This window comes from Amphibalanus amphitrite, unplaced genomic scaffold, assembly GCF_019059575.1.
Source record: "Amphibalanus amphitrite isolate SeventyFive unplaced genomic scaffold, NRLGWU_Aamphi_draft 001410F_arrow, whole genome shotgun sequence".
Lineage (NCBI taxonomy): Eukaryota > Metazoa > Arthropoda > Thecostraca > Balanomorpha > Balanidae > Amphibalanus > Amphibalanus amphitrite.
The window spans coordinates 13,415-155,654 of NW_024882903.1; the positions used below are offsets into that span (position 1 = coordinate 13,415).

The 142,240-nt window shown below is 53.5% G+C and overlaps 6 protein-coding genes across 6 annotated transcripts; 5 read left to right on the forward strand and 1 right to left on the reverse strand.

The window, feature by feature from the left end:
• Window positions 1–4,498: 4,498 nt before the first annotated feature.
• LOC122372864 (protein inturned-like) lies at window positions 4,499–88,131 on the forward strand. The gene is made up of 23 exons (XM_043350515.1): window positions 4,499–4,512; window positions 4,643–4,718; window positions 6,834–7,020; window positions 24,988–25,073; window positions 33,664–33,750; window positions 40,749–40,946; window positions 50,545–50,648; window positions 55,303–55,392; window positions 55,695–55,772; window positions 60,236–60,419; window positions 64,858–64,911; window positions 65,630–65,692; window positions 67,792–68,052; window positions 70,564–70,613; window positions 71,014–71,115; window positions 72,347–72,429; window positions 80,559–80,663; window positions 80,969–81,137; window positions 81,786–81,855; window positions 82,544–82,635; window positions 83,332–83,506; window positions 83,905–84,008; window positions 87,107–88,131. Exons 1-23 carry the CDS (start codon window positions 4,499–4,501, stop codon window positions 87,219–87,221), a joined length of 2,547 nt encoding a protein of 848 aa, XP_043206450.1. The 3' UTR covers window positions 87,222–88,131.
• Window positions 88,132–89,240: 1,109 nt separating this feature from the next.
• Window positions 89,241–117,292, forward strand: LOC122372860 (solute carrier family 22 member 3-like). Its single transcript, XM_043350512.1, has 2 exons — window positions 89,241–89,329; window positions 114,265–117,292. The coding sequence occupies exon 2, from the start codon at window positions 114,482–114,484 to the stop codon at window positions 116,462–116,464; it is 1,983 nt and encodes a 660-aa protein (XP_043206447.1). The 5' UTR covers window positions 89,241–89,329; window positions 114,265–114,481; the 3' UTR covers window positions 116,465–117,292.
• Window positions 90,605–94,402, forward strand: LOC122372865 (uncharacterized protein K02A2.6-like). Its single transcript, XM_043350517.1, has 4 exons — window positions 90,605–90,797; window positions 91,320–93,436; window positions 93,755–94,113; window positions 94,363–94,402. The coding sequence occupies exons 1-4, from the start codon at window positions 90,605–90,607 to the stop codon at window positions 94,400–94,402; spliced, it is 2,709 nt and encodes a 902-aa protein (XP_043206452.1).
• Window positions 117,293–124,394: 7,102 nt separating the features above from the next.
• Window positions 124,395–137,476, reverse strand: LOC122372866 (formin-like protein 14; the record flags this gene model as incomplete). The annotated part of the gene is made up of 3 exons (XM_043350518.1): window positions 124,395–126,984; window positions 135,774–137,099; window positions 137,326–137,476. Coding segments are annotated over 3 exons (1,826 nt in total), but the record flags the coding sequence as incomplete, so codon positions are not given.
• LOC122372862 (zinc finger protein ZFPM1-like) lies at window positions 127,540–130,960 on the forward strand. Its single transcript, XM_043350513.1, has 2 exons — window positions 127,540–127,719; window positions 129,687–130,960. The coding sequence occupies exon 2, from the start codon at window positions 129,692–129,694 to the stop codon at window positions 130,958–130,960; it is 1,269 nt and encodes a 422-aa protein (XP_043206448.1). The 5' UTR covers window positions 127,540–127,719; window positions 129,687–129,691.
• Window positions 131,466–132,551, forward strand: LOC122372863. Its single transcript, XM_043350514.1, has 2 exons — window positions 131,466–132,222; window positions 132,268–132,551. Exons 1-2 carry the CDS (start codon window positions 131,466–131,468, stop codon window positions 132,549–132,551), a joined length of 1,041 nt encoding a protein of 346 aa, XP_043206449.1.
• Window positions 137,477–142,240: the final 4,764 nt, after the last annotated feature.

Genomic DNA, 142,240 nt, shown 5'->3' on the forward strand with positions numbered 1-142,240 from the left:
GATGGAGGTGTATAAGAAAATCCGAGGCATAAGAATGGATGCGCTTCCTTCATCCCTCATAGGTACCATCATCCAATTGAGTGTGCTCTGTGCCAAGCTTATATAGGTTTCCATTCTAGCTTATCTATACATATATGTGCCAAGCTTATATATGTTTCTTCATAGCTTGAATAGGCAGAGGCCCCACCACGGTCTCAGGAATGGGGGGTCAAAAAAAAAAAATGCACACTGTTATTCGATAGGTTGCATGTAGAGACGTCAATCGGATACCAACTTTTTGGTATACCGATACCAAACCGATACCAACTTGGTATTTGGTATTTCAATCGTAATGTGTTTGGTATTTTGTTGGCATCATAAGCCCTCACTAATGTATAAGAGGCTAAGAAATCGGTAAAAAATTGGTATTTCCCTCAGTTTCCCAAGTTGGTTTGGCTTTGGTATTTTCCCGGGGTTTTGGTTGGTATTTGGTTTGGTATCGGTATTCCGATTTTCCGTAATTGACATCACTAGTTGCATGACAAAAATGGAATTATTGAGGGAGGGGATCCGGGGCCCCGCAACCCCGGTGGCGAAGCCCCCCCCCCCCTTGCGATGGCAGAGCCACTGTGAACAGAAGCCGAATCCCTGGGGTGAGGCCTATCAACGGGACGACCTTTTATCCCCATGGGGATAAAGACGTATGGATACGTTAGCCGTTATCCGCTTTGAAAACGCCATAACAGCCGACGGTTAGGTGTTTCGCAAGTTTGGCCCGGCGCGGCGCTGCGCACTGTGGCTTCCCTACACACGTAATGACAAATGCATGAAAGAAGAGTATGTGAACAAAAAACTAGGGCAAAGTTTTTCTGAGAAAGAAATGAGAATTATCCCTCAATAATTCTCATTTCTGTTCCTACTCCTATTTATAGTGCCTACTCCTAGATGGCACTAGCAGCGAACGCCTGAAGTTATGCTGTACCGCCGAGCAGGCCGCGGCGGCTGTTGACGTTTCGACATTTGTTGCTGCTCTCGTGCCGGTCGGCCGGAAGCAGTTCAAGACGTGGAGCGGCGCGGGTGTGAAGTGCTCATGACGGAAAATAATTTAATTTCAAATTCCTACTTATCGGCTAGTGGGGATGCCGGTTTTCGAGATGAAGAGTCATCTGAGAACTCGGACAGGCAAGTATTTACTTATCTATTCGCTATTTCATGCGGTACCTGCCAATGTTATTGCGCTGGATTCGCCGTACCTTCATGATAAACTGATGCCATTTGTTTATTACCTATTTTTTCGTTAAGTAGGTTTATTGAAGACAATTGCGATGTTAAAGAAAAATTCCTGACTGTACTTACTGTGCTATACAGCCAGATTTAGAGACTAGAAAATTGAGATGGATCAGTCTTGTGTGCTGCGTAATGATATCGGCCTTCAAAGTCAATACATATGAATATGAATTGTATTTCAATTTAGATCCCTAGATGCTAGGCAGGAAGATGCATTATTTACATGATAAATTATATGAGATGAATTTTAGCTTAAATATTACCTTACTATTAGTTTTAGCTCAGGTTAATGAGCTTGCTTAGACCAGGGCTCTGTTTGGGCACAGGTTTTATCTGCAGGCTGCAAGCATGCAGCTGTTTCTTGGCTCCACATTGGTCGAATTCACGTGGTCTATTCATTCCACCAATGAGAGGCCAAGAAGCACCAGCAATAAATTCCTTATTTGGGAAAACTGACAGCACGCTGATATAAAAACAGCGACTGAACAGAGCTCTGGGTATATTTCTATTTAATGCACATTGACGATTGACGTGGTGTGATAAATTTCAAGATTTGGATACAGTGAGTCCAATGTTGGAATTTAAGGTTCTTTCTGGTCCCACAAAGGCTCAGGAATCATTCTCCTTAAAGGGACCCTCCCACCTTAACATTAGATTTGAGTTGAGATAGCCAAAATGGGGTCCCTGGCTCACAATTACCGGTTTTGGCACTCACAACATCAAGAAATGCCTTAAATCGGAAATATTGAATTTCAAAATTGCAGCATTTTGATTCAGAGGGGCTAATGCATAGGAATACCCCTCTGAATGTGTGACGTCAGCGCAGATATCTAATAATTTTTAAATGTTTGACTAAAACGTTTTGTAGCACGCGGTGGTATATGCTGCTTTGCGCGCAACAAGTGCCGCACTTTCAGCTGCCAAACTATTGGTTCCAAATAAAGTCGCTAGGAACAGCGGAGATCTCAAAAAGTAAACAAAAGTAAAAGTCTAATATCTTGAAAACCGGTGAATATTTTTCGGTGAAATTTGGTAGATAATCGTTTTCGCTCTTTCTGAACCGAGCGACATCACTTTCATGCCAATTCATAAACTTTTTTGAAGGTGGGAGGGTCCCTTTAACAAATATGTACTCTGGCAGCTGGAATCTACCAGTTTTTTGTGCTCCCTTGGGTTAAAAATGTAAATGTTGTACATTATGATTAAGTTTTACTTACCTACCAATTATGATTGTTGTGAATTACCTGATTCAATCTGATTTTGAAAAATCAAATGACAATGACAATCTCACATATTGTTATTTAAATCCACAAGCCCCAATTTTACCTCTAATGCACATCTCCAGTTCCATTTCTGCATCCTGATCAAGCAGCTGACAAATATATGCCACTTCATCCATGAGGCATACCTGCATAGTGCATACCACAAAGGTCAGTTCCACTCACAGCACATAGGTATACCTAAATCTGGATGCTTACTGGTCTCTGGCCAGATTGCACTCTCCAGGGCTCCAGGCCCAGTACATAACTAAAATGAGAGGAATTTGAAATTGGAATCCCAAATGTTTTGATGTAAATGAAAAATCACTTCAATAAGGATACAATGTAAATGGTAGGCAAATATGCCCGATTTTTGTGGTTTCTTACTGATTCCATTGCTTTTTTTAAAGCTGTCAATAGATTTTGCAGAGCCTGCACATTTGCAGACTATTCCACATCATGAGTGACCTAAAACCATGGCCAGTCATCTCAGTATCAACTGTCAAGGACTCAAGGATCCCTGTGTTGTGCTGGAGGGTACTTCAAAGTTCAATGCAACTGGGCTATTGGCTTCTGGCAGCTCTGAAGCCCATCTTCTGCACAATGATTTAACCTTTAACCTGAAACAGGTTTTCCATTTTCTGCTCACTTCCAAATGTAGGTATTGGTATTTTGTTATGGCGAACTATCTATGAGCCAAGGTATCACGATGAAGATATCTAGGAAAAGCTATACATATTCAAATTCAGATGACAGAGCACCTCACACCCCAAGGGTGAGCTCAGGGTTGAGCACGCTGGTGTTCCATTCATACAAATCATTTCAAACTGGGTCAACTGGGATATTGTTTTATTATTTTACTAGAGCAGCCCATGGGCATTTAAAGGTAGTGTGCCACCTTTGAAAGATTTCCCATTTTATTTTTCCTAGGATAAGAAGCTTCTGTTTTTACCAAATATCGCAAAAAAAATCAAAAATGGGCCTGGAATAGTGCCTTTTTTCGCCTAAAAGTTTATCGGTTTTTCGATATGTATAACAACTGTAGTGGGCTGACCTGCAAACAGGCGTCGGCAACAATCGCGAATGCGGCGCACATGTGACAATAAGCAAAGGTCATTATAGAGTTACGACGTACGGGAATGAGTTATCAGCTGTCTAATCGTAGACAACACAATGTCGAGCCTTAAACTGTAAGCCTGTATTGGTATTGTTTCTTTTATTTGGCTGTCGAACATTATTTATGGTTTGAAATATGATTTTATGTAAAATAATTGATGTGAAAAAGCCGTCTCTTAAGTTATGACCCCATTTCACCACACGCAAGTGGCAGAAATGACAATGATCAGCTGACGCATTTTTCTTGGCCGAAGTCAGAGCGCGCGGCCCGACGCACCACCACCGCACCACAAAGTATGAGCAGAAGCCGCGCCCAAAGCCAGGGCCCCGGTAACGTGAGGTAGCCGAGTCGGGGCAGCGTGCGCTGACCCAAGCCGGGGCCGCAGCTTTGGGCTCGGTCTACCGCATCCCCGCGGGCAGCCCCGGGCTATCACATGACACCGGGAGGACGCGCGGCCCCGGCTTGGGTCAGCGCACGCTGCCCCGACTCGGCTACCTCACGTTACCGGGGCCCTGGCTTTGGGCGCGGTCTACCGCACCACCTAACAGGCGTGTTCGAAACCGCAGTAGATGATGATGAACGGGTTTATCGAAACTTGATTGGATGAGCATATCGGTAATAGCGATTTCAGTGCGTGCATTTATTGTTCATAGTGGTGTGAAATGTGGTTGGGGTACGTCACGACCGACAACCCGTCGGGGCGAATTTCGCACTGGGGTACTCAAAATTTGAAGAATTTAAGACGTTTCCATGAGTTTTGAAGGTATGGATAAGTTCAAAAAATCCGGTTCTCCTTATCTGGGCCATTAACTCCATACGGTCCAGGAAAGCTGGCACACTACCTTTAATTCAGGGGATGGAATTTACTGTGTGAGTCCGTGGGCATGCTGAATTGTTGCTTCTAGATTCTCCCAGCGATCCAACGGCTCCAGCGGGGTGGGGGTGAGCGGCAGCCGGCTCCCCGGCACGCCGTGACGGGCTTCTCCTCCTCTTGCTGCAGGTCCGAGCCGCCGGTCTGGGCGTCCCCAGTCGACTCGCGCGGGGAGCTCTTCTACGCGGAGGTGGAGGAGGCGCCGGTGAGCGCGGCCGGCGGCCCGGCCGAGCCGCCGCCGCCGCCGCCGCCGCCGCCGCCGCCGGTCAGCGGCAAGCTGCAGCACCTGCTGCGCCGGCGGCGCTCGCAGCGGGCCGGCCGCGCCGAGCTGAGCGCGGCCGCGCCACTCTCGCCGCAGCGCCGCGCGCCGGCCGGCCCGTCCGGGAGCGGCGCGGCCGCCGAGCCCGGAGAGGTGAGAACGACCGGCGGCTGTCGGCGGGGAGGGTCAGCCGAGCCGGCACCGTCTGGTCCGCACGGCTGTCTCCACTGCATCTCTAATTTCAGCACTTGCCCGTCGATAGTCTTCAGCAATGTCAGCATTTACCTGCTGAATGTTTAGTCAGAAGGCGTAGTAACGCTGAGTGATTGACTATACCGGGTGGCCCAGAAAAAACGTTCCCAACTTTAAATCAATATTTCTCAGAAAGTGATAAAGATACAACATTGAAACTTCGAATAGTCAATGCGGCACACATTTTCAGTAAATGGTGTGATTTTCATGGTGTTCGGTAAGTTACTGTTCAAACGGTTCGTGTTTCAAGCATGTCATGTAAAAATTACTTTTTTGCTCCGATGTTTACTAAAAATTGTGAGTGACCGGGTCACTTTCACCCCGCGGCACCACGGCCTAGAGCCATGACTGCTACTGGCAACTAGTCTCATTGATGGTTCGGGTCTCAGGATGACACATTCCCTCAGGCAACCATGATGGCTCTGTGCCAGCGGCATCGGAAGAAGTTTCCAGTTTTCTAGCCATCTTGTGGCTCAAATGCTTTCCTGGCTGACATTCCTGGGAAAAGGTAGCTTTTCAACCACTTTTTTATCATCTGCTGGCAATGTTGTTTTTCATAAGCTATTCTGTGGTCTTCTGGCACAGGAACCAGTCTGCTTTAGTTTGTTTTCCTTATCCGGTCGATTTACTATTTGATCTACTGAAAGGAGGATAATTAGCAGTAATCCATGCACCGTGCCACTCCTGCTCGAAACATGATTTGGTGTTGAAACGAATGGCATCCATGAGCATCATTTTGGATCAGTATTTGAATATTTGGCACATAAGTGGGACAAAAATATTTAAGATGAGAACATACGTGTTGGTTTCATTCACGTGCTCTATTTTTTATTCTTTTTTATAACATGGGACGTCTAACCCAATCATCACTATCGTTTGACATCGGCAAAAAAAGCAAAACCGTCTTGCTTAATTCAACTCAAGATTGCCAGCTTGAAAATGATGGTATAGTGTTATAATTTGGCATACCAATGCGCAAAGAAATGACGCAAACTTGATGAAAATTTTGGCTCGTTATTTGTACTCGAATTTGATATATAGGCCTCCAAAGTTCGGAACGTTTTTTCTGGGCCACCCGGTATAGTCAACGAAAGCCTAAGTCATTGACTAGCTAAAGTGCACGCACGTCTACCTAATAGGTACGTCAATATATTTACGTGGGAACAGCCCGTTGGCGTCTGTAGTTATTGTTGGGTACATTAGGCATGGACGTGGCTGACTATTGCGTTACTGTGCCTCGTGGCTCGCTGGGTAATTCGTGTTGGCCGCCGCATTGTGACACCAGCGCAATTATATTCATAGGCCATCATGGACACCCTAATGCTCATGTCTTCCGTCATGGTCGTAATTTTGTTCCGGTCTTCGGAAAGTGCATGGCTGATGTATTATTAATGTGGCGCATTGAATACCAAGTGGACTCACCGCTGCGCTATCGCCTCATTAGCCCTAAGATCGGCCATCTCTAATCACTGCTTTAGTCTCGCTGCTTCCTGTATTAATTCGTGTCTCTGCCGAAGGCAGACATGTCATGAATTGTATTTCCAATATCTATTCATTGGTTAAGCAAAATTTCCGTTAGAAATCACTTATCTTGTTGCCAAATGACTGACGATTGTTTTTCTCTTATCATGATGCATAGTTCCATGACTGACGATGTTTTTTCTGATCTTGATACATAATTCCAGTTTCATAAGAAGTAATGTACCATTTCTGTGACATACCTTGACGTCGACCCGTGTGTAGACGCCGTCCATTCACTCCCGTATTTGCGCGGTGCGGTCCCTGAACTGCCGCCTCTGCGTGCTGCAGGTGTACCGCGTGGTGGTGAGACTGGGCGCCGGTCGGCCGGCCGCCGTCCAGCACGGTCCGCTCTGTGAGAGCGTGCTCGGACTGATCGGCCACCACCAGCTGGCGCCCGCCGAGCCCGCCGGTGCCGTCAGCGTGGCCGCCCTGGCGCCGCGCGGCCCGCTCGTCCGCGGCGGGCAGGTGCACATCGGTGAGTGTCGGCGGAGTAGCTCGTGTAGTCTCCGAGGGGCGAGGGGACGGGCTGTGTGATCAGAGTGGCCGACTCCGTGCAGTGTCCGGGAAACAAACAATAGCTGCAGACAACGGAGCACACTGACGGGTAGTTCTCCGGACTGTCGGACTGTTAAGCTGCTCATGACCGGGAAGTCAAGTGGGTGACTGGGCTACTTTAGAGCCTAGGAGTCGCGTTTCGATGGTTATCAACTGTATAATGCTGTGGTTTCACCTTCACTCCAACCATGGCTGGCGTTTGGGATTAGCCTGTAGTCTCCTCCTGACAAGTAGCCAGCTACACTTTGTCAACTCAGCCTAGCTGTTCTTTGGTATAGTAAATCCACTTTTTCATATTTTCCTTTTGCAGACGTGAATTGTTCACTGTGAGCTGAGAGCTGAGTGCAAAGGATATCCGTTCACAGAGAGTTCACAGCACTGTGAACGATATCCTTTGCGGATGTGCTGGTCTCGTGTTCTCTGCCCGGCTGTGCGGCGGCGTCCTGTTGTCTGATCCAGCCAGCTCCGTCTCGGCCTTTTCCCTCCTACTCTCCGTCATCCCATTTCGGTCACATCCGCGGCGCCCGCTGCGGTGCCGAAGATGACGGCCGGACGCGCCGGCCTGCCGCTCGGACGCGCCGGCCGGCCGCTCGGCTGTTTGTTTCCATAACTCGGCGGCCCCGGCGGCGCGTATGCCGGTCACGGCGCCGGGCTGCGGGCGCCGTTTCATCGCGCCTCTCCGGCGGCGGGCCCCGCATCCCGAGGACGTCAGCGGCCGAGTGCGCCCCGTTCGGCGGACAGAAGTGTGCCGCGCCGCCCGGACGGGATGGGTGTGTCGCTATTGGTCGGCACAATGGATTCCTGGGAGAGCTGCCGTCCTATCGACGTGGGATTTGTCGGGTCGCTGTAATGGTGGATAGGAATTGACGCCTCCGGTTGTCTGGTTTCACTCTAAGTGCTTATGAGTTTCGTATACACTGGGACGGAATTTTATTGATTTGTTGTGTTTTGGACGAAGCCGTTTCACAACGAATTGAATAGAAGCAGAGCTTCACAGGCCCTTCACTCATCTGTCGCTATGCTGGCGAGCATTTGACGAAACCCCGGCTGGGGCTTTATGTAACTTCTCGTGCTGACCGAGACCGGAGACTAGCATACAGTATGTCACTGTTGTTTTGTCATGGTTACTGTTCCGTGATGGATCCCTCGCTTTTGCAACATATCATGTGATGGAACGGCCATTGACTCACCACATTTTGCTGAGTCTGCAAGGAACTTCCAAGCGTTTCGTCGTTTTATATTGTTGCGATTTTTTATTGTGTAAACGCTATCTGCGATAATGCGTAATCAATTAGCGGATTTTTCTGTCGGTACCTGCAATGAAATGGTGTCAATTTAATGGTATTAAAAGCGGCTTGCACGAATTGCTGTAGATTTCAGCCGATACGCTATGATGCTACAGCGGTTTGTTATTTGCTATAGCGATTGCCAACGGACGTGCTGACTGAACCGTGATCCACTACTTGCCAAGGCGGGCAATTATCCGGCTCATAATGCAGCCGGGGTGCTACATGCAATATATATTTAAATTGACCCTAAACTTTTCAGATATTCCACAGCGAGGCAATTACGCTGGTTCGGATGGCGTGCGGCGGCGCCGCGGGCCCATCAGATGCTGTAACGAGCCGCGCCGAATGCTGCCCCCGGGGAGTGCTGGATCCTGCGCCGGAACGGCCGAGTTTTTACCGGGGAGGGCCGCCTCACGACTGTATTTTGTGGCTGCGAACGTGTAATGCGGCACATCTATTGGCTCTGGATATGCGTACAAGGGGTTTTTAGATGCTTTGGATAAACGACGCAGTAAGCATTTGGCTTATTGCATAACCTGAAGTGTTCTTTCTATGCGTGAAGAGAAAGCTTGACGGCAATGCTTAGGACCAAAGGACAGCCGTTTCTGATTGCTCTAGTGTGTTTTTTCTGTGCTCCAGGGAAGTTTTCTCTCGACCTATTGGGTTGGATTCTGTAATCCTGAATAGTTCTGTTGAATGTGTATGTGTAATGGAACGTGGGTGTGCGCCATTACGTTACTGCATTCCTTCCACGTGATTATCATGAGTCACTATGGGTTACATAGTCAACATTGCGGGACCAAAAGATTGACACCACAGCTAATTCAGTCTACCGCGTTGATCATGATGTCCCTCCTTGTGCTGTGGCCCAGGCAGGGGCTACCGTTTGGTGTTTTCCATCAGCTAGGCGGCCGGCTCAGTCTAAACCGGCCTAGCTACCGTTCATGCGGACAGCACGGCCGCAGGCTGCGCCGTCCGTCCGTGCTCGAGGACCATTGGCGCTCCAGCGGCCCTCAGCACATGAGCTCCGCGCCCACCTGTTGCCGTACGGAGCGAGACGCGGGGCTGGCCGGACCGGACCGCTCAGGGTCGCAGGACGGGCCGAGCTGAGGACACCGGTGCGGGCGCGTCGCGCCGCACCCGTCACGGCCGACCGACTCCGGCCGGGCCGGTCGATGCCGCTCCGGCCGTCACGGTGTGTCGGCCCGTCACGCCCCGCCGCGTCCCGCCCGGTCTGCCGACGGTGCCGACCCACGAATCGAGCGCTGCGCTGAATGTGCCGCTATTGAACTCACCGACGGCGGCGCCGCTGTCGCGTGCGGGGGCGGATTAATGCCAATGGACAAGGAATGGGGCTTTCATAACAGGTGTGTACTTTGTGGAGCCGCAAACACGGGCGTGGGGAGCGACTATGAATAGGCAGTGCTCGCGTTCGATCGGGTGCAGGAATCGAGGCATGACTTGCATGTTTGCAAATTGAAGACATTAATGTGTATCGGTTCTTTCGTTTGACCGCCGACAATGAATATTGCGCTCCGTGACGGTCTGTGACGTTCTGTGGCGATCTGACCTGGCGGTGACGCCTTCCGCTGGCACGGGCACCACCCATCTCCCGGCGTCCTCTGTGACTCGCCCTCAGCTCTGCTGCCCACCCCGACCTCGTCAGCAGACGGACGGGCTCGGCGGTCGCTCGGACGAGTCTCGACGGCCCCTCGGACGGGTGCCGTCGCTTATCAGCTCCGTGCAGGCACTCCTCCGCTGACCCGCCGTGCCGCCGAGCGGGCTGCCCGGCCGGCATATACCGGGCGGTGTGCTCCGTCCCGCGATCCTTCGCAATGACAGTGACTGTCTGTAGTCACAATTTGTGCACAGATGGGCGCGACGTGGCTTAGCAGATGGCCTGCCGCTACCCCCAATATCAGCCGCCGCCACCGCCACCGCCACCGACGCCAATGCCTCCGCCTCTGTCCGGAAGCAACTGCGACTTTCAATTTCAGTCAGCCCGTCATTCATTTAACCATGCCTATCACGTCGGAAATTGCACTGGGCTGGCCCTCCGTTCAGCTTCCAGTTTGCGACATTTTGTGTCGGTGCTTGTGCTCTATTTTAGTTGTGTGGAGCTCCGGGTGGCAGTTGAGTTCTGCAGGGCTCTCGGGACTTGGAGCCCCAATAAGCTCGCCGCCCACCAATCCTCGGTTAAATGCTCAACTTTGAATCCGTGGCCGTTCAATTCGGCTTCAGAGGGACTCCCATCACCTGAACGGCCCCATATGTGACGTGGAGCCGTTCCGACCCGGGCTTAGAGGCCGCCGCGCCGGCCGTAGCCGTCGGATTGGGACCGGTCGCAGGTCGCAGCTGGGTCGGTAGTCGGTACACAGCGGGAGTCAGGACCGGCGGCAGGGGTGGACTGCCCTGTCGTGGTCCGTTCAGTGTCTGTGGCATCTCCTCGTCCCACACAGAGTCCCGCTTGCTGGCAGCGGAGGTCCCGACTCGTGCGGACGGTCCTCCACCGGAACGGACTGTCCGCGAGGCCGACCGTGCCGTGCAGGCCGGTCGGTCTCGGTCGGTCTCTCCTGGCCCGGGCCGGACGGTTCTCGGGCCCGTGCCGCCATCGATCGCGGTGTTGTCTGTTTGCCGTCCCGACCAGGCCGCGGACGGGGTGCGCCGAGAGTGGCTGCTCGGGACGGCGTCTCCACGGCTGGGCCGCAGACCGTGTACGGCACACGGCAGAGCTCTGTGCCGCAGCCGGGTGAACAGATGGAACCGGCCGAGACGCTGGCCGTGAATTTCATCATCATCGTTGCACGAGGTGTTGCTGCTCCCTCGCCGCGTTCTTGGCAACACCCATTGTCACGACGTCATTCAATTACCCTCCTCTTTTCTGGAAGCTGTCATTTTAAGCTGCTATTTTAAGCTGTTGGAAGCTACTATTTCATTGTTATCAACTTTGAACCATTCAAAGTAGAACGACGACATTTATGAGCGCATTACCTACTTATGCTTCCAGACGTCACTCACTCTCTTTCAATCATGCTTCCTCTTTTGCCTGCTGCCTCAAAAGTGCCATCTATCGTGCCATCTATCATTTCATCCAATCCGCCCGGCCCTGCAGACATCTGCGGCACCACCGCTCCGCTGTCCCGGTAAGCCTCACACGTGTCGCGGCCGGCAGCGGCGGTACGGCCCGCTGTTTTCCAGCGCGGCCGCTCGTCTCCGGCTGATCGCTCCGGCAGCCGCCGCATTGCAATCTGCATATTGCAGGCGGCGTGCGGCTCACGGCCCGGCGAGCAGCTGTCGCCGCCGCGCGCCAGCCGCGACCGGCCGTGTCAGTGTCGATGTCACGGCTGTAAGTGATTAAAATATAACCTATTATGCTTACGCTTGGAGTGATAATATGTCGAATTTCCAATAATTGCCTTCCAATAATAAATTACCTTCCAATAATTCTCTTTTTCCAATAATTGCCCACCTTTTTAGATATCTTCTTTTTCTCCAATAAATGCAATGAAAATTCCGATTTCCAGAGCCGGATAGTCAGCTTTCACTGAGATTGTCCGTCATACTTTGAAGACTTATGGTCTCTGTTCGTTGTTTTTTTTTTATGTAGCAATATAGCATCGCATTCGGTTCAGTGCACATGAATGGAATTTCCATCAATATTTTAGAGCTTATATGCTGTCAACATGTAACGGAGTTGAAGGTCTTTCGGGGCCATTTTTCAAAGCTGGTCGGCCCAACACCGGAGCAGGAGCCGTCGCAGTGACGAGGAGCCACGCTGGAATTGCCGTTGTAGCTGTTGGGTTTCTTTCCAATAATATCCATTGCCTCAGACCGCCCAGCCATTGCTTTCAACTTATGGCTTATAATCAATCAGCTAATGCGGTTATGGCAGTGTTACTAACTGCCTCATAAGTGGATAGATACTTGCATGCTATCTGACAGTAAAGTCGTGTTTCTTCAGCATATTTTTTTTTTCTTCTGACACGTAGCTGCGTCTTCTGATCGCCAAGTTCAATACCAAATTTATCTTTAACTGAGACATTGTGAACACTTAAATGCTTCATAACGTTCTCTGGTATGACAAATTCTTTATTAATTCAAGAAAACCCTTTTATGTTTCCGTCGCAAGTCCGATTATGCTTTCGTTAATTTTCTTGTTTGCATGCCAGGTCCCTCTGAAACTCAAACAGCATCATTGGAGATAATAACGTGGCATTTGAAATGCTTTACTCACTTTTCAGGGTTAATTTTCGACAATTGTATTTGGTATAACAAATTTACTACAGTATGTATTGTATATGGAATATTGAATTGCCATATTCAGAATAAACATCCAGCATCCAATCCTTTCCGCCTTCTTTCAGATGATGACGGATTTGCACGGATGAGGCATTTCATAATCGATCAATACCTTTGTCCCCAAGCTGCGCGCTGCCTATCAGGCGGCCCGGCGCCGCCTGGCCGTGTCTCCAGGGCGCGGTTCGGGTCAATTTTCCGCCGTGTTGGGTCGGCACGGCGCCGGGAGTGCCGGGATCATTGGAGCGGCGGCCCGGCCCCAGAGCGGAGCGCCTCTATACCTGCCACACCGGCCCCGACCGGTGTCAGGGGGTAACGGCCCCGCACCGGCAGGCCGTAACTGAGACCCCACTGTCTGATGGGAGTCTGCCATGCAACATGGGTTTGATGGTCTGGTGCCGAAACAATCAGCCCAGTGATTGATAAATGACCGACTGATGGGGTGATGTGCGGGTCGTGTTTTCCCGGTACTAAATTCCTGAAAACTGATGACTGCTCGCTCCCGGCTCCCGGATGTCGCCCGTGTAATGTGCGGCACGTGCCTGGTCCTGGGTCACTATGACACCGTGCGGCCGACGGGCGCGAGTCGTCCGTGCGTGAGGCCGCGGACGTGTCCGTGTGCTGTGGACACGGGATGCTGGGCCCACTGCCGCCACCAATGGACGGCCACACAACGGGGCCTGATCCGCCGGCGGGCCGCGCTGGGCGCCGCCAAATGATGATTAGCCGCGCGATCAGCGCTAGTTTCGCCGTGTCCCCTGCCACGGCGCTGGACTCCCGAACAGGCCGTCTTTTGATGCGTCCGGAACGGGCGGGCTGGAGCCGGCTCGCCGCGTTCTTATGTAGTCCGGCCGGACACTGTGTCAACATAATGCGGTGTTTTTGCGCCCCGCCTCCGGATATTGGCCTCGGGCGGCAGCAGCATGTCACTGAAATGACCCTACAAGAACGGCAATTGGAGCGGCCGGCAGCGCTATTAATGTTTTTGTGCGCCGCTCAGCTCTGCAGAAATCGGCCGAAATTTGGCCGTATTTGTCAAAAGATTGATAGGCACATACTCCTTTATCAGTGTCACGTTACTGTGACGTTTCCACTCGTTATTTTTTAGGCAGGTGGGATGGGGGCGGGGAGGGGAGGTAGCGTAATAAATGACCCGGCATGATCTCAGCAGTCAGCGCTAGTTCACTGTTGTTGGACGTGTACACGACGCCTCATTACCCACAGGTTAATTAATTAATCCTTCATGCACCCGGGGACCAACACAATGATGATTGGCCATCATGCGGGTCTGAGCCAGGTGGGACGCGACTCCCTGGCCGGCTTCCCTGTGCTGCGGGTGCCGAAACAGGCTCGAGGATGCAGACGCACCTTTCAGCCTATAGCCGGGGAGAGACACCGCAGTGCGCACCAACAGAGTTGGCCAATACTCGGCTACCTCTCCCCGTCTCTGCTTGTCTCAGCAGTCAGCACATGGGTCCCACACTCGGCCAGAAGCTCTTTGATTGAGCTTGGTGGCGGAATTCTGGTGGCGGCGTTGGAGGGCCTTTCTGCGCAGAGGAAGAGCGGCTCCTAGCGCGCGGCGGTGCTGGTATGGACCTGCGCTCGGCGGCAGCTCAGTCCGCCAGCCCACCTGTCGAAACGGGCGTGGGCACTGCGGCGTTGTTGCTGTACTCTGCTTTCCAAAGTCGCTGTTTACTGCCCTATGTGATATGCCTTTCAGAGATAGCCATGTTGTGATGTTCACGCCTCTTACCTTTTACCTGTGACGGGTTGACCTATCGTCTTACATGGAATAATTAACTTTTCAAATAACGCTTGGCTGAGAAGAGCGTTGGGGTCTAGGCCATGTTTATTTGATTTGATTATATAAATATTCCTGTAGATTGATTATTATACGTTATTGGGGCAATTTATCCCTCGAATATATGAAATTTCGTCCAGTCTGACAGCGTTGGCTGTTATACATTCCCTCTATCGCGCACAATGTATCATAGTTATGCACGCAAGACTCGGCGCCAGCAATTTAGAGCGGCTTGTCACTGGTATTCCCGGAAGTAATTTATCGTGCGGCCGTGTCGTGTGCCCTGTCAGTTATTGCATCGGGCTCCGGGCAATGCTTCATCGGGACGACATTGATGTGGAGCAGTAAATCGGCGGCTGATCTGCCATACGCCGACCCCGGCCACCGGGCGCGATTCGTTTCAATTCGGCCGCAGTTCCGTCCGCTGCTGTATTCCGCTAGATTTGCGGCCACCTGCGTTTTACCTCGCCGATGCGGTCCGTCATTTCGGGCGAAATATGGATGATTCAAAAGGCCGTCTGCATTCAAATTTGACGCGGCCGCCGGGACGTGAGGGACCAGCAGCGTTGCAGATTCCCATTCACTTCAACTTTTGTGCCAGATGGGGCCCAATTTTGTCGGCGCTCTGTAGTTGCCGGGCGGAATGGGATGTGGAACTGCGGGAAGGGTGGTAAGGGGGTGGTGCCTCGAGTGGTGCCCAGACATGGTGCCTCGAGTTAAGTACATTGTGTGCTTTTGCATCATGTCTTATCTGTTTGTTCAACTTTATTTTTGCATGCCTTGATCAATAAACGAAGTGATGATGACGTCTGTCAAGACAGCCTCAGATTCAGATTCACTTTCAGAATCACATTCGGACCCCCTTAGATTTTATCTTGAATGGTTTTTAGCACAGTTTTGAGAGACATTATGAATATAATAAGAGATATTAACCTTACTCTCATATTAGCCAAAAGATATAAAATTTCAAAAAGACAAAATACAGTTTCGGGAGCTTTCGGCTTTGCGCCTTTATCAACCGTTATGTATTATTTAGATCATTTTCGTCACAAACTTGCATGGAACAGAAAATTCGAATTGGTACGAACATGCAGAAATCACACACGCACTTCCCAGCTACTCTTTAAAAACGCATCTATGCAAAACTTACAGAGACATAAAAGATTTATCATGAAGTGCAGAACAAGATAGTCATGTCGAAAATATGAGTCATACGTTCAGCGGAGATAGTATACATCGTGGGTACATCATCAATAATGGGTCCCGACCCCCCGACCAACATTAAAAATATGGAGATAAGCATATATGAGGTAAGTACATGCATGCTTACGATAACAGAAGTGTACAACAGCACAACCGCACGGCGCACAACCGCGCACACAAGTTTCCATGGTCAGTCAGTTTAGATATAATGACCACTCAGATGATAGGCCAAGACGAGGTTTGCGTGTTAAGAGTGGGTTGAAGTTCGCGAATAAAAATGGATTCCCTAATTTTTCTATCTGGGCCGTCTTTTGACGCATGCCAGGGGCGGATCCAGAAAATCTCCAAGGGAGGGGCCATTAGAAACCAGGAGGCCCCCCCATAATCCCACCTGTTGGAGGCCCCATCTTCCCACTTGTTGGCCCCCCCCCCCCAAAAAAAAACTGCGTCTATTGAGCTTATCTAGCTGTTCAGGCAACATCTCAACATCTGTGCAGGCTTGGAGGCCCTCTGTGCAGGTTAGGAGGCCCTGTAAAAGTGGTCATCTCTGTGAGTATAAGAGACCTCCAAGTTATGAAAAGCTTTACCAATCTTCTACCAAAGAAGTCTTCTCAGCTAGTCTTCTAAGAAATAACTAAGTGGGTAGGTTAAAAAAAAAACTCATCGGATTTCGGCCACTTTATTTTCAGGAGGCCCCCTTTTCAGCTTTTTAACTTTTTAACTTTTTATTTTATTTTTGAAAAAAATCGGCCAAGGGGGGGGGGGCATGGCCCCCATGGCCCCCCCTTGTATCCGCGCCTGACGCATGCAGAATCTTGATTGAGACGTTTGAGCAGTCCAGTTGCACAGAGTGTTTCGTTTGGTGAAGGCCAAAAGGGGTGTCTAGTTTGTTGTTTTTTGCATCTCTCATGTGTTCATTATATCTAAGCCTGACAGATCGGCGTGTTTCACCGACATACACAGACTCGCCTTGTGCGCACAGTTGACATTCCATCTGGTACACCACATTCTTTTCATGACATCTCCCACGCAACCCTGCCTCACAGCATGGACACTTCCTGCCCCCACCTGGGCAGGGTGCTGGTTGGTAGGCCGCCCGCACTAGTTTTTGTTTCAGGTTGGGACCTCCTTTCCATGCAACTTTCAGGTTGAGGTGACTAGCCCTAATGATACCCTCAATCCTGTGGCTGAGTGCATCATCAATGAATGGAAGCGCAAGATAGACGGGGGCAGAGCCCGATCTAGTCGGCCTTAGGCGGTTATCACGTTGGGCTTCGTGTTGGAGCCTGCTAACTAAGTGGGGCGGGTAGCCGTTCTTTGTGAATAAGTCATGGATGAGTTTAAGGCTACGGGCTCGTGGTAGACCAGGGGAAGAGATTTTGATAGCACGTATTTGATGCATGTACTTACCTCATATATGCTTATCTCCATATTTTTAATGTTGGTCGGGGGGTCGGGACCCATTATTGATGATGTACCCACGATGTATACTATCTCCGCTGAACGTATGACTCATATTTTCGACATGACTATCTTGTTCTGCACTTCATGATAAATCTTTTATGTCTCTGTAAGTTTTGCATAGATGCGTTTTTAAAGAGTAGCTGGGAAGTGCGTGTGTGATTTCTGCATGTTCGTACCAATTCGAATTTTCTGTTCCATGCAAGTTTGTGACGAAAATGATCTAAATAATACATAACGGTTGATAAAGGCGCAAAGCCGAAAGCTCCCGAAACTGTATTTTGTCTTTTTGAAATTTTATATCTTTTGGCTAATATGAGAGTAAAGGTTAATATCTCTTATTATATTTTATCCCCTTAGATTTTCATAAAAACTGGTCCATGGGTACAGTTTTGGACGCTGATTCCAATGGTGAAGTCTGTTTTTCGCCACATATTATACTTTGGCCCCTAGAGGCATTCAAAGTTTTTTTTTGGGCGAAGGGGGACCCCCTTAGATTTTCATAAAAACTGGTCCATGTGTACAGTTTTGGACGCTGATTCCAACGGTGAAGTCTGTTTTTCGCCACATATTATACTTTGGCCCCTAGAGGCATTCAAAGTGTTTTTTTGGGGAAGGGGGACCCCCTTAGATTTTCATAAAAACTAGTCCATGTGTACAGTTTTGGACGCTGATTCCAATGGTGAAGTCTGTTTTTCGCCACATATTATACTTTGGCCCCTAGAGGCATTCCAAAGTTTTTTGGGGGAAGGGGGACCCCCTTAGATTTTCATAAAAACTGGTCCATGTGTACAGTTTCAGACGCTGATTCCAATGGTGAAGTCTGTTTTTCGCCACATATTATACTTTGGCCCCTAGAGGCATTCAAAGTTTTTTGGGGCGAAGGGGGCCCCCTTAGATTTTCATAAAAACTGGTCCATGTGTACAGTTTTGGACGCTGATTCCCATGGTGAAGTCTGTTTTCGCCACATATTATACTTTGGCCCCTAGAGGCATTCAGATTCACTTTCAGAATCTCATTCGGACCCCCTTAGATTATCAAAAAAACTGGTCCATGGGTACAGTTTTGGACGCTGATTCCAACGGTGAAGTCTGTTTTTCGCCACATATTATACTTTGGCCCCTAGAGGCATTCAAAGTTTTTTGGGGGAAGGGGGACCCCCTTAGATTTTCATAAAAACTAGTCCATGTGTACAATTTTGGACGCTGATTCCAATGGTGAAGTCTGTTTTTCGCCACATATTATACTTTGGCCCCTAGAGGCATTCAAAGCTTTTTGGGGCGAAGGGGGACTCCCTTAGATTTTCATAAAAACTGGTCCATGGGTACAGTTTTGGACGCTGATTCCAATGGTGAAGTCTGTTTTTCGCCACATATTATACTTTGGCCCCTAGAGGCATTCAAAGTTTTTTTTGGGGCGAAGGGGGACCCCCTTAGATTTTCATAAAAACTGGCCCATGTGTACAGTTTTGGACGCTGATTCCCATGGTGAAGTCTGTTTTTCGCCACATATTATACTTTGGCCCCTAGAGGCATTCAAAGTTTTTTGGGGCGAAGGGGGACCCCCTTAGATTTTCATAAAAAACTGGTCCATGGGTACAGTTTTGGACGCTGATTCCAATGGTGAAGTCTGTTTTTCGCCACATATTGTACTTTGGCCCCTAGAGGCACTCAAAGTTTTTTTTGGGGGGGCGAAGGGGGACACCTTAGATTTTCATAAAAACTGGTCCATGTGTACAGTTTTGGACGCTGATTCCAACGGTGAAGTCTGTTTTTCGCCACATATTATACTTTGGCCCCTAGAGGCATTCAAAGTTTTTTGGGGCGAAGGGGGACCCCTTAGATTTTCATAAAAACTGGTCCATGTGTACAGTTTTGGACGCTGATTCCAACGGTGAAGTCTGTTTTTCGCCACATATTATACTTTGGCCCCTAGAGGCATTAAAAGTTTTTTGGGGAAGGGGGATCCCCTTAGATTTTCATAAAAACTGGTCCATGTGTACAGTTTTGGACGCTGATTCCAATGGTGAGGTCTGTTTTTCGCGACATATTATACTTTGGCCCCTAGAGGCATTCAAAGTTTTTTGGGGCGAAGGGGGACCCCTTAGATTTTCATAAAAACTGGTCCATGTGTACAGTTTTGGACGCTTATTCCAACGGTGAAGTCTGTTTTTCGCCACATATTATACTTTGGCCCCTAGGGGCATTCAAATTTTTTTTGGGGGCGAAGGGGGACCCCCTTAGATTTTCATAAAAACTGGTCCATGTGTACAGTTTTGGACGCTGATTCCAATGGTGAGGTCTGTTTTTCGCCACATATTATACTTTGGCCCCTAGAGGCATTCAAAGTTTTTTTGGGCGAAGGGGGACCCCTTAGATTTTCATAAAAACTGGTCCATGTGTACAGTTTTGGACGCTGATTCCAACGGTGAAGTCTGTTTTTCGCCACATATTATACTTTGGCCCCTAGGGGCATTCAAATTTTCTTTTGGGGCGAAGGGGGACCCCCTTAGATTTTCATAAAAACTGGTCCATGTGTACAGTTTTGGACGCTGATTCCAACGGTGAAGGCTGTTTTTCGCCACATATTATACTTTGGCCCCTAGAGGCATTCAAAGTTTTTTGGGGAAGGGGGATCCCCTTGGATTTTCATAAAAACTAGTCCATGTGTACAGTTTTGGACGCTGATTCCAATGGTGAAGTCTGTTTTTCGCCACATATTATACTTTGGCCCCTAGAGGCATTCAAAGTTTTTTTGGGGCGAAGGGGGACCCCTTAGATTTTCATAAAAACTGGTCCATGTGTACAGTTTTGGACGCTGATTCCAACGGTGAAGTCTGTTTTTCGCCACATATTATACTTTGGCCCCTAGAGGCATCAAAAGTTTTTTGGGGAAGGGGGATCCCCTTAGATTTTCATAAAAACTGGTCCATGTGTACAGTTTTGGACGCTGATTCCAATGGTGAGGTCTGTTTTTCGCCACATATTATACTTTGGCCCCTAGAGGCATTCAAAGTTTTTTGGGGCGAAGGGGGACCCCTTAGATTTTCATAAAAACTGGTCCATGTGTACAGTTTTGGACGCTGATTCCAACGGTGAAGTCTGTTTTTCGCCACATATTATACTTTGGCCCCTAGGGGCATTCAAAAATTTTTTGGGCGAAGGGGGACCCCCTTAGATTTTCATAAAAACTGGTCCATGTGTACAGTTTTGGACGCTGATTCCAACGGTGAAGTCTGTTTTTCGCCACATGTTATACTTTGGCCCCTAGAGCCATTCAAAGTTTTTGGGGGAAGGGGGACCCCCTTAGATTTTCATAAAACTGGTCCATGTGTACAGTTTTAGACGCTGATTCCAATGAAGAAGTCTGTTTTTCGCCACATATTATACTTTGGCCCCTAGAGGCATTCAAAGTTTTTGGGGGCGAAGGGGGACCCCCTTAGATTTTCATAAAAACTGGTCCATGGGTACAGTTTTGGACGCTGATTCCAATGGTGAAGTCTGTTTTTCGCCACATATTATACTTTGGCCCCTAGAGGCATTCAAATTTTTTTTGGGCGAAGGGGGACCCCCTTAGATTTTCATAAAAACTGGTCCATGTGTACAGTTTTGGACGCTGATTCCAACGGTGAAGTCTGTTTTTCGCCACATATTATACTTTGGCCCCTAGAGGCATTCAAAGTTTTTTGGGGCGAAGGGGGACCCCTTAGATTTTCATAAAAACTGGTCCATGTATACAGTTTTGGACGCTGATTCCAACGGTGAAGTCTGTTTTTCGCCACATGTTATACTTTGGCCCCTAGAGGCATTAAAAGTTTTTTGGGGAAGGGGGATCCCCTTAGATTTTCATAAAAACTGGTCCATGTGTACAGTTTTGGACGCTGATTCCAATGGTGAGGTCTGTTTTTCGCGACATATTATACTTTGGCCCCTAGAGGCATTCAAAGTTTTGGGGGCGAAGGGGGACCCCTTAGATTTTCATAAAAACTGGTCCATGTGTACAGTTTTGGACGCTGATTCCAACGGTGAAGTCTGTTTTTCGCCACATATTATACATTTTTTTTTTGGGCGAAGGGGGACCCCCTTAGATTTTCATAAAAACTGGTCCATGTGTACAGTTTTGGACGCTGATTCCAACGGTGAAGTCTGTTTTTCGCCACATATTATACTTAAGCCCCTAGAGGCATTCAAAGTTTTTTGGGGTGAAGGGGGACCCCCTTAGATTTTCATAAAAACTGGTCCATGTGTACAGTTTTGGACGCTGATTCCAGTGGTTAAGTCTGTTTTTCGCCACATATTATACTTTGGCCCCTAGAGGCATTCAAATTTTTTGGGGCGAAGGGGAACCCCCTTAGATTTTCATAAAAACTGGTCCATGTGTACAGTTTTGGACGCTGATTCCAACGGTGAAGTCTGTTTTTCGCCACATATTATACTTTGGCCCCTAGAGGCATTCAAAGTTTTTTTGGGGCGAAGGGGGACCCCTTAGATTTTCATAAAAACTGGTCCATGTGTACAGATTTGGACGCTGATTCCAACGGTGAAGTCTGTTTTTCGCCACATATTATACTTTGGCCCCTAGAGGCATTCAAAGTTTTTTGGGGCGAAGGGGGCCCCCTTAGATTTTCATAAAAACTGGTCCATGGGTACAGTTTTGGACGCTGATTCCAATGGTGAAGTCTGTTTTTCGCCACATATTATACTTTGGCCCCTAGAGGAATTCAAAGTTTTTTTGGGTTTTTATAAAAATCTAAGGGGTCCCCCTTCCCCAAAAAACTTTGAATGCCTCTAGGGGCCAAAGTATAATATGTGGCGAAAAACAGACTTCACCATTGGAATCAGCGTTCAAAACTGTACCCATGGACCAGTTTTTATGAAAATCTAAGGGGGCCCCCTTCCCCTTAAAAAACTTTGGATGCCTCTAGGGGCCAAAGTATAATATGTGGCGAAGAACAGACTTCACCATTGGAATCAGCGTCCAAAACTGTACCCATGGACCAGTTTTTTATGAAAATCTAAGGGGGTCCCCCTTCCCCTTAAAAAACTTTGGATGCCTCTAGGGGCCAAAGTATAATATGTGGCGAAAAACAGACATCACCATTGGAATCAGCGTCCGAAACTGTACACATGGACCAGTTTTTATGAAAATCTAAGGGGGTCCCCCTTCCCCAAAAAAACTTTGAATGCCTCTAGGGGCCAAAGTATAATATGTGGCGAAAAACAGACTTCACCATTGGAATCAGCGTCCAAAACTGTACCCATTGACACGTTTTTATGAAAATCTAAGGGGGTCCCCCTTCCCCCAAAAAAACTTTCAATGCCTCTAGGGGCCAAAGTATAATATGTGGCGAAAAACAGACTTCACCATTGGAATCAGCGTCCAAAACTGTACACATGGACCAGTTTTTATGAAAATCTAAGGGGGTCCCCCTTCCCCTAAAAAAAAACTTTGAAAGCCCTTTAGGGGCCAAAGTATAATATGTGGCGAAAAACAGACTTCACCATTGGAATCAGCGTCCGAAACTGTACACATGGACCAGTTTTTATGAAAATCTAAGGGGGTCCCCCTTCCCCTTAAAAAACTTTGGATGCCTCTAGGGGCCAAAGTATAATATGTGGCGAAGAACAGTCAACAGACTTTACCATTGGAATCAGCGTCCAAAACTGTACACATGGACTAGTTTTTATAAAAATCTAAGGGGGTCCCCCTTCCCCCAAAAAAACTTTGAATGCCTCTAGGGGCCAAAGTATAATATGTGGCGAAAAACAGACTTCACCATTGTAATCAACGTCCAAAACTGTACCCATGGACCAGTTTTTATGAAAATCTAAGGGGGTCCCCCTTCCCCCAAAAAAAACTTTGAATGCCTCTAGGGGCCAAAGTATAATATGTGGCGAAAAAACAGACTTCACCATTGGAATCAGCGTCTAAAACTGTACACATGGACCAGTTTTTATGAAAATCTAAGGGGTTCCCCCTTCCCCTAAAAAAACTTTGAATGCCTCTAGGGGCCAAAGTATAATATGTGGCGAAAAACAGACTTCACCATTGGAATTAGCGTCCTAAACTATACACATGGACCAGTTTTTATGAAAATCTAAGGGGGTCTCCCTTCCCCCCAAAAAACTTTGAATGCCTCTAGGGGCCAAAGTATAATATGTGGCGAAGAACAGACTTCACCATTGGAATCAGCGTCCAAAACTGTACCCATGGACCAGTTTTTATGAAAATCTAAGGGGTTCCGAATGTGATTCTGAAAGTGAATCTGAATCTGAGGCTGTCTTGACAGACGTGTGATGATGATGATGATGATGAGGGGGGCGTAACGCCTATGCGGCCTGTCGCTGTGCGCTGTAAACACGCCCTGGTTCTACTGTTTCCCGCGGGCTGTCCTCCGTCCGGGGGCCTATAGCCTCTCGATGGACATTGGACGGTGTTTGGTCAGTGCTGGTGCCGCCGCTGGCAGAGGGTCGGTGCATCCGGAGATGGTGTCGAGGGCTCGCCCCGCCGCCTAAAGGGGAACTGTGTCGCCGCTGACGGATAGCTGAAGACGACAGACCTGCAGCGGGTGGATTACCAGACACTTGCCGCGCCGCCTCTCGAGAGTTTTATACTTTTATATGCGTATTGTTATCGTTTCAACTTTGTCCGCAGTTGCACTTAATCCACTTTATAATACTCTTCGCGAGCCTACAGTGTTTTCTTTTGCTGTTCAAAGAAGAACGAATCATTGTTTCTGAATGTAAATGTTGACGGTAATGCTGAGCCTCGCTTTGATGTTTACCCAAGAATACAAATTGCTTCAAAGCGAAGTGGAAACTTGAAACGAGCTTCGTGTCAGGCGCTTCACTTCAAACACTCAGGACATACACCGTCCGCAGAATGATTTCCATTTGTCTTAAGGCCGCCGTCCACTGTGCGGAACGCGTGCGGTCCGTACGGAATTTAACACAGAACCCTATGGGCGCATCCGGTCCGTACGGAAATCGTGTGCGTTCCGTGCGGACCGCATCCGAACGGCAATCAGCTGTTGATTTTCCGTCAGCTCTCCGCAAGCGTTTTGGAAGCGGTTGCTACGGAAACGAAATAACAAAGTCCGACATGTTGAACTTTTGTGCGGAGAACGCAGGCGGAACGGACGCGGACAGGTGCAGTCTTCCGTCTTCGAGTTTTCAATTGCAAATTTAAGAAATAATTTCAACTCTTTCAAGATGAAGTAAGTAAACAATATTCCTTGACATGGCAGCACTATGTTATGCTAGTAAATTGCTTTTTTTTGCAATAACTGATAATTGCTCTTCACAAAGTGTTAGCAAAGTGTCCGTGAGCTTTCCGTCTGCGGTCCGGATGCGGTCAGCGTGCGGCGACATTCCGGACGGACTCCGGACGGAATTCCGTCGCAGTGGACGGCGGCCTTTAGTGGCATTGTGTGCCTTTCCAAGTGAATCGTCAGAGTAATCAGCGGAATGAAGCATGTGCATTAAATGATGAAATGTTTTCTTACCTATTCATTTGTTAAGTCCGCTTGGTTTCTCTGCTATAGTCCTGTTCGAACACTGCGCCTGTTTTCGGCCGTTTTGAACCTTTTAACACGCTATCGTCCCTGTCCTTGGCCGCAGGTAACGGGGCTGTGTGAGCCTACTGGTAACTCCCCTGACTGCGGACTCTGTGAACCCAGTGGTAATGCCCCTGTCCTGTCCGGACAGTGTGTACCGACTGCTAACGGCAAAGTCCTGACAGTGTTGACCCCCTTGTAACGCCCCTCTCCTCTACTGCAGGTGACCGGCTGGAGCGGGTGGTGTGACCCCCTTGTAACACCCCTCTCTATTACCGCAGGTGACCGGCTGGAGCGGGTGAACGGGGCGCCGGTGACCGTCGACAGTCTGCAGACTGTGCTGGCCGCCCTGCCGAGGTCCGGAAAGGTAAGCAGCAGCACCCTTCCCGTGTCACTCAGATCGTCTTTCGCCCCCGGGGAGTCACCGCCGGGGAGAGGGGTGACATCGCCTGCCCCGGCACCGCCTCCGGGGACGCCCGGGGCGATTTATTGTGTCCGCCGGCGAGCTCGTATGGACGGCCGAGGCGTGGTAAAAGCGGCCTTCTGGCGCCTCTGAGATACGGACTCGCCGGCCATGCCTCATAGTTTGCGCCGTGCTGGCGTGCGCGGCGAAACGGCGCGGGCCGGTGCCGCCCCGAGGCTGTTTTTGTGGGTGATCCTTATGCCGGCTGGCGGCTGTTATGCTCCCGGGACTCGTACGTTGATGTGGTTTGGAAATGGCGCAGCTGTTTTTCCGCGGCACGCTCATTTTACGTGTTTTCGTATGCGTTGGAGTGCTTAGATGGCTTGGCATGGGGAGTCTTTGAAATCTGATTGCATGCTAACACATGATAGTGGTGCCATCCGCGATGTTGGCTGGTTCAGCGAGACGAACGGCGCCGCTGGGGACTGCAGCGGGTGGCATCGACCGGCCCCACGCTGACCCCGGTGACCTAACTGACCCCCGTGACCCTGTTGACCCCGGCACACCGGGCGCCGCGGCTCGGTGCAGCCTCCCGCCCAGAGTCGTGCGTGCTGACCGAGAGTTGGTGTGTTATGGCGGCCGATCCCATCGCGGCGTGATGATCATCCCGGCGCTAAATTTGCCGGCGCTCATCGCCAGATCAGAGCCCGGTACCCGCCCACTGGGGCTTCAGCCTTGACAGAGTCAGAGCCCGGTACTGCACACCGGGGTAGGGGGGGGGGGGGTGGCGGGTCCAGAGCTCCGGTACCTGCCCGCTGGGGGTGGGCGCGGTCACATCTCCGCCACCCGCCCACTGGGAGTGGGCAGGGTCAGAGCTCCCGCCCGCTGGGGGTCAGCACGGTTAGCTCCCCGGTACCCGCCCGCTGGGGGTGGGCACGGTCAGATCCCCGGCACTCGCCCAGTGGGGGTCGGTGCGGTCAGGTCCCCGGCACCTGCCCACTGTAGGAGTCAGCACGCCGCTCGGTGGTGCGGCTCCACACCCCTGCGCTGACCGCCGACCGCTGTGACCTGTTGACTCTGAGCCGGTAACGGCCCGGCTGTCGACGCGCGCCCCGCTGATCGGTGGGGCCCAGACACGCGATCCTACCTTCGCTGTGCGGGTGGGAAGGCGGCAGACGCCATCTGAAGTGGGCGAGAGGTGATGGGTGCAGGACTGGAGCGCCGTGCAACAAACCGCGTTGGATGTTTTTTTTTTTTAGAATCGAGCCAAGCAGTAATATCCTCAAGACGACTATTATGACGTTCTTGTGCACCATAGCCTCATGAATTGGAATGGGCGGAGATTGCCTTGATAAATAACGCAAGAAATTCGTGCCAATAATATAGCTGTGGATATAGTTTCGCTACTTCTCTGAGCGAGAACTAATACCATGAATCATGATTGGAACTGGAAGTATCGGCCAGCCCAATACAGTTAACCGCCCGTTCGCCGAAGACGTATGTACCCGCTACGGCTTCGTTCAGTGACCGGCGAAGGGCCTTGCCGTGTTCAGTGACCATTGCGCCTTTCGCGGCCCTGTTCAGTGTTCAGGGACCGTAGGGGCCGGTGTAGGGCCGGGCACCGTTCAATGACCATGGCGTGGCCCTGTTCAGTGTTCAGTGACAGCGGCGCGGCCCCAGTTCAGTGACCATTGGGCCCGGCGCGGCTCGCTCACTGACCATTGGGCCCGGCGCGGCTCGCTCAGTGACCGTTGCTCTGGCGCTCTGTGCCGCCCGCGGGGGCCGTTTGACCTGGAGGCGGCGGTCCGGCGCGTTATCCACTGCCGTCGTTCGCGCGGCGGCGCCGGCCGGCCGGCGGTGATCGGTGCCAGGGGTGCCGCTGGCCGCGCCCGGCGCCGGCCAGGCGCTCCCTGGGGCCGGAGCGGCCGCGGACAATTCAGCGCGGCTCAGAGAGGTCGCACTCCCTGGGGCCGGGGCGGCCACTGACCAGGGGCGGATCCAGAAAATCTCCAAGGGAGGGGCCATTAGAAACCAGGAGGCCCCCCCCCCATAATACCACCTGTTGGAGGCCCCATCTTCCCACTTGTTGGGCCCCCCCACAAAAAAACTGCGTCTATTGAGCTTATCTAGCTGTTCAGGCAACATCTCAACATCTGTGCAGGCTTGGAGGCCCTCTGTGCAGGTTAGGAGGCCCTGTAAAAGTGGTCATCTCTGTGAGTATAAGAGATCTCCAAGTTATGAAAAGCTTTACCAATCTTCTAACAAAGAAGTCTTCTCAGCTAGTCTTCTAAGAAATAACTAAGTGGGTAGGTTAAAAAAAAAACTCATCGGATTTCGGCCACTTTATTTTCAGGAGGCCCCCTTTTCAGCTTTTTAACTTTTTAACTTTTTATTTTATTTTTGAAAAAAATGGGCCAAGGGGGGGGGCCATGGCCCCCATGGCCCCCCCCCCCCTTGTATCCGCGCCTGCCACTGACATTTAGCACAACTCGGAGCGGCGGGCGCCACAGGTCGGCGGGCGCCACAGGTCAGCGGCTGCCACCTCACCGAACTAGCGAGCTGCACTGATGGCGACCGGGACATCCAGCGCGCGGCAACAGCCCAGAGGTCGGCGCTGGGGCCGGGTAGAGTGCCGGGCGGGGAAGGCCTCCACTAGTGCACACTGGGGTCGAATGCCGAACTGGCGTGATGGCGGAATCGCCGTCACTAGAATCGAGCCTCCCCCGCCTCTTAGACTAATCAACTGGCCATCGGGAACTCAGAAATTGCCTCCGACTCACACGAGGATGGTTCATGTGATTTGTGCCATTGCGTTACAAACCCAGCGTTGGAAATGATTCCGTACGAGTTCTGAACATGCAAATGACGAGCTCTGGTTCTATCCCGTATTCTTTGCATCATTTGAAGGAACAGTTTCGCTCAATATAAATGACTTCTTCTATAATCTCTTAACTTGACCACCAAGCTAGCCAAGCCTACTACGGAACAGATTATTTTACGTGGAACGGTCCGTTTCCTTGAGAAAAGCGTCCATAGATTGTTAAAGATAGGCACATTTTTTGTCCATTTTTGTTCTGTTGTTTCATTGGGGTGTGTGTGCAGTGCTTAGCGCTCAAAAGACACAAATTTTGTATAAATTAAGTTTGTTTTGTCCACTGAAGAGAGCGGATCCTTGTGAGAGTTATCATCGCCCTACTTTATTGACATTTGGTAAGTATTCAAGCTCTTAGCCAAAGTAAGCCTTTAAGCTCTTAACAAGGTTTAAAGCTCGTAACAAGCTCTACTTTTATTATCCTTTCCGTTAGTTTAGTTTTGCTCGGATGTTGTAGCTGTTTAATGCCTGATTATTTACGTTTTAATTCGCATGCTCATTACCGGAGCCGGTTTTCTTACTCCGGTTTTACCGGAGCGACCCGATAAAACACTGGAACTGTCCACAGAACACATGGGTCTTCGATAAGGCTTGAAAGGGGCTTAGGCGTTGTTATATTCAGTTCAGACCCTTATAACTGGGAGGTCGCAATATTTGAACATTGTTAAACGGACTTGAAAATCGAAGCCGGAAGTAATTTAGAAGCTGCGTTATAATTTTATAGGAGTTAACAGCATAAAAGCAATTGCTCATATACAATGTGATAATAAACTTGTACATAAATGTAAAGATAACCAACATCAGTGCGAGTTCTGACATCGATCGAAATTTTGGTGATTGCCGATAAGATCGGGTGAGGTTGGATTGGCCGCTGGCCAGTGAAGTAAAGCACATGGACCGACATTGCAAATCACTCGTCAGTTCGCGTCCTCGTCTTCACACTGTGAGCGATTTTTATGATCATGACACATGGCATGACACATTGGGTAAAATGTGATTGCATATGCTCCATTCCTAATTATGCCGTAATCAGGCCAACTTGGGATTTAGACTCAATCTACCCGGCGGTGAGCTGCAGCGCCGGTACGGTTCCGCCTAGTTAATAGCTCTGCATGGAAATACTGTTTGCTCAGGCGCTATTTGTTCGCGGGTTTCCGAGCGCGAAAATGTATTCTTAGAATGGGGTGCACGACCGCTCCCGGCCCGGCGGTCCTCGACGAAACGCGCCATCCATTGTCGATGTTGCGCACGCTTTGCCGGGCTTTGGTAGCATCGATTTTGGCTCGTTTTAGCAGAGTGTCGCCTCTTTGGGCCCATTGAGCCAGCTGTTTGCCTAATTTATTGATCTCTTGTTTGGTGTGCTGCGGTCGTTTGCTGAGACGATGGTGGAACGAGACAATGATTTATGAGTGGGATCGTTATGATGCCCTTTATCTCGGCTTGCATGTATTCATTGTTCTTTCTTTGTTCTCTGATGGCCTCTTATTATCATAATCACTGCTATTGGTCATGCTGGCGGTATCATGCTGGGCAATGAGCAGCTTACATGAGCTGCATCTCCTGATTCGTTATGGATGGCCTGTGTAACCGTCTTAGAGATGTATTATAGAGATGTATGTAGTATCCGAATAAGTGTCCGTAGCTATTGAGCACCAACCTCCGCGGCAAATAAACCTGACGCATCACGACTACACTGCAGCGATTACCGGGACCTTGTCACTCCCAGCTGCTGGCCTTGTGAGATAGGTACTTGGAGGCATGTTGTGTCTGGTGTTTTACATTTCTGATCAGTTTGCCGCAGACAGCTATAATTAACTTCAAAGGGCAAAAGCTGCATCAAAGACGCGTGAACTGAACTGTCGCGGAAACAAAATTTCCTAAACATATTGTTATTGAATGCCCATTTGTCATCTATTTTACCAGCACTATGTATGCTGTCAAGGCTCGACGATTTTATTATTATTAATTTTTTAAAGCCGCGCGAAAATTTCTAGATGTGACAGATATGTATCAGACACCGGTCATCCGATCGTCGAAGTGGCGCCGTGAGTGCGGCTGGGACGCTCAGCGGCGCTAGGTGACACCAACTTCTTCATCACCGAAGTTACGCCCCGCTCCAAAGTTAGCGCCGGCCTTGTTTTGAGAGCGTTCGGCAGAGCGGAAGATCAATCAATGGTCCATACGAGTATTAAAGTTACTGCCTATGCTTTTTGACCGGTCAGCGCGATGGACCGCGTTTTATCGAAGTGTGCCGTTCCTTATTGCCTCATGCATTGTGAATAGGTCAGGATGGCAGAGCGCAACTGCCATCATTGAAGGGAGTTGTCGGAAAATAAAATTCACTGAAAGAACCAACGGCCCAGAGCTCAACAGAATGTCTTAAAGGTAGTGTACCACCTTTCAAAGATTTCCCATTTTATTTTTCCTAGGATAAGATGCTTCTGTGTTTACCTAATATCGCAAAAAAATCAAAAATGGGCCTGGAATAGTGCTTTTTTCGCCTAAAAATTTATCGGTTTTTCGATACGTATAACAACTGTAGTGGGCTGACCTGCAAACAGGCGTCGGCAACAATCGCGAATGCGGTGCACATGTGACAAAAAGCACAGGTCATTATATACCTGTTACGACGTACGGGAATGAGTTATCAGCTGTCTAATCGTAGACAACACAATGTCGAACTTAAACTGTAAGCCTGCATTGGTATTGTTTCTTTAATTTGGCTGTCGAGCATTAATTTATGTTTTGAAATATGATACACGTATTATGTAAAATAATTGATATTAAACAGCCGTCTCTTAAATTATGACCCCATTTCACCACACGAAAGTGGCAGAAATGACAATGATCAGCTGACGCATTTTTCTTGGCCGAAGTCAGAGCGCGCGGCCCGACGCACCACCACCACACCACAAAGTATGAGCAGCGTATTTGGAAATTCCGACCTCGACGAGCATCAGAAGCCACCTAACAGGCGTGTTCGAAACCACAGGAGATGATGATGAACGGGTTTATCGAAACTTGATTGGATGAGCCTATTGGTAATAGCGATTTTAGTTTGTGCATTTATTGTTCATAGTGGTGTGAAATGTGGTTGGGGTATGACCACTGAACTCTATAATGGGTACGACCGACAACCCGTCGGGGCGAATTTTGCACTGGGGTACTCAAAATTTGAAGAATTTAAGACGTTTCTATGAGTTTTGAAGGTATGGATGAGTTCTAAAAATCCGGTTCTCCTTATCCGGGTCATTAACTCCATATGGTCCAGGAAAGCTGGCACACTACCTTTAAGGCTCATCTCGCCCATAATCCATTTATATTCCACTTTTTGTCAACGAACATTAGGATTTGTTGTTTGTCATGGGAGTGGTAAAACTGATTATAGACTCTGTGAACCACGTTGCAGTATATTTCCCCAGCACTGCGAGTAGCTATGCATTTGATGTACGCTGCGTTGTTATTGGTTTTTGGTGCTCTCGTGCGAGCCCAGACCTTGGGTCTGTTCCAGTGGCACTTCCTAGCACCTCTAAATTCCTCCAAGAGCAAGATAGAGGAGGTTAGAGCAGGACCCAGGACCCTCCTTGGGTTTGTAGGTGCTAGAGCTGTCACTGGAACAGGGAAGCAATCTTGGAGGAGTTTAGAGGTAGTGCGACTGGAACAGACCAGTCGAGGACCCCTGTTGAAGACCCGGCGCTGTTGAAGACCCCTTGTGTCCAGGTTGAGTGGACATAAAGGTGTGGGCGAGGGGATGGGTAGTGTGCTCTTTGTACGGTCCGAAATTTCGGGATGCTGTTGAGTGATTGAAAGGGATACAATAATTACATCTTTTCAGCAGCTCCATGCAATTTACAAAGTTCGGCGCTTAATTCGCCTTCGGAGAATCGAGGAAATTAATCTACCAGTGCAGAATTACATGTTTTGCCACGCTTCCACCCCATCGTGATTCTTACATAATTAATTCGGCGCTATTCCAGTAATTCCTGTTCTATTTGATGTGCGCTCGGGCAAAACGTTTTTGCATTCAATGTTTTAAATGTACTTTAAAGCTCCAAGTCGTATCGTTGAAAAGCGAAGCCGAATCCCACCGGTCAACCACGGGATATTCCACCGTACTACTACAGCGTGTACTCCATCCGATGGTAAAGAGGCTGTTGCAGTGCTGGTAACAAGTGTTCAACCCTTCAACCCCCCCCCCCTTCATCAGGCACCTGCCCCCGCCTGCCCTGGCCTCGCTCCCAGCCGTGGTCCCGTTCATCCAGTCCTGGTTGGTCCCAACTTCTAACCACCCAGTCTCGGTCGGATATAACCACCCAGTCTCGGTCGGTCCCGTCCACCCAGTTCTGGTTGACTTCTAACCACCCAGGCTCGGTCGGATATAACCACCCAGTCTCCGTCGGCCCCGTCCACCCACTCCCGGTCGGTTTTCTCCTAACCAGTAACCACCCCGTCCCGGCTGGTCCTAACACTCGTCCACCCAGTCCCGTTCGGTCCGCTCAGAAGCCGACGCGGCCGTCATCTGAATTCTGCACTGCCGCCGTCCGAGGCGGCGGAGGTGGTGTCGGCTGCCCACCGAGACGCGTCGCCGGGGCCAGGCCGGCCGCCTCCGCCATCGGTCAGGGTGGGAGGCGGGCTCCTGAAGCGCCGGACGGCTGGGCGGTCAGTGTGCCGGCCGGGGTGAGCACTCAGAACAGCCCTATTGATCTGGTGCCGATCGTGACCGCCCCGGCGGCCGAACGGGGCCGCCGCCGGCCGCTGCAGAGCTCCGAACAGGTGGACGCCACAGATATCGTAGATCGCTCACGTTCAGTGCTCCAATCGGCGGCCGCCCGGCCTGTCGGCGGTCGGTCGGACTGAAGGGTGGGCGGCCTGTCGGCGCGGCTCGGGGCAGTGACGCGCCGCGCCGGCGACTGACAGGCCGGCTCTGTTTTCGACGGCCGGCCGGCGGGCTGTTTTTTCGGCCTCCGGTCTCGGCGAATCAGATGTTATTCGCCCGTATATCTCGGTCGGGTGAATCCGAGCCGCGCCGCTGGGCCTGGGGCCGGGGAACGCTGACCGGCTGTTTGCGTGTGGGAGGCTGGCTGTGGGAGTCTGGCTGCATTATTGTGTAGCGGGAGAGATAATGTGAACGCTAAAAGGATGTGGTATGAATGCGGTGCTGATAAATAAATCAGAATACCTAACAATGATCAATGCGCACCATGTGCCGCTGTAACTTTGCACAAGTTTTATCATTAAGCACTCCGGAGTAAGAATAATTCACTGGTTTGTACGACACGCATAAAGCACCAGGCTGTGCTGATTGCGCTGATGGTGACCACTCCTGTGCTGACTTTGCCCCAGCTCCTGTGCTGACGTTGCCCCCCCCCCCCCGCTCCTGTGCCGACTGCTACTCTGCTGACGGTGTCCGCTCTTCTGACTGTGTCCCTCTCCTGCGCTCACTGTGCTGACGTTGGCCTCCAGTCTCGCTCCCGTGTGCTGACGGCATCCCTGTCCTGTGCTGACGTTGGCTTCCCTCTCCTGTGCTGACGGTGGCCGCTCTTCTGACTGTGTCCCTCTCCTGTGCTGACTGTGCTGACGGTGGCCGCTCTTCTGACTGTGTCCCTCTCCTGTGCTGACGGTGGCCGCTCTCCTGTGCTGACGGTGGCCGCTCTTCTGACGGTGTCCTCTCCTGTGCCCCAGGTGCGCCTCTCGTTTCGGCGGGCCACTGCACCGGCGGACGGCTCGCCACAGCCTCCAGCGCCGCTCACCAACGGCGTCAACAAACAGGTGAGTGTGAGCTCCAGCGTGAGTGTGAGGCCCCCAGATGAGGTGAGTGTGAACTCCAGCGCCGCTCACCAACGGCGTCAACAAACATGTAGATTGTATGTGTTGAAAGTTGAAACATGAGTCTGTGTCACGGACTCCTGTAAGTGCGTGTTTTGTGGTGTGGCTGGTAATACAAGAGTCCAACTCCGACTCCGTTCAGTCGCTCGGGAATGCTGGAATAGCTGTTTTTATCCAAAGCTTCGCCGTCTCACTGGTGAATTTCAAGCCCGGTATCATCGATCCTTGGCTAACGGAGCGGCCGCCACCGATCATATCCGTGTTTTGCCGCTGTATTCCGGGGAGGCGGTAGCTGGCTGGGGCGACTGGTATAAACACCGGCACCCGGTCCCTAACCCAGCGGCGTGGCAGGGCTTCACCCCTGGCCCTGTGGTCGGTAGCCAGGGGCGGACAGGCTCTGTTCTGAATACCAGACTGCTGAGACTAGTCTAATATCTCGGAGCTGTATTCTGGAGAGCCTGTGGGCTGCTGTATTCTGGCCTGCTAACAGGGTTCTGGCCTCTCAGAGCTCCGCCTTGGTCGGTAACGAGTATACTGCATCTCTGAATAAAACATTGCCTCTCGCCGCGGCGCGGATGCTACTGATGATAGTGCTTACAGCTGTGTTGATGTTGTTTTGGCTGCTCCCTGTGGTCTGTAGCCGGCCGTGGACCGGCAATTCGGGTAATGTCGGGTGTCCTTGTCGGAAACTCTTTTTTGCTGCTGGTGTGAGGGTGATCACAAGGCATTTCGGAAGGTTTCCGTGACTGCTGCCGCAAAACTCCGGATGAAGGGCATTGTTTCTGCTAGGATTGTCAATGTGCTCTTCACTTTCTACAGAATGTTCACGTCAGATAATGTGCACTTTCTGCTGAACGCCCTATGAATGGTGCAGCTGCGGGTGTATGAAGACTGCTGATCACCTCAGTCTCCGTACAGAAAGTTGGTGCCACTGCCTCTGGTTCAGCATAGTTGCAATAGGCACTATTCTCATAAAATAGCCAAGTCCGTAACATGAAAGCATACTTACAAATATTCTCTTCAGCCGCAATTAACTCTCGCCATTGCTTGCTCTATCCTGGACAGCCGTGACAGCGATATGAAGGCCGGTGCGTTCAGGCTGCGCTTATTTTCCTCGTCGCCGCGTACATCTTTTCACTTCTGTCGTGGCAGCTAATGAGTTTATTCTTTAATTAGCTCTCTCGGTTCTCCAGCTCATAAATTTTATAAGCTGTCTCGTGGAATGGAGCAGAGAGCACTCAGGCATTCCTTTCATTTTCCAGAGAGCTTTATAGACGTTTCTGGATGTTTGAGAGGCGTTGATGCGGAACCAATTCTGCCAGTGCCGTAATCTGCGGCAGAGAGTGAAATGGATGCCGCGGGAGGGCCGCCTCGTCTACTCCGAAGGCTCAGCGCTCAATCCGGGCCATATCATCCAATAGTCGTGGCGGTGACCCAATCGGGTCCCTCGGGTGGTTTGGTGCACATGCAGGAATAGAGCTGCTATGTCATGTGGAACACATTTTGTAGGTAGGTGGAGTTAGATCCTGTCACCTTTGTTTCTACAACTATTGATTGCACTATCAGTTGGCTAGTTTGGGTCGACTGATGCTGTTTCCTGGATGCCATTTATGTCCATGCAAAATGAATATTTGTTGAGAGAATTCGTAAATTTACGAATCGTCCCTCTCCCCCTCTCTCACTCCCTCCCCTCCCTCTTCCTCTTCTGTCCCTTCCCCTCTCTCCCTCCCTATCTCTCTTCCCCTCCCTCTTCCTCCCCTCTCCTTCCCCTTCTCTTCCTTTCTCTTCCTCTCATCTCATCCTCCCCCTCTTTCTCCATCTCTCCCCGTCTATTCGATCATTTAGACCGCGATGTGGCCCAACAAAGGCCGGCTGGTATTGCCGTGTTAATCTGTGGTTCTAGGCTGCCCTGCTGACCGGCCTTATTTCCGGGTGTATTTCCCGGCGCTGTGTTACTGGGCGTAATCACCGGACTGCTCGCCGATAGTGTGCGGACGGTGGGGATAATACCCCGCCCCGCCCCCAGTCATTGTCAGTCAGGCCGGCCGGCAATAACATTGTCCCGGCACGCCGCGGAACGTCATGGGATACCAGTGCTCTCCATTCATCGCACGACCGCGCCGAGCTGGGGCACGACCGGGGACCATCTGACAGAGCGAGAGAGTCGGTGTAAGGAGGGCGCTGCTGATTGCCGGCTGCCGAGTTGAATAACACTGGGATGACTCTTAGCCTTACAGGGTGCGGAAAAAGTTCTGGTCATATCTCCGCATTTTCACAAACAAATGCAACCTGAGCAGCTATATTCAATAAAACCACCGAACACTGGTTTGCCACATCTTACCACATGCTTTTACTCCCCCCTCACTCAATATAACCCCCCTCAGCGGTGATGACCTTCTCCACACAGGGGTGAAAAGACTGGCATGTCTTGAAGATGTAGCCGGGGTCCATCGCCTCCCACGTCTTCACGATGTGCGCCTTGAGAGCCTCCACATTAGGATGGGACACTCCCTGGACCTCCTCCTGCAATACGCTCCAGATGCCGTAGTCGAGGGAGTTCAGGTCGGGTGACTGAGGAGGCCACATCTCCCTGCGTCAGAAATGGGCCTCCCCCGAGCTCTTCCGTCAGCTTCTGCTGGGTGGAACTTGCAGTGTGCGCGGGCGCTCCGTCCTGCTGGAGCACAAAATTGCCGAGTGGATAGGTCTTCAGGATCCATGGGATGACGTCATTGTTCAGGAGACGTTCGTACACCACCCTCTTCACCTTCTCATTGGCGTCAATGAAGAGCATCGGGCACTTCTTGCCGTCCGAACCCACCACGCCGAGCACCATCACTTTCTGTGGATGTTTATTCACCGGATTGAATCGAACCATCGGATCGACAGTCTCCCCCTTGGTCTCCCCTGCTCGTATTTTGGCTTTAATGCGCATGACTGTTCGCCAGGTGACTCCACATTTTGCCGCAACCTGCTTATCGGCCATGCCCGATTTGGCCGCCACGCGCAGACACCCAGCGACGAGGCGTCGTTTAGCCTGCCTTTTCATGACTGACCGTGAACAGCTGGTAGTTTCTGCCCTCCAGCCAGGTGGCTAGGTCACCGAAGGTCACGCCTGCGGCTATTCGCTGCCCAGAACTCAACCGCAGCGCTCGTAGGCGAGATTAGCATGCATATGACAGAACTTTTTCCGCACCCTGTATGTGCACCGAGCCAGTGATGCGATGAAAAATTTAAATGGGCCCTGCTGTTTTCTATTTGGAAAGGATATGTGTCACGCTAAAAGGAATGCCCATGTGTTGAACAATATAGCTAGATGCAGTAACATTAACTTAAATTAGATCGTTGAGCTCGTATATCTTCGTAAGTTATTTTTAACTCCCCATCGCATTTCACATGTTATGTTGGTTTATTTTATGTTCCAGCATCTGCGCAGTTTCCCGCAATATATCCTGGTCTGGACGGGGCCTTTGCATTTCGGCGGGCTCATTTGTCTGTGCCGCCTCTGTCTGTCGTGTTTGTGCCGGTCGGCTGCCGTCACGGCCCCGTGAGTCCCGTCTGGGCCGTGACGGGCGGCCCGCGATCACGGCCCACGCCCGCGCCGCGGCACGCCACAGGCCGGAGCGGGCTGTGGAGTCCGCCTCAGGTGGAGAGTGGTCCGTGCCGGGGACCATTTCGGGACTGATGTATGAACAGATGCATCAGTAATTTCCACTGTCCTCGGAAGAATTCGGGTTTCGACTACATGTATCCTTTTTATCTTGCATGCTTATTCGCAGTATCATTTGCAATTTCATCCGAGCAGAAGCCATCTGTTTAGTGTTTTGTTGTGTTTTGCTGGAACGCCTCATCGGGTCTGGTAATCTGTGCCTGGCCGGTTGCGCGGCTGCTTTGGCCGCCGCTGCGCCGGCGCTCCGTGCCATTTTATCTGTCGGCCACAGGAGGCAGCGGAGGTCCGTCTGAATAGACCCATTTGCCACCAAACTCATCACTGCCAGCGATATTTATTGGATGCGATAAACAACATGACGTAAGCCGCCGGCGCGCCGCTGGCCCGCCATCTATCACCGGGCATCGATATCTTTTTGTTGTGTAAAATATTGTGTCGCGGCCTCCCCGTTGGGTCGGCGAGTCAGCTTAGTCCGGTCAGCCGGGAGCGGGCTGCTGTCAAATTCGGTCGGTATCCCTCACCGACTGGTGGCCCGGGGCGGGAGCGGGGCGGGCAATCTGTATTCCCTGGGAGTGTGATGGTGCGGGGTAAACAACTGGGAGAGGCTGAGAGGCCCGACGCGGAACCTAGTCACGAACCCGCAACTCGGAGGGATATTTCCACTTCCGCTGTCGTCTGTCGTTTTTCTCACTATGTATATCTCCTAGAAGAATGGATGCATCTTCAATGAAGTTAATCATTCTGCACATTGCTTCTAAACTCCCGGTAGCGGGAAAGGAAACTAAGAATAAAGACAGGTTCACTACATATGACCTTAAAGTAGCGTAGTTTTCTGAAATTTGAGACTAATAAATGTTGTGTGGTTGAAATATTTTATTTGGCATTTATCTTATCTGGGTCAAGCCTGGGTCCGTTGGTCCAAAGCTAAAGTGTAACTTCCTGATGCCGCCTATTCCACACAAATGCCCCACAGCACTGTTTCTGTTCTACCGTGGTCCAGATGCACTGAGCTGGCGCTGTTCTGCCGGGGCTGCCGCGCGAATACTTTTCTGTTGTGTCGGCTGGTCCCAGTGGCGTCTGTGGTTCTGACGTCTGAGGACCTTAGCGATGGGCCTGCTATCTCTCCGTGTTTGGGGGCAGCCGTTTTTGTGACATCCATTTCGAGGCTGCATTTCCATCGCTGATGTCCTCCGGGAGTCTGGAACGTCTGCCTCTACTTCCATTTTATCTTCCTTTCACCATTTCGTGGCGATATTGAGTTGTCAATGACAAGTTAAGAGGCGATAAAGTGAATAAAGCCACATAAATCGCACGGACCCGGTTCTAAATCCGACACCAGGAAAATTTCTGAATTTTCGCCATCATAGTGCTGCAGTTTATGAGATACCGTTCCCGGGACTTGGGCTGTGGCGCCATGAACCTTGACATGCGTCTTCACTCTACGCCTCTCCCTCTCCTCCTCCATTTCCTCTCCCGTCTCTCTTGCTGTCTCACTTTCGGAAGCTTTTCCTTCTTTCTCAATGTATCTTACTCACACTGGGTCCTCTCTCTCTCTCTCTCTCTCTCTCTCTCTCTCTCTCTCTCTCTCTCTCTCTCTCTCTCTCTCTCTCTCTCTCTCTCTCTCTCTCTCTCTCTCTCTCTCTCTCTCTCTCTCTCTCTCTCTCTCCTGTCTCTCTCTCTCTCTCTCTCTCTCTCTCTCTCTCTCTCTCTCTCTCTCCTGTCTCTCTCTCTCTCTCTCTCTCTTGTGTGCTCTCTCTCTTGTGTGCTCTCTCCTGCGCTCTCCCTCTCTTTTTCTCTTTCTGAACTCCGCTTTATTCTGTTTCTGGTTTGCGAGACATTGTTTAGTTTATTTGGTTTGCTGGCCCCATGGATTTATCTTCATTTCATCTGGCATGCTGTGCTATAAATCCTCCTAGACATTTGGTGTATATGTCATGAAAAGTTATTGTGCCTCGGTGAACGTGTGAATTATTTGAATTATCAGGCAAGGCCAGGCGGTCACTGTCAAATGCCATGTTGCGGCGTGGCTTGCAGCTAGAAATAACGGTATCAGGCGACATTGTAGGCTATACATATGTATGTAGGCTGCCGAAATGATTCCTTTATTAAAGGGACCCTCCCACCTTCAAAAAAGTTTATGAATTGGCATGAAAGTGATGTCGCTCGGTTCAGAAAGAGCGAAAACGAATATCTACCAAATTTCACCGAAAAATATTCACCGGTTTTCAAGATATTAGACTTTTACTTTTGTTTACTTTTTTGGGATCTCCGCTGTTTCTAGCGACTTTATTTTAGAAGTGCGGCGTTTGCGGCAGATGTTGCGCGCAAATAGCATATACCACCGCGTGCTACAAAATGTTTTAGTCAAACATTTAAAAATCGTTAGATATTTGCGCTGACGTCACACATTCAGAGGGGTATTCCTAAGCATTAGCCCCTCTGAATCAAAATGCTGCAATTTTGAAATTCAATATTTCCGATTTAAGGCATTTCTCGATGTTGTGAGTGCCGAAACCGGTAATTGTGAGCCAGGGACCCCATTTTGGCTATCTCAACTCAAATCTAATGTTAAGGTGGGAGGGTCCCTTTAAAGGAACACGAACGTGAGCTTTCTCAGGGGAAGGTATTAATTGAAGACATTTTTAAAGACGTCAGTGTGTTATGATGCTACACTTAATTCCTTTCTTACTTCTGTCCATGCTTAATGCTTATGCAATATGCACGTACTTTCATTCCATTTTGTTTGCTGATGTAGACGATTCAATCATATCTCCACCACTGGACTATTTGCCGACATGAATCTCCCAGAATTTCCCACCGTTTGCGCACTGCCGTCAGCACGAAGACGAACGGCCAATGAATTACGCAGACAATGGATAGCGCCGTATTACTGGGCCAAAGTGCGCCGCGGTAGCTGGATCCATTCCATCGGAGCGAAATATGGCTGAAACGCCGGATTACTCATGCATTCAGTCATTGATCATGGCAGTACCAATATAGCGGGCTCAGACATGGATTACTCTGCCCGGAATGCCGGAAGCCGTGTACAACACAGTGTACACTCATCATCGTCTACTAGCATGCGTTTCGGTGTTCTTGGATCGCGTGATTATCTGGGTTTTAGCCACAATCTCCTTAAACACCTATGTTTTGTGTATGTATGTGTTGTCTTCATATAACGTGTTGTCACGAAAGTTTGATGGAATGCGTTTATAGAATTTCCGCAGATGATACGCGAAAAACTCAAGATGATAAAATGCCGTTCCCTCCACAGGCAGCCTCTGGTGGCGACCCCGCCGCCGCCGCCACTACCACGGTCTCGTCACCGTCCGATGAGGGCCGTGTGACCAGTCTAACCGGGGACGGCCTGCCGCTGGAGGAGCTCGGCCGGCTGCTGCGCGGCGTGCCCTACGGACTGCTGTGTCTCAGCACGGAGGGCCTCACCGAGACATCGCCGGAGCGGCAGGACATCGTGAGTACCGCAGGGACGGTGTGGGGGACATCGCCAGAGTACCGCAGGGACGGGGTGGGAGGCATCGTCACAGGACCGCCGGAACGGGGTGGGGGACATCGCCGGAGCGGCAGGACATCGTGAGTACCGCGGGGACGGGGTGAGAGACATCGTCACAGGACCGCAGGGACGGGGTGGGGAACACCGCCACAGTACCGCAGGGACGGGGTTAGGGACACCGCCACAGTACCGCTGGAACGGGGCAGGACATCGTGAGTACCGCCCGAACGGGGTGGGAGGCATCGTCACAGGGCCGCAGGGACGGGGTGGGGGACATTTGTCAGAGTACCGCCGGAACGGGGTGATACGTCGCCATGGCGGCAGGATAGAGCACCGCCGTAACGGGGTGGGAGACACCGCCACAGGACCGCCGGAACGGGGCAGGATATCGTGAGTACCGCAGGGACGGGGTGAGGGACATAGGGCATCGCCGTTACGGGGTGAGAGACATCGCCAGGGCGTCAGGATAGAGCACCGCCATAACGGGGTGGGACCTTGTCCAGCTGTGCGGCGGGAGACCTCCTCTGAGCGGTGGGGCACAGGTGGTGAGAACCGTCCAACCATGGTGCTGGGCTGCGGACGGGTGACGTGGGCTCCCGGGGTGTTTTTTGGGGTGCTTAAAAGTTCTCGCAAGGCCAAACTTAAAGTTGTCTTATCCATTGTATGTTATTGCATGCCAAGTGGCACACCAAAAATGATTTGTGCAGCTGTACTATCCTATTTTGAATGCAATTCTCATCACGAACAGGGTAGCATCGGTCCCATGCCCGTCACGGACCGGAGCTCTGAGGCCGTCACATTTCTCTTTGTAAATGACACACCGCGGCCACGCTACATTGTATCGTGCTGTAACACGCCATTACAGAGACCACAGACGTCTCCGTCTGCCATCCGGTCCAATTTGCACAAATCCTTTTGACAACTTGTTCTGGATTCCATGCGAGCCTTCGTGTCCCTTCAGACGTCGTGTTTGAAATGTGAACCATTGGTGAGCATTTCGATGTTGGCAGAATGTTGCAGGGTTGTGGGGCATCCTGCACCTATCCTTCGAGGAGTGAGCAGTAGCGGCCATGAGCTGTTAGGTGAACCGGTCTGGTTGTTGCAAAGCCCTGTTACGCTCTTACTGTTATGAGGAGTGAATACTTAATATAAAGAAACCCAGTAAAATGAAAGCTTGTATCCTTATATAATCATTGCAATTTTCCTAAAAGCCCTTGCATTCTTATATACATTTCATTATGGCTATATCATAAATGCAAGGTTTGTGTTCATTAATAGATCAAAGGTAAAAAATTAATCCCGCTTCACGCTTGATAAATCCCCATTGTTTATTTCCATTCTTGCGCTGAAATAAAGTGTTCTTTAGAGGGCTGAAATAGTCTTCGATAACGGACTTTTTGGAACAGACAATACCGACTTAACTTCATTGCCGGGAAACTAATACAATCGAAGTCGTGTTTGCACCTTGATGCCGCATACACGAACATACGGTAGGCACGGCCTGGACGGCTCATCGTTATCCCGGTCAGCGTTTTGACGAGCCATGTATGATTTATGAGTGCAATCTGTCCTGGAGCTGCAAGTCCGCCGCCGCGCTGCTGGCTGCTACCACCGGGCCGGCGCGGCGGGACTCGGCGCCTGAGTGACGAGACTGAGAGGGACATCGCGGGCGCACACACGCGGGCGCACCTGTAACCGGGTGCGTGACTATCGGCAATGTGACCGCTCGAGTGATATGGTGACGTCGACGATGAATTGCTCGACTTAATAGCTGTGTGCGTTACTTGTGTGGCCTCTCGTCTTCCCGTGCGGACGGCGGCGGGCGGCGGTCAGCTCCCACCCGGCTGGATGGTGCGCTCTGGACCTGTCACTGTGGCCGACCTGTCGCATTAGTGGCGCCCGGTTCGGCCGCGGTCGCGGCGTCGAGCGCTCACCTGCCGTCACCTGCGGTCGATGTCGATGAATGGCTCGGCCGGCGCGCTGCCCGCCTCTGTCTCTGTGTGTGTGTGATCGATGGGGCGACGGGCGGCCTCTCAGAGTGTCAAAGGGACGCCGCTCGTCACCACTTGTGCGGCGACACGGCGGTGGTCGGGCCGAGCCGCAGGGACCACAGACGGATACAGGGAGGGGAGGGACGGACGGAGGTGTGGTGAGCCCGCCACAGGTGGCGACTTCTGCTGGAAATAAACTGAAAGGAGTTGAGCACCGAGCAAGGGGTGTCCTTAATGCAGCATGGCTTAAGGGACCTCGAAAATCGTATAACAGTTCCTGAATGTTATTAAGAACTTTTCGGCTTTCAACCAGGTTTGAATAATTATATTAGTTAAAAGTTGAAAGCCGAAAAGTTCATAATAGTAACCTCATTTGGGTGAAAATGTCACTTAAAACACACAGTTTCTGAATGGTTTTTGGGCCGGAAGAAAGTGTCTCCTTGACATTCCACTAAGCAGACTTGGTGCAGATGATGCCATGGGTTGCTTACATCGAAGCCACCGAAACTTATCAACAGTGATGTCCTTATCACTTTTGCTGGATTTCCCTCATCAGGTTTTCCTCAGGTGACATGGCTAAAGTTTGGGTTTGACTTTTAGAACTACTTGACAAAGGTGCCTTATAATCTATTTTCATGATGCATGGCCTGAAATTGCAGTACACTGAGTACACTGGTGATGACTTATGGATGCATATGGAAGACGCCATTTCGTGGCTGTCTGCATGGGGTGCTACAATATTGAGTCCAAGTTCATTTTGTCTTAACCCTCGCCGGACCTATTGGTTTTCTACATACGCGCCGGCCGAGGGGGGGGGGGCGGGTACGACCCCCCCCCCCTCGCCGTTTCGCCCCTGGTGGAGCTAGCGCGTCGCGGAAAAAACGAGCGTGTGCGCCGTTACGAGACGCAGAGATTGGTACCCGATTTTAAGGTCCTAGGTCAACCGGTGACCTCTGAGGTCAGGTCAAGTGCCCCAAGGTACGGTTCAGTTTTTGGTGAATAACTTCGCAAAAAACGGCCGCAGAGCGCCGATTTTGGCAGCATCGTGTTCGTCTCGCTCAGGCGCGTCGAATGATATACTTTTTGTCTGGGTCAGGTCAACTTGGGGTGTTGACCTCAGGTCAAGGTCAGGTCAGCACCCCCAGGTCACGAAGTTGGTCGAAAGGGGTCATGTCGCATATCATTCGATTCGGCAGGTCTTCCTGAGTCCATTGGTGGCTTTCCCGACTCGCTAGCTCAATTTGATCAAGAGTTATTGACGAAAAACTGATATGACCTTGATGACGTCATAAATGACGTCACACAAGGTCAACATTGCAAAAGTGACGCATCTATCCTTGCAAGGAGTGCATCAAATCACGATTCTGTGTGCTTGAGATAGTTGGAGATGGTTCCCGGCGCCAGAATAGCAGTTTTCATTTTTCCCCATTGACTTATAATGGTGAGGTCACGAAAATGACCTGACCTCATATGACCTTTAGGAAAAATCCGAGATATACAAGTTGTGGGACTCATAATGGATACTAGATCCTGCAAGTTTCATTTCCCTGTGACATCTCCTCTGGCAGTGAGGGCGTTGCGAAGTTGCGACATCTGAAGACCGTGCAGAGGTTCACTTATGACGTCATAGGTCAGTGACCTGACCTGACCCAAAAATGCGGTTGGTGTCAAAAGATGCGGCTTGGATCAAAGGTCAGGTATGCCAAGTTTCAGCTCTCTATCGCCAGCGTGTTCGGAGCTATCGCGAAAAAACCCTATGGGGGGGGGGGCGGCACCCGCCCCCCCCCCCTCGGCCGGCGAGGGTTAATGAGCTGTCATACGCTGACAAGTGGTGCAAATTAGTTCTCCGTTAATGACACACAGTTCAGAGGCGACCAGAACGGCGCCGTTTAATAATGGCACGGTGGAAGTCAGCCGAAAACGAAATATTCCGTTCAGTCGATGCTCCCAATCGGCCGTTACATAATGGGCGGGGCGGAGCGGTTGTCTATTTTGCAGCGCGCGCGGCCCTGCCGACCGGCCGCCGCGGTCTGCTGGCCGTCGGTCCGTCCATCGGGCGCCGCGCTGGTTTATTTAGCAGACCCGGGCCCAGTGGTTTATTTGCAGCCGGCGCGGCTCAGATATCAGTTAGCTCGGGATCGGCCGGTGGCTGCTCCATAATGCAGCACGGCCGGGCCTAATTCGGACCGGGTTGGCCGCGCCCGGCCCGGCCCGGAGCGGAGCGGCGGCCGGACCTGAGTGCCACTCTGGGCCGGACGCTCGGGCCGGGGTGGCTGGGATCGCACGGATGGGCCGTGGTGGAGCTGAGGAGTGAGGCTCGCCACTCACAACACTTTTACTATTGGTATCCCAATGGCATGTAGCTCCTTTTTAAAGGTAAGTACTATCACGGGTTTTAACTCGACTCGCCATGTCGGATCGCTCTTTGTAGCTATCGAGATCGCGATGGACGCTGTGATCGTTCTGCTTGTCGCTGTTGTTCTGCTTGATCGCCCTGTTGATCTGCCGCGGTCTGATCCGCTGTGGTCTGGTCTGGTTTTGCTGTGGTCGGCCACGCCGCGCCGGCTTCACCTGATGCGTTCAAACCGCTCCCGACCCGTGTTGGGCGGGGCTGTCGGGCTGAGTAAGGGGACGTCGTCCGCGGTCCGTTAGCTCTCGACACAGCCGTCGGGCGCTCGTAAACCGGCCCTAACTGACTCAGCACCGCCGCAACTTTGTCCGACACCGCCGCCGGAGTAAATGGCCGTCCGGCCCCGCGCCCTGACGCTTATCGTGGAGAGGCTGCGGGCCTGGGAGGGCGGGGAACACTCCGGGAAGAGTGTTTCGGGAGGCGGCATCGGGGTGTCGAGTTGCTCGGGCAATCACACTGCTGTGCTGAACTGACCCGTGGCATTCATGAGCTCTGAGAAAGGAGGGTCTCATCTTCCGTGAGCGGAATTCATCTCGCTGAATTCTCGCCGCCGGCTCGTGAAATCTTTTCCGCCTGTTGCGATGTGCCTTGGGGCCATTTCATGAAACTTCCATCCAATCCTGTGTAACGGCGTTTTCGTCTGAGACCTGGCATTTCGTCAGCGATGCGCGGTGGGCTTCTGACTGAATTATGAACGTTGAAGAGTCTAGGACTGCGAAGGTTGGTGTAAGTTCTCCGACGCCCTAGCGAAAAGAAGCTAGGTGGTGCTGGTGGGAAAAATTAATTCAGCAATAATGCATCGCAAAGATAAACCAACGAACGCTTCGTTATATTATCTTTTTCTCGGGTGACAGTAACACTTGTGCAGTTACTGATCGGCAGAACACGTCGTTGTTACTAGCTTACCTCTCTTATCTTAGTCATGTCCAAAGCCTTTATTCAAGTGGGTATTAGTTTGGTTTGCAAACTACAGATGTCACGAATCACAATCTGATATTTTGAGCTGTGGATCATCAGCTCGAAGTCCGCCCTTGTCTGCCGCATGGCCCGGTTGGGCCGGGCTTGGCTGGCTGGTATGTCGTTGTCCCGCTGCTCTGCCCGGTTTGACCGATCCAGCGCAAGCCAAGTCGGTGGTAATTTCCGCCTCAGACCGGCCGGCGGTCTATGGCTCGGCCGTGCTGCCCGCGTCCCACCCGGCCGTGCTGCCGCGAGTCCCACTCGGCCGTGCCGCCCCCGTCGCTCCGTACCCGCCGGCTGAGACGGACGGCCGTCCATTTGGGCGCCCAATGCGCCGGCAAGAACTGTTGATTCCATCCGGTGCCGGCGGCGCGATAGGAAGCAGCCGCCGCCCGGCAGCGATGACGTTCCGGCCGACCGCTGAGAAATGCGGCCATTTCGGGACTTCATTAATTACTCGCTCCAAACGAGCCTGCTGAACCGCGCCGCGGGATTGCTAATGTGCAGCTGGAAGTGGTAATGAAGAAACACTGCCACAGTCGGACAGAGCCCTCAAATGTACCGTGCCCATTTAATCCACACGTCCAGGATTACACGTGGTAGCGCAAATGGTCGGTTCGGAGAAGCCGCTACTTTTTACGTCGCCATCGGTAGGTATTTGTCGTGATTTCTGCTGTCGTCGCCGTGTCCACGTCTGCCAGCCATGATTGGCTGAAACTTAACGTTTAACACGTCCAACGATAATAACTACATACTTACAGATATAGGTAGTGCATCGTTTTATGTCATGCATTTCCTTCTGAAAAGGCAATGCCAGCAACCTTAGCAGGTAACTGAATGTTGTCGGAAAGACGAATGGCCTGATGACGCTAACCGTTTGTAAGTTATAGCCTTAAATGGATTCGGGAATCATCGTTATCGGCCTGCGTTAATTTACTGAATTTTAACTGCTTCATTGCACGGCTTTGACCGCGAGGTGAGACTGACCCTTAATCATCGTTGGACATCAATTTTGATGCATAAATCAGCACGAACTGTTGCGGAAATCGATGCGTGATATGTGGCTGCCCGGGAGCGCCGCCCGCTCCGTTCCGTTTCCGCACGCGTCAGCCTCCGAGGGCCGCTGGGTGTCGTCCGCTGCTGGTCCGGTAGCGTGTCGGTAATTTCGGAGCCGCGTCAGCGCTCTCTGTGTCAACAGGGCGTCCTATTTGAGGCGGGCGCGGCCCGATTTCGGCGCGGCCGCTGCCGAACTGGTGGCGTGCGATCGATGGCCGCGATAGGGTAACATGTGTCGGTGATGCGGGCTGTCAGGCGTGGTCTGACGGCCGGCCGGCACCGGCTCTCTCCGGCCGAATACAGGCCGAGTGTGAGCGGAGAGCAGCCCGCTCGGCACAGTGAGCGGCGCGCCGCAATCTACAGGGTGTCCCATAAGTTCGTTCTCACATTATGTTTGCATGTGAAACAGAGTACATTGCGTTTTGGTATATTTATGACCTCTCAATGTGCTCCCCATTTAATAGGCAAACACATGAATACATGCTGCGGCATGCCAACCGGCATGTTTGGCTGCATAGCAGGCTTAAAGTTAACCCAGACTGACTTGACATGCGCCGTGAGCTCCTCGAGGCTGGAACAGCGCTACGCTTCAACGAGCCTCAACTTCAGCATAACCAACAGATTTTTATGAAATTTTGATCCGATGAGGTGCCTGGCATGTGATCTTGCCACAAACGCCTGTCAAAGTCTCCTTGCACCGCTTTTAAGCTTTGCTTGACCTGTGCACTGATGCACTGTCTTGCCTGAAGATGGGCCTACGACCTCCCGGATGCCATTTTCTCCTCTATAAATGTGTTCATACTCGCGGTTCGAGTTCAGCTTGAGGGCTGAAATTCCTCCTAGATGTTCTTGGAAAAGCATTCTGCTTCCCAAAACTGTTTCCGGGTTGCCACTTGTAACTTGATCAACTCCAGAACGCCTATAACCCCACAACACAGTGACCCTGGCCTTTTGCATAGGAACATAACGGGACGAAATGAAGGCCTCCTCCTTCGCCCTTATGGGGTTGTTTTCGGGTTTGGACGGGTGTTTCATCTCGAACGTGGACTAGTTAGTCCAGATGACCTGGTTGATGTCATCAGCCCTCTAGTTTTGTTTAGCCTCAGGCATAACGAAACTCATGTTTGGCCATTTTAAGACGTTTTTGACTGTTTTGAGCCCTCCGGTAAGCAAAGCTTAAGTCACCTTGAGTTATGTACCCCGAAAGAACACTCTTAGACAGCTGGTAATCCATCCTGAAAAGTCTGTTTACCAACTTTCTAGCCCTTTGACCTTTTTGATGGCCACTTTGGCGCCACACAGTTTTGGCCACTTGGCTCATTCCTGAGGGCTGGCTAGAAAGAGGATAAACTTGCAGTTATTGACTCCCAACAAATCATCGGCGTCACTTGCTGACTGTGCGTCCAGTTAGCGATGGATATTGGCTACAGACTGGTAGGCCTCAATCACCCTCAATCGTCGCGAATGGTCACGTGCTGACTAAATACTGAGACGTACCCGTATCGGAGACCTCTATGTTGCGGCGTTAGCCGTCTCTGTAGGAAGCGGGCTCTCTAGCAAAAACTATTTTGTCTACAGAAATTAGCTACTGTGGAGCATATTTCTACCAGCCATGGCAACCATGTAAGCTCAGTTATGAACCAATTTCAGCGTGCCTTTAAGCAAGAAAGCTTAAAAACGTAAAATTTAGGTGAGAACGAACTTATGGGACACCCTGTAGATAGGAGGCTTTCGGTGCGCCAGCCGTGTGCTGGAATTTCTGGTCTGAATCAGCAGCCTCGCTTTGAAAGCTGTAAAGCTGCCGAGCTCGCCCGACATAATGTTTTGAGGCGACGATTGAGGAAATGGATTACAATATTTTCCTCTGTCACTTCTCCATGCTCCAGCGCTCCAGCAGCCATAATCTAAAGAATGATCAGGAAAAGTAGTTTTATGTTGCTTTCATGTTTTTTTTTTCTGCCAAAATATCTGCACAGTTCCATGCCACTGAATCATGCTAGTTACTCCTCCCTCCTCCACGTTGTCTTTCTGTTTGTACCGCTCGGTGTATCCCCGCCACCAGATATATTTTCCTAAACTGGGAGACGTGTGGACTATGGACTGTGTAGCCCTGCCTCAGACACGTGCCCCGGAACTGGGCAGCGGGGCCGGACCGTGCCGTTCTGGCGGCGCCCCGCCGGGCACTGATAAAGACCGATGTGCGGCGCGTACGTGGGCGATCCGCGCGGCGTCGCCCCCGGTGCCGTGCGGGCCGGTGTCAGGGACGGTCGATGTCGCCGGTATGGGTCGGTGGAGGCGAACGCTGGTGGGAGGACGATGGGTGCTGAGCGGTGCCCCGCCCCCCGCGGCACAGGTCACGCGCCGGGCATGGCCACAGTTGGCGGGACGGGGTGCCGTCATACACCGTCTGGCTGATCCGACAAGCTGGGAGAAAACGGCTAGCTGCTTTGCTTGAAATTAAATGCAAGGCGGGCTCCGATGGCATCACGTTCGTGTACCACCACTGAAAAGTATTATCACCGCGGACCCATTTTGAGGGAAAAACATCCAATTTCTTTTTGAAATTATGCTACAGGCCAATAGCTTATCACGTTGAATGGGTGTCATGTGACCAATCCTGTGCTTGTTTAGGTGTGCTGCTTTACGGCCGCTAACCCGTGCCTCTGTGTCTGTCCAGGTGTACTGCCGTACCGCCGCCAACCCGTGTCCCTGTGTCTGTTCAGGTGTACTGCGGTACCGCCGCTAACCCGTGCCTCTGTGTCTGTCCAGGTGTACTGCGGTACCGCCGCTTACCCGTGTCTCTGTGCCTGTTCAGGTGTACTGCGGTACCGCCGCCAACCCGTGTCCCTGTGTCTGTTCAGGTGTACTGCGGTACCGCCGCTAACCCGTGTCTCTGTGTCTGTTCAGATTTATGTACTGCGGTACCGCCGCTAACCCGTGTCTCTGTGTCTGTTCAGATTTATGTACTGCGGTACCGCCGTTAGCCACTGCCTCTGTGTCTGTTCAGGTGTACTGCGGTACCGCCGCTAACCCGTGTCTCTGTGTCTGTTCAGGTGTACTGCCGTACCGCCGCTAACCCGTGTCTCTGTGTCTGTTCAGGTGTACTGCGGTACCGCCGCTAACCCCTGTCCCTGTGTCTGTTCAGGTGTACCAGTTTCCCGGGTACGACACCGCGCTGCTGTCTGCCCGCGGCGCGCTGCTCACTGTCGCGGGTCTGACCAAGCAGATCTCAGGGGATACTCCGGTCAGGTGAGTAGCTTTTTGTCGTGTGCTGTGATTTCCGTGCCTGTAGCCGTGTCCATACTTCATTTTTCATGTGTCTTGACGATTCCCTTACGTTTGAGACGTTTTAATCAAAGCAAATGCCGGAAAAAAGAAAGCAATCACGAGTCATATGCAGGGCCGTGTCTCTCTTTGAATAAAGCTCCACTAAGGATGATCAGGTGTGCTAGTGACGCTGCAAATGGCGGCTGTGGTGCGACTGCCTGGTCCATGGGCGGTCCGCTCTGCGATGCAGCTGGCTATGCTATGGTTCGGCTGCGTACGGAGTTCGCCGCTGCTGCGATCCGGCTGGCCGGGCGGTGGCTGGGTTGGCCTCTCTGTGATGTGGTTGTGTATGGACGGTGGGAGGGTTGGCCCGCTGTGACCCGGCTGGCCGGGAGATGGGTGGGCTGGCTGGGCTGTGATCCGGCTGGCCGGCGGTGGGAGGGTTGGTCTGCTGTGACCCGGCTGGCCGGGAGATGGCTGGGTTGGCCCGCTGTGACCCGGCTGGCCGGGAGATGGGTGGGCTGGCCCGCTGTGACCCGGCTGTCCGGGCCTGCGTCGCGGCCGATCGGCGCCGGCCGTCACTCATGACACCGGTCCCGGACAGGCCGCTGGATCATCGGCCGTCTGATCGCTGCCGGCGTCCATTGTCATAATGGATGCGGCCGTCATCAGCGCATCTGGTTTGGATAATATTCAGCTGGCAGCCGGACCCGCTGGCCGCCGGCCAGCTGGGGAGACAAACGGGGGCGGACGGGCCGCTCCGTCCCCATCGACGGCAGGGACAGGCCGCTCCATCCTCACGGCCAGCCGGCGGGGCTGGGTGTCCCGGTCCCCCAGTCAGAGGGGTTAGATCTCCCGGTCCCCCAGCCAGCGGGGGTTAGGTCTCCCGGTCCCCCAGCCGGCGGGGCTGGGTCACCCGGTCCCCCAGCCGGCGGGGCTGGGTCACCCGGCTCCCCAGCCAGAGGGGTTAGGTCACTATTTAATGCAGCTGGGACCGAATTCCAGGAATCACTATGATCGGCAGCCAGTGCCGCAGGCGCGGATACAAGGGGGGGGGGGGGGCCATGGGGGCCATGGCCCCCCCCCCTTGGCCGATTTTTGATTTTTTTTCAAAAATAAAATAAAAAGTTAAAAAGCTGAAAAGGGGGCCTCCTGAAAATAAAGTGGCCGAAATCCGATGAGTTTTTTTAACCTACCCACTTAGTTATTTCTCGTTCGTTCATTTATTTCATAATTCGTTTATTCATGTTGAGATGCTGCCTGAACAGCTAGATAAGCTCAATAGACGCAGTTTTTTTTTTTTTTGGGGGGGGGGCCAACAAGTGGGAAGATGGGGCCTCCAACAGGTGGGATTATGGGGGCCTCCTGGTTTCTAATGGCCCCTCCCTTGGATATTTTCTGGATCCGCCCCTGCAGTGCCGTTTGTCAGCGCCGACATGCGTTGTGCTGTGAACACACCATAGTGGTTTACTGAGCCCCGTTAGAGAGACGAAAATGACAAGTTTGCCACCTGGTTCACATGTTTAGTTAGTTGCAGGCACACCTGAGAAGGCTCAACTTCTAGTGTCTTCCGCTGGCCTCATTTGTCCAATGGGTCTGCCGCGACATTTGTAATTAAAGCGCCACCTAATGAGCTATATTTCTTGGTATAGCGCTATGCAGGATCAACACGGGCTCTATTTACCATCCCAAGCAGTAGTAGGATTTCCAGCTCATTCAAACCCCGAGTCCCTATTTGCATCTGGACCATCACGCCACGCCGCCCGCTCGACTGTAAATACGGCTTAGACGGCATGCACTGTGCATTACCATGCATTATTTACTGGTTACAAGGCCAGCACCGATTGGAATCGGCCCTCATCCGTTAGTCGCCCGATGGCGGGTCACCAGTCAGGCTGATCGCTCCCGGAGGGCTCCGGCTCAACTCTCAGATAAGCCCCTCAATTCGTTCGAGTGCTCTCGCTCTGTTACAATTGAAGTGACATATCGAGTCAACGCAGCGACATTGTAGTTCCTTCTGTGGTTGACTTGAAACGATATGCCGCTTCGCGCTCGGTGGAGTATACAGATTTTCTGTTAAATAGGAACTCAATCGTTTTCTTGCAAATGTATCCGATTCCACTGAAATGCTGTTCGTTAACTAGCTTGGACGGTGAATGTGAACAGTAAACATATATGCAAGACGAATTTCGTCTGTTCTCCATTCTATTTCCCCGACAGAATTGCAGAATTGCATCGTCGTAAGACATTAGACAACTGACAAGCCCATACGCTGCGGATTTAATGACGACATATATCTGTCATTTGCCGTTCAGCTGAGTCATTGACTCGTATCGGTGATTCGCCCTTGTCCACCCCGGGCCCGGTGGACTTGGTCGGTGGACTGCCAGGATGGGCTACTGCAAACTTTTACCGTGACAACAGCGCTAATGAACCGCCCGGCGGTAATCTGGTGGGTAAACAGACTGTCGGCGGCGCGCTCTACCCCGCTCCCTCCGCACCACGGCGGCTCGCTCTGCTCCGCTCTGACCCGTGCCCTCGGCACCACGGTGGCCCGCTCTGCCCCGTGCCCTCCGCACCACGGTGACTCGCTCTGCCCCGCTCTGCCCCGTGCCCTCCGCACCACGGTGGCCCGCTCTGTCCCGGGCATCCCTCCCTCTGGACCACCGTCTCATCCCTATTCCATCCGCTCTGTCTGCCAGCCCGAACCCGACCTGCCATCACCAGAGATTTGCGTTCGACCGCATACAGACGTGATCCGCCGGGCGTGTGCGATTGAACGGCCGCTGAAATCGCGCCGTCCGCCAAATCAAAATCATCCAGCCTGCTGTCCGTCATTCTGTGCCCGGTGATTGGGTCGGTTCTGGTGTCTGGTTTTCGTCCGTGCGGGAGGGGCCGGTCTCCGCCAGGGGTGGTGGGGTTCTGTGCGGGGGGGGGGGTTCTCCCTCTGGTAGCCGCCGCTCGTTTGCCGGTGTCGGACAGCGCGCTGCAGCACTCGCTGCGAACTTTGTGGGCGCCCAACAGACGCTTGATGGTGCGGCACGCCGTAACGCAATTAGAGCCGAGCTTTCAGCGCGCGGTAATTGTTTTGTCGTGTCGTCCCCGGCGGTGGTGTTTTCGGCACACATCCCGACCTCGCCTCCGGCGGCCGCTGCCGCCGCTGTTTTCTGCTGCCGTGGGACGGCTGCAGATGCTCTGTAAACTGCACCTCCGAGATCTGACCCGACGTCGCAATTTAGCCGGATACGGCCCGGAACACTGCGGCAAACTGAAGGCCTGTCTGGGTCGCAAACCTCGGCTCGGTACCGTGCTGGTATTAGGACGCCTGGTTGTTTTTTGTGCTTTTGCACCTTTTATTTTATCCTTTTGAAAATTAGAATAGTGGAGCTTAACATTCAATCAGCCTTTTGGTATCTCACACATGATGTGCGTTATTCGATCCTCGTCGGAAAGTAGCATTTAAAACGATGTGCCACTGCGCAGATTGCATCGAGGCGTGGCTTATGTTATTGATTTGAAGTAGCGCTCCAACATGGAATCATTTATTGCTGAAAGCGACCTGTAATCGCAATATGCAATTATAAATCTGAAGTGAAGAGCAGATGCATCTAATCCCTGCCTACCTACTAAACGTCGCCGGGCTTTCGCGCGGCTTACAGGCCCCGGCCCCGGCGACTGCACTGCGGCCGCAGAGCAGCCGCCTGCCCTCGCCCGTACCGGCGGACAGGGGTGCGATGCGGCACAGCCTACCAGGCCACTGCCGCCGCGCCGCTCAGCCCTGGCTCAGCCGGCCGCCGCTGCTACCGTGTGGCCGTGCCCAGTCGCCGGCGAATGCGAGGCATCGTCAAACATTACAAGGTGGACGTTGATAATTCCGTTGAAAACGTTACTCCTTTTTGCTGTGGATATCATCAAATTAAATAATTACTGGTTGCCTGGAGGGCGTCTGCGCGGTCGGCTGGGCCCGGTTCTGAGCGCCGCCCGGCGCCCACCCATCAGCGGCCGTGTCGCCGGGCCGCCTGCGGGGCCGTATTTCTGTCTGCCGTCTCCGGGCAGCGGGCCTCTGTCACACGCTGCCGCCGCTGACACTGACAAAGTGCCGGCCCCGACCCCGGCCCGGCCCCGGCGGGCGGGGGGGGGGGGGCGACCGCTGCCGCTGACGCCTCCCGTGACGAACGCTCCGCCACGGCCGCCGCCGGAAGCTGTCCCCTTCCGGTGACCTGTGACGGTGGGAGCGGAACTGCTGTGGCTGTATGGGTGGCGTGAGCCGGCGCTTAGCGCTCAGACAACAGTGTCGGTCGTGAACAGTACTTTTCGTGAAGTTTCGGTAGGTTAGCTTGAGCTTTCCTGTCTGCGTGATACATTGGAGCCATTTCGTAATATTTTATAGCCAACAGTCAGTGAAAATTGAAATACCTGCTAAAATAGCTCAAAGTCCGCCAATCCTAGTTTATTTTGCCATCTTCATTTTATCGATTGCACCTCTTGATGTGAACACTGGATTCGCCGTGTTATCCTAATCCTCTCTGTCCAGCACCACTGCGCCGCCGCCGCCGTTGTACTGCGCTGCCGTTCTGCGGCGCTGTCTGCTGCCTTGCGGTGCCGTGTGACGGTGTCATGCCCCGCTGTACGGCAGGGCGGCTGTGACCGTGGGCTCCACACCTGTCCACGTGGCTGTGACCTGTCAGGAGGAGCTGGTGCTGCTGCTGGCCGCCCCCGAGGTCAGGTCAGTGAACCTTCCAGCCCGGTCATAGTGCCAAGTACCAAACTACGCCACCCCTTGAAAGTGCATTATTGTGCCATCAATTCTGTAATACCATTCTCTCAGTCGCGTTGGCTTTACGTCCGCACTTCACAATGCTGTACCGTTTGTTTTTGTGCTTCTCTTTGGTATGCCTTGCATCTGTCGGACTGAGCCGTGCCACCCTCTGACCCTGTTTATCTGTCTTTTCTGCCTCTTCGCTCCGTATACTCTGTCTGAGCCATGCCCCCATCTGACTGTGTTTTCTGTGTATTCGCCCTGGGCAGTCTGTCGGCGCCAGAACTGCACCAGCTCGGCACGGAGCTCTGGCAGCTGCTGCGGCTCGAGTTCGGCTCACTGCGCAGGTCAGTTCAGGTCACTGCGCAGGTCAGTGTGGGTCACTGCAAAGGTCAGTTAGGGAAGGGGGATAGGACCGGGTCAGTTCAGGTCACTGCGCAGTGCGCAGGTCAGTGCGGGTCACTGCAAAGGTCAGTTAGGGGCGGGACCGGCGCCCGGTGGCTCCCAACAACAGGACTTCGCCCGTCGCCGAGCAGCGCTTTATGACGTACCGGTTCTGTCCCAATCGACGGCTGATAACAGGACAAAGGTGACAACACCACCATTACAGTCGCTGTTTTGGCTCTAATGTGTCGTCTTTAGTGTTAATCCCCAGCTGGTATGAGCAGGTCTCATTGGCGATACAGATATGACGAGCAGTGAGTGTAACCGTACTACCGGTGTCTGTGAGCTACACGGTGAGTTACAGAGAGTCGGGGCCATACCCTCAGTGAGTTACGGTGAGCGGTGAGCCGACCCGCCGCCCTGCCGGTGTATGGGTTACAGTGAGCCGCGAGTCGCCCCGCCCGCCGGTGTCTGGGTTACAGTGAGCCGCGAGTCGCCCCGCCCGCCGGTGTCGTCTCTCCCAGCGCGACACCCTGCGCGCCGGCCGCGTTGTCCCGGCCATTGTCCCTATCTCTGTCAGTGTGTGGGAGCGCTCCCGCCACGTCTGTCGCTCGGGGCAGCGGCGGACCGCGGCCACAATGCCGCGCTGGTGTCGACCGGCCGGCGGCCCCATTGTACCGGATTGTGACCGGGGAGCGCCGCCTCGCGCCACGGCACCTCCTCGGGCGCTTATCGTGCCGCAGCTGCCCGCGCGGGTCACGCTGACAGCGCTGAGTGGCGCTGAGCTGAGGGGCGCTGAGTGGTCAGCCGCCGGTCGCACGTCATTGTGATTATGTGTGCCGGCTGCTGACTGACAATAGTCGGCGACTATTTCTGGAGCGCTTTCGCAGCGTGTTGTACAGCGTCAAGATTCGCCGTCAACCTCTGATAAAGCGGACCTCATTCCGCGGCGGCGCGGCGCGCTCGCCTCGCTCGAGTTGTGTCGCACCAGCTCCTTCAGTGTGATATTTCCGACTGGGGCGCGGAATGTGTGGGAGGCAGACCAAATCTAGAACCCACTCGCTATCAGTGAGAGGCTGCTGAAAGTGGAGCTAGCAGAAGTGGAATCATACTGCGACATAAACATGCATGTGGGAGGGAACGAGTGCCGCCCGCTCGATACTGCGTGCGCGTCTCCTTCTGCGCCACTCACGACTTAGCTGCAGGGGTGGGTAGCACCAACCACCAGGGCTGGTAAATGATTGCAAAGACTGGGCTTTGGGCACGTAATGGCCTGTCAGACGGTAGCTGCAAACGAACAGTAGCGCCGTGCTGTGGTCAAAATTGCAGAACACTCTCATTTTTTTAGGCGCTAATGTTCAATCATATTCCGGACTAAACCACTACGGGGGTATGCTTTCTTTTCAGGGCTGCTCAATGCCCATTATTTTCAAGCCTCTCGAAAGTTAACCTGTGTTATAATAGCCCGTTACTTAATTTGTCCTTTGCCGTCCGATGTCTTGAGTCTTGAGATGAATAAATCTGTCGGCACGACGTATTGAATTCATTAGTTCAACTAAAAGATCAACGCTTTTAACGTAATGTAACATCACTCAAACTCACCCCCACACACCACCCCCATGCCACACCGACATCCACCCCACGCGCACACTCGAAATCCACACTCCCCACCAGCTCGTTATCGGCGATCCCCATCGCGCACCGTTAAATGGCGTTCTTCAATCCGGCCCGATTGTGGTCGGACAAAGGCTCGTTCCTCGGCCGCGGCCCTCGACTCGACTCGTCTAGTCGACGCCCAATGGCCAATCGGCCTGGAGAGGCGGCTGGCGGCCCGTCGACACCGGCTCGGCGGCTGGCGCCTCCTCAAACACCGCGGTCGACTACAATCGACGGTCGTTACGTCGCGGGCACGTTATGCAGCCTCTGCCTGCGGACGGGGTGCATGGGCCATTGAATGTGATGGGGATGTTCTTTGTCGGCCCTATATATTAGTTTTTTTTTTTTTTTTGGCCAACCTCCGATGCAGTCTGATAGTTGAGCGTTATGGCTGATAGTTATGAGCTTGTTTAGGTCGATGGTGGCTCAAATTCTATTATGTCTGGCCATACGGTTTGAGTGTAGCAAACACCGAGTGCCAGGAGCGAGGGTCACTGCCGCGCCCACTCCTGTGGCCACCTCAGTCCTCGAGTCAGCCGTCATCCCTCCCCGGTCAATCAGCACCAGTCCCAGGCTACCGGGCGGTGACCCCTCTCGTATTCCCAGTCCCCTCCCTGTATCTCCAGTCCCCGGTCACTGCTGTCCCCTCTCCCTATAACTCCCGTCCCCGGCGCCCTCTCTCCCGCCGGAGGTGTGCCCGTTTAGTAGCCGGCCAGCTCGGGCGATGACCTGGGGACGCGGTATGACCCCTCACCCCGGCACGTGATAGGCCGCTCTGCCGCCCGGGCTTACAGCCGGCACAGTGCAGCGGGTCGTTATGAATGGATGTTATCGGCAACACAGAGCTCGGCAATACAGTGCTGCAGTGTAGTACGGCAATGGATGGCACTCCTTATAATTGAATCAACACGTCACCGGGGGATGATGTGTGACATCATGACCTACTTATGTAAGCTTGCTAAACATAGCGCTCGTCATTATATAGATGTTGCTATCTATATGACTTATTCTGAGTTTTATTGCATCCATCGACTTTTTTGGAAGCACCACGTGCTGGATTAACGTTGTTTTTGTCGGATGCGCTGCATGTTGTGAATTGCTGTCGCCTGGCGAGTTAGCGCATTGATTGTGGCTTCCCGCGCTGCTCCCTGCAAATTAATCAGCTTCGGCGACACTGATTAATATGGTAAATGATAATGCAAGCTAATTATCCATTTGCTGCTGTAATTGGATCATTATTTTATGAACTTGGCTTGGCTGTCCGAATATATGAGCCGAGCCCATTCTGCCCTTAATTAGATAGGCTGGATCTCATGTTATTTTACTCGTATGTCAGACTAAAATGAACTTTCTGGGAGTATTTGGAGCTGGACATTCTGGACACACTTTCCTCATATGTTGTGAATGGTCCGTTGGTGTAGCTAAGGGGCTGTTCCGCCGCGCCGTATCACGCCCAGACCCGGCCAGCTCACCTGCAGGGCCGGGTATCGCTGACTGATATCCGCGCTCTGTGGATGGGACGCGTCCCGGCTCTGGGAGCGGACAGTTCACCAGCAGTGCGGCACACGCTGCAGCCTGGCTCAGCTCCCCTGTCCGTGGTCATCCAGCCGTCCCGCGGCGTCAGGTGGCAATGTCAGCGAGAGTCCCTCCGCCACAGACAGACGCCATTTATTGATGCGCCAAGTTTGTTATGCGGATTCTCAGTCCGTTCCGTATCTCACGTGGTCGGAATATGATTTGGTTTGGCGGCTCGCTGGTCTTCAAAGAGTTTTATCGTGCCCACTGGTTCTGGGCTGGTTGGGATTCGCGCCGCGCTCTCACAGTAAATCCGGTGGTGGCTCGGGGCCTGTTCGGAATACCTACCGGGCGGCGGGCGATATTGGGGCACCGGTAATGACGTCATCGACCGGCTCTAACGACATCATTTGGCTGCCGGTAATTACGTCATCGGCCGTGTTCCGGCGGCCATTGGGACCGGCCCGTTAATGGCTGATTGTTCGCGGCGACAGCTCGGCCCGGCCGCCGCCTCCAGTCGGGCCGCTCGGTCCGGTCAATGAGTGTTAATGAGCGTTGAGCAATGAGTGTCATGAGTGTTGAGCCGGGTCGGACAGAGGTCGGGACGGTCAGCTCACCTGGGGCCGGGGCCGGTGTGTACTTCTGTGAGAGTGACACCGCACCTGCCCGTGTTTTACCGATGTGTAGTGTATATGTGTGTGTGTGTGGGGGAGGGGTTATTGTGGAGATTTTCGTTATTGTGCAACAAGGCATGTCCATGAGTCAAAAGCACGGAAATGCAATATGCTTGTTTGCGTGTTTAAATGAAGCAATTCGTCACGATTAGAGCCAGCTTGCTGCACATGCCAGCAATAGCTACATGATTTAGCGCCGCAATCCATCTTGCTCACAGGCTTTATTGGATTCCAAAATGGTTGATTTACAACACAATATTCAGAGCTTTAGATCAATACCTGGGTACCATTTATGTTACTCGCTCTAAACCCTAACCAGTCCAGCGTTCACCTGCCCGCGCCCTCAGTGTCAATCCGAACTCCGAATCCCAGCCCAACGCTCGCCGTCCCCGACTCTGCCATAATCGGTCCGTCTCCAGGAGCTCAGCAGACGCCGCCGCCGTCCCCGCCGTCTCGTTGTCTCAATGCGTGCATCTCTCGGACTCATTGCGCCGCCCGGGGAGCCGTTAGCCGGCGTGACCCGGCGTTTGTAGACGGTTGGCAGCACGGGCTGATGACTCCGCCGTACCGCCCGGTTTCAGCGCGCTCCGGGAGCGGTCGCAGCGGCCCTACGTGGACCACCTGCTGGCGCTGGTGTTTCAGCAGGCGCTGCTGACGCCCGAGCTGCTGGCCGGCGCGCGCGGCGCGCGGCCGCAGCGGCCGGCCGGCGGTCTGGACCGGCTGCTGGCCGCCGCGCACACCGTCCATCTGCCGCGGCACGTCCAGGTCAGGAGGGGGAGGGGGCCGCCGCGCACACCGTCCATCTGCCGCGGCACGTTCAGGTCAGGAGGGAGAGGGGGTCAGGAGAGGGAGGGGACCGCCGCGCACACCGTGCATCTGCCGCGGCACGTTCAGGTCAGGAGAGGTCAGGGGGCGGGGTCACGGCTGTTGGCTGCAGCCCACACCGTGCATCTGCCGCGACACGTCCAGGTCAGGATCGGGGGAGGGGCCACACGTGATAGTCGCGAGAGAGGAGGCCACACGTGAGGGTCAGTCGGGATGGGCCACGTGTGCAGGTCGGTACCGGAGAGGTCACACATGTGGGTCAGGAGAGGGAGGTGGACCACGTGTAGGCCAAGGGTGGGAATGACACACGTGCAGTTGGGTTCAGCATCGGAGGGGGCTTACGTGTGGGTCGGTACTGGAAGGAGCCATACGAGCGCGTTAGGGGGTCCACAATCCGCATATAAGGGCCAGGGGTGCACGGGCTAACGATGGATTGATGCTTTTGTGTGTGGTTGAAGGTGTGAATGTTAGGGAGGAATATCGAAAAGATATATTTATATATTCATGTAGATGAGATTTAGAAGTTCGTCGGGCTGATGTGGAACCATTCCAATTCTGCTGAATGGCGTCGGTATTTTTTCGCCGTTGTAATGCGCAAAAAGTTTGGATTGTAGTGCGCTCAAAGTTTGGACTGAAGCGTGATCCGGTGTTTGGCCGAACGCTGTTGGCAAACTCCTTTTTGTGTGTCACCGCTCCATCGCTTTTAATCCATCATTGTGCGCTCGATAAGCCGGGCGGGATCGACCCTGTGCGCTCCGTGCTCGCGGTGGGGCCGCCTGTTCCACTGTAGTGGAGCCGGGCACCTCTGCTGCGGGCGGGCGCGGCGCCTCCTTCGTTCATTAGTGCCCCGATCGTGTACGCCGGCGCCACTCCGCCAGTGGCGGCCGCCTCAGACCATCTCCGGCCGCACGCGGCGCGTTTCCGGGCGTAACAAGACGCGCCGCTGCCGGCAGACACTAATTACTCGGCGCCAGCCGCAAACGAGCGCAATTGACGGCGCTGCGGCGCCCGGCCGGCCGAGCCTTCCTTTGTGGCAGTGGCTGCGTGCGCCGCGCCGACCCAGGCCGGCTGCTGCCCTGCCGTCCTGTCTGACCTTACCGGCAACATATGGCGACGCGCATTTCAATTTCCACCTGTTTAGATGGACTCCCTGACGGCCGCTCAGATTATCATCCATCTTCATTGGCGGGAAATCCAGGTTAGGTGCATATTGGACCCGGCGGTCGTTTCTCACCATCAGGGCCGTACCCAGCTCATGGTCGTTGGTCATTGGTCATTGTGTCTGCGTCACAGACTGCCATTTGGCTCCATCTGCGTCACAGACTGCTCACTTGTAGCCAACCCAGCTAGGATTCCATACCGACTTGGACACAATAAAGTCCGGCCAGCTATGACCCGGTAACCGAGTGTGATGTTTAAAAACGTGCCTTACGGGGAAGGATTCCCAGCAAATTGTGATGCCTGCTAACTGAGGTGATGGGGAAAGAGTCCCGGCAAATTGTGCTATCTGCTAATTCAGCTGACAAGGAATCCGTGTGATATTCGCCGACCCGGCCTGGCCAGGTGCTGATAGCTCATCGGTTCTGAGAAGTGGCGGGTTTTGGAAATGGCGCTTCTCTCGACAGAGCAGAGGGCTAGGTTTCATTATTATATTCTGGTGAATCGATCGAGATAGTTCCGATGATGGCCGTGCTCGCTGAAGTATGCATGGAGATCGTGTTTAAGTTTGAGGCTATCTCCGGTGTTGTGGAAGTGGGGCTCGGCTGTGAAGGGCGCCCATCGTGCCAGCCGATCGTGTTCGTGTGCTAACTGTGCCTTGTTGACCGGAGTGGACAAAGGGTTTGTCGTTTCCTCATTTCATGATATTACGTTTACTTTCCACGATCCACATTGCATATCCAAGGCTTTGCGGATCTCGAATCTGCTACTGGGATCACTCCAGCTCGGCCCATATTCTGTCGTATTCTGTCGTTGGGCCGCTGGCCGTGTCCTGCCTCGTACGGCGGCCGGTTGAGCAGAGCGTGCCGACTGCACGGTTCTGTGGCGGCTGGTGACAGGGACAGTAACGGTAGCTGGGCTGCGGCTGCCGAGTGCCACTGCCGGCCCGCCAACTGGTGTCTAATGGATTTATGGAGTCTGGAGCTCTAATTTCGTCCGACCGCTAATAGCTGTGCCAACTCGCGGAATGGCATTAAGTTTACGCTGCTATGACCAAGCTGCTGTGAGCCTGTGCGGTGTGGAGGGATGAAATTGTGCGTGTGTGAAATAGTGCAGCTGTCTGACGTCCGTACTCCGTATAGTAACCCTCTTTCCGGTTAGGTGCTTACTGTTGATGCTGTCCACTGCCGCACAGTTTTATTGTGTTACCGTACCCTCATTTCATAAGGCCAAGTCATTTTGCTTGAGGCTGTTGGACAACCAGCTCGTTTTTATGTGCCACATCGTAGATATTTTCTTCGCCACCCGCTTTCCATTTTCTTCATCTTCTCTTTCATCAGCATTCCTTCAGTCCATTGTTTTCGCTGCCTTCTGCGCCGAATAAAATAGCGGCGCTGAATGAAGGATCTCCCCTTATTGGTATGGTAATGGCTTTGGTAATCGCGTGCCAATAGGATGGACCTCGGCGGCGCCCGCCGGGGACTGGCTGGCGGTGGACGCTGTGGTGGCGTCAGGGGGCTATATTGGCGCCGTGCTGGCGTCATTGCTGGTAGACGGAGGGGAGGTGGACGCTTCAGTGTCCATAATGAAGCCAGTAATCATACCAGAGCACTTCTGTGGTCGGTCTACAGACGGATTTTATGTGGATGTTATGATATGGTTAGTCCACAGATATGTAGTTTTTTCATGTCCGGAGACGGCGGTCTCTCTCTCTGTCTCTCTCTCTCTCTCTCTCTCTCTCTCTCTCTCTCTCTCTCTCTCTCTCTCTCTCTCTCTCTCTCTCTCTCTCTCTCTCTCTCTCTCTCTCTCTCTCTCTCTCTCTCTCTCTCTCTCTCTCTCTCCCTCTCTCTCCTCTCTCTCCGTTGTGGAGTGTGTCTCTGTCCCTCTGACCGGCGGTGATTATACCACCCCGAGCCGCCCGGGCCGCCAGCAGCAGCCGCTCCGTTCTCTTTAGTCTCGCCACCGCCGGCGGCGCTGCTTTAATTGGCGGCGCCGTGTGACGGTCCGGGTGTCGCCGTCAGAGGCGGCGGCAGACGCGCCGCGCCAGTGGCGCTCCACCGCGCCGCCGAGAGCGGCGAGCCTCTCTGAGGTTCGGAACGTCCGACATAATTCAGTGGTGATACGGACGGGGAACACCAGTTCCCTCTGTGCTACCTTAGTAGATGCAGGATAGGCTCTATCGCGACTTGTGGATACAGGATGGAGGACCTCTTTTCCGTGAAGATCGCTTTCTCATTTTCGTAAGTCATTGTCTCCCTCTTGTAAGAACATCGAGCCTCTTCTCCGTCCAAAAACCCTCGCTCATCATCATCATCGTCTTTTTACCGCGAGGCTTAAGCTCAATTAGGTGCCACACGCGAGGGACTTACATCAGCGGCCCGTTGTGCCGGCGAGGGCGGCAGAATGACCGGCGCCGGCAGAGGTGGGCTGGGAGCCGACGCTCCAGCTGAAGTGACGGCCGCCAGCTCGCGGTGCGTTTGATGTGGGTGTAAAAGTCGGCCCAGAGTGGAGCGGCAGATTGGCTGCGGCCCCGGGAGATTTTACGGTGTCTGAATGTTCCGCTCTGCCGGCGCGATACGGCCCGCGACGGCCGGGCAGACAGGCAGGGGTGGCCGCCCGAACTGACTATCGTTAGCGCTCTGCTGCTCATTACGGCTATCGGCGGCGCCATCTGCTAAGGAGTTGTCCGTGATACGTGATGTGTCGACATGCATCGCGGTGACATTGGAGTGCTGTGCGCTGTAAGCTGCTTACAGCCCGACCCTAGACAGGTGAATCCATCATAGGATATTCTGGGCCGGGTGGTCTAGTTTGTGTCGTTTGAGGCGCCCGGTAAGCCGTCTGAAGTGCAGTATATGAGCCCGATGGGGTTGGAGTGGTACGGCCGGCCGGCGTCGTTAGTGGGGACTCTGGCGGTAGCCGCCGCCGTGCTGTGGCCGCCCGCCAGCCGTATTGGGGATATCGGAGGTGCGTTTTATCGGCACCGTTACTACCCGGCCGACCATAACGAGTTGGAGTCGGTTCGAGTCGTACTCGGGGTCACCGGGGAATCACCGCGTGGGATTAGGTGTGTGTGTGGGGGGGGGGGGGGCGGAGGGGACGACGGCAGTGGTCTGTGGACGGCCGCTGGATGTCGGAATTCCAGAGCGAATGTGACTGCTGTCGGCAGGTACCGATGAGAGTCAGTCTGGTAATCTGACCGTTACTCTTGTGTCCGCAGGTGTTGATTGAAGACAGTCTGACGGAGCTGGAGTCGGGCGACTTTGGAGAGGAGGTGGGTAACTGGAGAGGAGGTGGGTGACTTTGGAGAGGAGGTGGGTAACTTTGGGGAGGAGGATGGTGCACCGGCCGGGCCACGGAACAACCAACACGAACTACGAAAAAACATCGCGTTGAAATATACCGTCAAATATCATATGCTTATGACGCAGATGACGCCGCAGCTTGTTTCGAGAGCTGCCTATAAGGGCGCCGAATAAATAAGGAAACCTTTTTTTATAACCATTAGGTAGGTAGTGTTTGGTCAGACCTGACTTCAGGCCAGTGGTTAGACTTGTGTGCGTGATGTCCCCACTCCCCAATTCTCATTGCAGTCCCTTACAAAGTAATGTTTTGTGCATACCTAATTGATATACACTTCCTTTCAAGCTAGACGATATGACGCTAACTTTATGAAGCCTGTATTATTTCGTGATGAGTCAGACTTGATGTTAATGTTTGCGTCAAGACGCCGTTTTTTATTTGTGCTTAGCCCGCCAGCCGTCTCATTTCCGTGCGGTGCGGCGTGGTTGGGCTCGAGCCGTGTTGTGGCAGGTTTAGGCTGTCCGCGGCTAACATACGGCGACGTTTCGTCGCCCCAGGCGGCGGCGGCACGCGCCGTACTTTCAGAGCCTCCTTTGGGGCTGCTAATTAGGCTGTGTGGCAGCCGTCTTTGTGTCGAGCCGTATCACCGCTGGCAACTGACAGTATGTGTGTGTGCGTCTGTCCCGCAGTCGGAGGACTTTTACGGCCTGGAGCGGCTCTATCTGCTGCGCGGCTCGGCCCTCTACTACAAGGTGAGACCTCAGTAGCTGGAACAGGAGCTCACACATGGTCGCAGGTCGAGGCGTAGGCCTAGTGAAATACGAGTGTCTCCGACTGTGGGCCGCTGTTACTGATGTCCCTCACCCCTGCCTGCCCCCGCTGCCACCCCGCCCCGTGCAGCGCCCCACCCCGCCGAGATGCGGTGTCGATATGGATGGTCCGGGGTTGGTGCGGCGGCAGCTGCCTGGCAGACAGATCGTGGTGGCTGATGGTCGCGCTGCGTGGCTGATGGAGCGTTTTATTTAGTCTGAGCCGCGTGACAGGATAGAGCACCGAGCCGCGTGACGGGATGAAGCACTGAGATCAGATCAGGGATTTACCGGCTTCCGCTCGACAGAGTCCGGTTCTGTGGGTGAGCGCGGCTCATGACTCGGTTTCAGAGTCATTGGCTCAGTCAGTTGTGGGCACTACTAATCCTTAGTTCAGTTGGTGAGCGTGGTTTGCGCCTCACTGGCGCCTACAGGGCTCAGCTTTGGGCACTAGTTCCGCGACACCCCTGAACCTTGTGTGACCCAGCGGCAACGTGGAATCTGAACGTGAGCGTCACCTTTATAATGTTTTCTCAGTTGACTCAGGTGTAATTTCCTGACCTCGAGTCAAAGCGCTATCCTTGTGCTATTTCTGACCACCATAAGCAGCTGACCGTGGCGGTACAATCCTCACCTTTAGCCAGTCGCGGCCCTTTGGGAGCTGACCAGTCGTTTGTTCGGCCGCCCCGGTCAGTCGGAGGCTGTCCCATTCCAGAGTCGTTACGGCAGCGGCCGGCGTAACTGAGAGACCGCTACCAGCCGCGTGTGCCTCCCGGGGCGGTCATGAACTTGACGCTAAGGTGACTGGGCCAGCGTCTGTTGGTGCTCGCTAGAACCGCTCAATAGGGCCGGGGCTCTCCCCGCGCTAACCTTGCCGGGATACCTGGTAACCGCTCCAGCCCTCTGTCCTGACCGAGTTACAGGGTGAGTGCTCCGCCCCTCCCTGCCCCCGCTCCGCCCCTCCTTGTCGAGGCCTCGGTCCACCTGGTACTGTCTGACAGACTGTCCCTCCCTCCCGTCTCGGCAGGGTTACCTGGTGTGCTCTCACCTGCCGGTCGAGGACCAGGCCTCTGTCCACCTGGTGCTGTCTGACAGACTGTCCCTCCCGTCTCGGCAGGGTTATCTGGTGTGCTCTCACCTGCCGGTCGAGGACCAGGCCTCTGTCCACCTGGTGCTGTCTGACAGACTGTCCCTCCCCTCCCGTCTCGGCAGGGTTACCTGGTGTGCTCTCACCTGCCGGTCGAGGACCAGGCCTCTGTCCACCTGGTACTGTCTGACAGACTGTCCCTCCCGTCTCGGCAGGGTTACCTGGTGTGCTCTCACCTGCCGGTCGAGGACCAGGCCTCTGTCCACCTGGTGCTGTCTGACAGACTGTCCCCCCCCCTCCCGTCTCGGCAGGGTTACCTGGTGTGCTCGCACCTGCCGGTCGAGGACCAGGCCTCTGTCCACCTGGTGCTGTCTGACAGACTGTCCCCCCCCCTCCCGTCTCGGCAGGGTTACCTGGTGTGCTCGCACCTGCCGGTCGAGGACCAGGCCTCTGTCCACCTGGTGCTGTCTGACAGACTGTCCCTCCCGTCTCGGCAGGGTTATCTGGTGTGCTCTCACCTGCCGGTCGAGGACCAGGCCTCGGTCCACCTGGTGCTGTCTGACAGACTGTCCCTCCCTTCTCGGCAGGGTTACCTGGTGTGCTCGCACCTGCCGGTCGAGGACCAGGCCTCTGTCCACCTGGTGCTGTCTGACAGACTGTCCCTCCCTTCCCTCCCCGCAGGGTTACCTGGTGTGCTCTCACCTACCGGTCGAGGACCAGGCCTCTGTCCACCTGGTGCTGTCTGACAGACTGTCCCTCCCTTCTCGGCAGGGTTACCTGGTGTGCTCGCACCTACCGGTCGAGGAACAGGCCTCTGTCCACCTGGTGCTGTCTGACAGACTGTCCCTCCCTTCCCTCCCCGCAGGGTTACCTGGTGTGCTCTCACCTACCGGTCGAGGACCAGGCCTCTGTCCACCTGGTACTGTCTGACAGACTGTCCCTCCCGTCTCGGCAGGGTTACCTGGTGTGCTCGCACCTACCGGTCGAGGACCAGGCCTCGGTACACCTGGTGCTGCGACACCGGCAGCTACTGGAGCGGACCCGCCGCGGTCGCTGGCGTCAGCTGGTGCTGTGGAGACCGTACCGGCGGGCGTCTGCGGGCACCACCCCGGCCCCGGCGGCCGAGCCTGCTCCAGGGCCGGCCGGAGCAGACACTGCCGCCGGAGACAACTACAGCAGCGAGCAGCTGGACTGCTACCTGCTGGTGGTCGGGGCGGTAAGGAGGGGGTGGGGGGAGGGGGCAGCAGGTGGGCCGCTACCTGCTGGTGGTCGGGGCGGTAAGGAGGGGCACAGCAGGTGGGGCTGCTACCTGCTGGTGGTCGGGGCGGTAAGGAGGGAGAGGGGGGAGGGAGTACAGCAGGTGGGGCTGCTACCTGCTGGTGGTCGGGGCGGTAAGGAGGGGGGGGGACAGCAGGTGGGCCGATACCTGCTGGTGGTCGGGGCGGTAAGGAGGGGCAAAGTACAGCACAGGGGGTGGTAAGGACCGCTACCTGCTGGTGGTCGGGGCGGTAAGGAGGGTGGGGGGGGGGGCACAGCAGGTGGACCGGTACCTGCTGGTGGTCGGGGCGGTAAGGACGAAGAGGGCACAGCAGGTGGGGCTGCTACCTGCTGGTGGTCGGGGCGGTAAGGAGGGAGAGGGGGGAGGGAGTACAGCAGGTGGGCCGCTACCTGCTGGTGGTCGGGGCGGTAAGGAGGGGCACAGCAGGTGGGGCTGCTACCTGCTGGTGGTCGGGGCGGTAAGGACGAAGAGGGCACAGCAGGTGGGGCTGCTACCTGCTGGTGGTCGGGGCGGTAAGGACGAAGAGGGCACAGCAGGTGGGGCTGCTACCTGCTGGTGGTCGGGGCGGTAAGGAGGGAGAGGGGGAGGGAGTACAGCAGGTGGGGCTGCTACCTGCTGGTGGTCGGGGCGGTAAGGAGGGAGAGGGGGAGGGAGTACAGCAGGTGGGGCTGCTACCTGCTGGTGGTCGGGGCGGTAAGGAGGGGCACAGCAGGTGGGGCTGCTACCTGCTGGTGGTCGGGGCGGTAAGGAGGGAGAGGGGGGAGGGAGTACAGCAGGTGGGCCGGTACCTGCTGGTGGTCGGGGCGGTAAGGAGGGGCACAGCAGGTGGGGCTGCTACGTGCTGGTGGTCGGGGCGGTAAGGAGGGAGAGGGGGAGGGAGTACAGCAGGTGGGGCTGCTACCTGCTGGTGGTCGGGGCGGTAAGGAGGGAGAGGGGGAGGGAGTACAGCAGGTGGGGCTGCTACCTGCTGGTGGTCGGGGCGGTAAGGAGGGGCACAGCAGGTGGGGCTGCTACCTGCTGGTGGTCGGGGCGGTAAGGAGGGAGAGGGGGAGGGAGTACAGCAGGTGGGCCGGTACCTGCTGGTGGTCGGGGCGGTAAGGAGGGGCACAGCAGGTGGGGCTGCTACGTGCTGGTGGTCGGGGCGGTAGGTAGAGGAGGGCTGAAATTGTTTGTCGTCCATGCCTTTTCTCAGGTGTTTCGTCGACTTTAGGTTTTACAAAACTTGCGATCTTTCAAATAACCAGAGGCCAGTTTTACCAACAGAAAAATAGCCGCCTGCCGGAATTTTTTGGGCTTAAGACCGCTTCACATACGGAGCGTAAACGCGATGCACACGTAAGCGGATAGGGCTCTACCTTTTACGCTCCGTAAGTGAAGCGGTCTTAAAGGAAAAAATTCCGGCAGGCGGCTATTTTTCTGTTGATAAAATTGGCCTCAGATGTGTGATTGTCCTGAGTTTGTTCTCTTTCTCTTTATCGAATCATGCTTATTGTTTGATTTGCTCTTTACATTTATATTTGCTAATGAAAATCCAGTGATAGTTTCGAGCACTTGCATGATTAAGTACTAGGTGATATTCCAAGCTACTACTGAGTGAGGCCATATTCAATTAATAGCCCATAGCTCCCCGTGACCAGCCTGATTCGGCGTCATTTTGATGCACTACCGTACTCCGTTGATGATGTTCGCATTGACATTGCTCATGTCCATGGTAGTACGCAGCCATCAAATCGACCCAGGACTGGAGCATGTTACTGGGAACCGATCGCCGATATAGCTGCTGATGAAATTTGCAGCGCCCCGGCTAATGTGATTGTGTGATCGGCCGGTCGGTCGGTCGGCCAGTGCCGACCCGTGTCATCGGGACTACACACTCTGCTTCGCGCATAACAGCTGCTTTAAATGATGTATATGCTTGCAGTGTGGAATTTGTGACAGACTACCTCGATTGCAGTATGTTATTTAGAGGCACCGACTGTCGTGCTGGCGTACTGTACGCAAACGCATCCAACTGAATATCTGGCTTCTGGTCTGCCGCTGTGTGCTGCTGTATGTGTACGTCGGTCCTGTCTCCGTCAGTTCGGTGTCTGTCTCGCCGTCGATTGCCGTGCTGTACCGGGCGGCGGACTGCGGCAGTGGATTCTGGATACCACCCTGGGTAGTGGCCGGTGCTGCCGGCCTGTATTTCTCGCTGTCTATATCTCTGGGATTACTGTGTTGTACCGGGTGGCGGACGTTGTGACCTGGACCTCTGCCGTCGTTTCACGCTGGCTGCCCCGCTGCCCCGCCGTGCTGTTCTGGGCGGCGGACTGGGTGACCTCTGGGCGTCTGCCGTCATTTCACGCCGGCTCTGCCTCTGCCGTTTGCTGCGCTGTTTAGTGCGCGGCACGGTGTCGCCCCTGAGTCGGTGGCGACCATTTCACGGTGCCTCTCCGCTGTCTGTTACAGAAGCACGCGCTGCTGGCGGTTCTACTCGAGTCAGGCGCCTGCACCGTACAGTGAGTGGGCAGGGCGGGGATCCAATCTAACCTCTCTAAATGCCGTGAGCTTAGCTCCGACCCCAGCCAGATCCGGCCCACTTGGAGACAGTGATATATTTGAGCCACCGCCCTTGGCTGAGGTCAGCGGCTCAAAAAGTATCTGGTCTGTCGACTCTGTTACATGTATTCCCAGAATGTTGCCAATCTGCCGGCGCTGATACAGGCAGATCCGGTACCCAGAATGCCACTAATCCGGCGGATCTGATGCCTGCGGCTCTTGTTTTTTTGCTATGTAACTGTTACGCTGTGAGGGGTTGTTACTGTAATGTGACTGACGGCTGACCCAATGTGACTGACGGCTGACCCATTGTGACTGACGGCTGACCCAATGTGACTGACGGCTGACCCACGTCTGCAGGCCGGCGGCCGGCGCCGGGCCCGACTCGATCTACGTGGAGGAGGCGCAGGCCACGCTGTTCCAGCTCGAATCCATGGGCATCATGGACGTATGTGAGAGCTGGTGAGCGACCGCGCCACGGTGTGGGCCCCGTCCCCCTCCCCCTCCCTCACGGTGTGGGTGGCGGTGGCTGGGAAATGTAATAGATGCCTACATCAGGCTAGACGGGGCTCAATACGAGTTTGGCAAGACTGCCCAGTGCCCAGGCGGCTGACAGGAGCGCTGTTTCAATTGATGCCACTGAGATTCCTCTCCATGTTTGTACATTCTAGCAAGTGTGCTCGAGGAGTTGACAGTTTTCCTTTTGTGGTGAGCACGTTGCTGTTTGTGGTGCTCAAAGCCCTTGTCCGCTTTTGTCGTGGCTCCGTCGGTGGCGCAGACCGCTATGTTTCTTGGTTAGCTTTGTTTGCTGCCAGTCCTACCTCGATCGACAAATCCCAGCGCGGTGTCAGAGTCGCTACGTGCTGTGAACTCTGTGTGCGGTGGACTCTTTGTTGTTCCAGCGTGGTGTCAGAGCCGCCGTGTGCTATGGACTCTGTGTGCGGTGTCACAGCCGCTGCGTGCTGTGTGGACTCTATGTGCGGTGTCAGAGCCGCTGTGTGCTGTGGACTCTGTGTTATCCCAGCCCAGTCCGTCCCCTGTTAGTCCGCCGGAGCCGTGCAAGCACCGACTGGCCGCTGTCGGACCGGTCTCGGACCGCTGCTGTACCGCTGTCTGCCGCGGTGGATCGCTCCCCCGCCGGCCGTTCCGACTAACGGTCGGCCGGTCTGTCGGACGACTCGGAGCGCTACTGCCCGGACCGGTGGCGGGGAGGGGAGGGACGGTTAGAACCTGGGCGGTACCGACAGATAGAGGCCCGTCTCCATGTCAGCGTGGGGAGGGGCACAGAGGTGCGTCTGGGGCTGAGGTGGATGACGGCTGATGGGGTGTGGGGAGCAGTGTGTGTGTGTGTGTGTGTGTGGGTCTGGTGGAAATGTCCTGGCGTTAAAAATGAGCGGATTTAAAATGCTGAGTAACTAAGTGCTGAGTAAGTAAGATTGGTCTTTCATCATGTGAATTATGCATATCATGTGCTACCATTAAAGGTGCGTATCAACTCCTTAGAAATTTTCTCATTATTTAGTAGACACCCGTTAGTGAACGGTGACACTTTTGCTATTGTTTCAGTTGTCTTTTTGAGCAGATTTCTGTGCGTTTTTTATTACTAGACTGCTATACGTTTCGCATTTCATTTCGGTGTAGGCGATAATTGCGGCATATATAAAAAGTTGATGAGTTTTGCATTTCGTTCCAGGTTGGGCGGTAACCCGTCATTGAACACCTCAACAGAGGAAGAATTGCCGGGAGGAGCTCGACCTTACGAAGGATCCGCCAGAGGTGAGTGGCCGTGTGTCAGTGGGCTTTCAGTGACTATCTGACGAGGATAGTCTCAATAGAAAGAATCTCATGTCGGAGGAAGTGCCGGGGAGAAGGGGATAATCTTTACCAACGGCGAGGGTACCTACCACCAGACTAGGTGGCTGGTACCGTGTCACCAGTGTAGCGGGTATGGGACGCCACACTCCACGAACCGATCACGTGTCCTCCAGTGATCAGCTGCTCCGCATCCACCGCAGTTTGGCTGTCAGCATTGTCAGGTGGGCCCTGACAGACCCCGTCTGACTGCTATAAATGAGTCACTCGACCGGCTAAAGCAGAGCTTCTAAAGAGCTCCGTTCGGTTTTATAGCTCTCCGTGCCATAAATCACATCACATCAGTGTCGGCGGCTGGCGCGGGGCGCTGACCGGCCGCTGCCGGGCCCGTGGGCGGCGGCGGGCTCGCCGGCGGCAGTCAATTGGGTGCATCAGCGTCGAGCGGCGGCTGGGCGGCTGACCGATCGGCCACCGACAAATGGCGGTGGCCGATGATCCATCGGACGGCGCCGCGCCGCGCGGCCGCACACCGCCGGACGGCCGCGGCCACGGCCCTGAACCGGTCTGACCTGACCCGGCCGCACACCGCCGGACGGCCATGGGCCCGATCCGGTCTGACCTGGCCCCTGGCCCGGCAGCACGGTCTTACCCCGGCCTGTGCCTTAGGGGTGTCCTGTTACACACAGCCCCGGGTCATGTCATTCCGTCCAACCAACGTTTCTGGGTACCTGCCGTCGACCCGTTCACCCCAGTAGGGCCACCGCGGCAGTCTTATGGTGTCGTAGTCTTATATCTCTGCCGCCAGGCGAGGTCTTTCCCGTCGTTCTAAGGGCGCTACAGGGTATGCTTTACTTTTGCGCCTATCTGCTTCTATGTTGTATTGTATGCTAAAAAAGAGTGTTACAGGGAGTATGCGATTTCAGTTAGTTTGCAACGACCCTAGGGTGGTTGTAACCTCCCTGAACGATCAGTTTGTTTGCAACGACCCTAGGGACGTTACAAAATAACTGCTCGTTCCGGGACGTTGTAACGAAACTAGGGTCGTTGCAACCTCCCTAGTTAGTATGCAACGAACCTAGGGTTGTTACAAAATAACTAGGGAGTTTAAGAATTCATCGAGTCTCGTTTCACAGGAGGGCCGTCAACAATCTTGACCAATGAAAATCTTGTTCAAGCTAGTTCAGTTTAAAAGAAAAGGAGAACAAAATTTGAACATTCAGCTCAGGAGTATATGTGGTGCCCGGGACAATGCACGTAACTGTGATAATTTTGGCTGCATTATATCGCCAGCAATATGCTTACATGTAGAAAATATAGTTACTGGGGTAGGTGTGATGGATATCCGTCGCTATCCGTGTGCGGGTTATCCCTCACACTTTTAGGGGTGCGGGCCGGATAAAACCCCTCGTTTTTTTTCGCGATTATCTCGCGTTAAAAGCGGCCGATTGTGACGAAACTTTGAGTGTCCTCGAACTTATCTACGTTACTGGTTACACATTCTCTATACAATTCATGATCCTGAAACCAATGACCTTTGACCTTTGATCTGATTTCTGAGACCATGGCCGACCGAAATGATTTGCCGTTTATGTTAGCGCACATAAAATTGCGTTTCCAGACTTCTATTGTGATTACATATAAACATGCCAACATGTGAGCTGATGGTTGTCCCATGCATCATGATGGGTTTCAAGTTGCCTTGTCAGTTGTCGGCCAGGTCAAGGTCATTGACGTTTGGTGAATTCGGGTGACTTTCAAATTTTACGATTTTAAGGGATTTATTTTTTAGCTTATTTCGAATTCAGCATTCGTTGAGACATTTGAGAAGTACGTAGGTATAGTTGTAATGCCAATGCAACTTGCTACGAAGCTGTCGCTGGTGGTTTAGGTACACCTGCTATAAACAGGTGGTGCGGATGGGACGCCTACTACTTGACCCAAACTTACCCAACCCAGCCTGGCTTTATCCTCGCCCCCCAAGTTTTTTTTTCGCGATAGCTCCGAACACGCCAGCAACAGAGAGCTGAAACTAGGCATACCTGACCTTTGATTCAAGCCGGATCTTGTGACACCAACCAGATTTTCAGGTCAGGTCAGGCTACTGACCTATGACGTCATAAGTGGACGGACCTCAGATGCCGCAACTTCGCAACGCCCTCAGTCCCAGAGGAGCTTTTACAGGGTGATGAAACTTACAGTACGTGCATCTTCTAGAAGTCTCACAACTTGTACCTCTAGGATTTTTCCTAAAGATCACATGAGGTCAGGTCCGGGTCGGTCACGTCACCTCACCACTAAAAGTCCATTGAGAAAAATGAAAACTGCTATTCTGGCGCCGGGAACGATCTCAAACTATCGCAAGCACACGGATCGTGATTTCATGCACTCCTTGCAAGGTTAGATGCTTCGATTTTGCATTGTTGATGTTGCATGACGTCATTTATGACGTCACTAGGGTCATACGAGCTTTTCCTCAATAACTCCCGATCAAACTGAGCTAGCGAGACGGTTAAGCCACCGATGGACGCAGGAAGACCTGCCGAATCGAATAATATGCAGCATGACCTCCTTTGACCAATTTCGCGACCTAGGGGTCCCTGACCTGACCTTGACCCGAGGTCAACACCTCAAGTTGACCTCACCCGAACAAAAAGTATACCATTCGATGCGCGTAAGCAAGGCGAGCACATTGATGCTAAAATCGCCCTAAGCGACTGTTTTTTTTTTTTTTAAGAAATTATTAATCAAAAACCGAACCAGTGTCTTGGGTCACTTGACCTGACCTCAGAGGTCACCGGTTGACCTGAGACCTTAAAATCGGGTGCTAGTTGCTGTGTCTCCTAACGGCACACACGCCCGTTTTTTTCCGCGACGCTCTAACTCCATCAGGGGTGAAAAACGACGAGGGGTCGTATCAACCCTCCCCCCGGCCGGAGCGTATGTAGAAAACCAACAGGTCCTGCGGGGTTAACTCTCGCCCTTATTGGTGTTTTGCTAGCCGCAAACGCACAGGACGGGGCTAGGTTATTGGCTGACCATCCAGGTCAGGCCAGTGACTCAAAAGTCTGGAAAATCGAGACCTGTTAAAACTTTGGAGAGTTAGGTTGTTACGAGTTTTTTTTTTTCGGGGCGCTGATCACGAATTTCATATTAGCTTTGATCACCGATGATGTCTTGATGTTTTTAGGCCAGGTCGGGTCAGGTCAGGTCAGGTCAACCAGTAGGCGTCTTACTAGCTGTCCATAGTAGGTGTTAACCACCACTGACAGCTTCGTGACATGGTACGAAGGCGCCAAAAATGCTTCGTTAATGTTCAAATGGGTGTTAAATTCGAAATCAGCTCAAAAAACTAGCCTGAAAATATATGAACCCAGAAGTGAACTAAGGTAATCTAAGGTCAATGACATTGACCTGACCTTCACGTGACCTTGACACCCAACATAATGCATGGGACCACCATCATTTCACATGTTTAAACGTTTACAATCACAAAAAGACTGGAAACGAGCGGATAATAGCCGTTTTTACGAAGGGCTTCCTGGCGAATGCCCATCTAAAACAAAACTGCCCATCTAATGCCCATCTAAAAACAACACCTAACCCTCGCCCTGGCAGGGGGGGTCGATGCGACCCCCCCCTAAGGTTTTTCGAAGATAGCGTAAAAACGGCGGCGCGCAGCGCCGCCAAATTTAGCACAGCCTATAGGGCAACCTATTTACATATGACCTGAAAATTTCAGGTCCGGGTGACCTTGGGTCAGGTCACCAGGTCAGAAAAACCGGTACAAGGTCATGGTCAAATTTCAATTTTCTTTTTGCACCTGTCCAACTCACAGTTTTGGACTGATTTCCTTCAAACTTTCAGGATGTGCTAAGTTCACCGAGTTGTATAACATATAGTTCGTTTTTTTTTAGGTCACTGACCTGAGGTCAGTTAGAGGTCATTACGTCGTAATGTTAAGCCTATGGGAAAATACTAAATTCGGAAAATACTGGAGATATCCGCTTCGTTCTATCACTTTTGTGCTTTAAAACCACAGTACTTAACAGCAGGTCACTTGGTGCTTCTTTGTTTGGTGTACTTATCAATGGGTCAGGTCAAATGAGGTCAACTGAGGTCAAATGACGTTTTTGCCAATAACTTGGCACATAATGACGCTAGAGCTTAAAAAATGGTATCATTGTGTTCCTGGTGATCAGCCGAATCGAATGATATGCGATATGATGCAATTTGGTTAACTTGAACTTAATTTATTAATTTAAGTTTACTTAAAATTTAAGAAAAACTTTAAGTACACTTAAGCAAGCTAAAAAGTATATCATTCGACGCGCCTTGACGTGCTGAGTTCACTGGTGCTTTTTTTTGCTCTATCTTAATTAGATCAAAAGTTATAAGCGAAAAACTTTTGACCTGTTTTTAGCGAAATTTTTACATTTATACCCCCAAAACCCGCTAAATATTGACCTAGAGCAACCAAATTTGTACAGGGGCGAGAACTCCAGGGGGCCCACCTACCTACCAAATTTGGTGTTTCTAGGTGCCATAGGAGCCAATCGCGAGGGGGGGGGTCGCATCGACCCCCCCTGCCAGGCCGTGTTATGAAAAATGCCCTGCCAGGGCGAGGGCTAAGAATGCCCATCTAATTTGCACAAATCTGCACCAAATGTTCACCTTATCTGCACAAAATGTGTACTAGATGGCCGTCGTGAAAGGTACTCCTGAGCTGAATGTCAAATTTTGTTCTTCTTTTCTTTTAAACTGAACTAGATCGAACATGATTTTCATTGGTCAAGATTGCTGACGGCCCTCCTGTGAAACGAGACTCGATGAATTCTTAAACTCCCTAGTTATTTTGTAACAACCCTAGGTTCGTTGCATACTAACTAGGGAGGTTGCAACGACCCTAGTTTCGTTACAACGTCCCGGAACGAGCAGTTATTTTGTAACGTCCCTAGGGTCGTTGCAAACAAACTGATCGTTCAGGGAGGTTACAACCACCCTAGGGTCGTTGCAGTGGCGGCGCCAGCCCCTCGTGACCGGTTAGGCACTCTGTCGTGGCCAGGTGGGAGTCGAGGTACCCCAAGGAGTTATCACCACGCTTAATTTGCCCCTAATTTGGCCAGCAGAGCAGGCGTGGCGCTCCCTCTCCCGGTGCCGTCAGCCACTCGCGCTTCTCGTAGAACTCCGGGTTGAATCTCCGCTTGGTTTTCCCATACTGCATACAACAAGGAAGGGGTAGAACGCATTTTTAGGCAAGGCAGATCTTCACTCCCAGCTTCAAATGGGAAAAATCATGCACAACCACAATCATACCGCCACTACCACCATGCCCATAACCACCACCACCACCATCACCACCATCACCATCACCATTACCACCACCACCACATCTCATGCTTCAGCACCACCACTACCAGCACCATCTGCATTCAAAGGAAAGACCTTTCCCAGGTGTCTTTTTAAGTGCATCAAGTGTCAAACTTTAAATAAGGTCATTGCCCATAATTCAAAGCCCATTTCCAACCCATATTAAAAACAACAACAGGAAGTACATTTTCATATAGCAAAGGTGTGTAGTGTACAATCTACAAGAGCACAATTAGTATGCATGGTGCTAATTCATAAATAGTATAAACTCATAAATAGTATAAAGCAGTACCAACTGCCAAAATCATAATGTACAAATTAAGGATACAAGCTTCAAGATAGCCACATTTAGGTACTGGTCCTAGCAAAGATGTACCTAATTAGCTATATGGGCTGCAAGCACCAATCTAATCCAATGCAATCATATGTACATAGCATAGTACAAAGCATAGTGACCTTGAATTATCCCACGATTATCCTTACCCAGCTCTGACATATACCCACTCAATCAGTAAGGAGTAGTGGAAGTTACAGGCAGTACGCCTTTTTCCATATATTCAAGACTTCAAGACTTCAAGACTACATTTTATGACAAATGCAAATGGAACCATCATCTCAGCATGATGCTGAATCAGAGAAAGGTTCAGTTGGCATGGTAAAGATTGCAATGTAATATTAAAAGCCAAATTTAAAAAACAGCCCATGCAGCCAAACACTGACCATGAAACAACAATGTGATGTGAAGTTTGATGACTAGATTTCACTTTCTGCACACCCATAACATGGGTGAAGCAAAACAATTATTATAAATGACTATCAAAATCAGCACATCAGCATCAGCATATCCACAAAAAAACAGCCTAGACATGTTCCATGTATTTCACTCTGACACCAGACTACATAATTCAGGATAGCATAACTAATCAAGTCATAAGTAACTGAATGATTTCCACATTCCACAAGGCACTCAAAACAACCAAACAAGTAACTAGCAAAATGAAATAAATGACACCAATTTTGATTCAAATACATTCATCAAAATATACTATTAAAACAGCCAATGCAGCAATTCAGCACAACAATTTAAATCAAAATCAAACACAACAAGAGGTGAAACTGAAATGTAAAATGAATAGGTATGTATGCCTCGTCTGTCAATGCAGTTTAATACAAATTTGAAGTATACAAAATATGATACCCTCACTATAAAATCAAAACATTTGGGAGGAGGGCCATGACCCCAATGGATCACTAGGATCCACCTAGATCCACCTGTGATTCCGCATTGCTATTTTTGTGATGCCATTGTGTTTTTAATTTGCATTGTATGCCTTTTTTGTTCAATAGATCAGCCACAGTCAAGGGAAAGTTGGTGTCTTGACCACCCCACTTACCTGAGCTTCCCACTTAAGATCTGGTTTCGGCCGCCCATCCTGAACAATTTTCACCTTCTCAACATAGCTTCTACTAGCAAAACTATTCCTTAGCAGCTCATCAACGATGCTTGGGCAAGACATGTCTTCCTTTCATTTAAAAGTTCCTATTAAAATGTTGAAACCAACATGAAACAAACATGCTAGGACAGGAACAACCACAAGTAAAATAACATAGCAATCCCACCAACTATCACGTCGCACAACAAAAACAGATCGCACAACAAAAACGTTCAGAAACGAGACGATGCCAGTCTAACCGCCAAGAACTAGCCAAATTTCTTGGCAGGTCTTGTTCGAATCTTGTCCTTGCTCAATGATTATCGCCAAGAAAGGCAGGTTAGGCGTGCCTGATAGCCCAACATTTCTGGAGTTGCCAGCCCATGTAAATTGAATGCAGGCATCTGGACATGAGGCAGCTAAATTATTGCACACTAGGCTGCATTAAAATTATAGCGAATAATACGTGCATGAGTTGAACGTTGGGGTTAGTAGGGTAACTATATGTTATCAAATCACTAAAATCATCGGTAAAAAGTATTTATAATTTAAAACAAAAAACAAAAAAGCAGAAATCTAACCCAGAAAATTCTGGTTAGGCACTGCCTGAGTTGCCTTAATGGGCGAACCGCCACTGGGTCGTTGCAAACTAACTGAAATCGCATACTCCCTGTAACATGTGTTACAGGGAGTATGCGATTTCAGTTAGTTTATACCATATATTTATATACCAATACCAATATTATACCAATATTTGCTGGTTATTCCAAGGCAATTCGACATTATCGCCGGTCCTGCATTGTCAACATTTGTCTTGAACTTGGGAGCTCCTAGCTGTTGCTTTTATACGGCCATATATTTCATGATAATGGTGATATGGAGCTGCTTGCATTTCCAATGGGAAATTCAGTATGTACTGTTGGTCGTAGAAGACCAAGCTAAACCACCGAAATAAACTAAATAAACGGACAAAGGACTAAGGTTAACGTTAACGTTATGCACTCTTTTATTACTGTGACCTTTGGTCAGTTTTGGCCTAGTCCGAACCACGGCCGAGCTTTAGTTGAACGATAGCGCAACTGGACGCAGCCGTCACTGGTCAGACCGCCTGCCGCTCAATACTGATTGGCGCTTTGCGTCAGTATGCGCCTGGAAAACTTTGTGCCGAGCGAAACTTTGTGTCGGCATGGCAGGGTGCGCCTGTGTATCTGCGATGCGCCGCTCGATAGTTGTTATTGCTCCAATGCGCCAAAAGGTGATGTCTCTCTACTCGGTGTGGTGCTCTGTCCTCAGACACGCTGCTGGAGACGCGCTGGTGGAGCCGCCTGGTGGCCGCGCGCCGAACTGACAGCCGCCGGTCCCGTAGCAGCGCCGAGCAGTCCTTCAAAGGAGCAGACGGTAAGGAGACGCCGGGGTTAGGGGTTAGCAAGGGGACAGTCGCTAGTCCCATAGCAGTACCGAAGAGTCTGCCAGTGGATGGGACGGTAGGGGGACGCCGCGGGTGGAGTTTGACGCCTTCGGAGAGACGATGAACCGTCAGGTGATCTGTTCTAGGGCAGGTGCGTGATTGGTTCATAGCTCATTTGGTTGGTATCGTGTGGTTTGTTATTATAAGGCTGTTTCATGGCTGGCATGGTTGCTAGGATCAGTTTATCCGTTCTGACATTCAGACTGGTGACATTTTGTGTGTCGGCCGCCACCAGGTCCCAGTTCCCTGGAGGACACACGCAGTGGCGGCGGCGGGAGCGCCTCAGGCAGCGGGACCGGCGGCCGCGGCGGCAGCGGCAGCGGCAGCGCCTCCTGGCGACAGGAGCCGGCCGACAGTCCCGCCTCCGCGTCAGAGACGGGCGCCGCACCGGCCCGACACCAGCCGTCAGTATTACAGACTATGTAGTTAGTTAGCCCTCGTGTGATAGGTGTCTTAATTATTAGCTTTCCATCACATTTTAAGTGACTAGCCCAGTCAGGCATAGACAACTTTGTTAGGACCACAAGATTTATACTAAGGCCAAGATCCGCACCACATTGTACCACGTAAATATTTAAGAAGTGATACCTTTGGCGACATTGACTAGCCCATTAAGACCGCTCAGAAACCCTCGTCGTCGTCGTCTTGGATGACTTCCCAGCGAAGTTATGTCCCTCCCAATAGTCGTCATTTCCGTGCAGTGCCAGTTAGATCAGTATTTCATCTGCCGTTATTCCGGGCGCATTCAGTGCCCCAGCGAACACGTCTCAAACTCGGTCCCAACTTTTCCCGCTGTTGTGAATTAGGGCATACCGAGCAGACACAGGCCTGGCAACTTGGATTGAAATCCGTCTGTCGGTATCGGCTAGACCGGATGGCACCGGTGAAATAGCACGGATGGTGCACCGACGTCTGGCATATGTCTGTATCGTGAGACGGAGTGGAAATGTAGCGCGGTGAGAGAAGTTTAAGTGGTAACACAACTTGTTCCCCTACTCTGGCGGAGCGCCGAACTTGGCCGGCGGTCGGTGACGGCGTTGTTTTGTTGGCAGGCACTCGGCGTCAGACGACGGGGACAGTTCGACCGACGACTCTGCGGCCGACACGTGGGAAATCTACAGGGTAAGGGGTGACAGGAACACGTGGCCGACACGTGGGAACTCTACAGGGTAAGGGGTGTGGGGACACGCGACCGACACGTGGGAAGTCTACAGGGTAAGGGGTAACGTGGCCGACACGTGGGAAATCTACAGGGTAAGGGGTGACAGGGACACGTGGCCGACACGTGGGAAATCTACAGGGTAAGGGGTGACAGGAACACGTGGCCGACACGTGGGAAGTCTACAGGGTAAGGGGTAACGTGGCCGACACGTGGGAAATCTACAGGATAAGGGGTGACAGGGACACGTGGCCGACACGTGGGAAATCTACAGGGTAAGGGGTGACAGGGACACGTGGCCGACACGTGGGAAATCTACAGGGTAAGGGGTACGGGTGTGTGGTGTTCGCTATGCGCTTATGCACTAGGGAATGGTCCAATCTGGCTGCTTGTCTACTCATTACCAACTGAAAGGACACTTTTCAACTATAACGCGGCGTTTTACAAGCCCTTTTCTCACCATGCACCTGCCCAAAGAAGGCAGCTGCTGTTTTATGCTAGTTTAGCAGGTGCAAATGTGAACACTTAGCCTTAATTGATACACTAACAGCTGTACAAACAATACACTAACTGCTCACGCTATCCTAAGCAGCTGCAAGGTTGATTTCTCACACCGCCCTCTCAACTCATCATTAATTGTTTGTTTTCCAGGGACCTCCGAAGAGTCGGTTGCTGCCGAACCAGTACGATCTGATGGAGAACAAGAAGATATACATGGGCCAGGCCCTGGAGGACTCCAGGAGGTGCGTACACTCCCCCGTCTCTGAGCGGAGAGGTGGCCGCGCCCGCTGAACTGCAGCAGTGATCGATCGTCTCACATCTGTCAGGATTTGTCCGCGGTCCGCGCCTGCCTCAGTAGTTAACGCCGGAGCAGGGATAACTTACGTCAAATAAGGGGAATAATGCGGCGATTGATTGCGGCGAGCTCGTTTCTATTCACCGACTATTGCCAAACCGATGACGTTAGTTCAGTGATGCCGTAACAGACGACAGCTCGGTGTGTGGGCGGTTTTGTGACGTCATTAAACCACCATTCTTATTCACAAAATTGTAGACCCTCGTTTTGCGTACCTACAGGCTCGCTGTCGCCGGTCTTTGCCAAACAACTCTCCCTTGTCTGGAACAAATAATGTTGATGCTTCGTAAATTCGACCTAAGACTTTATTTTACCTTAATGCCTAACCTGTCACCTGCTTAGTATTTGTTGTGCTCTCTGGAAATACTATCCTGGAGGTCTTTTGTTATCGTTTTTCTCGTCAATCTACAACCGTTTGTTCAAAATTTGCACGGGGAGATATTTCTCATCCCCTTTCCCTCTCAAACCAATACGAGGTAGACGGCTATTGACAGCCCAGCCAATGCAGGATGACACGCTCGCGAATATGCTCTGTTACGACTGAAGCACTGAGCAAGCTGTCCGGTGCCCGTCTCTCCGCCAGGGTGGTGGCCGACTCGTTCTCTGTGGCGCTGCAGCACGTGCTGCTGGACGTACCGGCGGCCACCTACCTGGCGCTGCCGGAGCCGCTGCTGGCCGCCTGGCTGCGGCCGGAGCTGGTGGCTGCCTTCGGGCGCGCCGTGGCCCGACTGCTGCCACTGCTGGCGCAACGACCGCCGGTACGCAGGGGAGAGGAGGGCGGTGGGGACGGGAGAGGCAGCGCCGCCTGTAGGGAGGGAAGGACGGGCACGTCGGTACGGAGGGAGGGATGGCCCCACCATTACGGGAGAAGGGGAGGGGATGACTGTGCTAAAGTTATGAACCGGGTAGGATCATTATCAGGTTGTCGTTTGATAACACTGTTCTGTAGAGGACACTGCATTTTAACTGGTTGCGGTCGTATGAATAATGTGAGAAAGATTGCTGTGTTCCAGGGCACTCACAAGGCGAGCAGAGCCGACTGGTTTGGCATTCGATATCAGTGGGGGTCTGACTTCCTGAACAGGGTTTTGTGATAAACTACAGCGTCGCTATCGGTACGTGACCCGCCTCTAACGCCTGTGTCTCTCCGCTGCAGGTGACGGGCGGCTTCTCTGGCGGCCCGGCCGCCGGCAGGCCGCACGAGGTCGGCACGCTGTTCACCCTGGATGGCCAGGAGGGACAGACCTTCTGGGTGGTCGGGTGAGTTCACGACAGCGCTAACCCACGGGACAGATCTGGGTAGTGGGGTGAGTTTCCCTAAGTGCAGCGCTAACCCGAGTAACAGAGTAGTTTGAGTGGGTCACATCCCTGATCCGAGATGCACAGAGTATGTACACATGATCCGAGCTAAGTGTTGCAGCCAGGGATGCGGAGCCGGAGCCGGAGTCGGAGCCGGAGCCGCCGGAGCCGGCATATTTTGCCCGGAGGCGGAGCCGGAGCCGGAGCCGTGAAACAATATAGCCCGGAGCCGGAGCCGGAGCCGGAGCCGCCAAAAAAGGGGGCGACTCCGGCTCCTTTTTATTTTTTGAAGAGGAAAAAAATAATTGACCTAGTTCGGTTTGACAGTACAAGGCAGTAAAACATATGGTACTTACGTCATGGGCCATCAAGTGAATGAAAAAATCCGAATATCCCCAGTATCCCACAGTACGCAAACAACTTCCTGTTTGCTCTTCCCCCCCCCCCCACGTCTACTGCATCCCCAGAACATGAGGACCAGTCATCAGGTGACGGCCATTGTTTTCAAACCAGTGCACAGTGGGGATTTTTCCGATCTAGCACGTATTTATTCGTAGAGGGCAAACCATAGGTAGAATTGTAGCCAGATTGTGCAGAGATGTTGGCTGGTGTGTCCTGGTGAGAATTTTACCTGTAAATGTGCATAATCAACATAGTATAGGGGGGTTCAATTGGACCCCCGCTCAGCCGTTTGGCCCCTGATCAAGCTAGAGCTTCGCGGAAAAGTCAAGCGTGCTGCCTATGACGAAATTAGGCCGAATATATCCAATTTCAAAGTCCAAGGTCATAAGCTGACTTTCCAAGTCAGTTTAATGACCCAACTAAAGTTGGGAAATCGAGACCTCTTGAAACTTCGCAAAGTTAGGGTGTTACGGGGTATTTTGGGGTGCTGATCACGAATTTCATGTTAGTTTTGATCACAGACGATGTCTTTATGCATTTAGGCCAGGTCGGGTCAGGTCACGTTAGATCAATTAGTAGGCGTCCTGCCGGCCATCCATAGAAGTGTCACCTACTACTGATAGCTTCGTAACATGGAACGAAGGCACTAGAACTACTTCGTAAATATTCAAATGGCTGCTAAAATCGAAATCAGCACCAAAAACTACCCTAGAAACAAGTAAAACTCGAAAAAGTGAACCAAGGTCATCAAAAGGTCAATGACCTTGATTTGACCTTCACGTGACCTTGACTCCCACCATTATGCATGGCACCAACATCATTTCACATATTTGAACGTTTAAAACCACAAAAAGACTGGAAACCGCGGATAATGTGAGCTGGCATACGCCGAATCGCGATTCCGGCCAAACATGGTCTCGAGAAATATGCCACAGGTCAAAGGTCAGTTGGGTCAGAGTCATGAAATTTTTAGGTTAGATGTAAAATTGATGATCTCGAGGGTACCGAAAGTTTCGGCGCGATCGGCCGCTTTTTGCGCGAGTAATTTGCGGAAAACCATGGGGTTTTATCCGACCCCTTCCCCCTCCCCCTCCCCACAAGTGCGATGGTTAATAAGGTTACGGTATGTATAATTTACGCTTGTCATCCTATTCCTAATGAATGTGTCTCAGAAAATATGCATCATATAAATCACGAAGTAAAATTATTCGCCTATGTCCGGAACATACCTATATCGTGCTGTTTGCCCTAGCGCTCCTCGAGTGGGGTGTTAAGATACTCTAATGTGAATATTCCGTGTTCAGGCAAGTTTCGGCAGCCAAACTAGGCGTTGTCTTGTGCAGAAGAAAGTGGCGAATTCGATAGGATATATTTCGGAGTGGAAAAGTGTGGAGAACATTGTTGATTTCCTACATTTATTTAGAATACCATTCCTTCAATATGGTGTCTGTAAGGGTTTTTTGTAAAGGGCATTTTTTGTGACCTTAGTAAGGTTGTGGCATACTTTCTGTTTGCCATTCCATTCCTAATAAAGGTGCCTTTCAGACGATATGCAACTTTAAGACCTCGCAAGATTAAAACCAACAGGACAGGACAATGAAATTGAGCTATACTTTCGGGCCTTGCTGAGCCCATTGAGTAATCACGCATGAGTGTGAACTTTGGGCGCATTTTTCCTAGTTTTGCTGTGGACATACAGATAAAACAATGCCATATATGAAAAATTCAGACATTTCTTAGCCCTACTGACACAAAAAATAAACAAAAATCCAAAACATATTTTTTGAATTAATAGGCGCTAGATCGGAAAAATCCCCACTGTGCAGTGCAGTGGACTGCGACTCCCAGCACCGTCTCATCCCACACACCCCCCACCCCTCATCCCCCAATGCAGCCGAGACGGGTGTCAGTTTACGATGGTTCACTGAACTCCGATTCGCGGCGACTGCGTTTCCCGAATGCCATCGCTTCCTAGCCCTTTGTTCTGCCAGTTCTCTCCGAGGTGCGTTTGCGCGGGGACGCGGTGAGCCGGTCATGGCAAAGAGTAACGCGTATAACCAATCCAATTTTTCTTCCACCCGTATTTAATTGATTGCGTAGGGGATGTACTGAGTCGGAGCCGGAGCCGCCGGAGCCGGAGCCGCCGGAGCCGGACCATTTTACTCGGAGCCGGAGCCGGAGCCGGAGCCGCCATAACATTTCACCCGGAGCCGGAGCCGGAGCCGGAGCCGATTTTTTTCTCCGGAGCCGGAGCCGGAGCCGGAGCCGTCTGAAATTTCCACGGCTCCGCATCCCTGGTTGCAGCGGTATGTCGCCACCCGTTCCCGATGGCCCACGCGTTCATTATTCAGTGTCAGGGTCGGGGTGAAGCGTTGGTATGATCGCCCCGTCGCGCGGTCACCTTGACACCTGCACGGCCCCCGGCTGTTTGGTATGCGGCCACCGCCGGGCAGCCCGCGACCCGTGTCTCGGCCAGTGTCCACCTCATTCCGCCGTCTGCCCGGTGTTTATGCCGGGCCACGCCGGGATGCGGCGCGCTCTGGCCATTGTCTCTGTCCGGTATGTGCTGTGCATTCGCGGGCCGATCGGCCATTGTTTGCGGCGCCGCTGTTTGTGAGTCCGGCGTGTGCGCCGCTGACGGCTGTTTCCCGCTCCAGCCGGCAGATGGCAGCGCCGGCGCAGCGGCTGCTGTTCGTCTGTGTGCCCGGCTCCACACCGCCCAACATGCTGGAGATGGCCTTCCGGCTGATCCACGGCACCGGGCCGCGATAACTTCGCGTGACCTGGCACGGGCCGCGATGACCTCGCGACCGGACACGGGCGGCCATGTGACCTGACCCTCGGGCCGCAGTGATCCGTGGCCTGACCCTGGGTAGACTGCGGTGACCTGGTGACCTGACCTTGACTCCAGTGACCTGATTGTCCGGGTCCGATGTGGGTGTGGATCGCAAGTTCAGATCACTCCTGGACTCGGGTGATTTTGTGACGGCAGACGACTGCTTTCACTGCTCCCACAGCGGCTCTCAGTCGCGTCCTTCCTCCCCAGTGCAATATTGCGACCGGATGAGCCAGCACGGAGTTGTGCCGTAGCTACCCGCTGGTTGCGTATCTAGTGCCAAAAGCGGCAGCGGAGCTCTACCATGTTCCGTCCGACGTACCTGACTGGAAATGTGTGTGGACGTACAACGACTGTAGGACGACTGGAGGACTTCCCACGGCCGGTGACTCCTGACCAGGTGTGACGTCACCTGTATGACGTCACGCCATGTGGATCAAACAGACGATGTCCCCTGTCCGGCGGGTAGGGGACGGGGACACGGGACAGGTTTCCGTTGACACGGCCGGCGGCTGAGCGCCGCGGACACATATTGATCCGTCCCGGAGCAGACCGGCTGATGTGCTCGGTAACAGTGAGGCTCACCTATCGAAGAGGCTGATCGTTGTTACTTGCGTACAATTTGTTTCGGGGAGGGCTGCTTTTCCCGTGTGGGTCGGGCCGCGAAGCCAGCCCTGTGCGCTTTGGGCCGCCCCTGGGCCGTACGTGATGTTATTTATCGCATTAACGTTCTATATATTCTGTACGTTGCTCTGCCATTGTTTCACATTTATACGGGTCACTCTTGATACGTACTTTTCCGTCCATTTTCAAGGCGGCTGTGCTTGTTGCAATATACATATTTATAAGTGTCTTGCGTTTTTGCCCACTCTTGTGCCGCGAATGGTTAGTTGAAGTTGATCACGAGTCCTATTGCTCCGACTTGGTGAGGCGTGTGCCTCTGGAGTTACGCCTCTGCTGCGAGCGCTGCCCTGCCTCGGCTCTCGCCCCGTGGTCAGGTGGCAGGTCACCTCCGGACTCCGTGTTGGAAGCTGTTTGGTGTAGCCGAGACTTATGAACCGTCGGACAGTTTCAGAACCAGGGCTGATGGATTTTCGGTAACTCCAATTACGGCTTCCAAAAATCAACCCTGGCTCCGACTCAGAGTAGAACTATCGACTCCGACTCTGCAGGTCTGCAGGTCTGCTGGTCTGGAGTGGATAGCCTTTCGGTCACTCCGACTCCGACTCCGATTTCCAAAATAGACCCTGACTGACTCCGACTCCGATTCCGCAGCCATGTTTAGAAGTGAACTGTGCGTGCATACATATTACATAACATATGCAGTAGACATGTATTACATATTGATATATGCTGCATGCATGTATGATTTCCTACTTCATATACCTAAGCACAAATATCCCTGGGCTAGGTCATTACTAATACTAAGACGATACATACCTAAAGATAGTTAAGCTATTCCACGGCGGTCACAGGGTGCAGGTTGCCATGGTTTCCAGACGCTGCATCAGCAGGACTAATAAACTGCCCCGGTATCTCAGCTTCCCGCAGCACAGCGGTGCTAGACGCGGAGTGGGGGACCGATCGGGAACCGGGAACCGCCCGCGGCGAATCATCGAACTCAGAGACCGGGAGCCGAGACGACAGGCTCTATTCAGGAGTTATTAATAGCCCGAGGCTCTTCAGATGTCTGCTGACGAAGTTCATCAGCGTTTTTGGAGGATACGCGAATTTTGTGTTGTCCCAGAGAGCTGTTACTAATGACCTCTCAGGCAGACCTGACTTTTCTTGAACTTCCCGGAGCCGTAAAAACATAATCGAAGTCGGATGCAGCGGCACTGACGTCGGTCACGGGAACTGCGAGTGTCGGCACTGTCCGTCAGATGGCAGTGCGGTCGGTCGTCGATAGCTGCCGGCGCGTGGCAGCGGGCCAGGCCGCAGGCGGACGGCGCGGTGGCTGGCGGTGACGGGTCGGGCGGCAGCGTCGGTGGCGGGTCGCCGGCGGGGTCGGGCGGTCCGAGACGCCGTCCAGAGACCAGATCAGGTACGTCTTTGTGGCGACGTAGCCCTTTGCCCTCTGAACTTTGTGCAGTAGACTAGGTGGCGCTGAGCTCGTTGCGCTCGTGGGCACGGTGCGGCCGTGCAGCAGTCGGGCAGCGGCCCCCGCCGGATACCGATCACCAATACAGGACTACGTTATTCAGAACGCTAGTGTGTGAGATCGCGGACCGAGATCGCGGACCCGGAAGCTGGAACGAACTCAGCCGCGGATACTAGCGGCGTAACAACTTGGCGACGAGGACGAGATCCGCTTAGTGGTGATCTCGGAAGGAAAAGTGGCGTTCTCACGGATTTGGCGTTCTGGTGGTGCGGCACCGGTGGCCGACGCGGATATACGTCACTGGGAAGTGACAGCGTCGGGACTCGGACAAACTCCTTTGGCGTGCTGGATGGTGCAGTGCGCGGCGGTCGGCGCGGATATACATCACGGTGAAGTGATAGCGTCGGGCCGGGTGATATTGCTTAGTGCTTAGTTCTGCTTAGTGCTTAGTATTTTTTTTTATACTGCTGCATAATTTTGTGCATTAACGCTGTAAGCTCTGCCGCTGCGTTTCGCTGTATCGTTGTTGGGAACATTTGTATTGCACCTCCGTGTTGGGTGAACAGTGGTGCGGGCGGCGACGGCGGCCGCTGGACTCTGAACTTTGGACTCTGCTCGGTGTGGCGTGACTGGTGAGTCAGCGCGGTCAGTGCAGTGTGCAGTGCCTGACCCCGGTGCAGCCTCGGGGCGGTGGCAAACATGGCGGCCGGACTGCCGAGCGTGGCTCCTTTTGCAAAGGGGATGGACTTTAGCCGGTGGCTGAAGGGTCTGGAATTCTACGCCGAGGCGATGGACATAACAGACGACCGGCGGCGGACTGCAGTCCTGCTCCATCTAATGGGGCCGGACATCCAGGACGTGTTCGACACCCTGCCGGAGCCGGCTGCAACGGCTGCAACGTCACAATACGACACCGCTGTGGCTAAACTACGCCAATATCTGCAGCCGACGTCTAACCTTATGGCGGAACGTGTAACGTTCCACCGCACGAGCATGTACGCCGGCGAGTCATTCGACGCGTACCTGGCTCGTTTGCGGGCGGTGGCTGGGCGGTGCGGGTTCCCGGCGGCTGACCTCGACCGTGAGCTCCGGGACAGGAGCGTGGCCGGCGCGACTCCGCAAATTCAGGAGCGACTGTTGCAGACGGTCGGAACCAAAGGAGATAACTTTTCACTGCAAGATCTCCAGGCTACGGCTCGTGCATACGAGCAAACGCAAATGCTAGTGACGCAGTTCCGTAATGCGTCTCTGAGCACGGACGGCGTCGGACGGTCAACCACCGCATTGGACGAGCGGCCAGAGGTCGATGTGGTGACCTCGGGACCGGATCAGCTGAACGCTGTCCGGCAACAGCGCACGGCTGACGGTAACCGGAACCGCCAGCGGCGCACGGTCCGCTGCTACCGCTGCGGTGCGGCAGGACATTTTCAGCGGGACTGTCAGGACAGCCGACGCCCGGATGAGTCAGCGCGTGCGGCACCAGCGTCACGGCGGCCGACGGGGCCGGGGCGCCGGGAATCTGACACTCGTGGGTCCGACGGGGTCAGACCGGCACCGGAGACGCGGCGGTGCTACCGCTGCAAGCAGATCGGACATCTGCGCAGTCAATGCCGACAGCAGCCTGCCACGGCGGACATGTGGGGGCTGGGGCAGATAAACGCCGTTAACCTAACGGAGGCGGTTAAAATGACTTTACCGGTGAACGGGGTGGCCATCAAAATGGTGGTGGACACCGGCAGCCCAATCACTGCTGTGGGGCGGGACACGGTCATCCCGCGGCTGCGACTGAAACCTTCTGAACTGCAGTTGTCGTCATTCACTGGTCACCGGATCCCTCTCCGGGGTGAGGCAGACGTCTCTGTAAGGTTTCGCGGTCGGGACCATCGACTGCGACTGGTCGTGGTGGACCTGCCTGGCGATCGCCGTCTGCTAGGCCGCGACTGGCTGCGGGCTCTGGACATCAGTGTGGGCGGCGGAGAGACGGCGGTGATGGACGTCACTCCGGACCGAGGGACGGCGGATCTGGAGGCGGTCTGTAACAGGCACAAGTCGGTGTTTGACGGCACACCGGGGCGCATCAGTGGAGTAAAGGCGCACCTGACACTGAAACCGGATGCACGGCCGGTGTCACGGCCGGTGCGCTCGCCTCCATATGCACTGAAACCGGCCGTCGAGCAGGAGCTCGACCGCTGGGTGCAGGCCGGGATCGCGGAAAAAGTCGGTCCAAACGACGCGCCCGGCTGGGGAACACCACTGGTGACGGTGCCACGGGCTGATGGCGGTGTGCGTCTGTGCGGTGATTATCGACTGACGGTAAACCCGCAGCTGCAAATGGCGACGCATCCTACGCCATCCGCCGAGGACATCTTTGCGAGCGTCCGAGGACGGCGGTTCTGCAAACTGGACCTGAAAGACGCCTTCCTGCAGCTGGAGCTCGCGGAGGAATCGCGAGATATGACAACAGTCGTCACGCACCGAGGACGGTATCGGATGAAATCTCTACCGTTCGGCATATCGGCGTGCAGTTCGGTGTTTCAGGCAGCAATCGATCACATCCTGGATGGCTTAGACGGGTGTGTGGCCTATCAAGACGATCTGCTGGTGACGGCGGCGAACATGACGGACCTGTGCGAGCGCTTGGATGAAGTGCTAACTCGGCTGGAAGCTCATGGAGTGAAGCTGAAACGGGAGAAGTGTCAACTTGGACTTGACGAGGTGCAGTACCTCGGCTGGCGCATCTCAGCACAGGGGCTGCGTCCAGTACAGGAGAAAGTTGACGCAGTGATCGACATGCCGGACCCTAAGGATGTGAAAAGTCTGCGCAGCATCTTGGGGAGCATCAACTACTACCAGCGGGTGCTTCCCAACCTCTCCACGGAACTAGCGCCGCTGTACGATCTCTTACAGAAGGGCGCCACGTGGAAATGGACTAATGTGCACAAAAACGCACTGGTCAGAGTGCGAAAACTGCTGGCAGGGGACACAGTCCTAAAGCGGTACGATGCAGAGGCGCCGCTCAAGCTCGTCACAGATAGCAGTGAAGTCGGCGTGGGAGCCGTGCTTCTGCAGCCTGACGAGGAAGGACTGGAGCGTCCGGTGATGTACGCCTCTCGGACACTCACAAAAACGGAGAGGAAGTATCCGATGGTAGAGAAGGAGGCGCTGGCGGTGTCTTTCGCCGTCAAGCGTTTCGGTCAGTTTCTCTACGGCCGGAGGTGGACCCTGGTCACGGACAACAGGGCGCTGTCGCGCATCTTGAGTCCGGAGCGCGAGCTGCCAACGCTGGCGGCGGCCAGGCTCCAGCGGTATGCGCTGCAGCTCGCGGCTTTCACCTATGATGTGGAGCTACGTCCATCAGAAGACATGCACCTGGCGGACAGTCTGTCTCGTATGGCAGTGCCAGGCGGAGAGGTCGAGCCAGCGGACGCTGAGGACGACACCAGCGGCGGCTCGTATCTGCTGTTCATGGACGGAGTAGCTTCGGTTCTGACGGCCACACAACTCGCGGCGGCGACACGCCGCGATCGGGTACTGTCGCGCGTCCTGACGTACGTGCACAGTGGGTGGCCCGGACAGGTGGAGCAGGAGCTGGCCCCGTTCCGTCAGAGGCGGGATGAGCTCTCCACGGACCTGGGATGTCTGCTCTGGGGTGGCAGGACGGTGGTTCCCCACTGCCTTCGGCAACAGGTGCTGGCAGAGCTGCACCAAGGTCACCTGGGCAGCGCCAAAATGAAAGGTGTGGCGCGCCGATACGTATGGTGGCCTGGTATGGACGCCGAGCTGGAGGCCCTGGCGCGTGACTGCGCGGCTTGCATGGAAAAGCGCGGGGCACCACCGCGTGCTGAACTTCACCCTTGGGAACCGACGGACAGCTGCTGGTTCAGGGTTCACATCGACTTCGCTGGACCCTTCCAGGGCTCTTTCTTTCTGATAGTGTATGACAGCTACTCGCGCTGGGTGGAGGCAGTGCCGATGCGTGAGACCAGCACGGAAAGCACGGTGCGTGTTCTGCGCGAAATGTTCGCCAGGTTTGGATTGCCGGTCCAGGTGGTCAGCGACAATGGACCCCAGCTGACCGCCACTGCGTTCTCCCAGTTCCTGAACTCGAATGGGATTCGGCACATCAGGACAGCGCCGTGGCATCCAAGTAGCAACGGGGCGGCGGAGCGCGCAGTTCAAACCGTAAAGAATGGCTTGAAAGCTGCACTCAATGACGGAGGAACGCTTTCTCAGCGCCTCCAGCGGTTCTTGCTGGCATACCGGGTGGCGCCACACGCGACCACGGGGAGGTCTCCAGCGGAAATGATGTTGGGACGGAACGTGCGAACCAACCTGGACCTCCTAAAGCCGGATGTGCATGTGCGGCAGCGCGAGGAAAAACTTCGCCAGTGGCAGGCCGGTAGGCCAGGTCACAACAGGCAGTTCTCGATCGGAGACCACGTCTGGACACGGGCCTACGGTGGACCGTCCAAGTGGCGGCGGGGCGTCATCACCGCCCGAACGGGCCCGCTGTCGTTCGAAGTGGACGTGGGGAGCGCGATCTGGTCGCGGCACGCCGACCAGCTGCGTCTGGCGGGCACCCAACAGGCTGCTGCAGCGTCCGATGGCGTGGAGGAAATCAGCCGGCAGCCGACGGTGGCAGCACCGAACCGTAACGGACAGGTTCCGGTGGCCCCCACAGGGATTGGCGAACCACCGGTGATCATCAGACCGGGGGTCATCGTCGGGTCAGGTGTGACCGGCGGGTCGGAAACGACGGTCAGGTCACCGGCCAAAGACAGGCCGGGGGCGACGGGCAATGATGCTGTGACAGCACCTGCTACCGCTACCAGTGGCAGCTCCGAGGAAGCGCAGGTAGCTGCAGGCGGCGACGCTGGTGCCGAGGAGGTCAGCAGAGGTGGCGGTGCGACCTCATCGGCGACAGGAACAGGAGCTGGATCAGCAACTGGAGGCATCGCTCAGCGTGTTTCCGTCAGGCAGCGGAAGCAGCCGCGTCGCCTCATAGCCGAAATGTGACGGCGACACAAAGTCGTGTTCGAAGCGACTGGTTTTGCTTTGAAATAGTTTTAGACGGATGTTTAGTCTTATTTCGGCCAGTTTTTGTGTTGTCTGCTTCGCCACGACTGTCATTCCTGTTGAGGGGGGTAGTGTGTGGCGACGTAGCCCTTGCCCTCTGAACTTTGTGCAGTAGACTAGGTGGCGCTGAGCTCGTTGCGCTCGTGGGCACGGTGCGGCCGTGCAGCAGTCGGGCAGCGGCCCCCGCCGGATACCGATCACCAATACAGGACTACGTTATTCAGAACGCTAGTGTGTGAGATCGCGGACCGAGATCGCGGACCCGGAAGCTGGAACGAACTCAGCCGCGGATACTAGCGGCGTAACAGTCTTCATACGTGAGTCGATCGGCATCTCAGACACGTTGGTAGGACAATATTTATTCGGATATACAGCCAAGAACTAATATTTCGTGCCGTTCATGTACAATAATCGTTTGATATTTTGCCTATATTTTATGTTCAGTATGTACTCGAGCCTTATTCAGGATTTATAGCTTCTTTTTCATTGAATGCTGTAATCTGTATCTACATTGCATGACTTTTATTGTCCACGTCTGCGTCATGATTCGTGGATTTTTACGGATACCTCGAAGCGACTATTGCGGGATGCGGGACACATCGTGGCAAAGAATAGGACACAGTTTGAAAATTGCAGCCATTGGTTATTGTAGGTTATCCGAGCTAAATGGTCATGTGATTGTCATTGTCCCCGTTCTCTGGATCCCCAGTTATCAATAATCCGAGTTCAGAAATCCGACCATACACGATCGGTATGCACTGTCTGGGCTGCCGAGTGCCGGTCGCCCCAGCGTAACTGGACTCCCATCGGAAGGTGCTCTGGAGTGACAGGGCCGTGGCCTACCCCCCCGGGACCCTCCCGTGTTGACTGGATACCCTCAGCCACTGCGGCACCTCACTGGTAGGGCGACTCGGCCCATTGTCTCCATACTGACCGCATCATCAAATCGTATCCGGATCCGTGAGCAATGAGCATGCCTAAATGCCGATAGTTTCTACTTAGACTGACCTGTGACTTTTTCGGTGACCTCGAGGTCAATAAAATTGGACTTTGTTTGCCGTCTAGTCTGGGGCTATCGCATGCTCTCTGATTTTTTAAATCGGTTTCGGTTTTTAACAGTTCGGAGTTCCATCGGTTTCAACAGTTTCTAACGTAGGAAACTTGCAGTCTGCAAACTCGCCCCCTCCCGTTTATGGAATTTACGCCAGTCTTGCGCATGGGTCTTTGAGCTGCATAGAACCTTCACCTTGTTTTAAATAGGCCTTACGAGGAACCGAATGGGACACTCAGAAGCCAGTGTGGGCCCTCAGAGGCGGACATCTGGTCCCACATTCACTGACCAGTATGTGAGCCTTCATAGGCCGTTAACAGTCACGACTGAGGCGGTCGCGGGGACCTCAGCGGCCAGATGGGCTCCTCAGAGACCGATATGGGCGCTGAGAGACCTGCGTGGGACCCATGCGGTTCGAGTGGGGCTCAAAAATGCCGATGCAGATACCATGAAGAGGATGCAGTTTGGTTTGAGTCAACTGAGGGTCTCAGATGAGGTGAACTGGTGTCAACTGACTCTGAGGGGACCAGTCTGGGGCCCTATAAAAGACCGAAATGGGGATTTTAGAGGTCAGTGCCACCCCAAAAAGTCAGCACAGGGCCTTCAGCCCGGTTCAGCCCTTCAAAGGATAATACTGGCTGTGGTACACCGGTGCCGGGCGCGAGGCCCTCAGGACCGGTATGGGACTGCAAAAAGCCGGGCTGGGTTTTTCGAGCCTCGATGAGAATCGACCAAAACAACGGGCAGGACCCCACAACCTGTGGCCCTGTGGAGGTTCACAAGTTTTGGTGTTGAGAGTGGGGAGAGACAGCAGGGGCGGATCCAGAAAATCTCCAAGGGAGGGGCCATTAGAAACCAGGAGGCCCCCCCATAATCCCACCTGTTGGAGGCCCCATCTTCCCACTTGTTGGCCCCCCCCCCTCAAAAAAAAACTGCGTCTATTGAGCTTATCTAGCTGTTCAGGCAACATCTCAACGTCTGTGCAGGCTTGGAGGCCCTCTGTGCAGGCTAGGAGGCCCTGTAAAAGTGGTCATCTCTGTGAGTATAAGAGACCTCCAAGTTATGAAAAGCTTTACCAATCTTCTAACAAAGAAGTCTTCTCAGCTAGTCTTCTAAGAAATAACTAAGTGGGTAGGTTAAAAAAACTCATCGGATTTCGGCCACTTTATTTTCAGGAGGCCCCCTTTTCAGCTTTTTAACTTTTTAACTTTTTATTTTATTTTTGAAAAAAAAATCGGCCAAGGGGGGGGGGCCATGGCCCCCATGGCCCCCCCCCCCTTGTATCCGCGCCTGAGAGACAGAGACAGTAACATGCCCTTGGCCGCAGGGCAGGTCCTTGATGTGACTGCTGCTAGCCTGCTGGCCTAGAGTTTTGTCAATATTTTCGGTATTTAAACGACAGCACTTCGGCGTATCCTGGTATCCCGAAATTCACCATTAGGGCTGTACCATGTAATCTCAAAGTGACTTTTTCGGATTTCAAATGACTGACAATGATGAGGTCACGTGTTTGACCATATATAGGCATATGGCGTAGCTTGCGGGGATTCGGGAGCTTGCTTCTTTTTTAAAGTTTCATCTCCCTGCGAAGGATTTCCTGGAGCTTTGTGCAGTTGCGATATTCTAGGACCGTCACCGTGAGGAGGTCCTCTTATGGCGTCAGAGATTTCCGTGTAAATTCCTATTCTACCTCGGCGGCCAGGAAATGGGAGAGCCCTTGAAGTGGCAGCTCTGCGCGTGCCGACGGAACTCGCTAGGTGTCGTACATCTCCCTGATTCTCCCTTCTGCCGGAGGGGTGACGGTATCGCTGTGACCGACCTTGGATCGGTCCGATACGTCCTGTCGGGGCTGCCGCGGCGCGACCTTCTGGCCGCCCTCAGAGAGCAGACGACCTCTCCTTCCTGGCCATCCAGGTGACTGGACCGGCCACCAGACGTAGTGGCGGCGGAACACCTTCAATTAAGGGAGGGGCGGGGGGGGGGGGGGGGCACTGCCGACTTTTGGTTCCATTCTTTCCATGCAACGCCCATAGGGCTAATGTTAAAATGCCAAAATCAAAGGGGGGCCCGGTGCCCCGGTGCCCCCTCGTTCCGCCGCCTATGGCCAGACGTCTAGCGGTGGGCTGCGCGGGTGGCCACGGGTGCACGGGGGGCCCTCCCCTCCCCTCCTCGGACGGCCAGGTCACGTGTCACGTGCCACCCAGTGTTCCGGACACATCGCGAGGATGGGGCAGACCCAGCACCGAGTGCTGCCTGAGTGGGTGCTGAGGTGTGGCGAGAAACTCGGCGCTGTCCTTTGCACACCAATTGATTCCCGGTGGGGTGAATAGCGTGGTATAGTGTCAGTGATTTTCCATGTTTGGGAGCCGGCTATGTTGTTATCCCTTCCGGCGCGCACTGCGATACATATCTGGCTCAGGAGCATCCCCTGTTGTCGCATGTCACCGTGTGGGGAGGTGCCGACCCGTTGGACGGGACGAACGAGAGACGGCCTCGAGTGGTGCCATTGTCGGCTGAGCGAGTCAGTCGCAAAACGCATCGCTTTCTTTGGGCGAAATGCCCGTATATGTAGTTACAATCGTGTTTATGAGAGGTTTCGAATGAGGACAAGTCATGAATTATATATTCGTCTGAATCAGGCGAGGTCACTCAGCCTCGGGTGGGCGGGTGGGCCCACCCGACTCGACGCGGCCCGGCCCGCCCGGTCGTCCAGCCCGCCCGGCCCGCCCGACCCGCCCGACCCGCCCGGTCGTCCGCCCGCCCGACCCGCCCGGTCCGTCCGCCCGGTCTGTGGCTTGCGTATTTACAAATTGCAACCGAGCTCCGCCGTGGGGTAAGGTGGGCAGGGGTTTTCGCCAGTTTTCGCACTACGGCTGCGGTTGAACTACAGTCTGTGGTAGAAACTTCGGGATGATGGCGCGTTTCATACGAAATCTGGCGCAATGTTTGTTTGCTTCTGAACTTGTATTGTTATTGCTGTGAGCTCTTGAAGTGGGAGTGTTTCAATAACAATTTGTGGATTATTTGAGTTTCTTGCTATAAAAATCGAATAATATTATGAAACATTGTGTGGAAACTGCAAATAATGATATAATCAATTGCTTAGTTTGGGAATTGATACACATTTTGTAGAGGTTTGTCTGGCAAATGGTGTAACAAACTTCAAGCCTATCATGATCTGAAGCTGTTGTAACAAATCAAAATTGTTTTGATGTTCCATAGTACCTTGTTGGAAAGACTGGAGCATGGTTCAAGATGATGTTTAAAAATTCAAGATTTGTATAAAAGCTCATGACTGAAGAGCAAAAACAGTTATATGATGGCTCAATCAAACGTGGAAATGGATGACAAAACAAAAAGTAGAGTATCTACATTCCGGCATGTGAGAACAACTTCAGAACTTCATAGTTCTTGTAGTATTGCATTCTTCTTATGTACAGTTCTAGGTTTTGTTAGGGTATTTCAATTTTGATGTGTCAGTTGAGATATAGGTGGATTGCGGACAAAATTTAGAATCATTGCATGGTACCTAGATAGGTACTTGTTGGGTAAAAAGGTATGTGATGAATGCCACGAGAAGGTTTTTTAATGATTTAATATATGGTTATTGTTGTGCCTACAAAAATGCACGCTCCTACTAGCACCTAGTTTTTGAATCAAATCGAAAGTACCTATTTGCTATGAATGTAAATATGTACCTGCAAAGTATGTCAATAAATTTGTGTGATGTTGACCAGAGAGCCGTATCATCTGGGCATTTATGTTGCTTCTTACATTAGGTGTTAAGCATAGTAATTATGGATGAACTTTGTGCAAATATCTTCAATGCACAGTGTATGTAGCATGTCTACAACCCTCACTGATCCTGCTATAGCTATAGGCATTTGGCACCAGCAAGACCAAGGGCATGAACTTCACAGTTGCTCAACCCTTTGTCATGCACCACCAGTCACTTTTTTTCCTTACATAGCAGTGTACACAATAATGTGCGGAGGGCCTACACAAAAACAACATTATTAGTGTGCACTATGATGCACAACATTGTACCCTGATTATTTGAATATTCTGATCACTCAACAGTCAACAGTCAGGAGACCATTTTTGAATGTCACATTTATTATACATCACTCGTCAAACAAGAGCATGATGACTCACATTTTGACAAGCAATCATGGTAATATTCCAATAAGTTGGACACCTCCCTGTCCCTGGGCATCATTTTTCCAGGAAGGTACCTCTGCAGCAGGTGTTGTGATAGGTTAGGTTGAATTGGGCTAAGTTAGGTGAAGTAAGACGGTTAGGACCAGGTCAGACCGTAAGGCCTGGTCAGGCTGATTTTAATCTTTCATTCTAATTTGACATAGATACCTATTATTACCTATGTTTTTGCTCCAGAATGAACTTCATTAGGTAATGAGTTCATTTTGTTTTGTTTTTTATCTGTCTTGTTTTGTGTTTTTGTCCCTTATGTTTTGCCCCATAGGCAAGGGTGGAGCTTTTCCAGGGAAGGTGGTGGGGCAAAAAGCCGTCAAACCTGCAATGCTCGGTGCAACTCAGATTATGGTTCAGATTATGTGCAACACTGAATCAATTCTTTTAATTACAGAACATTTTGAATTATACATACATTTCAAAGCTCCTCAATGCGAACAACATGGTGGTTTACTAAGCAACGAAGTTCTACAAATAAGCAAAAGTTGGAGGGGCATAACGCTATTTTTTCTCTGACAGCTTCGTAACATGTTACGAAGGCACTAAAACTACTTCAGTACCTACAGAGTGTAACGAAATTATCCGGCCACATCTATTTTTTCGCCATATCTGTTCGCAGTTTCCTAATCCTTTCTGATGTTAGAAGTGGGAATACTGGATGAATACGTGCCTCTGCTATCGGTTTTTAACTCAGCAGTGACCTGACCTTGTCATGTGACTGTTGCTCTGACTAGGAGTCGATTCACAGACGGGTTCACATGGTAGTTTTTGTCCAAGCCAGTTGCGAGAAAGGGATACAATCTCTCCTTTCGTGGTAAAATTGCATGGCGGCACCCACGGCGTCATGAGCCAGAAGCTGGTCTGCCAGCAGCTGGACATCAGCAGCAGCCAATTGCACATCTGCCTGAGGCGTGGTAAGCTGGGACTTCGATAGCAGACTCAGCCCGGTCGTGACCACAAAAGCCGCCCTTTGTCAAGTGGTGAGGAGAGTCAAGATAGCGGCAAGGAAATGCCACCAATCAATCCGCAAATTGACTCGAATTCTTACCAAGTCAGATAATAAGAGTCCCATATCATGGTTTACCGCTACCCGCCCTTTAACTTGGTTCTAGTGCCCTTCAAACCGAAAAAGACAACGAAACTGACGGGAAAACAACCAGTTCACCACCTTTCGCCTCACGCCAGATCGCGTCCACTGGTTGAACAAAGATAATGGTGAGGTGGTCTGGTTGGATGGGTAGCCGTTCGAGCTGTATTATCCTTTGAACCGTCAAATCGGACATGTATGGGCGCCCAGCCGCTCGAACTTGCTGGCCTTTGCCGCCGTCAAACATCCGGACAATATCCAGAACTGGAGCATGTTCAGCTGCCTAGCGATGCTCCAATAGGACAGTGTCACATAATACCGCCATCAACGTCAAGCATTACGGGAGCAACATACTGGCCAATGAATGGTTGGAGCCGCTCAACCAGACGGTATAGGAGGGCTCGGTTTCTGAACGCGCACTGATGCCTGATTCAAGCCACGCTGTCTTCATGCGCGGCGTGCTACTTAAAAGTCCCTAAAAGAACGGGCAGTGATGCCGATAGAACCTTCAATTATTCTGGGCTAACGCTTATGACTTGGAAAAAGTCGCGATCCCAATTCAATCGAAAAACTGTGGGCTCTTGTTCAGCAGGTGACTGAAGAGACGCCCGCCACAAGCACCGCCCAACCGCAGGCACAGCTTTAGACGGCGTTGGTCCGCATCAAAGCCAGTGTGCTGGAGAATCCAGTGGCTGAAATGCTCCAGAACATTCGCCACTGTGTTTTTATGAAAGGTGGCTACATGCTCAGTTAAAAGAAAAAGTACCAGAATGTTTTGCTTTTTAATTACAGCGGGAAGAAAGGTGCCCGATAATTTCGTTACACCCCCTGTAATGTTCAAATGGTTGCTAAATTCGAAATCAGCTCCAAAAACTAGCCTAGAAACATGTGAAACTCGAAAAAGTGAACCGAGGTCAACAAAGGTCATTGAGCTGACCTGACCTTCAGGTGACCTTGACACCCACCCTCATGCAGAGGACCAGCATCATATCACATGTTTCAACGCTTGAAACCACGTAAAGACTGCAAACGCGCGGCTAATCGGACTGCAGACGCTTCAGCATAGTCGGACGTGGTATTGAATGCTCCGTAATTATAGCGTAAATTCTGCTGAATGGTATGGAACTAGAGTCTGAAATGCAGATTAGAAGATAGATTAGGTGTTGGTGTGCCTAATGGTTGTTGTTTCATCTGGAAGTATGAACTGGCTTAGATGCATTAATTAATTTAAGTTTCTTGTTTTTCGCTGTGAAAACATATTTTGCATAATTTTTCCAGCAAGAGATCCTCAATTTTCTTGCTCGAATTTTGAAGATCACGAGAAACAGCATATATACCTCTTTGGTCTGAGCCTCTTCTTTAGTGGGATCCAAGAGTTCGGCTATCAGTGCTAGCGCAAAAATCGAAGTTTCTTTTTGAAAAAGGCAGCAAGCAGTTCGTAAAATGACAACAATTATCAACGAACTGTTGTGCTACATGCTGAATAAGGTCGACAGTATACCTCAGGATACACTAGTGCGCCTGATTTCCGAGAATTTTAATGACGATGAAGTTGAAACTGCAAAAAGTCTTCTTTGTTCTCACGTGGATGATTCTGTCAAGGCTGGTAATCGTCGTGGGCAGAATAAAAAACAGCTGAATATTCAAGATATCTTCAAGATGATCCTTGAATGCAACAGAGGTGACCTGCCGAGGTTCGTCGCACTGAACCTTGATAAGCTGCCGCCGATATCGATAGACTGCATCGATGTGAGCGCGCTCCTCAGGAAACAGCAATTGATGGAGATGGACATGTCTCAGCTGAAGTCCACTGTTGATGAAGTGCTGAAGGTGAGCGCTGAGACGTCGCGAAGAGTCGAGACTGTGCTGTGCGCCGGTGCTGGTGCCGGCCGGGTCAGTCTGACGACGCTGAATGCTCCCGAGCGACCGGTCCCTCAGGAGAGGACCTCTGCCACTACCAGCGCGGAAGGACCGACTGCTTCGACCCGTCCTGGAGGACACCCCGCCACCCAGAGAACGCCTGGATCTGCGCCAGAGCTTGGCGAGTCGCGTCTTCCTGCCCATCCAGAGGGTAGGGTGCCGGAGGCGGCGGCGGCGGCGGCGTCATACGCTGCTGTTGCTGCTGCATCTGTGCCTTCAACGGAGGAGGGCTGGAACATTGCCAACAAGGCTAAGCGCGGTACCAATCCTGCTGAGCGAGGTAAGGTGGCTGCTGCGAAACCGAAAGGCAAAGTTATGCCAGCGAAAAGTGTAGTTGGGCTCCAAAAATCAAATGTGATCAAAGCTGTTCAGTCTGTGAAGCGCATCTCGCTCTTCGTATCTCGGCTCCCACCTGGCACAGACACTGTCACTCTGCAGGAGTATGCCAAGGAGCAGGTAGGAGCGTCAGAAGTGGTGGCAACCAAACTGGAGACTAGGTATGACTCTTATGAATCCTATCGTCTCGATGTGACCGATCCGTCAGTGGATGACGTCCTGGAACCAGAGATATGGGCACAGGGCCTTCTCGTGCGCCGTTATTTCGTGAAAAGATCTGATCCCGATTCATCGGAGCCCCGTAGACCTGTATCTTCTCGATGACTTGTTATTCTGGCGTCCTCTCCATCTGTCTGGTTCTTGCTGTACTGTCCCACATATTTTACAATCAGATGCGGATAAGTTCATATAACTGCCAGTCTTCTAAACGTAACATTGGAGGAATCAAATTGCTTTGCGATGTTTCAGACATAGTTTTGCTGCTGGAGCACTGGCTCTATCCTTTTGATCTTCCCAGCCTTAATACCTTGCACAAAGATTTCATGACATTTGGAATTTCATCCATTGATGTATCCGATGGTATTGTGCTAGGACGCCCGTACGGTGGTGTAGCAGTTATGTGGAGAAAGGACTTAACATCTCAGGTGAAACCCATCAGTTTTGATGATCGGAGAATAATTGGACTGGAATGTTGTTTTAATGGTATCAAAATGCTGTTATTGGGAGTGTATTTGCCTTATAACGCAACTCATAATTTTGATGAGTTTGTATTTTCTCTCGGTAAAATTAGGTCAATTATTGATGAGTTTGATTCCCCCTACGTTTTCGTCTTCGGTGACTTCAATGCTGATATAGAGAGGCAGACCTCTTTTGGTAAAGAACTAGATTCATTTTGCCAGGAGTCTGACCTTATTGTTGCTGATCCAGTGTTCCTGGGAAGGGGATCTGTGACTCATGTAAATGACGCTCATGGTACAGAGTCTTGGTTGGATCATATTGTGTGCACGAAAGGTGCGTATGGGCTAATTCAGGCAATCGATATTCGCTACTCTATTTCTAGCTCTGACCATTTCCCTATGACTGCTGAGCTCAGGATCCCCAGTGGGGTTTCAGTAACGCCAGATGACCTAGACAGAGAGAATTTCAAATGGGTGGTTGACTGGTCAACGGTCGATCGTGCACGCCTTGAACTGTACACTGCGGGTGTGAATGAAAGGCTAAACGAGATAAATGCTCCTCTTAATGTTCTAAATTGTAACGATACGCACTGTGTTGATCACTGTTCAGATATTGATAGATATTATAGTGAAATAATATCTTGCTTGCATGAATCATCTCGCCACAGTATAGCTAGAGAGGTGCGCGGCGGACATAAGCCGGTGCCGGGCTGGAGTGAGTTTGTACAGAAGGCTCACTCGACGCTTGGTGACATATATTGTCTGTGGGCTATTGTCGGAAAGCCCAAGACCGGCTACATCTATGATCAGCTGCGTTTAGCAAAGGCTCGTTTCAAATACTCCCTGCGATGGTGCATTCGCAATGATAAGGATCTTCGGGCTAGGAACTTAGCTGATAAGCTCGCAAGGTACCCACGTGATCCCGCTTCCTTTTGGAAGGAGGTCAGAAATCTGAATAGCTCCCCTCCTCTTGCTACAACAGTTAATGCTGTGAGCGGGACGAAAGACATTGCACACATGTGGAAAGACCATTTTTCTGGTATACTGAATTCAGTTTGTGATGATACGTTAAAGGAATCTGTACTTCATCGAGTGAGAGAGAACATGGGTGTTGTGCATAACATTTCTGTGCAGGAAGTGTCTAACTCTTTGCGAGACCTGGCGTCAGGACGGAGCAGTGGTCATGATGGCTTAAGTGCAGAGCACTTTAAGCATGCTGGTCATATGTGTCTCATCCACTTGTCCTTGTGTTTCACCATGATGTTAAAACATGGCTACCTGCCCAAAAGTTTGACCAAAGTTGTGATTGTTCCCATAGTGAAGGACAAAACTGGGAATATTTCTGATAAGGATAATTACCGACCGATTGCTTTAGCGAGTGTCAGCTCCAAAGTGCTGGAGTCAATCGTTTTAAATCGTAGCCGTGACGTCTTTTGTACCAGTGACCATCAGTTTGGTTTTAAGCCGTCACACTCTACTGACATGGCCATATATGCTGTAAAGGAATTATCTGAGTACTACTTGCGAAACAATAGCCCAGTGTTCTTGTGCTTTCTTGATGCTAAAAAGGCGTTTGATCGAGTGAATCATTGGAAATTGTTTGACAAGCTTTTGCGTAGGGGAATGGATGCTTGCCTTGTGAATCTTCTCGTGGAATGGTATGGTACACAATCATTTCATACGCAATGGGGACAGTACGTTACAAGTGGCTTCACTGTTTGCAATGGGGTCAGACAGGGGGGCATTCTTTCACCATTTTTGTTTAATCTGTATGTTGATTCTTTGTCTGTGAGCCTTGATAACACTGGTGTTGGCTGTCGCTACCTAGGTAGTATGAACCACATAGCATATGCTGATGATATGATTCTTTTGTCACCCACGCCGTTTGGCCTTCAGGTCCTACTAAACACATGTGAAAAATATGCGAATGAACATGACATTGTTTATAATACGAAAAAGACTGTGTGTATGTGCTTGCGCCCAAAAATGTTCAAGAATATGTGTTTGCCACAGCTTACTCTTTGCGGTGAAACTCTGAAATATGTGAATAGCTATAAATATTTAGGTTTTAATATTTCTGAAGACTCAACTGACAATTTGGAAATCCAGCAGCAATATCGTTTACTGTGCTGTCGAACGAACTCGCTGATTCGGAAATTCTCGATGTGCTCGTATCAGGTAAAGAAGTTTCTGTATATGTCCTATTGTGCCACTGTATATTGCCTTCACCTTTGGCACGTATTCAATGTGTCTGTTATCAACAAGTTTAAGGTTTGCCTGAATAATGCTGCTCGAATGTTTTTTGGCTACGAGAGATTCTGTAGTGCTTCTGCAATGCATGTTCGCGAAGGCATTGATAGCTTTGATGTTATGTTCAGAAAGTCATCATGGATATTTCTCCGAAGGCTCGGTTTGACCAAAAACACTGTTTTGAGCGCTCTTGTGAACAGTGATGTGAGCATACGCTCTAGATATAGGGCTGTGTGGAATCGGGCACTGTTGGCAGTGTAAAGTGGTTCTGTCTCATTTACAATTGGACCATGAGTCCGTAAATACAGTTCTCTCTCTCTCTCTCTCTCTCTCTCTCTCTCTCTCTCTCTCTCTCTCTCTCTCTCTCTCTCTCTCTCTCTCTCTCTCTCTCTCTCTCTCTCTCTCTCTCTCTCTCTCTCTCTCTCTCGCTAATGCGAGCCGACATACGCCGAATCGCGATTCGGGCCAAACATGGTCTCGAGAAATAGGTCACAGGTCAAATGTCATTTGGGTCACGGTCATGAAATTTTCAGGGTAGGTGTAAAATTGATAAAATCGGGGGTATTGAAAGTTTCGTCGCGATCGGACAGTTTTTACTTGAGTTACTAACGAAAAACCGATGTGGTCCGTTCAACGCCTCCTTCTATACGGGCGAGGGAAAAGCGCAACCAAAAAGGCAAAAATATGCACATGCGATAACCTATACTGCGAAAAAAGGTGCATCATTTTTGAACGTCGCCGACAAATTGCAATTACCCCAAGCTCAGGCAGATGTATGGTAGAAAATACCCCAAGTGAAATACACTACGGCGGAAATAAAATACCCTACGGCGGAGCTCGGTTGCAATTTGTAAATACGCCTGTGGCTTCCAGGAGGCGATCCTTTTTGTCGGCCAGCGCGGCGGCAGAGGACAGAGGACCCGAACTAACACAGCCAAGGCCGTGACTTCGGGAGTGTGTTCGACTGAGCCACGGGCTGGCTGGCTGAGTCTGTGAGCTGCGACTGTGAGCTCTCCGGATGAGTCTGTGAGCTGTGGCCGTGAGCTCTCCGGATGTGTCTGTGAGCTGCGACTGTGAGCTCTCCGGATGGGTCTGTGAGCTGTGGCTGTGAGCTCTCCGGATGTGTCTGTGGCCGCGCGCTGGCCGACTGTATATGTGGGCTGGCCGATGCTGATGCTGATGCTGTCCGGGACATTTAACTGGTCACCTGGCGTGTTATTATGACTGTCCTCATTATGACTATCCAGACTGTCCTCAGGTATCCGCTGCCGGCCACCATTGGACCGTGTAATGTGCACTTACCAGTCACCTGACTTATCAGCTCCATGCAGTGAGCAAACTCCACCTCCCCTGGCCTCTGCGCTACGCTCGTAAATCGTCAAGAACAAATTAAGGAATGCACCATGTATGTATAGTACATAGGTATGTACCTCGATTGCATATATCTTTTATCAGTGTTCACTGTCGGACAGGCCAGCTGCTATAAGGTACGGGGTTACAAAAGCTACAGTAGGTATCGGTGCTGCATAACAGCAACATTAAAGTCAACATTAGGGCCCGCTGTCTGTCGGTTCGAAGTTGTTTGCTGCGAAAGTCTTTTTATTGTCGTTGAAGATTTTTCTGTTGTCTGTACATTTACTGCTAGCTTGCACGCATCTTATACAATAACGTCAGAATTTGAGATCTCGCAATCCCTTGCACAAAGTGTAATTCATGGAAGTTGTTCCCTTTTTGCAATCTATGTTGTTTACAGGCAGTATAAATGGTTAATGGTTCAATGACTCTTTTCGGCTATTCATTCGGATTTAATGTGTAGGAAATGTGTTGAACCAATTACCAAAGTGATTTGAGGACTCGTCTATTATTGGCGACATGATTCGATTTGGAATTGTGTCAGTGGACGGCGGACCTACTCATAACATTCGGGTACCTACTCAACGTTCGCGTTTACGCTGCAACACAGAACACTACATGACTATGATGCAATCGCAATGAAGGAGTCGCACCCTGGTTAGTTCGTGAGCAAGTACATGTACTATAGAGTGCTGTACGTTTCGCCACCCCGTGACTTAACCCGCGCCGGGCCGGTGCTCGGCACCAACCGCGCCGGGCCCGGGCCGGAGGTGTTTGAATACCTCCCGTCTTACTCAGCTCTTGGACCACGTAGCGACACACGGGTAAGTGGCATCCGAAAGAGCCTCAAAAAGCATGAAGGAAGTGCTCTGATCATCTTTTAGGTCTGGTCTTGTCAGGTCACCTGACGTCAACAAAGGTCAAATTTTGCCTATTTCAACATTTTCTTTTTAATCGGCGGGCGTATAACCCGGCAACCAAGAGCTGCAGGGCAGCGGAAAAGTGCATTCGATAGCTCTTTTAAAGCTCTTCTTGGAGCAAGTTCTCAGATTTCACCTAGGATCAACGGTTTAGCCTTCAAAGAGCAAAAACTCTTAAAATTAACATTTCTACGAAATATTTTTTTATGTAGGGACAGCTTCTGACTCAAGAAAGGTATGACATTGCTTTTGAAGGCATCGCGTTTTTCTGGTCGAGAAGTGTTCGACATAACTAGAGCTATAACTTAAAGGAAATAGTTCACTTTCACGAAATTATTTTTTTTGCAACGGATTTATGATTTTTTATGTTCAAAATAATCAGCAAAGAAAATAAAACCTTTTTATAACAAGATATTATTTTCTATATTTTGATATAGGAAGAACTTTTCAGTTTCTGTAAGGCACACGCGATCCAGTATGAAAAGAGCATGGGTCCCGAAAATTCTTCAGAAACAGAGAAATTATCGCAGCCACCGGCATTTGGGCGATCTGCTCGATCTGATAATGTTTCCCTGAATGTCCTAATTGATCAGTACGAGAATTTCTCTAGAGTTCTCGTAGATAATTTCTCTAGTTTCTGAAGAATTTTCGGGACCCATGCTCTTTTCATACTGGATGGAAATATATGCAAGGCACACATCCTCAACGCAAGACACCTTTTTCGGGACGAGAAATAGAATATCTTTGCCTAGGGTGATCGTTGGGCTGTAAAAGCTCCTGATTTATGCTCGTCTCAGCCCAAGCTACGGAACTGCTATTCCAGTTCAAAACCCGTGTTAAAAAGTGAACTATTTCCTTTAACCAGTATAACGCCTTTTGGGGCGACTAACGGAGCGAGCGAGAGGGTGGGCCTTGCACGTGCGAACTTGCGAGGGGGTACCTCCAACTGACTTGTGCACGGCACCCTACTAACCGGTCTCTAGCGATGTGCCAAATTTGAGCACAATCGGCCCAGTCGTTCTCGAGATCTGGAAGCGGCACCCTGCACGTGCGCACGTGCAAAATGGGTCCCAACTGACTTGTGCATGGCACCCTACTAACTGGTCCCTAACCGTGTACCAAATTTGAGCGCCATCGGTCCAGCCGTTCTCGAGATCTGGAAACGCCCCCTGCACGTGCGCACGTGCAGCAGCACCCCAACTCTGGCACATGGATATGCAGTGCCTAGTGGGTGCCTACCTACATGCCAACTTTCAGCGCAATCGGCCAAGTAGTTACCGAGATATTGCAACAATTACAAAACTGACACCTCTTCGTTTTGCACGTGGCACGTGCATAAGGGGTCACCCACATGCATCGGGAATAGTCCAATACTTGGTAGAAGGAATGAAGCTACCCTACAAAAATTACCGCGTGTAAATCGGTCAAGTGGTTGCTGAGATATAAGCCTCGCAAAAGCGTCCGCACGGCCGGGCTCATACTCAGAAATTTCCGTTAATCTAAGTAAAGATTCCGCTCGCTTCGCTCGCTCCGTAACCATAAAAGGTTTTGAAAATTTCACCGAAAGTCAAGGTTATGACCGGTCCGGAAAAGGTCATGCTGCGTCGATCCGTCCTAGTCGATCCGTATCGTAGGCCTGAACACATCGAAGGTGTTCATCGCTCATTAGCATGTCCCTACTCCCTATCAATTGTAAAAACTGCCAGAGACCTTTCATGACCTGAAATGACCTCATGGATGTAGAGAGGGGTCACAGGTGCAATTCCCGATTCTGTATCATTTATGTTTTATGTTCACCTGTAACTTGTCCTTTGAAGGGGAGTTTGGTTTGACATTCATCCAAAAGAGGTGCATTTCAATTTGCATCCATTGACATACCAATATAATGCAAAGGTCGCAAAATCATGCCTAACCCTAGGTAACATCAAAATTCCACATTTTTAACCTTGACGCGACCTTGTGACCTGACCTTGGAATAACTCCTCATGGACTAACTGCAGTAGTCTAGCATGCTACCTCACAAAACGTGTCTCAAATCGTTTCATTTGAATTCATATAATCAAGTAAAGTAACCTTACTACTTACTAGCATAATAAATATAAAAATCGCAAGAAAAAGGCAAGATGATTCCGAGGAGCCGTATTCAACTCGCTCTTAAGACTTTTCGGAATTATCAGGTCTTTTCTTACGATTCTTCACACTGATTATGGGAGTAAGGTTACTTTTCTTGATTATAGGTATGATGATTAACCCGGCAGGCGGTGGGTCTCCCGTCCACCTTCCGCGCGGTGGGGGGGGGCATTTCCCCCCCTTATCTCTGAAACTACTGGACGGGTCCGTAAAATTCAAACGGCGTTCGATACCCCTGTCAAATTAGTTGAAGGAAGCCAAATTTCATTGACCTCGGGGTCACCAATGACGTCACAGGTCAGGTCAAAGATAAAATGTTTCACCGTTCACGGGTCTTCTAGGGAATGCGCTATAACATCGAGTAAAACGCATTTTGTCGAAAATCAGCGATAGGACGTCAGTTGCCTAAAACATATGTTGCTATTAGAGGTCACTGATAATACCAGGTCAGGTCACAGGTCAGATCACCAAGGGTCAGCACATGAACCCAACTTTACTAAGGTTGTGCGATGCATGTTTTATGGCCAATTTTTCATTTCCAACTCAGTGGTGTTGGTTATAAGACCATCAGGTACGGTTAAGGTCACTTTCTGGTGGAGGTCAGGTCAAGGTCAGGTCAAAAAGGTCAAATTTCAAAGTTGATAGTTTTGCATAAAATGGGTATTGATTCGATGCAACTCGTCACGGGGAGTCTAATGGTGGTCTTTGTTTTGCGCTGCAAGGTCTAGAATTGCTAAAAATTGAGTTTGAAAATTTAACGTCATCAATTTTGAACAGTTTTTTCGCTATAACTTGGCCAAAAAGAGAGGTATCGATCTCAAATTTGGTATGTGGATAGACGGCGGTAAGGACTATCACACATGTTCCGGTTTTTCTCGAAATTCAAAAAAGAACTTTTTTGATTTTTCGGCTTTTATATTCAAAAAATATATTTTTTATTTTTGGAGTCCAAATCCAAAAAATAAAAAATCCGACATAGCAGTTTTACAGCTCTGTTAATTTTATACCTTTTATGTAAAAATAAACATTTTTCTATATCTCTAAAGCTGTAGGCCTGACACAGCTCTTCCCGCGAAACCTTTTTTTGGTCCAAAATGGCAAAAATGACGTTACTCCGACATCATTAACGGCCAACCTATCATAGCCTTTGGAAAAAATTGGTCACAATGTGCAAAAGCTATTCACGGGAGGGTACTGAAAGTTTGGTGACGATCGGCGCAGCGGTTCTGGAGATATATCGAGAAAAAAAACTAAAGGTGGGCAAAAAATGCCCTCCCCCACCGCCTGCAAGGTTAAGCATGTCCCTCAAAACAGCGCCAACTACAATTTATTTTTAGTCAATGCAGTTATGCTTTTAGCTTGTCACTTGTGGCTGACCTGTAACCTGATCTGTGACATTATCGATGATCTCGAGGTCAACAAAATTCGACTTCGCTCGACAGTGTTTCTGGGGCTATCAAACGCTGTTACAATTTCGACAATCGAACCATTAATTTCGGAGATACAGGTATTAAGTGGTTGGTTGCCAACATCACAATAATCGATCTGCATTGATGAATACGTCTAATGGCTGTTGAAAACCACTGCCGAAATGTGTGTACGAACCCTCTTCTCACTTCTATTGAGTCATTTTACAGGAGTACCTATCTCTGTCATTTGAAGTTATTACACCAAAAGCACATAGGCTAACCAATCACTCTTTTGCTGGAGGGCCGTACATATGTAGAAGTAGGTAGGTATACATATGTAGGAGGGGGTAGGTACTGCATGTAGATTGTAGAGCCCCTCCTCTTGGTCAATCGCGTTTTGCAATATAACCTGCCATGCGCTGGTTAATGGGATAGGTTTATAATCTATTATAATTGGTGTTTTGCGAGGTCCACAAATCACTGATACCTTAATGATACGGCTAAAAGTGCCCGAGCGGGAGGGAGGGGAGGGAGGCGATAGCTGTTGACCGGCAACACGAACTGCTCAGCAGGCGATTGGTTACGATGCAATGTTTGAACATGGGCCCCAAAGTTCACATTCGCCTTTCTTTTTGGGAGGGGAATTTCATATCAGACTGCCAAGGTTCTTGGGAGATTTAAGCCCCGTGATCCCATGGGATGCTACCCAGTTAGGAAATATGCAGTTAAAATATATGAAATATGTACCAAGTTCCACTCCAAGGCTGCTTGAAATGCATTGCAGGTGTAGCTGGTAGCATACCATTACCGACATAAAATGAGGTCGGGTCATGAAATTAGGTGAAAAGTTGTTTTCAGCGGAAAATGCGGGACGCCGCGAACCTTTAATCAATCAGCCGTTTGGTGAAAATTCAAAATACCTACCCTATACAGGCGGTGACGCGGTGTACCCACTCCATGAGTACCTAACTAGAAGAGCGACACTGGGTAAGCGACACTGCTACAGCGGCCGCTGCCAGCCGAGTGTCAGCGCGGTGACTGTGGCTGCTGTCAGCTCAGCCGAGTGTCAGCGCGGTGACTGTGGCTGCTGTCAGCTCAGCCGAGTGTCAGCGCGGTGACTGTGGCTGCTGTCAGCGGAGTGTCAGCGCGGTGACAGTGGCCACTGTCAGCCGAGTGTCAGCGCGGTGACAGTGGCCTTTGTCAGCTCAGCCGAGTGTCAGCGCGGTAACAGTGGCCACTGTCAGCTCAGCCGGGTGCCAGCGCGGTGGCTGTGGCCACTGTCAGCCGAGTGTCAGCGCGGTGACTGTGGGCACTGTCAGCCGGCTCTGGCAGCGCGGTGACTGTGACCACTGTCAGCCGAGTGTCAGCGCGGTGACTGTGGCCGCTGTCAGCCGGGTGTCAGCGCGGTGACTGTGGCTGCTGTCAGCAGTGTCAGCGCAGTGACTGTTTGCGCCGCCGGCCGACTCTGTCAGCGCGGTGACTGTTTGCGCCACCGGCCGGCTCTGGCAGCGCGGTGACTGTGGCCGCTGTCAGCCGAGTGTCAGCGCAGTGACTGTTTGCGCCGCCGGCCGACTCTGTCAGCGCGGTGACTGTTTGCGCCGCCGGCCGACTCTGGCAGCGCAGAGTTTGATGGACTGGCTGCGGCGACAGTGATTTCCCGGGGGATTCTGCGGCGCACTAATCAGTTTAATGTCGCGCCCGTACGTGTCCGATGGAGGCGCGGCGCGTCACCCGCCGTCAGCGCAAACTGACGCTGATCGGAAGCCCTGAAGCTGCCGACCTATCACGGCACATCATATCGGATTCACAGAACACACACACACACACACACACATAGTGACACTGGATGGAATTGGACGGGCGCGGCGGCGCACAGACTCGGGTCTCAGCTCAGACTGCGGGCAGCGGGATGGTCTTATAAAGTTATAAAGTTACTGCATGGGAGCACCGGCGGCCCATCCTGGGCGGACCAGCCTCATGTTAGGGCAGTGTGGCCAGTGAATGGTAAACAAGAGCTGGTTCATGGCTGGGAGAGCGTCCGGGAATAGGCTGCAGTCGGAGAGGCTCCATAATAGTCGGAGAGTTGCAGTCGGGGAGGCTCCAGACATCTGGGTCAGACCAAGGTCAGCTGTTACTGGAAAGGCTCTGAGACTGAGAATGACTTGACTGGAGAAAGATGCGATTTCCTGTGGTGTAGGCTTTTCGTCAAGTAGAAGAGGGGGCTACTTGACCCGCGCCCCGCTGGGCTATTCAGCCATGCGCGCCCCAGTCATGCGCGGGTTAAATAGCTTAGGTTATGTGTTCTCAATTAAAATCACCAACGAACGAATCCGGCTTGACCAGCCGCTTATTGTCGGTGGCGTGTGGTGTGTGAACAACATTGTATGAACGGTTTCTCCTCGCATCCGAGCTCTTTATTACACTGACACAGTGGCCCGACGCGATATTGATTCTCAGGTACGGTCGTGACGTCACTGGGTAGCCGCCACCGAGTGGTGAGCGGCCTGCCATACCACCCGAGAGGCCAGAGGCGGCCTGCAGCGGGCCTCCGCGCCGAGCGAGTGCCGTCAGCGGGCGGCCGACGGTCGACACCGCGCTGGGAGCGGCCTCCCACTGCTCCGGGGACGTCAGAGGCCAGCAGAGGCCCTCTGCGCCGGCCGAGCGTCGCGCCGCGATGGGATCCACCGCCGGTACCGGCTCCGGTCAGGACGGCGGCCCGGGCAGGGGCGCCGAGCAGCGGCCGCTCCAGCCGCCGGCCCCGGATGTGCTGGCCAGACAGCGGCGCACCGCTCCCAGCGGCGAGCAGGCCACACCGCGCGCCGGCTGGCAGGAGCGGCTGGCGCCCCTGGCGCAGGAGGAGCGCATGACGCCGCTGCAGACGCCAGACAAGTGTGGCCAGAGCCCGTCCGGCTCACTTCCCGCCGGGCGGTGGCCGAAGAAGTTCGAGGGCGACTTCGACGAGCTGCTGAACCTGGTCGGTGACTTCGGACGCTTTCAGTGGCGGCTGTTTTTGCTGCTGCAGCTCCCTTTCTTCTTCCTCGCCTTCAACTACTTCGGTCAGATCTGGCTGACCCTGGAGCCGGACCACTGGTGCCGCGTGCCGGCGCTGGAGGCGCGCGGCTGGACGCAGCAGCAGATCCGCAACCTCAGCTCACCGCTGGAGACGCGCAGCACCGGCGTCAAGCACTCCCAGTGCCGGATGTACGACGTCGACTTCGGCACGGTCGACCCGGACTCGTGGGCGCCGGCCAACGACACGCCGACGGTGGCGTGTCGGCACGGCTGGGCCTACGACTTCTCGCTCATCTACCCGACCATCGTCTCCGACAACGACTGGGTGTGCGACCAGGCCTGGAAGCCCACGCTGGCCTACAGTGCCTTCTTCGCCGGCTCGATGGTGGGCACGGTGGGCTTCAGCCACCTCTCGGACCGCGTCGGCCGGCTGCCCGTGCTCGTGCTCTCCAACATCGTCTGCGGTGTGGCCGGGTTCGCCTGCGCGTTCGTCTCGTCGCTGCCGGTGTTCGCCTCGCTGCGCTTCGTCGCCGGCCTGGCCAACAACCAGATGACGACGCAGGCGATCGTGCTGATGTCGGAGTTTGTCGGTCCGCGGCACCGCGCCATGGTGGTGAACGTGCCGCTGGCCACCTCCCTGTGCGGCGGCATGGTGATCATGCCGTGGATCGCGCGCCTGCTCTACCACTGGACCTATGTGGCGATGGCGTTCTCGGCGCCGATGCTGCTGACACTGCTCTACTACCTGCTCGGCGTGCCCGAGTCGTGCCGCTGGCTGCAGCACGTCGGACGCGTCGACGCCGCCGTGCGCGAGATGCGCGCCATCGCCAAGGAGAACGGCCGAGACGTGCCCGACGAGGTGTTCGAGAGCTTCACGGTGGCCGCCAAGCGGCACCACGACCTGGAGGAGTCGCAGCCGCGGCCGTCGCTGCTGGACGCACTGCGGCTGCCGCGGCTGCGCCTGCGCCTGCTCACCATCACCGTGGCTACCATGGCCACGCTGCTGGCGTTCGACCTGATCGCGCGCAGCACCGAGCTCGACCTGGACGTCTACACGTCGCAGTCGCTGCTGGGGCTGACCGAGGCGCCGGCCGACCTCTTCACCTGGCTGCTGCTGGAGACGCTCGGCCGCCGCTGGAGCATGTGCGGCTCCATGGTGACTGCCTCCGGCCTGGCGCTGGGCCTATCGTCGCTGCTGCGCGAGGGCGGCCGGCCGATCGCCTCCACCACGGTGGCGTTCTTGTGCCGCTGCAGCGTCACCGTCGGCTTCAACGTGCTCTGGTCGCAGCACATGGAGTTGGTGCCGACCGTGATCCGCGGCCGCGCCTGCGGCGTCGCCAACGTGGCTGGCCACGCGTGCGTGATGCTCAGTCCGGTGGTGCTGTCGCTGGCGCGCGTCGATCGCGGCCTGCCGGCGCTCGTGCTGGCCGCCGTGGCGCTGCTGGGCGGCCTGGTGACCAGCACGCTGCCCGAGACGTCGCACCGGCCGCTGCCCGACACGCTGGAGCAGGGCGACGCGTTCGGCCACGATCAGCGCTTCTTCCAGTGCTTCTGGTACAACCCGTGCGGCGGCAGTGCTGAGGAAAAGGCCGCGGATCGGGAGATGTACGGCTGTGACAACGCGGCGGCGGCTGTGGAAGAGTGAGGGACCCTCCTGGGACCCTACAGGGACCCTCCTGGGACCCTACAGGGACCCTCCTGCGACCCTCCTGGCAGGGACCGACTGACGCTGCGGCGGTCTGGAGAAACGGTGGCCGGGACCGTCGTGCCTGGAGGAATTGGTCGCCGGCACGCCGCGGCACCGGCGCAGCCAGGCGATTGTGACATCCGTGAGAGCTTGGGCTGTACTCGACCAGGGGTTTTGACAGGAATGTTTATCATGAGTGAATGTTTTGTGTCATTGCCGTGCGAGCCTCGAACAAAGTTTGTTCATAATCATAACGTTCTTCCTACGACTTTTAGATCGGTTTTCATTTTGCATATATGTATATGTAAGCATTTAACAGGTTTTGTATAAGACGGCGGCTGGGTCAACATGAGGTGCTCCATTCCAAATAGTAAAAATGCAAGTTGTTTGCTTAGCATTTATATGTCTTCATATGTTTGAATATCTCATCACCTATCGGTTCGATCCATTGACATGTCCTGCTGCTATGTATGGAATGGTGTTCCCATCGATTACATGTACGTCTACTACATTTAAAAGTTCGTGATCAGTTTGAGTTATATCCCGCTAGCATCTGTCAGGAAGGTGACCTTTAATGTCACGATCATTGCGCCCTTATCCACATGCAAATCATGCATAAATTTACGTACTTAGGATACGCTGGGTCATTTTCAATTCACACCGTGTCACCTATGAATCATGCTCTCCCGTCGTTAAACTGTAGTGTTTAATACTACGGTATGGCTGTATAGTAATAAATATTTGATACTTGTTCGAAATAAAGTTTTCGCATCTGGCAATAAAAGGAAAGGATGAAAAGTGTTACATCCCAGCCCGAATGTACCTAGTACCTACAGCGGCTTGGGTTGTTCAGCTGCTGTAATGACATGACAGTGGAACCAGCGACAGATAGATGTGCTGTGCCGGCCCAACTAACCTGCAGACTTCCATATCGACCGGCGACAGTCAATAGTGGACTGCCGACCGGCCCAACTGCGCGACTTGACGACTGCAGCAAAGGTCGCTTTAGGGTCGCAGCTTCACAGGCAACGGAGGACGCGGCTGCTCAGTGCTCACTGGGGCGATAAACGAGATATTTGTATTTGATCATCCTAATCACAAAAAAATACCTAGGTAAAGGACACTCGCTGCTAATCACTTTTCAAGTTTCGAATGTTTCACGCAGCTTCAGTTTCAGGCGAATAAAACAAAAACTACTGGGTCTACTTTAGGTACACGTGGCTCCTGCTAGACGAAAGTCAGATGGTAGTTTACTAATCTGAGTACCTAAAGATAGCACTAATAATATGGATTTCACTACAGCATACAATTCTCAGCCTACAAAACACCTGCAATATTATTATATTAGTTACTTACCATCGCGTGATCCCTGGCCCGCCGCCCGGCGAGGATGAATGTCCCGCGCCGTCCGACCACTCGGAGAGGGCGCCTGCAGCGGCCAGTCGCCCCCAGTCCTCCGACTAGTCAGGAGGGGGGATGCGAACACGGTCCCCGTGGCGGCGACAGCAGTGCGCCATCTCCGCCCATGAGCCCCGCTATCTCTGTACACGGCTACTCCCAGGGGCCAGCGCTCGGCAGCCTGGACCGAGGGGTACCGGGATCGCGGGCTGCAGGGCCGCGGTCAATACCCACCCGGCGCTCATTGACACGCCCGACCACCAATGCATGGCCTGCAGGGACGGCCTCGCCACTATAATTCATCATCACCTGTGAGGTTCGGAGAGTTGTATTGCCACCATGGGCGACCCCCAGTTATTGGTCGTCACCATGGCAACGCGAGTGTGACATTGTTCAGCGTGAGCGATTGGTTTGATCGGGGTCGATCGGTCGAGTGTTGGACGCTTTGTAATGTAGCTCAATATAAATGACGTTTATTCCATGACGCTTTAGTTATATTGCACGAACTATGACCCACGGATAAGAATTACACATGGCGCGGTCGGTAGCGTTACCACACATGCTCTCTATTGCACCTAGCGCGGTATCTACTTATGGCATGTGACGGATGAAAATACCTCAAAAGCATCACGCTACTAGCTACACGTCAAGTAAGATGCAGCAAAAAAGGTATGACAACAGCTATGAATCAGTTTCGATTATGTAACGCACATTCGTCAATTGTCATACCTGCATGTCGCTTGTCAACAGTGTTCACTCATGGGGATGGCCGGCAGTCAGCCGAGAAGAGTAACAAGCTGGTTATATACTACTAGTGGACCACTTCAAATCCGGTCTCCGTGGCGCAGTGGTTAGCGTGCTTGTCTTCGCGTGGAAGGTCCGGAGTTCGAATCCCGGCGGGGACGCAAATTTTTCAACGCCGTAGCTCTTCGAATAAGAATAATGTCCTGCGACAACGACTTTGCCGCTGTGGTTGCTAGTTTGACAAGCTTGTTAAGGGAACAGGCCGAAGCTGCGAACACGAGGGAACAACGAATGGCCGAACTCGTGACGCAGGCCTTACAGGGCAGAGCAGCAGTGGGTGGCCAGTCTGGAGACGATGTCGGCTCCCAAGATCTTGCAGCTAGCAGAATCCGTCTCCCACCGTCAGCCACTCCAGCCCCGCACCTGATGACGTCAGCTAGCCTCAGAGAGTTTTCGGCATGGCGAGAGAAGTACAGAGGATATCGACTTCTCACAGGTCTAGACTCCATGTCAGTTCCCGAACAGCGCGCGGCATTACTGGCACTCCTGGATGACGAATGGACGCGTGTCGTACGCTATTCTCTGGATGTAGACGACGCCACAGCTGTAGACGCTGTGTTGGACAGGATGGAAAGCTACCTGAGAAGCCAAAGAAGCGTCATCCTTGACAGAAAGGACTTCCACACAAGACCGCAGGCGGACGGAGAGCCGTTTGACGACTACCTAATGGCTCTGAAGGAGTTGGCGGAATTCTGCGATTTCTGCAGTCACTGCATGGACGACAGGCTCCGTGACAGAATCGTGACCGGAATTCGCAGTGAAGAAACGGTACAACTCCTTCTGGCTGAGCCAGCCCTGACACTGCAGAAGACGATAGACATTTGTCGGGCAAAAGAGAACGCAATGCAGAACAGCGCCGAGCTCCGTGGCAGCCTCGCTCACGCTGTATCTGCGTACCGGCGTGGACGGAGCCGGGACAGCAGAGGCCGCTGGGACGGTCAAGACGGCAGGAACGGCCGGCACCGACGCGACAGTCGGGACGACAGAGAAACACGGCAAAGGCAAGCCAGACGGCAGGACGGATCGCCCAGTCAAGAAAAACGGTGCGGATACTGTGGCGGAAAATGGCACCCCAGGGAGCAGCTGGTGTCATGTCCAGCGAGGAACACTACCTGTGGAGAGTGCGGCATCAGGGGACACTACACATCAGTCTGCAGAAAAGCCAGACGGGCGAACACTGTGACAGACTTCGGAGAGCAGACGTCCGATAGACTCCAACTGAACGATGTGCGAGTTCAAGGCGTGACGGCCAAGAAAACACCGCAAGTTACCCTGCACGTCCGCCACCAGCGAGGCGAGGGAACAATGACATGGACACCAGACACTGGCGCAGAGGTGTCCGTCATCGGATCGAGAGAAGCGGAACGCATCGGCATCGACACAACCCGGCTGACGCAGCCCACCAACAGACTCTTGGGCGCTGGGGGGCATCAACTGGAGTGCGCCGGCTCACTTCAGTGCACGCTGACCATGGGACGGCGCCAGACTGTCACCACCGTGACAGTTGTGAAGGACTTGGATGCAGCCCTCCTGTCCTGGTACGACTCCATCGCCGTCGGAATCATCCCGCCAGACTTCCCGAGACAAATATACGGCATTTCTGAGACACCAGAACAGCCCACAGCCGAAGAGCCTCCATCTAAGACAGAGCCTGCAAGGGACCAGAACACCAGCCGCAGCCCAGTCCTGCCAACTTGGAATGCAGACCAGGGTGACCCGACAGCGGCACAGAAGGAAGAGCACCTGAGAGCATTGAAGGAGTCCTTCCCAAGGGTGTTCAGCACGCAGCCACCTCTGCGGGAAATGAGCGGCGGCCCGATGCGGATCGAGCTGCGACCAGACGCCCGTCCGTACGCCGCAACAGCCGCCAGGAATATTCCGCACGCATGGAGGGAAGATATACGACGCCAGCTGGACGAGCTGGTCAGCCAGGACGTCATCACGCCCGTGACCCATCCCACAGAATGGTGCCACCCAATGGTTCCCGTGCCGAAACCGCCGATGGGCGGAGAAGACGGCAAATCACCGGTTCGAATGTGTGTGGATCTGACCCGGCTGAACCTGTATGTGCGGCGCGGAGCACACCCAGTGACTACTCCACATGACGTCATCACCGGGATCGAAGGGGATAGTCGGTTCTTCACGAAGCTGGACGCGAAGTCGGGATACTTTCAGATCCCAATCGCTGAAGAGGACCAGGACCTGACGTGTTTTATAACACCCTGGGGCCGATTCAAATTCAAACGAGCCGTCATGGGGCTATGCACGTCCGGAGACGAGTACGGGCGGCGCGGAGACGTCGCGCTAGCCGGACTACCCAAGACGGGCAAAGTGGTAGACGACATCTTGGCATACGACAGCGACTACTCAACGCATCTGCAGCACGTCATCGAGATTCTGCGGCGCTGTGACAGCCACGGGATCACTCTGAACCCGGCTAAGGTGACATTCGCTGCTGAGGCTCTCGATTTTTGTGGCTACGTGATCAGCCCTACTGGATACACAGCGGACAGAAGGAAGGTGCAGGCGATAGCAGATTTCCCTGTCCCGGAGAACCTTACGGATCTCAGGAGTTTCATGGGACTGGTGAATCAGCTCGGATCATTCTCGACGGACACATCCAGGGCAGCCGAGCCCCTGCGAGACCTGCTGAGACCAAGAAACGTATGGAGCTGGACATCGGTGCACCAGGCAGCGTTCGAGACGGTCAAAGCCACACTTGTCACCCCTCCCGTGCTGGCGTACTTTGACCGGCCAACCGCCATCCACACAGACGCCTCGCGAGTCGGCGGCCTGGGCTATGCGCTGCTACAGCGCCACGACCAAGAGTGGAAACTGGTCCAGTGCGGCTCCAGATTTCTGTCTGATGCTGAGTCACGATATGCCGTCGTGGAGCTAGAGATGCTGGCAATCACATGGGCAGTGCGAAAGTGCCACATCTATCTGGCTGGAATGTCGGAGTTCGACATCATCACTGATCACAGACCCTTAGTACCGATCCTGAACAGCAAGTCACTTGCAGAGATCGAGAACCCGCGACTCCAACGACTCCGGGAGAAGCTCACGGCTTACACATTCACAGCAGTCTGGAAAGCTGGTAAGAAGCATCATCTCCCAGATGCCCTATCTCGGGCACCGGTGGAGCAGCCGAGCCCTGAAGACGAGGAAGCAGAGCGAGAGGTCGTGCACCAGACGAGAAGCACACTCTTGGCTCGAATAAGAAATGAAGAGGACGGTGACGAGACGACAGCTTCCCCGATGCAAGACATCATCCTGGAGAAAGTGAGGGAAGCCAGCAGAACAGACGAGACGTACCAGAAGGTGACAGAGACAGTCATGAACGGATTCCCTGAACACAAGGCGGACCTCCCCAGCCTGGTTCGCCCCTACTGGTGCGTTCGCGAGCGGCTATCGATCGACGACGACCTGCTCGTCTGCGGAGCACGTCTCGTCATCCCACACAGTCTACGACGTGAAGTACTGGAACGTCTACATGACAGTCACCAGGGCGTAGACCGAACTAAGCGACGCGCCAGACAGTCAGTGTACTGGCCCAACATCGACCAAGACATCAGTAACGTCGTCTCGGCATGTGCAGCCTGCCATGCGAGACTTCCCAGCCTGCCAAAGGAACCCCTCTTGACAGATCCCCGTCCAACGAGAGTCTTCCAGTCCGTGTCGGTAGACTTCTTTCATCACGCTGGAAAGACGTTTCTCGTGTACGCAGACAGGCTATCTGGCTGGCCCATCGTCGTGTCCTGTAAGAGAGAAGCGACTGCTCGGACGCTCGTCTGCTCTCTACGCGAGATTTTCTCCTCTACAGGCGTGCCGAACGTCTTGAGGAGTGACGGAGGCCCACAGTTCTCAGCGCACCACACAAAGGAGTTTCTGAAACGCTGGGGAGTCAAACATATATTGTCCAGTCCACACTATCCCCAGGCGAATGGCCACGCCGAGTCAGCCGTCAAACTCGTAAAGCGACTGCTCCAGAAGACGTCTGTCGCAGGAAACACAGACTGTGACGAATTCGCCAGGGGACTCCTGGAAATCCGAAACACGCCCCGAGGAGACGGACGCTCTCCCGCCCAGGTGTTGTATGGACATCCAGTTCGGTCGGCAGTTCCCATGCACTATCGTGCCTTCGATCAGAGATGGCAGAGGTCAGCGGAAGACTGCGACCGAAAGGGGGAGGAGATGAAAGCAGCAGCCAGAGAATCATACAACACCAGCGCCAAGCCGCTGAGACCTCTACGTATAGGAGCATACGTATCGCTGCAAGATCCGGACACTGGCCTATGGGACAGGACCGGCCAGGTAGTGGGGATCGGGAGCCACAGAAGCTACTTGATCAAGACGCCTAGTGGCCGCACCCTATGACGTAACCGCAGGCATGTCCGGCCATTCCGTGGGATCGTCGCGACCCAGCGAGCAGATCCAGATCCAAGCCGAGCAGATCCGAGCCAGAGAAGAGGCGAGACGTTGTCACCGACCCCGGCTCCGGTAAGCCGCAAGACGGTGCGGTTTTCTCTGGGCGAGTCTGAGCTCTCCCCACGACGGAGCAGCCGACGACGTCAGCCCCCAGAGAGACTCCAGGTCGATCCGAGGCTGAAGACATACGGACCGACCTGGGGGGAGGTGTGAGGTTCGGAGAGTTGTATTGCCACCATGGGCGACCCCCAGTTATTGGTCGTCACCATGGCAACGCGAGTGTGACATTGTTCAGCGATTGGTTTGATCGGGGTCGATCGGTCGAGTGTTGGACGCTTTGTAATGTAGCTCAATATAAATGACGTTTATTCCATGACGCTTTAGTTATATTGCACGAACTATGACCCACGGATAAGAATTACACATCACCTAGCTTTTAGTCGATGTTAACCCGCGCCCCGTAGGGCTATCGGCGGACCCTACCACCCGTGGGGGGAGGGGGAGGGGTCGTTTCGCCCCGCCGCCCCCTAAGATCTTGGAAATTTAACGGCTGATTTTCAAAATTCAAACTGCACTCGATAGCTGTACTGTCTTGCCGTGTATTGGCAAATCACACGAAGTCAAGACAGTTATTAATAAAACGACATAACGCATAATAGCACCGCAGCCGAGCGTCCACCGCGAGCTCCGCACCAAGACTGCCCTCGTCCCTGACCCCGGCCGCTCGGCCCTCCAAGGTCACCCGCCACGCGGCAGCACTGACGGGTGACATAAGGCCACTAAATACTACAATAGCCCCACCTTGTGACCCCATTTCATTGACCTCAGCCCAACCGATGACGTCACATAATTTGGCCAGAAAAGAGGTATCGATCTCAAATTTCGTATGTGTAGAGAAGACGGTAGAGCCTATCTTATATTCCGATGTTTTCGAAATTCGGAAAGCTTGTGATTTTTGGCTATTGTATAAAAGAGAACTTTTGGGGAGTTAAAATAAAAAATTACAAATCCGAGATAGCCGTTTTTTACACCTTTTATGTCCAATGTCCAGAATATTTTCTGTATCTTCAAAGCCGTAGGCCTCGCAATTTTTTCCGCGAAACCTTTTTTGGGTCGAAAATGGCAGAGCATGACGTCATTTGTATTTTGTGGCCAACCTATCATATCCTCTGGAAAAATGTTAGTCACAATGTGTAAAATTGATGCCCGGAGGGGCCCGGGCAGATCGGTCTTCAATGATAAAACGACAAATGGCAAAGAAGTAACATGTTAATTATATTATAACACACACATTACAGTCATTCAGGTATTACTTTGGTAACGCAGGCTGCGGAACAGCGCTGTCTTTTCTCGACTAGGAGACATCACATCCCCTCCTCATACACTCGCACGGTTCAGTAACGACTTAAAATTAAAACCAGCACTTTCTGATCGATCACACGGCTGCAAAAGTGCGCTGCTGTCCGCGACATACAGGAATCATGCGCGGCGTCTCCTCTGGGCCATCCCGTGCTACGAATGGACCACAAAATCGGACCAAACACCATAACACGGTCACCGACCGCCCCTCGTGGGGCGCCTGGCAGCGGGCGGATCCACCAGCGCTGTATCAGCAATACGGCTGATACGCGGGACATTCAGATGTCGCTGCAGATCACGGTGCACACCGAACTATACCGTCTGACAGCGCCGGAGCAGCTGCAACAATGCATACATAGCAACCTATTGACTACCTCTCGGCAGGCATAGCTACCTCTCGGCACAACAGCATAGCATTATCACTTATCGTTCACACAGACCAACCTCTCGGCCCGAAAGCGTCGTATGGCCATTCATACCAACCAACAGTTTCGTAAAATTAATTCACATCGGCGGACAGTAGGGAGTCGTCACCATTTTACCCCGATCTACAGCACCGAATCACCAGTTTACGCCGACCTACAGTACCGAACCACCAGTCCATATCGACCTACATTGCCGAATCACTAGTTCACAACGACTACACCTCTCAGCCCAACAGCACAGTATCACAACGGCACGACCATCTGAACTGCTCTCAAGCAGGAGCTGCATCAGCTGCATCAAATGTCCGGGTACGGCTAGACACTCAGTCCTAAAGCGTATTGTCTCATGAAAACCATAACCTTCTCCTTATTAACGCGCCTTTGCAATAAGGAAGAATGCGTAAGAACCTTGCCCAATTTTCCAAACAGCTCCTCGAGCTAGTGAAGTAAGCCGCGATTATCTCGCCTCTGACCCTTCTCCTCCCCTTCCGCCATCCGATTTCCAATGGCCCCGTATATAATCCGCTGAATAGGCCCCTGTCAATAAGATTTGCTGCATGCCTGCAATAGAGGATGGCCTTTATTGACTGGTGGTAAATGGGGAGTTAATTCCTCGCCTTTACCTTTATCTATGCTGATATCAGCTTAAGTGCTATGCCTAAGCCCGTGAAATTAAGCGGTGTTTATTTTGTCGAGTCATTAGCCCGCGCTGTGGCAATGTGTATCGGCGCTGCGTGTCCCGATCGTAGCAGAAAAAGGTCGTCAGAAATCGTGAAATGACCAGCAATAATTCTAGTTTTTTCTGGGCACGCTGCCAAAAGTCATCATAGGTCAGATGTTCCCGGTTTTGACGATTTTGGACGAGCTGGTTCATTGCTCGTCAACAACGCGAGAGCAATTTATATTATCTTTACAAGGTTTAGCACATAAGGCCCTGTTGCTTTTGAAAGCCGTTTTGTTTTAGGATCTTTGAATTGGCCTCAGATTATAGTTGGAATGGAGGAACACCCCAAATATATTTTAGGGAAAACGTCTCTTTTACGATTTCCGAGTAACCCCTTAGAGTTTAACGAGACCCGATCAGAGTCTGTTAGGTCCAGTTATAAAATATGTATAGCATTTGGATATGATTCACTATTAAGGCCAATTATAACGTTATTTGGTTACACCAATAAAAAAATGACCATACGTTCCCTATAGGTTAGCAGCTTTCATGCATTCAGCTGCGACAACGATAACATAAAACTAAAAAAAAAAACTATAAAAACAGTCCCTTCGCCGTTGAAACGTGCCTATCAGTTAATAACTAAAACGGGTACATTCGCTTTGTAAATCAAATGTAAAAATGTGCGAACTGCGATGGCAATAAGCCAAAGCAACTGCCAACCAGAGACAACAAATTGGATGGCAGCATCGTTAACATCACCTAACAGGTTATGGCACCTTCGAAACTGTCCTTCGTCTGACAAATTCAGCACTTTCGGGCACAACGATGTTTTCTGTTTCAATCCAAATAAGCTGTAAAATGAAAGGCACTCGTCCTTCCTTGAGGCTCCTCATGAAGTATACACTCCGCTTCTCTCGAGTGCACCGGGCTGAAGTCTACACTCCGCTCCTCTCGAGTGCACCCGGCTCTTGTCTCCGCCTCAGACTGCCGGCCAGTTCAGTCTCTCGGTCTGTGCCGGTCTCTGCGCCGGTGTCTGTCTCTCAGAGGTCTATCTCCGCCGCCGCCAGAGGCGCCTGCTCAGCTGCCGTCTGCGCCGGCCGCTGGCCTCCCCCCTCCGTCTGCGTCGGCCGCTGGCCTCCCGCCGCTGCCTCACACGGAACGCGTCCAGCGCCGGCACGCTGTTCAGCAGCTGCGAGCCCAGCGCGTCCTGCAGCCCGGGCGCGTACTGGTTCAGGTTGTTGAAGATGTGTAGGAACTCGCTGTCGCCGGGTCGTGTGTTGACGGGACACTGCGGGTAGAGCCGGGCGCAGTCCTGCCGAGAGCCGGCTGTGCTGCCGTCCAGAGCCGCCGTGGTGAACGGCGAGAACGCGCTCGGCTGGGCCAGCGTGGTCAGCATCCTGGGGGAGTCAGGGAGGCGGTCAGCATCCTGAGGGAATCAGGGGCGGCGTGGTCAGCATCCTGGGGGAATCAGGGGCGGGGTCAGCATCCTGGGGGAGTCAGGGAGGCGGTCAGCATCCTGGGGGAGTCATGGGCGGCGTGGTCAGCATCCTGGGGGAGTCACGGGCGGGGGTCAGCACTCAGCATCCTAGGGGAATCAGGGTCAAAGGGGTGGTCAGCCTTCTGGAGGTTCAGGATGGCAGAGGGGAGGTCACAGGGGTGGTCAGCATCCTGGAGGTTCAGGATGGCAGACTGCAGAGGGAGGTCAGAGGGCCGGATCAGCATTCTGCGGGTCGCAGAAGGGCCAGGTGGGACCTTGGCAGGGAGTCTGCCAGGATCCGGAGCGCGGAGTGAGTGAAAGGAACGGGAACTAGGGGTTAGTATTAGTTAGGTAGCAGCTCATAACGTTTCAACAGTGTAAGAGATGGACAAATCAGCGTAACAAATACATATAAATACTATGTAGCTGTAGTCAGATGAAGTTCTGACAGCCAGCACGTTGCACTGTTAAATGCATTTGACGAGCGACACCTACGGGGTCGTGCGGCAAAAACTTTCTCTGTCCGCGGGCGCCACTGCAGCGACACCTGCCGTGTGGCTCCAACACTATTGGCTCAGTCTGTGCGCCCACGCCGTGCCGCGAACACTGATCCTACACATTGTTCAGCGTTCCGATTGTAGTTGGACCACATCTGGTGAGTTCTCCCCACGTGGTGGGTGCATTACGCCGAGATGGCCTGGCTGGGCCGTGGTGTCGTATTTTTATGTTCGCCCAGTGGGCTCGCGGCACTGGCAGCCGGCTCTCAGTTAGGAACTGCCAGACCAAAGTACCAGTCGCTGGCTGTTTTATATTTTTTTTTCTATCATTGCCTCTAGGGCCCTTGCCGCAGGTTCCTGCACCACCGACAACTGTGGTGTCCCCTACGGCCGCAGGGGCGCGCCGCGGCCCGCGATCGCGTCGTCGGCCATAGCGCGTTTGCGCCGGCGACCGTATACGCAGTTACGCTCGTGCCGCAATTCAGGGAGTTACGTCTTATGCTGCCACCAGACTGCTAGCCTCGTATCTTGTTGTATTCATCGCCCTGTCCACGCGCATGACCTAATGTCTCTGTGCACCCAAGGCCAAGCCACCCTGACGCCATCTTGGCGGGTCCGAGCAGCAATCGTGTGACCTCTACCCAGCGATCGCGTGATCGTGACGTCAGCGGTAGGTGTGGACACCTCCAGCGCTGGTGGCGCCGCGGCGGCAGCGACAGCAACTGCTGGTAGCCACGTGGCCGCCAGCGGCGCAGGCGCGGGCGTGTCATTACGTAACCGTCATCCGCGCCGTGAGGCGGCCCGGGTGATTCACCCGCCGTGTCGTCAGCTGACCGTGACCGTGGCCTAGCGGCCTTTGGCCCGGCGACCGGACCGCAGGTCCGCAGCTGATTGGGGGTCGTCTTGCACCGGGTCTGCAGCGGGCCATCTGGGCTGGAGTCAGGTCACTGCTGGCTGTATGCCACTCTGTGGGAAGCAGCGTTAGTCGGTCACAATTTGGCCAGACGTGTACGCAATCGTGTATGCCTGAGAGGCAGCGTTAGTCGGTCACAGATTGGCCTGACGTGTACGCAACCGTATATGCCTGGGAGGCAGCGTTAGTCGGTCACAGATTGGCCTGACGTGTACGCAACGGTGTATGGGCTGGAGTCAGCTCACTGCTGGCCGTATGCCACTCTGTGGGACGCAGCGTTAGTCGGTCACAATTTGGCCAGACGTGTACGCAATCGTGGATGCCTGAGAGGCAGCGTTAGTCGGTCACAGATTGGCCTGACGTGTACGCAACCGTATATGCCTGAGAGGCAGCGTTAGTCGGTCACAGATTGGCCTGACGTGTACGCAACGGTGTATGCCTGAGCTGCAGCGCTAGTCGGTCACAGATTGGCTGGACGTATACGCAACCGTGTATGCTATATCGGTTTCGTCCGCGTCCCACTCTGGGAGCGTCCAGGGCTTACGTAATTTTGTTTTTCTCATTGCAGGCATGCTCGTCGTAGGGGACAGCTATGCTGTCCACCTCCCCCGCCGCTGTTCGCCCCACCTTGCCGTGGCGGCGGCCGGTGTTCGCGGAGGCTGCGTCAATGACGACGGCTTCAGGCGCTGGGCCATCCGGGCCGCAGTTCGTGCCCGTCCTCGCGTGGTCACGCTCGTGGCGGGCGGAAATGACCTCGCCAGAAGGGACTGCCGCGTTCAGCGGTGGCTCGCCAACCTCCAGGAACTGACGCTCGGGCTCCTGGCAGCCGGAGTCGTTCGCGTCTATGTGCTGCCCATCCCTCCGCGCACAGGCTTTCCATCCAGCGGCGTGTCGGCGCGAATTTTCCGGCGGCGGCGCTGGGTGGCCAACAAACTGTTGCGCCGCCTTTTCCGCCAACCGCCGGTGCTCCTGCTCCACTTTGTGCCGCCACCTGACTTTCTGGCGTCGGATGGGGTTCATCCGTCCGCGGCCGGGTGGCGCACCCTGGAGAGCGTGCTACAGGAGGCTATGGACGCCTCCTCCGGGATTTAGCGTGTACCGGGTCGCTCCCGTGCTGTGTCGTGTGTGTCCCCCCCCCCCCCCCTCCTAACCGGCTGGCCGTTTAAATACACATTCCCGCTAACATCGTCGTCTATTTTCATGCGTTCGGAGCTGCTATGCCACGGGCCAAGTCGTCGGCGGGCCGTGCCCCGGCACGCCCCCTGCCAGCGCCACGGACGGACGCGCCGCGACGCGCCACTACGAGACGCTCCGCGGCGGCCGCGGCCGCGTCTGGCGCTGGTGCCACGAGCCGCCGCACGCCCGCTGCTGCGGCGAGGCGACAGGCCGCAGTGATGGCCACCACTCCGCCCAATCCAGGGCGGGGCCATGCTGCTACAACGTCGGCCGCCGCCGCCTCGCCCCCTGACGCCGCGGTCATCGACCCCGCCGCTCTTCAAACAATGGTGGGCGACATGGTCCGGGCCGCCGTCGCCGCCGCTCTACCTGCCAGCGAGCCATCACCGCCGGCGACGGTCGCCGTGCAGCGCGGTCCGGCACAGCGTCTCCAGGATGGGCCAGCTGCCCATCTGACGTCCGCCGACCACGCCTACACGCCGGCTGCCGAACTGCAAGCCGGGCCAATGGCGCTCCCGGCGGTTCTCTCCGGCGCCCCTCCGACCGCCGCCGGCCCTGCTCCACCTGCGCACCTGCCAGCGGCGCAGTTGCCCGTCGCCGGCCGTCCGCCGGCACCGGTGGAAAATGCCGCAGGTGACGACCTAGCGGCCCGCGCTGCCGTATCCCCCGCGGTGGCGGCCCTCATCGTGTCCCATCAATTCATTGACCTAAACACTCTCCTCAACGACTCTATCCCCCCGGCAGAACCAGGGCTGTTTTGCCTTATCGACGGCCGTCTCCGTCCCTCGGTACAGCGCCGCCCAATCCCGCATTTCGGCGCCTGGGCCACCGCGTTTCTTCGATACGCGGCCGTGTACTTGGCTGCCCACCCCGCTGACGCCTCCGGTCTGTTGCGCCACATGCAACAAGTGTCCTCGCTGCAGGCGCCCGGCCTTGGATTCGCGTGGCGCGATTTCGATGAGGCCTTTCGGCGCGCACGGGGCCTCTGCCCGGAAGCTCACCCATGGGGCTCCACGGCGGCCACGTCTCCCATTTGGCTCACCGCAATCGCTCGCGGAATCGCCGGTTCTCGGGCCGGGTCTGCAGCCGGTGTAAGCGGCGAGGGTCGGGGCGGCTCTAGCCGGCCGGCCGCCGCGTCTGGCTCTTTTCGCGCGCTCTGCCTCGGCTACAATCGCGCCGCCGGGTGCCGCCGGTCCCCGTGCCTGTTCCGGCACGAGTGCCGCCTCTGCCGTGGCCCCCATAGCGTGCTCGCCTGCCCTCGCCGCGCCGCCCCGGCCCTCCCCGGCACCCGCCGCCCCGGCCGCGAATGACTCCCTCACTCCGCCGGTATCAGTCCCGCCCGACCACCTCGCGCTGCTCCTGACAGGTTACGACCCCGCCCTGGCCGCGCAGCTAGTGCACGGTTTTCGCTACGGCTTCCCGCTCGGCAGCGCCGAGGTCCCCTCTGGTGACTCGGGCGGCAACCTTCCATCCTGCTCTCTGGCGCCGGAAGTCGTGGACGCATATGTCGCGGCTGAGACGCGCGCGGGTCGGATAGCCGGTCCTTTCTGTCCCGCGCCGCCATGGATCGTCCGTTTTTCTCCCATTGGTCTAATCCCCAAAAAGTCTCCGGGCTCGTTTCGGGTCATTCACCACCTGTCATTTCCCACCGGCGCTTCCGTCAACGATTTCATTCCCCGGGAGCGCACATATGTTCAATACGGGTCGGTGGACGAGGCTCTTCGCCTGATTGGGTCCTTCCAACGCCCCTACCTCGCCAAAACCGATATTGAGAGTGCATTCCGCATCGTGCCCGTCCGCCCGGCGGACGCCGCCATGCTCGGTTTCCATTGGCGGGACTGCGCATACGTGGACCTTTGCCTTCCTATGGGCTGTGCCAGCTCTTCCCAAATCTTCCAGTCCGTCAGTGATGCGCTCGTCTGGATCGCGCAGAACAAATTCGGGGCGGGTCCCATTGTTTCTGTTTTGGACGACTTCCTCTTCATCGGCGAGTCGCGCGCAGCGTGTCAGCGCTCGCTCGGCGGCTTTCAGGCCATGTGCCGTGACTTGGCGATCCCGCTGCGTCGCGACAAGACCGTGGCGCCGTGCCGGTCCCTCACCTTCCTCGGGGTGGTATTGGACCTTGAGCGCGGCGAGCTGCGGCTGCCAGCTGACAAGCTGGCACGTGCCAGGGCAGGCCTCACGAGCCTGCTGGCCCGCCGGAAAGCGCCCCTCCGCATGGTCCGTGAATGCACGGGGCTCCTCAGCTTTGCGTGCACCGCAGTGCCACTCGGTCGCCCGTTCCTACGGCGCATGTTCGACTTGTGTCGCGGCGTGTCGCGCCCTCACCACCGCGTCACGATCACCCGGGCGGCCAGACAGGATATGCGCGCCTGGCTGCTGTTTCTAGACCGTTTCCCAGGCCGCGCGATTCTCGCTCACCGGCGCTGGTTGTTGGAGCCGGGTCTTATCCTGGAGACGGACGCCTCCAGCTCGGTCGGGCTCGGTGCCATCTGCGGCGAGGACTGGCTCCTGGGGCCGTGGCCCGCGTCCCTCCGCGAGGCCCCTATCAGCGTTTTGGAACTAGTGGCTGTCGCTGTAGCCGTGCACGTGTGGCGAGATCGGTTCGCGCATCGCTGCGTCCTTGTGCGCTCAGATAACTCCGCTGTGGTGGCCTGTATAACCTCTCAGTCATCTCGCTCGCCTGCCCTAATGCCATGGCTCCGATTCCTTTTTCTCACCACCGTCTCTCATAACATTCTCGTGCGTGCCGTGCACACACCCGGCATCGCCAATGCAGCAGCTGACGCCCTGTCCCGCGGTCTTGTGCAGGTCTTCAAGGAGCTCCGCCCGTCCGCAGCAGCCACGCCGACGTCCTGGGACTGGCCGGCCTGCGGCACGCTCTCACCGTTCACCAGCTAGCTGGTGCCGCGCTAGCTCCTGCTACCATTCGCTCTTATCGAGCAGTGTGGGGCCAAATCCGCGTTTTCCTCACTCTGCCGCCCACTGCTGCCCTGTTTCCCATCTCAGTGGCCGACACTGCTGATTTCCTGGCCTCTCGACACGAGCAGGGCTGTTCCGCTTCCACCCTCGCCGCCGAGGCGTCTGCCATCTCCTACGGCCACAAGCTAGCCGGCGCGCCGGATCCCACGGCGGACTTCCGGGTGCGACAGCTGTTAGCGGGATCCCGCCGGCTACGGCCGAGTGCGGACAACCGCCTCGCCGTCTCCCTGACCGAGCTCGGCGAGCTCTGCGCCGCACTCCATTTCCTAGGCCTCTCCCCGGTAGACCGTGCTGCATTCCGTGCCATCTTTACATTGGCTTTCTTTGCTATGCTTCGCCCGGGCGAGGTCGTGCGCGGCCGAGACCTGACCCACACAGTCCGACTCAGCCACGTGAGTCTCGTCGGCCCCCAGCTTTCTCTCACCATTCCATCCTCAAAAACGTCGGCCTCCCCGTTCACCACCACGCTTCGAGCCCGGCCTGATCTTGCCACGTGTCCGGTCGCCGCTGTCCGCGACTACCTCGCGGTCCGCGGCACGGGCCTTCCTGATGACGCACTGTTTATCGGCGGCCATCGCCGCCCTCTGACATCGCGCGATCTCACTCGCGTACTTCGCATGGCGGGCCGTCGAGCTGGTCTCAACCCAGCCCGCCTCTCCGGGCACTGCCTTCGCATCAGCGGCGCCTCCCACGGCGCCGCAGTCGGACTAACGGAGCCTCAACTCTGCCACGCCGGCCGCTGGTCGTCCCAGGCCGTGCGGCGATACGTACGGCGGCCGGTCTCCCTCCTTCAGGCATCCTAAGCGGCGGGTCCCGTCCAAAGAGGGTTAACGTTGCCGGCCTTCCACCGCTACCGCTCCCAAACCCGAGCCACAGCTGCCCGTTCTAGGTCTGGGTGCACGGGCCGCGCCCTAGCAGGCGTAGCGGCAGTCCCGACGCTGCCTGTTCAGGCCCGGGCTCCCAAACCGCCGCCCTCGCAGGCGGAGCGGCGGCGTCCTTGGCCACCTGCCTGTTTTCGGTCCGGGATCCCGGACCGCCGCCTTCACGGGCGAGCGGCAGTCTTGTCAGCTGCCTGTTTTAGGTCCGGGCCCCCGGACCCCCGCCTCACGGGCGGAGCGGTAGTCTGTCAGCTGCCTGTTTCAGGTCCGGGCTCTGGGACCGCCGCCCTCGCCGGCGGAACCAATATAAGGACAGTCGCAAAACTTTTCGAATAAGAAAAGGTTATACTATAATTTGGACAGGCTACTATTGCTAATGTCCACCCTCTTGGGTACGTCACGGTCTAATTGTCGATATGTTCCTGCTTATGTAAAAATCCATTTGGTAGGTATGCATAAAAACAACGTTTAAACAAAACATGCAAGTGGTCTATACGCCCTTGACGATTGTTCGGTTTGTGGGTTTGTAGATAGCTGGGTTCAAATATCCGTGAATGTCGGCAGCCGGTCCGTGGCTGTAGTAGACAGTTTGTCCGCGACCGTCCGTCACTGTCGAATGTCGATACTGATAGACGGTCGGTGGCTGTAGAAGTTTGTCCGCGACCGTCCGTCACTGTCGAATGTCGATACTGATAGACGGTCCGTGGCTACTGGCTGTAGAAGTTTGTCCGTGACTGTCCGTCACTGTCGAATGTCGATACTGATAGACGGTCCGTGGGTGTAGTAGACGGTTTGTCCGCGACCATCCGTCACTGTCGAATGTCGATACTGATAGACGGTCCGTGGCTGTAGATTGTAGAAGTTAGAAGTTTTGTAGAAGAGGGATTTTCTCAAAACTGTGAACTCTGAGGGAATGCAAAATAGTCGGTTCGTTGAGAGGCATCTATTAGCCATGTTTTCCACCATAATTCCATGCTTAACGTCCACTTATCTAGTGGCCATCTTGATTTTCGTGTTTGGTCGTCTGGGATCCGTGCCTATGTCTGGTCAATAGCCAGTTGGATTATCCGCGTGTGTCGGTGCATCGGTAGCCGGTCCGACTGTCCGTCACTGTCGGCAGCCGGTCTGTTCGTCACTGTCGGTGACTGTCGGTACCCGGTCCGACTGTCCGTCACTGTCGATAAATGGTCACTGTCGGCAGGCGGTCTGTCCGTCACTATCGGTGACTGTCTGTACCCAGTCCGACTGTCCGTCACTGTCGGCAGCCGGTCTGTCCGTCACTGTCCGTCACTGTCGGTACCCGGTCCGACTGTCCGTCACTGTCGATAAATGGTCACTGTCGGCAGGCGGTCTGTCCGTCACTATCGGTGACTGTCTGTACCCAGTCCGACTGTCCGTCACTGTCGGTAACTGGTCTGTCCGTCACTGTCGGTGACTGTCGGTACCCGGTCCGACTGTCCGTCACTGTCGGTGACTGTCGGTACCCGATCCGACTGTCCGTCACTGTCGGTAAATGGTCCGCAACTGTCTGTAGCCGGCAGCCGACTGTCGGTGACTGTCGGCAGCCGGTCTGTCCGTCACTGTCGGTGACTGTCGGTACCCGGTCCGACTGTCCGTCACTGTCGGCAGCCGGTCCGTAGCTGTTGTAGACGGTTTGTCCGCGACCGTCCGTCACTGTCGAATGTCGATACTGATTGACGGTCCGTGGCTATAGAAGTTTGTCCGTGACTGTCTGTCAGAGTCAGTAGCCGGTTGGATTATCCGCGTGTGTCAGTGTCGGTACCCGGTCCGAATGTCCGTCACTGTCGGTGACTGTCGGTTCCCGGTCCGACTGTCCGTCACTGTCGGTAAATGGTCCGAATGTCCGTCACTGTCCGTCACTGTCGGTACCCGGTCCGACTGTCGGCCACTGTCGGTCACTGGTCCGCGACAGTCTGTATGTAGCCGGCAGCCGACGGTCACTGTCGTCACAGAACAGGTCCAGCTCTGCCACGTGTCGTCCCTCGTCAGTCACCTGGTATAAAGAGCATTGTCAAGAAAGAACATCACAGGTCCAGTCAAGTTCTCGATAATCGGTGGACCTTCCCTACAAATTACCACATATTTTCCGTTTCGACATCAGTATTCGTTCAGATTTGCTGTTTCAGGACGCAAAAGAATGTAAGGCTAAATAAGGTTAAACCCCTTATAAAAATTCAGCAGACACTTCTGGCAGCTCGTTATCAAACAAGTGAGTTTAGGAGGTTGAGCTTTTCATCCCTACCTTAGGAAGCCGCTGATGATCGGCACGGTCCTCTTCTTCCGCCTCCTCTCGGGAAACCGTATCCGCCCGGTAGAGGGCGGTCGGGTGGCCTGGCGCAGCGTGCGCCGGCCGCCAGATGGCAGTGCCGGCGCCCGGAACTCGTCCGGAAACAGCAGCTCCTCGGCCGACACGGGCCGGCCCGCCGAGCGACCCGACACGACCTCCTCCTCGAACCGCACCCGGCCGCCGGTCCGCGGCTGACCGAACCGGCCCACAGGCGCGTCCCGCGGCCCCGGCGCGCCGACCCGGAACACCTCCCTGGCAGCGGTCACCGGCGGCCCGAACCCGGAGCTCTGGCTGGGCCCGCTGGGGTCGATAAACAGCACCCTGCCGGAGCCGCGGGTCGGCGGCGCTGAGCCGCCCAGCTCGTTGGGGCCGCGCGGCAGCGAGTGGCGCGACTGGACCGGCGTCAGGCCGAGGTCGTCAGCCAGGATCGGCGTGTCGTCGGCGAACACCGACACCCTACGAGAGCTGGGGTCGAACCGGGCCGGCCGGCCAAAGTCCAGGCTGCGGCCCACCTCGGGCGGACCGAACGCCAGAGTGTTGATCGGCCTCTCAAAGAACGCGTCCGGGCTCTGGCGGAGCGCGTCGGAGGGCGGCGCCGGCGGAGCTACGGGCGGCGCCGGCGGACCCACAGGGGGCGCCGGCGGACCCACAGGGGGCGCCGGCGGACCGCCGACGGGGGGCGCCGGCGGCAGGATGACGGGCGGACGGGGCAGCGGCGTCACCGGGGGTGGCACTGGGGGCTGCGGCCGTGAGGTCGGCGGCGCTGGAGGCTGCGGCCGTGAGGTCGGCGGCGCCGGGGGCTGTGGCCGTGAGGTCGGCGGCGCTGGGGGCTGCGGCGGCGGCGCCGGAGGTCTGGTGGGGGGCGGCGCAGGCCGAGTAGTGGGCCTTGTGACTGGCGCTGGAGGCAGGGGTATCGGGGATGGAGGCGGCGCGGGAGGTTGAGGTCTGTTGGTAGGGGGAGCCGGCGGCTGAGGTCTGTTAGTCGGAGGAGCCGGCGGCTGAGGTCTGCTGGTGGGAGGAGCCGGTGGCTGAGGTCTGTTGGTTGGAGGAGCCGGTGGCAGTGGTCTGACAGTAGGGGGTGCCGGTGGCAGTGGTTTGACAGTAGGGGGAGCCGGTGGACTGACAGTCGGCGGGGCCGGCGTCGCGCCGCTCCCAGTCGGTCTGCCGAAGCCGGTGAAGATGCCGGAGACGGCGGAGCAGAGCAGGCGGGGCACGCAGCGGCGCCGGTCCAGCCTGTTGACGTTCTGCAGAAAGCTGATGCCGTCCTGGAGGTACGGGTCCCTGGCGGAGAGAGAGAGAGGGGCGAACGGTAGAGAGCGGGAGCCGGCCAGCGGAGCCGAGAGCTCAGAGCTGTCGGCGGTAAATACCAAAGAGACCTACCGGTATGAGCTTCAATAGATACATGATAACTGTTAAAGCCGATCGGCTCCCGTTAAAGAAAAAACAAGGCGATATCAGACCACGGCTAATCAGGAAGCGCCGACCTAAGCAGCGTCTGCGCACTCACGCCGGTCCGTCGCCGAAGAGCAGCGAGTTGAGGAAGCGTCCCTGGGTGTCCGGAGGAGGGTCTGCCAGAGAGCGGCCGACTGAGTGCTCGGGGGGACGCAGGGCGGCCTTCTGCTGCTGGCGGACCACCTCCACCAGGAGCTGCCGGACCTCTGCGGACAGAGAGACAGGCTGACAGACAGACAGACAGACAGACAGACAGACAGACAGACAGACAGACAGACAGACAGACAGACAGACAGACAGACAGGCCGACAGACAGACAGACAGACAGACAGACAGACAGACAGACAGACAGACAGACAGACAGAGACAGACCACCTCCACCAGAAGCTGCCGGACCTCTGCGGACAGAGAGACTGGCTGACAGACTGACAGACAGACAGACAGACAGACGGACGGACGGACGGACGGACGGACGGACGGACGGACGGACGGATATGTCCAGACAGACAGACAGACAGACAGACAGACAGACAGACAGACAGACAGACAGACAGACAGACAGACAGACAGACAGACAGACAGACAGACAGACGGACGGACGGACGGACGGACGGATATGTCCAGACAGACAGACAGACAGACAGACAGACAGACAGACAGACAGACAGACAGACAGACAGACAGACAGACAGACAGACAGACAGACAGACAGACAGACAGACCAACCGACTGACCGACCGAGCGACCGACTGAACACACAAACAGATAGACCGAATGACAGAGACAGGCAAACAGGGCATTATGCAAATGTTGAAAATTGAAATGTAATACATACGACCACATTAAACCTTCTTTTTCTTGCAACATATATGTACCTAAGTAAGAAATAAATGAATGTTTTGAATAAAAATATTCAAACCGAACTCATATACATGAAGTGAAGCAGCGCCTTCTCGTTGCTGCATGCATTGCGAGACTCCGTGTCGTTTACTCCCGGGGCAGTAGGTATTATCATTTCTCTTTTAGTGGTTGCAGGCTCCGTTGGGACAGGTCATTATTCGCTAGATCGCGTGCACCGCCAGTGAGGTGTGCATTGTGCACCCCAAGAGCAGACACGGAGCAACAAGGACGAGTTTCTGCCAATATTGAACAGTAACGCTAACATTTGTGCCGCTTCAGCGCTAACTGCTATATTTTTAGCTTGTCATCCACTATCCAGTAAGGCCGAGCTGGTTTTTTATTGCCATGGGACCGCTGTTATCCATTCACTTACTAATCGGCTCATAAGCATACGCTTTATTAGGAAGGTCAAAACATTAGCGATATACCGTGCCATTAATCCAGCTCGCAGCACTGGTGCATCTGTATTCTGCAGGGTCTGTGCGCTCCTACAGGGACTATCAGACGGTAGGTATCAGCGGTGAATACGGGGTGCCATACGTCGTCGGGGGTCTCTCTGAAACAGCAACATTTATCGTATGCATATCTGCATCTTGCATAGAGCAGCACGTCCGTGTTGCAGCCGCCGACATTGACACGGTGACTTGGCAGTACCGCCGGGTGGGACGTGGTGACGGCCTTCCCGTGATGGTCGAATTCAACCACCCTCCTGTGGCGGCAAACCCGACCGGCGACCGCTCTAATCGCAGTTTATTGGCCGCCACGACCTCAGATGCAGTCATTTGTATATATTGAGACGGGTTACACAATACACAGCACATTGGGTGGACGCGTTTCGTCTAAAGGCGGAAACAGACTCTTTCCGCATTCAGGAAATCGCATGCGATTGATGCGAGCGTGCTTCCATGTATTTGAATAGGCTCTCGCATGCGATTTCCTGACTGCGGAAAGAGTCTGTTTCAGGCTTAAATGACTTTTTCGACACCCTCTCGGAGATTAAAACAATACAAACACACAAGAAATGTGTGTTTGTATTGCCATTTCTTGTGTGTTTGTATTGTTTTAATTTCCGAGAGGGTGTCGAAAAAGTCATTTAGACGAAACGAGTCCACCCAATGTGCTGTGTAACCCGTCTCAATATATATATTTGTCTATTACTACCCAAGCAGTCATTTGTTTTATCATGCTGGCCTAATGCATCAGTCGCCGCGAATCGAGACTTGCCGAACCGAGGGTCTTGGCCCTGAGACCTCTGAGCATAGATATAAAGACGCCATGAGGCATCAATTCGTACACAGGTGTCTTTAGTTCGCAACTATGTGCACAGCAGGCCCACCAGATATGGCGTACAAAAAAAAACGCTATCCCGGATCGAAACCATTAGCACGACTTTAGCACGGATGTTATACTGGCATACAGTAAGGCTCTGCACAATCGGCTAAAAGCCATGAGTAACCAACGCCGCTGTGGGCATAGGTGAAGAAACCTTATGGTTATGCATGGCTGCACAACAAACTTTGACAGTCCGCAGGATAAAGCTGTTGCATCACTTCAGCATGGACCCGATCGTATGCGTCATGCAGCTCACAGCTGAGCCGGTTGTTTGTGGAGGCATGTGAAACGTTCTGGCCACGGAGAATGACGGTCATAATTCCCGGAGTAACTGGATTCTTGAACAAGATTTATTTTGCCGGACGGGAAGCGAAAAATTAGGGTGATGATTTCCAATTTTAGGGCGCCCGGACTTCAGCGGACATCGGCGCAACGAGAAATAAGGATCGTAGGTAAATGGTAAAATTACTAATATAGAGGACGTCGAGTAAGTAGGTTTCAGGGTGGTGAAGAGCGACTGAGAGCGGCGTCAGGAGGCGGGACAAAAAAAAGGACGAGTTGGCAAGCGAAACATGTTCAATGAAAAATGTCGGGCAACGTTGACGTGTGCTTTTGAATGTATTCATGCTTAAATATCTGACAGGCGCTACATCCCGTCATTGAGCCAGTCGCCTGCCGACAGGAAAGTCTTGGCTGACTGAAGGCGTTGACTGAAGGAGCTAGCCAGCCAGCGCGGCGGTAAATCCGATCCGGTCATTGTCGCGAGTAAATGGCGACCATTTTTGGAAATCAATTGCACCACTCTCGAGCTACAGTCTCATAGTCGTAAAGGTCACGTTTTGAGTGCCAAGTTGACCAATCCAACCGCCTTCAGATGGGGGAAAGAAAAAAGAGCTTCTCGGTAACATGGTTGCAAGAATTTAATCTGATTAGGTACTCAATACGCTTACGTAAGGCAGATGCATGGCCACGAGATGCGGATTGAGGCGGAAATCCAGCTTAACATTAGAACTGGGTCATAGTTGTGGCGGGGTTTCTACCGGAGCTCGGCTTGAGCCACGCTCGTCAGCCGGAAGCCCAGCTCGCCGCTGCAGCTGACTACCATCACTATCCACCCTCCACCACCGTGTAGGGTGCGTTAATAGCCGTGCAAGGCCGGAGATGTTGCGCCAACATGCATTGTCGGCGGCGTCGCCCCCTTGCGCCGGCTGCCTTATCCAGCGAGGGACCTGCGCCAACAAACGAGGTCACCTCTCCCACGCCGTCCCACTCTGCCATTGCACTGTGTCTCTGGCACTCGCGCCCGGCGTGGTGCAACTGCCGTCGATAACCGATCGAGACCGGCCGGGTGGCGGCCCTGGGCACCCGGTCCGGAGATCCTGGTCGGGGACGTGCGTCGTCGGCCCGACCGCGCCGCAGCTCGGGAAGCTTCGATATATTCGCCGCGATTTGTCACCTCACACACACAGCCGCCGCGGCCGTTGCAAAACGCGTGTCCACCCTTCAGGTTGCGCCACGGCACGGCCGCTGGCACCGATGGCCCTGTGAGGCCGGGCTGGTTTCCGGAATGTCCATTCTGGTGTAGCGGAGGAGGAGGAGGTCCACAATCCACGCTCTCCATCCAGTCGTTATCCACATTCCACCGTCGAGCGTCACCGTTCACAGCCCAATTTCCACCGCATATACCGCGGTATACGCGTTATAACCTTTACGTTAGGCCATTTGTCCACCGTCCACCGTCCACCACCTTCCGTCCACCGTCCACCGTCCACTGTCCACCGTCCACCGTCCACGGTCCGCCCACCACCGTCCACCGTCCACCGTCCACTACCTTCCGTCCACCGTCCGCCGTCCGCCGTCCGCCGTTCATATACCCTCCACGGTTCCACCATCCCATGAAAGTCCCTGCCGGTTTGCCACAGCCTCTGTGGGCGCCGCGCCGCCAGCCGCTTGTCAAGTGGGTCAGATCGGATATGCGTTTATGCCGCCCCCGAGAGTCGCGTCACACAGGGACCGGGGGACCGGTATGTGACCACTGGGGACCGGGTTTTGGGGGCCACTGGGGGACCGGTGGGACCGGTGTGTGACCACTGGGGGATCGGTGGGGGACCGGTGGGGGACCACTGGGGGATCGGTGGGGGACCGGTGGAGGACCGATGGGGGATCACTGGGGGACCACAGGGGGACCGGTGGGACCGGTGGGGAACTGATGGGGGACCGGTGGGACCGGTGGAGGACCGGTGGGGGGACCGGTGGGACCGGTATGTGACCAATATGTCACCGCTCCATCTGTGTCGTCGCCAGTGCCGGCCTTGGAGAGGTCGTGCTCGCTCCCGGATCGGGCCAACCGGACGGTGAAGGGCGCCTGCGGGATGTGCAAATGTTGCGCAGGTCCGGAGTGAGCCGTCCGCCCGTCAGCAGGTCGACTGCGCGAGCGAAACCAGTACCGGCTGCTGCAAGGTCGCGCAGGGTGGGCCCAGAGGACAATGCATAGTTATTGACTGATGCGGGATTATATGTAGGACTGTTTAGCCTATTGATTGGCAGATAGGTTTGTCGTATGCTTCGAAACATTGCTTGGGACACACTTTGAAAAATATGAGAATGGTGTTCAACTTTGCAGAATACATATAGGAAGTAGCAGCCGCAGTGGCCTATAGTGGCAGCCGCAGCACAGCAAAGCGAGCATGCTAACAGCAGGCATCTAATTGATTCACCGTGTCCGTCGTGGGGCTGCA

Bases quoted from the DNA above. Each gene is read 5' to 3' on its own strand.
- LOC122372864 (XM_043350515.1), top strand. The intron at 60,420-64,857 runs GTCAGGAGGGGG...TTGTGTCCGCAG, and splicing joins ATCTGCCGCGGCACGTCCAG to GTGTTGATTGAAGACAGTCT. The intron at 65,693-67,791 runs GTGAGACCTCAG...CCGTCTCGGCAG, and splicing joins GCTCGGCCCTCTACTACAAG to GGTTACCTGGTGTGCTCGCA.
- LOC122372865 (XM_043350517.1), top strand. From the start codon at position 90,605: ATGCTAGTGACGCAGTTCCGTAATGCGTCTCTGAGCACGGACGGCGTC. The intron at 90,798-91,319 runs GTGCGGCAGGAC...GCCGTCTGCTAG, and splicing joins GGTCCGCTGCTACCGCTGCG to GCCGCGACTGGCTGCGGGCT. The intron at 94,114-94,362 runs GTCAGGTGTGAC...TGTTTCCGTCAG, and splicing joins AGACCGGGGGTCATCGTCGG to GCAGCGGAAGCAGCCGCGTC.
- LOC122372860 (XM_043350512.1), top strand. From the start codon at position 114,482: ATGGGATCCACCGCCGGTACCGGCTCCGGTCAGGACGGCGGCCCGGGC.
- LOC122372862 (XM_043350513.1), top strand. From the start codon at position 129,692: ATGCCACGGGCCAAGTCGTCGGCGGGCCGTGCCCCGGCACGCCCCCTG.
- LOC122372863 (XM_043350514.1), top strand. From the start codon at position 131,466: ATGCTCGGTTTCCATTGGCGGGACTGCGCATACGTGGACCTTTGCCTT. The intron at 132,223-132,267 runs TCGCTGTAGCCG...TCGCGCATCGCT, and splicing joins CGTTTTGGAACTAGTGGCTG to GCGTCCTTGTGCGCTCAGAT.